Source organism: Poecilia mexicana, unplaced genomic scaffold, assembly GCF_051168715.1.
Source record: "Poecilia mexicana isolate PSO_F unplaced genomic scaffold, ASM5116871v1 scaffold_5, whole genome shotgun sequence".
NCBI lineage: Eukaryota > Metazoa > Chordata > Actinopteri > Cyprinodontiformes > Poeciliidae > Poecilia > Poecilia mexicana.
Window position 1 is genome coordinate 7809628 of NW_028263374.1, and position 123980 is coordinate 7933607.

General features: G+C 40.0%; 10 protein-coding genes and 1 long non-coding RNA gene across 14 annotated transcripts; 5 read left to right on the forward strand and 6 right to left on the reverse strand.

The window, feature by feature from the left end:
• Positions 1 to 238: 238 nt before the first annotated feature.
• atxn7 (ataxin 7) lies at positions 239 to 31634 on the reverse strand. 3 transcript variants are annotated; one of them, XM_015002480.2, is made up of 14 exons: positions 31387 to 31634; positions 28802 to 28898; positions 22206 to 22418; positions 21924 to 21992; positions 12557 to 12661; positions 8432 to 8714; positions 7338 to 7458; positions 7115 to 7223; positions 6705 to 6787; positions 4864 to 5144; positions 4566 to 4755; positions 4360 to 4481; positions 2329 to 3469; positions 239 to 1669 (listed from the first exon to the last, which is right to left on the reverse strand). In XM_015002480.2, the coding sequence occupies exons 3-14, from the start codon at positions 22408 to 22410 to the stop codon at positions 1652 to 1654; spliced, it is 2727 nt and encodes a 908-aa protein (XP_014857966.2). In that variant the 5' UTR covers positions 22411 to 22418; positions 28802 to 28898; positions 31387 to 31634; the 3' UTR covers positions 239 to 1651. The 3 variants fall into 3 exon arrangements, with proteins under 3 accessions (XP_014857966.2, XP_014857964.2, XP_087861565.1); XM_015002478.2 differs by having other exon boundaries at positions 7115 to 7458; positions 31387 to 31633; XM_088005439.1 differs by lacking the exons at positions 28802 to 28898; positions 31387 to 31634 and having other exon boundaries at positions 7115 to 7458; positions 22206 to 28778.
• A 2107-nt stretch (positions 31635 to 33741) lies between these two features.
• thoc7 (THO complex 7) lies at positions 33742 to 35832 on the forward strand. The gene is made up of 8 exons (XM_015002486.2): positions 33742 to 33833; positions 34078 to 34198; positions 34618 to 34745; positions 34844 to 34930; positions 35224 to 35281; positions 35376 to 35442; positions 35524 to 35593; positions 35691 to 35832. The coding sequence occupies exons 1-8, from the start codon at positions 33815 to 33817 to the stop codon at positions 35750 to 35752; spliced, it is 612 nt and encodes a 203-aa protein (XP_014857972.1). The 5' UTR covers positions 33742 to 33814; the 3' UTR covers positions 35753 to 35832.
• Positions 35833 to 36186: 354 nt separating this feature from the next.
• On the reverse strand, positions 36187 to 42439 carry LOC148159615 (interferon-induced GTP-binding protein Mx-like). Its single transcript, XM_088005440.1, has 12 exons — positions 41741 to 42439; positions 40556 to 40693; positions 40301 to 40455; positions 39906 to 40044; positions 39627 to 39825; positions 39470 to 39548; positions 39272 to 39394; positions 39049 to 39190; positions 38807 to 38965; positions 37698 to 37774; positions 37290 to 37580; positions 36187 to 36675 (listed from the first exon to the last, which is right to left on the reverse strand). The coding sequence occupies exons 1-12, from the start codon at positions 41925 to 41927 to the stop codon at positions 36451 to 36453; spliced, it is 1914 nt and encodes a 637-aa protein (XP_087861566.1). The 5' UTR covers positions 41928 to 42439; the 3' UTR covers positions 36187 to 36450.
• Positions 42440 to 42918: 479 nt separating this feature from the next.
• Positions 42919 to 50120, reverse strand: LOC106927126 (interferon-induced GTP-binding protein Mx-like). Its single transcript, XM_088005441.1, is given in 13 exon segments — positions 42919 to 43591; positions 44026 to 44232; positions 46087 to 46163; positions 47525 to 47683; positions 47798 to 47865; positions 47867 to 47922; positions 48013 to 48135; positions 48217 to 48295; positions 48383 to 48581; positions 48661 to 48799; positions 48959 to 49113; positions 49216 to 49353; positions 49856 to 50120. Coding segments are annotated over 13 exon segments (1848 nt in total). The 5' UTR covers positions 50043 to 50120; the 3' UTR covers positions 42919 to 43330.
• Positions 50121 to 51791: 1671 nt separating this feature from the next.
• synpra (synaptoporin a) lies at positions 51792 to 65276 on the reverse strand. The gene is made up of 5 exons (XM_088005966.1): positions 65259 to 65276; positions 53880 to 54004; positions 53534 to 53732; positions 53168 to 53359; positions 51792 to 52775 (listed from the first exon to the last, which is right to left on the reverse strand). The coding sequence occupies exons 1-5, from the start codon at positions 65274 to 65276 to the stop codon at positions 52524 to 52526; spliced, it is 786 nt and encodes a 261-aa protein (XP_087862092.1). The 3' UTR covers positions 51792 to 52523.
• A 6236-nt stretch (positions 65277 to 71512) lies between these two features.
• On the reverse strand, positions 71513 to 77210 carry zbtb49 (zinc finger and BTB domain containing 49). Of its 2 annotated transcripts, XM_015002492.2 has the most exons (8): positions 77131 to 77210; positions 76604 to 76774; positions 74546 to 75681; positions 74415 to 74461; positions 74246 to 74319; positions 73799 to 73881; positions 73547 to 73708; positions 71513 to 73245 (listed from the first exon to the last, which is right to left on the reverse strand). In XM_015002492.2, the coding sequence occupies exons 2-8, from the start codon at positions 76753 to 76755 to the stop codon at positions 72524 to 72526; spliced, it is 2376 nt and encodes a 791-aa protein (XP_014857978.2). In that variant the 5' UTR covers positions 76756 to 76774; positions 77131 to 77210; the 3' UTR covers positions 71513 to 72523. The 2 variants fall into 2 exon arrangements, with proteins under 2 accessions (XP_014857978.2, XP_014857977.2); XM_015002491.2 differs by lacking the exon at positions 77131 to 77210 and having other exon boundaries at positions 76604 to 77108.
• Positions 77211 to 77804: 594 nt separating this feature from the next.
• lyar (Ly1 antibody reactive homolog (mouse)) lies at positions 77805 to 80850 on the forward strand. Its single transcript, XM_015002487.2, has 8 exons — positions 77805 to 78239; positions 78781 to 78895; positions 78985 to 79092; positions 79194 to 79274; positions 79695 to 80016; positions 80137 to 80187; positions 80380 to 80465; positions 80604 to 80850. Exons 1-8 carry the CDS (start codon positions 78118 to 78120, stop codon positions 80739 to 80741), a joined length of 1023 nt encoding a protein of 340 aa, XP_014857973.2. The 5' UTR covers positions 77805 to 78117; the 3' UTR covers positions 80742 to 80850.
• Positions 80851 to 82596: 1746 nt separating this feature from the next.
• On the forward strand, positions 82597 to 95459 carry tmem128 (transmembrane protein 128). Its single transcript, XM_015002488.2, has 5 exons — positions 82597 to 82706; positions 86176 to 86308; positions 90506 to 90667; positions 93588 to 93697; positions 94931 to 95459. Exons 1-4 carry the CDS (start codon positions 82607 to 82609, stop codon positions 93685 to 93687), a joined length of 495 nt encoding a protein of 164 aa, XP_014857974.2. The 5' UTR covers positions 82597 to 82606; the 3' UTR covers positions 93688 to 93697; positions 94931 to 95459.
• Positions 95460 to 99023: 3564 nt separating this feature from the next.
• Positions 99024 to 112303, forward strand: otop1 (otopetrin 1). The gene is made up of 6 exons (XM_015002471.2): positions 99024 to 99467; positions 100221 to 100357; positions 100708 to 100766; positions 100999 to 101129; positions 108330 to 109258; positions 111005 to 112303. Exons 1-6 carry the CDS (start codon positions 99116 to 99118, stop codon positions 111173 to 111175), a joined length of 1779 nt encoding a protein of 592 aa, XP_014857957.2. The 5' UTR covers positions 99024 to 99115; the 3' UTR covers positions 111176 to 112303.
• LOC148159616 (uncharacterized) lies at positions 103001 to 104518 on the reverse strand. The gene is made up of 3 exons (XR_015762951.1): positions 104396 to 104518; positions 103937 to 104049; positions 103001 to 103299 (listed from the first exon to the last, which is right to left on the reverse strand). It is a non-coding gene; the product is annotated as an uncharacterized LOC148159616 (long non-coding RNA).
• A 6847-nt stretch (positions 112304 to 119150) lies between the features above and the next one.
• drd5a (dopamine receptor D5a) lies at positions 119151 to 120825 on the forward strand. The gene has a single exon (XM_088005442.1). It carries the CDS (start codon positions 119233 to 119235, stop codon positions 120613 to 120615), a length of 1383 nt encoding a protein of 460 aa, XP_087861568.1. The 5' UTR covers positions 119151 to 119232; the 3' UTR covers positions 120616 to 120825.
• The last annotated feature ends 3155 nt before the right edge of the window (positions 120826 to 123980 follow it).

Genomic DNA, 123980 nt, shown 5'->3' on the forward strand with positions numbered 1-123980 from the left:
GGTTGGTTGCTGCAACACATCATGAACTTTTTGAGTCACAGACATTTTGAATCATTTCATGATGCACTGCAGCAAAAAAAAAAAAAAAAAAAGCCATGAAATAACTGAATACTGAAATAATTATTCATTATCATAAGTTTTGATTTCTTTTTTTTTTATGAATTCAGATGGAATTCTATAACCACACATCGCGCCAAAGATTGACGTAATAAGTCGGGATATTGTTTTTTTCTTTCAATTTGTTTTGTGGATAAATAACGCATTCATTTTTGTTCAGAACATTTCTGCAGTTTTGGCACTCCATAGCCAACAGCCGCCCCCCCTCCCTCCCTCCCTCTTTATGACCGTGAGGCGTCGTGGAAAGTAACAACCAGAGATTTGGTAGTGGTTACTCACTGGGAGGGACAATTACACCCCACAGAAGACGAGTAGACGTGCAAGTTTGTTCCAGTTAAGACGTACCATTTACCTGATTCCATGTGGAAAACATTACAATTCACATCTGTCCACACATGGCTGAGAATTTCACACCGCTTTGTGGGGATACAGTAGGGAAGTTGTGGCTTTAACGATCCCCTGCCCCACACCCCCACCCTTCTCCTCTTATAATAGAAAGTAGTTGGCAAAGCTGTGGCAGTTTTTTTGGCGAGCTTTGTGGACAGCTAAGCACAATTATTTAGTGCGCTTCACAGTTCGGGGGTGGGAGGGTAGGTCTACTGTCGCTGCGTTTTTTTTGTTTTTTCTTGTACAATGTATAGATTCAGGAAACTGAGACGTCCCCTCAGGGACAGGCTTTTCTCGCTGACAAAAGAACCGATCCAACGGGCACATCAGGTGTCCTTTTTCACATTTAAAAGCACAACCGTCTTCACCAAGTCTACAAAGACCCTTTGTAGTCCAGTGTTAAAAAAACAAACAAACAAAAAAAACAAAAAAAAACAAAGCTCATTAGAAATCAGAAAAAAAGGTAACACTTGCATAATTTTTCTGGATGATTAGAAGAGTTGACCAGATTATCCGCTAGGGGGCGACTGCGTGTAACCCTCGGTCACCGAACGCGTCGGACAGTAACGGACATTTTAAAAAGTAGTTATGTTGTGATTTAAGGTGTTGGAATTAGAAACGTTGAGTCTCCTTGCAAGGCTTCTGAGATCAGGCGATGGGGGTGGAATAAAGCTGGGGACTCCAGCAGAATTTAACATGTAGGGGGGCGGAGGAGTAATATAAAAAAGAAATAAAAACACACGCACGTTTACACACTCGCTCTTGAACTCGAATGGAAATAGATCAGCTTGTTGTGTTCCCTCCATCTCCAAAACAGTTGGGAAGACCTCTTGGATTTAGTGGGGCAGAGGGACGCAGGTGGGGCGCGGGGGTTCTGCTTTGCATTCAGTATCTCTGCCCACCTCTTTGCAAGCACACACGCATACACACACACACGCACCTGATGCACACATGGCTTTGGGAGAAATAGTAAGGACCACATCTACTTCACTGGGCAGTCCAGATCATCTCCACCCTGAGGATTGTGGGAAGCTGAGAGTCATGTGGATTTTATTTCACAAGGCCTAGTGCAGTCCAGAACAGATTGCAGACCACTCTGGACTTTCCTCTGTCCGCCTGTTTCCAACGCAGAGGCAGGAAGTCGCTGTCAGGGACGAGCTTTTGGCTGCAGAGGCGAAAGGATAAAAAGTAGATCAACTGAAGGATGACTTGGTTAAGCATCAAGTATTTCCGAAATGTTTTATCCTACATTTCTTAAACTTTTATAGTTCATTGTTTATATCACAGGCTGTCATCCCTTTAGTTTGATAAGATCTCATCTTATCTCATTATTTGGTCAGCAACTTGAACTTCAGCCGCGCCTCAACGCAAAGCACATTTTGTCTCATTACAACTACAAACTCTTACAAACGACATTTTATTGGGGTTTTCTTTAAAAGACCAAAGCGTTGCGCTTATTTTCAAAGACGACAAAAAGAAAAACACTTTGCAAATAAAAACCTGACACTTATAATGTTCAAACCTACCCTCACTTTGTAGATGAACCGTCTGCAACTTTGGGTGGGTAGAGTAACCAAAAATTGTACTCACCCATTTGTATTTTTAAATGTCCTCCAGTTCCAGTGTTAGATGTTCAATAAAAATTACTTTAATGATCTTTGTGTGTACTTTGCATTATTTTGCCATTATCATTGTTCTAGTTGAAAACGGTCTTATAACGACTATTATTGTTTATCGCAATGATTTCTTGGACAATTAATCGCCCAGTTACATTTATCGTGGCAGGCCGAGTGGCACAGACACGTTTACGTCTGGGACACTAACCTGATGTAAATGAGAGTTGTTGGGCAGACCCGGCGTCCCTGGAATGCTCCGGCTGTGCTTCCCGTGGATGTTGTTAAGAGCGGGGGACTTGGTCATTTTGGGCCGGCCCGGTCCGGTTCCTCCTGCTGCTCCGTCCCTACCCAGACCTCCGCCTCCACTGTTGACGCCGCCGGAGGCGGAGGAGCTTTTCCGCTTCTTGGCCTCCAGGCGACCGTCTGCCGAGTGGTGGCTGAAGTTGGCGTGGTGGTCCGACGACGAGGCGGGCTGGTGGTGGACGAACGGCCCCAGAGAGAGCGTCGAGTCGCTGCTGTTCATCACCACGCTCATGCGCTTTATGGACTCGGCGGGGCTGCCCGAGGGCGGGCCCCGCGCCGGCGGCCCCGACGAGCCGCCCGCCGAAGGCTCCGCCTTGAGGCTGAGCGAGTTGGTCCGCACGCTGGGGCCGCAGTTCAGCCCCACGCTGTGAACGCCGCTGTGGGAGGAGGACAGCGAAGACGAAGCTCCCAACGAGCCGTGGTGGTAGGTGCTCCCTGAGCTGCCCGCGTTTGCACAGTTCTTCTTGAACGACGAAGGGGCACCGATGTACGAAGAAGAGGATTCAGAAGAGCAATGGGATGAGGAAAGGAGAGAACTGTTCTTCCTCTTCTTTCCCGAGCTGAAGCTAGTGCTGCTACTGTTGTTCGCTCCGGCGCTACCCCCGCTGGTGGAGTTCGGTACGACGGGCGCGGAGGAGCCAGAGGAGAGCTCCTTGGGCTTGAAGGATGAGGAAGATGATTTGGTAGCGGCGCTGCTGCTGCTGGATGAACGCGACTTCAGCGCCCGGCCGGAGGCTAGCGAAGCAGCTGAAGACGACGAGGATGAGGACAAGTGGGCTGAAGGCATCTGCGGCAACGAAGACACTTGTCTGGCCTGCGTGGTGCCATAGGCCGGGTGCTCAGGCCCGCCCTGGAGGGAGCTGTGAGCGTTTAAGGTGGTCCCGTAGGAGAGCGATGACTTGCTCTCGACAGATTGGCTGTAGGGGCTTTGGGGCAAGGTCGCCGGGGGGCTCAGGAAGCCTGACGAGGGAGTGCTACCGTGGGAATTTGTGCTTGTCCTGTGGAGGGATGTGAGAGAGGAATTCTCCAAGGCCAGGGGGATTTTCCTACACAGCAAGAAACACAAGAATTATTACTTTCTTTTTCAATACAAACTAAAACCTCTAGTTCTTAGTCAACTTTAGGTAAAAGCTGCAAGGCGTCTTTCTGCTGCCTCAATGCGCTTTGGGAAAGGACTCATACGATAAAACTTCAATAAAACACAACGAAGCTAAACGTTTGTAACGTGTCATAATGTGGAGAAGAGGAACGTTTTTAAAGATGAATTTCTTTCTACATTTAAGATAAAATACTTCAATTGTATATTTACATCCACACATATTTCATCGTAAGATTTTATACTTTAGCAGACTTCTTATAACATTCTGGTCATTTATGTACAAAGTATCATAAATAATGAAACCCCAAAATGCTCACATTTGGTTTAGGGGTGTGATAAAAAGCTAATTAACTGCTTTTAAATCAGTACAATAAATAAAAAAAGAACTACTACTAAGTCTTGTATTTTCATTCATTTAAGGTAGATTGTTTAAAGTTTCACACATTTTTTTAAACAACATTCAAAGATCTGATAAAGTGAATTTAAAGTTGTAGAGAGCAAAAAGGTAGTGAAGCAGAACACTTATGTATTTTTTAAAATTGGGTGTGTTTTCAATTGGTAACTGAACACCGTAAATACTGATAGTAAATTAGTTAAAATCTACCTCTGGTTTAGCAAATGAAACATATAAATCACTGTGAAAATAACTGCATTTGCTAAGAATTATCTGATGATTTTTTTTTTTTGCTTTAGAAAGAAAAAAAGTCCAACATTTTTCCATATTTTTTCACTCATCAGGTGCTGAAAAAGTATCAAAAAAAGACAAATCACACACTTTTATAGACTATTGCATTCAGTATGTGGTGCTGAAACCAAACAAAAACTAGAGATTCTCACTTCCACATCTGAGAGTTAACGTGCTTTTCCATCATGGTGGTCAGGGCGCATCGCACTCTGTCCCACCGCCTATCAAAGGAGTAAAAGCCTCTCCCCATCAGTCGACTTCCAAAGGTACAGTACTGAGAAGAGAGGTGGGGTTTGGGTGAGAAACAAAAACAGCCATTCTCTGTTTAAAAAAGAAAAAGTGTGCTAACAGGACTTACAGCTGCCGGTCGTGGGTGGTAACCTGAATAGAGAAAGTCCAGTTTGTCCGTTCCATCTTCCCGCTCCTCGTTCTCTCCCTCGTCGCTTGAGGGTCTGGATAAAACGTCTGGGGTGGGCTGGGGATGGTGCAGGGACTCGTGGACTACCGAAGGATCTCCAGAGGAACCTCCAGCGTGACTGTTGTTCAGTCTGATTAGCACAGACGGATAGAAACGTTCGCAGAAACATGCTAACCGTTTCAGAAAACCACACAAACGGGACACAGACGTGTTTGAACAAACGCGGTGCGGTGCTTACCGTGGAAGACCAGGACTGTGAAATTTGGGCTTTCCGAGTGGCAAAGGCTTCGTGGTATCAGGGGCTGGTACGTTGCCATGAGAAACCGGGTGGGTGTCATGGCTAGGGGCGAGCTGGGGAGAGGGGTGTGGGTCCCTGAGAGGGGCAGTTTGCTGGGAATGGGTTTGGTGCAGTTCTCGTTCCCTGTCCCGCTCTCTCGTTCTGTTCTTGTGTTCTGCCAGCAAAATGTCGAAGCGCTTCCGTCGTCCAGGCACGGCCCTCCGATGGCCTAAGGAATGTGTCTGCAGGGGCGTTAAACAGGTAATAATGCAACTTTTTTCCTCACCACACTTTTTCCTTCCACTCAACTTTTCATTAAAATGCTTTAGATGCAGCACTCTGAACAGCCGACTTCTTCAGCGACGTCCTCGTGGAGGACGCCAAAGACAACAAACTGACAAACGTTTCTGTTGAAAAGTGTTTTGAAGCCAGTCGTTTGTCATGTCCGCAACAGAATTTTGGGTTTTTGTTAGCTGTGCGCCTACACTTATAAACCCAGAGGATATATCATCCTGTGGTTCATAAATGTGTAATATCAGTTTCACTTTCAGAATTACTGTCATAAAGTAACTTTTTGGGGAACGCTCAAGTTATTTAAGGCTCCCATATTGGGTGCTGTTCAGCAGTTCTTAGATCCAAGATAAATTTCTTTGCCTCGTCGTACTCAGAGTCCGTTCATCACTGCAGACTACATGGTGTTAAGTTCTGTATTTGGTATTAAGAAACAGCTTTTGACAAATTTCAGAAATACAGACCCCTTTCCAAAACACATCAGTGCACGTTTAAGGCGCCTATCTGCAACCTGCGTTAAAGGCCACTTCAGAACACAAGTGACAATAAGCAGAGAAACTTTACAGCTAAAAATATTGACATTTAATCAAGTCTAACAATATTTATAGTTATTTCTGCTCTCATGGTCCCATTAATGGAAAGCAACAGTAAGAGAAACTATCCAGACTCTACTTTTGTAAAATGACGTAAACGCCATGCAGTTTGTCATAACTGGAACTGCAACTAATGATTATTGTAGTTATTGATTAATCGATTGTTCTGATGATTAATTGGATAATAAAAATTGGCAAATTCAGCCGATTTTTTTCTGCAATATTTGAAATGTATTAAAAGATGCAAATAATTAAATTGATAGTTGTTTTTTTTTTTTACAGAATTTGAATCAGGTGAAGCTAAAACTGAGCCACTTGAGGAGTTCTGGGAGAACATATTTACAGACAAAGTTGTTTATCGTAAATGCTTTTTTGAACATCTTTGGCTTAATTACTGCTCTGAGTGTGTTGTTCCTTCAGCATTTGGCCTTTTTTTCAGTCTTTGTACTCCAAGTAACGACTAAATGATTACCAAGTTAGTTGACAATTATTTCAATAATCCATTCGTCGAGATTAATCTGATTAATCATTTCAGCTCTAGTCGTCATCATGATAAATTACAATTCTGATTACAGTAAAAAACCAACACACACACACGCAAAAAAAAACCAATAATAGTAAACAACTAGTTTTTAACCAGCAGAAATGACAGAAATGTTTTCTTGAAAGAGGCTAAAGACATTAAACCATCAGCTGCTTTGAAGGTGAAAACTTTACTCATATTCACTGTAGACAGAAAAATGAGAATTTCTGCCAAAAGAAATTGTCATGTTTGAGATTAATCTCAGAATTTTTTTTATTTTTATTTTTTAGAAAACTAGAGGAAATTCAAGTTTGAAGTCAAATTTCCATGAGCAGATGTTGAAGATGCTCTGTCAACATTTGCTCATTTGCTGAGCTAAAAGCAGTGTGGGTTACCTTGCATGTTAGTGATCTTGTGCAGGGTTTCCGACCTGTAGCATCCATAACGCCACAGTGAATATCAGGGTTGAACTCACGCTCTGCAAGCACAAAAAGTCAGGGTAAAAAAAAACAAACAAAACAAAACACAAACATGTTAGCTCGTCCGCTACCAACATGTACTGCGTGTCTGTCTTTGAAAAGTTAATCAGATGAAATCTGTTTCTTGTTAGAGGTGGGAACTCTAAGATGAACAAATTAGGGAGCTGATGCAATATGTGAAAATTGAAAAACACTGCAAGAAAGAAACACGAATATCTAGAAGAGTTAGATGATTAAAGAACAACAAAAGACAGCAATCGTGATGGTATTAAATAAAAATAATCTGGATTAAAAAAAAAGGTGTCGTTGTTCCCCTTCCGACTGACCTGAGACCTTCTTGTTAACGTGGCGTTTGCTACTGGTGCTGCTGTCTTGCTTCTTGTCTGCGGGGAGGCCCTTGCCGTTGGGAATGGGACCAGAAACCAGCAATGGAGGCTTTGGTATGGGGGGACAGTTAAGGCCTGGTTTAAGGGCTGATGATGATGATGACGGCAATGATGAGGACGACGACGACGACGACGTGGGAGTCGTGATGGCGGCAGTGCTCACAGTGGTGTTAGAAGAGGGCGTAGAGGAGGAGGAGCAGGAAGAGGCGGGGGCAGAGGGAGCCTGCAGCGGCTTCGCTGACGAGTCCACCTTCAGGTTCATCTTCTCCACCTTCACAGCTGGGCTGGAAGAGAAGGTTACAGATACGAAATGTGAGAATCGAGAAAGGTGGGGCTGATTTAATGGATCTGAAGATTTAAGTTTTTGAAATATCTGGATTTTCCTTCTTTTCCCCACCAGTGCACTCCTTGTGTTTCCATATTTTGGAGTGATTTCTGGCGGCCGTCTTGTTTGACAAGCATGTTTTCCAGCTTTTGACTTTAAATTCACGTCAACTTCAGGATACAATTCATTGATTATTATTTTTAATTACGAGAACAAAGTCGTAGGTTTAGGAATTTTATGAGAACTTGACCACAACAAATAAAAAATTTAAATGAGAAATGTTCACATTCTGATGTCGGTTTTACAGGAAAGGACATATTTCATCTTTTACCACATCGGCATCTAATTATAATCAGCAACCACTGAGTCGAAGAAAGAATCACACAGACGTGTCAGATCTAGAAGCTTTTTTCTCATTAAACCCTTTTTTTTCTCTTAATTTTAAGATGTTATTCTGGTAAAATTCCATCATTATTCTGTTAGTATTATGACTTTTTTCTAATAATTAAACACTAGTCCTCCGTTGCACAACTCTCAGAAGCAATGACTGAAACAAAAGCCACTCTTTGAAAATATTCTCTGTCATTTGCAACTTCTTTTTTAGAAAAGACAGCAAGACAGAAAAAAATATTAAAATCGGATTATGTGTGGGAAAAAATAAAAATAAGAAAAAATCGGAGATTTTATTTTTAAGCCAAATCGTCCAGACCTAGAAGTATCAAATCTTGTGTTAGAATCACTGATGCAGACGGAAGAAAACTGAGCGAGATGTGAAACCGTGAAAGGGCCCGTTTGGACAAAACCGACCACTGATCAAAACCAACAAAACGTATGATACCTACGTACAAGAAGTTTATGTTGAACAATAAAGAATTCACAATTCCCAGAAAAGTTGGAACCAAACATCCAAACTAAAAAGGATTAAAACTTACATTTTGTCAGACGAGCCCGTCCTGCACGTGGAGTGGGGAGGTCTTCGCTGAATGGTTTGCAGCTTGTCTTTGGCTGATTTCGGAAATTTTGGATTGGAGGAGGATGACGACGAAGACAACGACGACACGCTGGAGAGGGCGCTGGACGTTCGGCCGGGGATCCCTCCGCTTGGAACTCCGGCCACGGAGCCCGAGCTCAGTCCGCTGCCGGCACTTCGGTTTCTGCCCGACACCGGGAAGGGCGACGTGGAGACCGGCTTGCTGGTGGAACTGTGCCTTCTCTCTGCAAAAACGGCACAAAACAGACCGAAATCAACAAAACCAGTAAGAGCAAATGAAATTCAGAGGTGGGTAAAGGACCCAAAGATTGTACTCAAGAGTAGCAGTTCTCCAACATATTTTCACTCAAGTAAAAGGTAACTGTCCAAGAATTTACTCAAGAGTAAAAAGGTATTTGCTCAAAAGTCTCCTCAAGTAGTGTGTAACTGATCAAATTATCAGTAATACTTGAAAATTACATCATCAATTGGACCAAAATGTAAAATGAAATGGAATTTGTGGTATTTCAAGGATGGAAATGGCAATAATTCATATAAGTAATAAATAACAAAATTGGGCAAAAGAACATTGTTCCAAATCAGTTTCTCACAAAAAAAAAAAAAAACTTATGAAACTAGCAAAAACTGCAGGTGTCTGTGTTTGGTGAATCTGTGGTTAAAATGGTTTGTCCTTCATTCTACATCACAATGAGGCATGAAGAGGCGAACAGACACATTGATGTTCTTCTTTAAAGCATTGAACAGGTTTCCCCCCCAACAACAAGAAAAAGGACCATTTGTGATTCATGCCTCCACAGCCTGAAATAGAAACAGCCAATAGGTCAAGAGCTTTATATCCAGACTGAGCATCACTCAACAGCTGCCGTGCAGACTGATAAAAGGCTGCACGGGAGAAGGAAAGGTTAGGGTGAGTCTTTATTGTGGGGGGGGGGGGGGGGGAAAGGGACAAAAATAGAAGAATGAAATATCACACATCAGATCCAAAACGAACTCTGATCGGTTGAGGAGTTTCCAGAATGAAAGACACGGCCGTGTATCAGAGCTGGTACAAAATCCCAGGAGGCGACCACAGAAACGTTGGGTCTCGTAACGGGACTCTCAGCTGCTAATGTTAGAAATAAAGCAAATCAGGGGTCTGAAGGCAAATTCAGCATTTACTCTGGCATGGTTCTCGTTGATGTTCTCGGCTCGAAAGAAAGAAAAAGGTTTTTAACACTGAAATTTTTATCGCTACTGCTAAGATGAGGCATGGAAGCTGCAATAAGCACAAAATGCAAGGAAGGAAAAGCGCATGGAGAAAGAAGACAAAGGAATCAAAAACAAGAAGTGAGGGGTTGACATTTATCGTATCGTTTATCAAGAACAATTTATTATAAGAATTTAAATTTATTGTGATGATTCATTTCACTGGTGGTAAATAAGAAAACAAAACTGATCGGAATGTTATTTTTGCTATTTTCTCCACACTGTTCCACAAGAGCGTCAAGAAATATCAATGAATGTGACAAAAAGATTAAATGCAGTTACACACTTTTTTTTTTTTAAGTGGAGAAGTGAAGGTCAGATAATTTGGGTTTATTAATACTATGCCACGCAGTCACATATTACTAATAAACAGCTTTTTAAAAAAAATCAAATGCCACACTTCCATACTGATTATAACCTTAAAGCAACACCTAAAATGACCTAAATATATTCAGAATACACTTGTCAGTCAATAAAACATTTCAAATGCATTCATCCAAGAAAAAAGAAAGAAAAAAAAAAACATTTGTGGAAGTCTACTAGACCAGGTCTGTACCTGTTCAACAGATTCATAAAAGGGCAGGAAAGTGAACAGGCGCTCGCAGAGTCCAGTCCTGTAGTCAGCGTCCTCCCCCCTCCCCCATCCCCTTGCTGGGATCAGCCGCAGAAGCTCAAACACCTTCCAGAAGACCGATGGGCTCAAAGCAGGACGTTCACATCATATTGAGATGATCTGGATGATGTCGAGATCAGTGCTTCTGCCCCGGTGTTAACTCCGCATGGGGTCTTCCCGTAACGACATGAGAAGGAAGAACACGGAGTAAAAACCCAGCAAGAGACCTGCTAATCTGTATGGCCGCGTACGGTTGGAGAGCTGCACTTTAATTTGACACTTTTGTTGCAGAATTGAAACAAAAAAAAATAAAAATTTCAAACCTAAGCGTATCTGCAACTAATTTGATACAAAAAGTGAACCAAGAGAGGGAAAAAAAGAAAAAATAGAAAAAATGGAATCCTGCAATTTTAATGGGTCCTGAGATTCAACACTGCAAATATGAGGATTTACTTATAATTACTGCAGAGGGTGAATCCTCGGCTCCAGGAAACCTACAGTAAGGGGACTTAAAGCTGCTGCTAGCATGTTTGGAAAAAGAAAAACCAATTTACAGACAATATGGTCGTATAACTCATCATTGCACAACTGAACCAAACAGCACAAAACATGTTAAAATCACCGTAAATGACTCATTATGGATGCTTGCTATCTATGATTCAGACTTTGAGTCTACAACAGTCTGGCAGTCACCTGCTGGGATGCCGTCAGTGCGGCTTTAATTTCATTGACTGGCAGGGGACTAACCTCCAGGCTCCCCACACCCCCGTCTCAAATTAACAATCACCCTGACAGGACTGACAGCCAATCTACACGTAGAAGCAGATCAGAAATAATATATCCCACGCTGGTGATAATGTTTAACGACGTAGGAGGAGCCAAGTGAAGCATAATTGTAGAGGTAGATCCTTGCAGGAGCACTGCGCTGTTCTGCCTCCCCCTGGTGGCTGGTCTTGACAAGAGTTACAGCTGTCACACTTTAGAGAGGATAAAAGGCACCGAGAAGAATCCACTGACAAATGCTAGCACTAAAATGGTACTTTATCAAGTATTGATTTTTAAAAAAATGCAAGGCAGCTCTGATTGAGACTGAACTTGGGTCCTGGAACAGCTCCAATGATGTGTTTTTGCATTGATTTTAAAAATGTTTGTCTGGCCCCCATCTCATCTGATGTCCTTCCTCTTTTAAAAATTATTTACAGTACATATGTGGAGATTCTTTTAAAAATTAACTAGCTCTTATTTAACTTTTTATTGACCAGGAATAGTTAATGTAAATGTTTTGTTGTCCTTTTAGAGTAATTTACCAATTTTACTTTTTGTTTTTGCCTAAAATATGAAGCCCTTTAGTCAACTTATCTAATTAAATGCATTATATATGTAAAACTGACAACAGTGACATCGGACATGGGAGTTTTTTGTTAAATTAGCTTTAAACAGGTGTAACGCATGGCTTCGCCTTATGTATTTGAGACAGAAGATGCCCCAGCTACTCTTATATCATTTGTTTGGCAGCATTTCAGGTTTCTGGTAGGAATGAGAAATGGCAACGGAATGATCAATGATCAATATGTAAGAACGACTGATGGCTGGACATCACAATCACTGCAACAGCTACTAGGAAACAGTAAATGTTGTACTGCAGACCATGTACAGTTTCTCTTCCTAAAGTTTGAAGAGAATCAAAGAAATCTGAAAAAGAAAAACATCAGATTCTTGACTTTGTGAACTAAAAGCATTTTTTGCAACATAAATTTGATATTTTAACCTTCAGGATAACAGTTGTGTGCTTAAATGTCATTTTATTAATCATATCATAGGATTTTTTTATTAATCTGCCAAATGATTTTAAAACAAGCTCAATATTATTTAACTTCAACAAGTACCCATCCAATGTCGAGACAGCTATTTATTCACTTTTTAACAGTTTGTAAATGGGTCTTTTATCAATGCATTTGACCACAACTGAACTTTTGAGGACATTTATGACGTTGATATTGCCCGATAATGATAATGAATCTGGCACTCCTGCTTTACCTGATAACTACAGGTAAAGCAGTAACATAAAAACATCCTGTAAACATCTTCAGAAAGAGGCCGCATGACTCAGAAGCTGCACGTCCATCGGCGGCGTTCCCAAGACCTTGACTTAAGTTTGTAAACCCAGCCTCACAATGTCCTGACAATCAGCCTTCGAGTGACACTTACCGTAGTGTGCTTGGAAGGCTTGTGGCTTGACCACATGACCGCAGTGGCTGCACATCACCAGGTAGAAGTCGTCCTGTGCGGGACACTGACCAAATATGGGCATGTCTGTAAACGGTGGACAGAGAGCACAAGTTAAGGAGGGGAAAACAAGTTCAACCTGCATTCATCACATTCATTTATGTCTGAAACAGTCATTTGTTGTGATAACTTTGTGGTGGCTCCAAACAGGTTCATCTCAGCATAAAGGAACTCCCTTTTTTTATTGTGCATGAATGAAAAGATCACAAACTTTTAGTAATTTAGTTTTAAAAGCTAATTTACAACAGGGCTGCATAAGACACAACACAATATGTTTCTTTAGTATATTGCAGAGTTACAGACTACTTTGTGTCAAACTGCCAAGTAAAATCTGCACAAGGGACTTTGCTCTTACATGGGAGGGAGCTGCAAACACGGATCAGTACTAGGTTTCTGTTCACCAAGGAGAGCAGTGACAAGACGTAGAAATAAGAGAAATGCTGATAAGAATCAAAAATAGGTTACTCAAACCTGGAAACTGAATAAAGTTTTACCCATGGTGCTAACTGGACTGCCTTACAAACCTGGTGGCAACAGAAAGCTGGATTTTTTAAACGTTTTGTACAAAAGCTGATCGTTACATTGGACGTTAGGACTCTTTGTTCTATTTAAAAAATTTAAAGACTTCAAGCACGTATGACTCAATCTGTGACATTGACACAGTAGTGGCAACTTTTTCTTTACCAAGTCCCAACGAGTCAAAAACATTTCCCAAAAGCTGTTCGACAGAAATATGTGGGATCACATAAATGTGGCTGCACATCAGACCACAAACTCTGAGGGGAGGAACAGAAGAGGGCGCAGAAGAACACCTCACTGCTATACTTGCTAGGATAATCATCAATGAAAAATCTGATAGCTTTTATTTATGGACATGAACCTTTACTGCAGCACACTCAGCGTAGTTTTAATGAAAAACAATAATTAACAACAATGGGAGAAAAAAAAATCATGATGCGTTGTCTTCCTTTATATTCATACCCATCAAACTTTCCCCCCATTTTGTCAAGTTACAAACAAACTTCAAAGCATTTTATTTAGATAAATTCACAAAGACATAGGGGAGCATATTTTTCAAGGTTTCCAACATATTTAACAACAAAAAAGTAACTAAACTGGAAAACCAAAAGCATCAAAAATACTAAGGAACGCAGCACACAGAGAGGACAGAGCTTAACATCTTTCAGTCAATATGGAAAATGCTGATAGAGAAACGCCACATGACCTTTTGCATTGAGAAACAAAGTGGTGGCAGAAGCATGGCGTGGGAAGTCTTTATTCAGCAGGGACAGGGACGCTGGTCAGAGTTGTTGAAAACACATGCAGTGAAATACAGGTGAAGATTTTGAAATCCAGACCATCCAATTTTTATTTAAACCAAACTTGCAGCTATAATTGAAGAAAGGTAGTGCGAGTGTGTTTGCTCATTTAAGTAGCCTATTTAGGGACCATTTGTGGTATATTCACAAATGGTGAAGGTCTGCATTAGGGCCACAGTCTGGTCCTAATGCAGAGGACCCTCCTTTTTTAAGAATTACAGATTACATGTAGAGGTTTGATGTGGTTAAAGTTTTGGTTAAGGTTAGGGTAAGCGATTGAGTTTGCCATAAATGCAGGTACGAAAATAAACAAAAGTCTAATATGGACAGAAATACAAACTTGTGTTTCTGAAAGACATTAACGCACTACCCTCACAAAACATCCAAATAAACTACACTGAAGTTTATTTGGATAAAAAACCAAAAAGTAAAAAAAAAAAAAAAGAGTTAAAAAAAAAGGTTTGGTGTTTATGAATACTTTTACATGATGGTGAGTGTGTATGTGTGTGTGTGTGTGTGTGTGTGCGCGTGTGTGTGCAGCCTCTCCGCCCACCAACTCCACCTCACACCTTACCATGGCCCTCTCCTGCAAATCGGGAACAGAGTTTCTGTGTTGAGAATCTACAGCCAGAATCAGAAACCACCTCATTAAGGAGGCTAATTAGGAGATTGCCTGGGGTGCCGGGATGAGATGAGCAGAGGAGAGAGGATACAAGAGAAGCCAAGTGGAGACCCTCTCTCCCCAAGAGCTACTTGGCGATGGTTGTCAAGGGTTCTCCAAACATCATTGGCTGAATCTGGAAGGGAGGAGGGCCATTAAGCAAAGACCGTATAAAAGCATCTACCTGCTGGGCTCCCTCTCAGAGAGGTCAGCGGCAGTGTTTGGATGAATTGACAAGCCTGCAGCTTCTTAATATGTCAATTGGTTGAATCCTGTTGGTCAAGTGTCTCCTTCAGTAGCCGTGGTGTGGAAAGGCTTACTGTAGAAAGTCTGGTGTGTGTCATGACATAAAGAGGGGACAGTCTTCTGTAGGATATGAAAGCCATCTATTTTATCTAAAAGCGATGTTTGATAAAACATCAGATTTTTTTAAATTTTTTACTTCAAATATTCAAAGCCTGAGCTTTCAGAGAGAACCCCTCCTCAACTTTGAGGCACGATGGAGTGGTGTTTTTTTTATTTTTTATTTTACAACATCCCGCCTTTAAGATACTTCACTGTATCAGCGATCCACATGCACCACCAAAGTGACACGATTCCAAAGCTAGTCCAGAGGAATCGCGCTCCGAACCGGCTCAGTGAAGAAGAGGGAACGGGTTTCGCAGAAAAATGGCTGATGATCATGAAGACTTAGTTTTAGCTACAGATGAAGCGAAAGGTTCATCAATCGATTCAGAACCGCAAGTGCCTAAAGATTTCCACCCGTTAAACTCGGTTATTAAATGACTAGTTTATTATCTGTATCTTGAACAAATGAAATGCCACCATGCTGAACTAGGCCTCCAATTCAGTAAAGTGACACAGACCTGGTAAATCCAAACTCAAACATTTCTGAATGATTGTTCGTTTGTCTCTAAGCTGTCAGTCAGTAAATCAGAGAAAAGGATGCTAACTAAATAGAAATCAAAAGAGCTATTTATTTATACAGAAATACTCATTTTTATCTTAAACATTAGAATAAAAAAATGTCTAGAAATATTATCTGTTTAGTTTGCTTTTCTCCTTAAGGTCCCAATATTTTATACTCTTAAGACAATCTTGGGGTGTGCAACTAAGCCTTCGCTTTATCAGGAAAACATTTATTAGTGAATCTGCTGTTGGATTTTCCAATAACATGACTTGTGAGTAAGGCATCACATAAAGTATGGGGTATCAATGCAGTGAAAGTCTAACAAGCCTTAAGATATTATTTGTATATTTGGGACTGGAAAATATTGAATTCATGCTATCCTTTGTAACTGCAATATCGTGCACATGGTAACAACAGTGATTCAACATACTTTTAGCTATAGGAGGAACCTTGCAATGTGGTCTTCGTTTATTAGGGATGACTGCTGCTCAGGGGGTAAACGGTCGTCTTGCAATGATTGCAGGTTCAATTCCAGCTTCCTCCTCTAACACGTCACTCAACTTACCTACAGATCTGTGTAGGTAGGTTATAAATGTGTGTCAGTGTTGTGGCTCTGGTGTAAAGAGCTTTGAGTGGTCAAAATGACTGTAAAAGTGCCTATACAAGTTCAGTTATTTACCATTTATAAACCATTTGAAGATGGTGGGGCAAAAAGGCCAGAAGAACATAGAAAACCCTAAACTTTAGCAAACCTCAGAACCAAACAAAGAGCTGAGATCCAGGCCGAGGCCTTGGCAGCACAAGTACGAAGAGGAGAAATCGAGCCTGCGAGTCTTGGAGGAAAACAGTGAGAGTCTAGTTAATTTCAGTATCCTCAGCCATGGCAGTGATGGATGAGCTAGGTGTGATCGTAGCGGCTCTAACAGCCTCCGAGCGCCACACATGCTGGCTCAGTCTGACCCGTGGCTGACAGTGGCGCTGCGTTTCCCAGCTTTGCTAACTGTGACAGAGCCACTGTAAAATTCATAAAAAACCCACAACAGCCTGCCGAATTCATAAATCATTAATTGGCTTTTATTTCTAACCAATGTGTGTGTTCTGGTAATGATCTGCGTGGAAACACAGCTATACCACAGGAGGAATCTAACGGTGACTCATAATGGAGAGGTGAAGTCATCCGCTTCTGGTACCCCTACAGCGCACGCACACACACACACACACACACACACACACACACACACACACACACACACACACACACACACACACACACACACACACACACACACACACACACACACACACACACACACACACACACACACACACACACACACACACACACGCAGTCAGACAATTTGTATGAAGGCAAACTTCTGGCATGATCAGCATGTGTTGATCAGGCTCTATGACACAGACAACAGTCACCGACAGACGCTGCTACATAAAGAACGTGTTCCAAGCTGGCTGCAAGTCGGCTAATCTAGAAGCCCTAGCAGAAATTTTAAAACGACCACTCTGCCTGTCAGTCTTCATCTGACCAGGGGAGGAATTAAACTGATATGCTGTCAAATGACATGTCCTCACAGAGATCCAAAGAAATCCCTCTAAAGACTAGTCACTACTTAAAATGGATGCGTAGAGACTATTAGAGCTTAAAGAGCTGTCTCTTTGAAGACACGAACACATGTGGCAATAAAGCTGCGCTCCTGTCACTTGGAGCTTCCAGGAATAGTGTATTGGTCTTAGGATATGTACACAACACACCGTGTTGACCAATGAGAATTTAATATTAGATAGAGCTCCAAACACAAGGCCTGGCCGTAATCTTGAACTTTCTGAAACTTGTGAAAAGTAAAGAAAGATTAGACTGGGATTGGAGCTGCGCAGTAACAGCAAAACACGAGACAGAATGTTGATAATATGACACAATAAATACACAGACAACTGTAAATGTTGTTCATAGCAAAAAGAAGAAAGATTGAGAATAGAAAGGGAAGATAATGGAAAAAATAATTTAACTAGAGCATCACAATATAGTGAATCGTCATGGCAATATCAAGACTGCAAAGGACTGTTTGGATGCAACGTTTGGAAGGATGTAAAATGTCAAGAGTTATGCGTTCATTCATTACTATCCGCAACATATCTGGCTAATTAAATGACTCTTAACTCTCCCTGAACATTCACACCAGGTGCATTTCTTTAGTCAGTGAGGTACTAAAGTTCACAGAGAAACACGGGGACATTATGTGACTAAAGAATAAAAAGTGTTAATTGTAATCTTTTTAACTATCAGCACTTTGCAGCATCAGTATTGCAATATTTTTCTAAAAGCCACTCACCTAATTTCAATTACATTTTATGGATCCTGTTTTGGCTATGTAAAAACTAACGATTCACAGTGACAAGCCAAACGTCTTAATATACCCCTACAGCATCCAACGCACTAAAGAGGATATTATTGCCATACAGCACATAATTACTTTTTTTAAATATATTTTTATTAGGAGGGAAGGAGACATTACAAGCAAAATGTTAACTATTAATGACATAGTATGCCATATGGTAAACAACTTAGCACATAATTACTTAACAGAAATGCTCTAATTAGACTTTTAGATTTTGATGCAGACTTCTGGTTTTATTAGAGGTCTGATTTGTCGATTAGAGGTCAGAAAACTGCTATATTTTAATCACTGTCTGTGCATCACTACCTCATATCTATAACAATTATTTGCATAATTGATAAAGCGATTAAGATAAAATGCCTGATATACTGCGCAACCCTAATTTGGACAAGATGTGATAAATAAAAAAGATGTTGATTATTTACTTTTGAGTAATTTTTATTGGCTATAAAAAGAGAAAATCTCATATTCAGAGTTGATACACAAATATTATAGGACAACACAGACCGTCCAAAAACAACAGAGATCAACAAAAGCCTCCGACGCACTTCCTATGGAAAACCTGGTAGAGATCTTACAGGAGTGTGTTTTTCCAGAGAGAGCAGTGTCTATTGTATTCGGCACAGAGAAGGGCAGAACTGTGCAGGTGTTCAAGACATGGCAAACTTTGCCGCTGGTCACAAAAAGGAGTAAAGTAGGGAGAGCTCCAAACCTCTGCTTGAATGGAGTCTATATCAGCAAAAAGCACTTGCGTCATGTTTTCAGACTTAGAGGACAAGAAAGATCAATCTGCAGCTTACATCTTTGACATACAAAGAGCTTAAGGTTGCTGAGGGACTGCACCTGTAGGCAAGAACTCGACACAGCTCACTTCTGGTCTATGCAGGTTAGACTTAAAATTCCTGCTCCTGGGACATCCATACCTTATGATCACACTGCTTTCACACCGACTTGACACTTGGGAGCAAGGCTGTTCCTGCAAGTGTTTAGGTTATAGAACCTCTGAAGCTGCTTGAGGAAGACAGTTCAGCATCAAATGTGCAGACTGGTTACGGCTCAAATAGTCACTCAGATCATACAAGTCAATCTGATGCTTACGTCACTTCAAAACAAGCAGCTAAAATCGCAAAAACAAAGGGGCTTGGTTTAAAAATCATTGGCATTGACATAAGCACTAGACACTGAATGTGCGCTGGGCATTTCTTCAATATTCAATAACATCTTGCTCTGTTCCACAGCGCAGTCCTCTTTGTGGCCGTCGAAATCACGTCAACGCTTGTTGTACAGTTGTTGCTTGTCATCCTCATGTTATCTGCATCAGACTCTGCTGAACGTCCTACTCTGATGTGGTCTGAGCTTACCTTTTCACATCATGACCATCTCCGTTTTGTGGCTACCCACTTATGCCGGATCACAGTCGAAATTCCTGTAACGACTCTGATCCGGGTGGACTCTTCTAGGTGATCAGATGCTCAGAACACTTATGGATCTCAGACTGAAAGCAGGACCTGACGGGGAGCTTGAGCAACCGGCTATCGACGATCACTGGACAAACTGCAATGTGTATCTGTGATTCGGTCTCTATGGGTGTCCCTAATTTATGTGCAAAACTATCATTTCAACTAACTGGACAACTATTAAAGTTGCTTTTGTAAAACATTTTGGTTTTCTAAACTCAGAATTTTACTTGACCAGACAGACACAACTAAACCTGGCTTTAGTTGTGTCTGTCTGCCCAAAGATGCCCAAATCTTTCCTTCTGAGGGAACGCTAAGAAACTCTCTAGCCCTGAGCTTGATTTGGTGTGTGACGCAGTGTGACGAGGTTCTTCGAATAACCTTAAACTCAAACTCAGGTATCTATTGTAACAAAACTAATTCTTTAATCAAGTTAGCAATCTGGCCTTGTCACACACTACATCCTGATCAAGGTTTCTACCTAATCTGTCCCATTAGCCTGGAATAGGACAGATTAAGAAAGTGTGTATTTTGTATTGATGCTCATTCAAAATCTTGGCCTGAACTCAGGACAAATATCAGCATACGAGACGTTACAAATATATAAATTATAAACCGACGTCAAGCAGCTCGGACAGGCAAATGACCACATTCTGTGTGCCGTCTGCTCAAATATTTATAGATTGTGTATCACACCAAGACTCCAGAAAAAATTCCTCTGATAGTTCCTAAATTCTGTACTGAATTGGACAAAACTACATTTCAAAATACATCCTCAGTATGTGTAGAACAATATTCAGACCAGGCTGAGTCCTGGTTAAACTCTCTGCCATCTTGTTTAATGGAAAAAAAAAAAAAAAAACGTTCTAAAAGAGCTGCAGCTTTTAACTTGTTTCTTAAATATGTGGGACACCTTTTTAATGTCTTGTGTATTTTATTCCTTTTTGTTTTATGGTTGATTTTAATTTTGTGTTTCCAAGACCATGTAATAATGGAAGAAAAGTTTGTCCTTCATCTTGACCACAAGTCTCTGCCAGAAGAGAGATTGTATCTCAAAGAGGACATTCTGGGCTAAAATAATGGCAAAGCTCAGGGATTGTTTGTTTTGCTGACTTGACTTCTAAAGACATAGGATATTCCCTCTGTTGTGTTGTAAATAATGCAATAAGAAGTAAAAATATACAAGTTAAATCCATAAAATGTTGATCCCGTAATGGAAGAAAATCGACTAAAGCTTCAGCAGGATAAAAGCTGGTATATATTTTATACTGGTTTCTACAACGAATTTAACCCCAACTTTTTACAAAAGGAAAGACGAAGCCTCCTCTTACAAACAGTCTTTGTAACTACCACCTTTTTAGAATTAGGTCACTGTGATGGCTTGGGAAAAGGTTTTGTTTTTAAGGACATAACACTGAGATTCAATTAAGAATTGTTTGTTTCTACAAAGAGTTAAATTGCTGCTTTGAAACTTTATAGCAAATTGACTTAAAGCTCTTTTTTTACATGCTAAATGGTACAAATGGAGACACTTTGCAATAAAATTAGCTATGCAACATAGTGTGCAGAGGTTTATGCTGTAGTCACTTTACGATAAACAGCACTCCCGTCCTCTCAAAAACGGCTTCTATTTACTTTTGCGAGTTGCAGTTTTGAGGGTTTCTGTTCTGAACGAAAACACCCAGAGAATAATCTACTTTCATTTTTCCCCTATGAAAGCAATATTTTCAGGGAAGTCATTGCTGAAGTTTTGGTTTAACAAGCACATTTAGTTTCAAATGAACCAAATAGTCTTAATTTCGGGATTTAACTAAAATATTGAATTTTAAAAACAATACAAGCTGAACGTCTCCTTGATTCAAGCCAGCATATTATTTATTGTTTTCTTACATTAGTGAAAATATATTCTACAATAACAATTGTGGCTTTGAGTTTAATAATAATAAAAAAAAAGGTCAATCACTTACACACATTCTAACTACTTAAAAGATACATCATTTATCTAATGTCATTCATTGAAAGTTTTATGGCGCTTTTTTTGGGTCACAACCTTTTACTGGTTTAAATGTAAATTGAGGGCCTTACATTTAGTTTCAGCTATAAAAGGCTGCAATTGCCTTTATTTTTAGCCTGCGAACATGAAGTTACACTACTGTTCATTCAGGTGTAGTAGTTTCTTTTAAGACACGACTATTTAGACATTTTCTCACATACATAAAGAAACGTACTAAATCTGTGTTGCAGAGAGAAAACAATAAGCAGTGAGTATGTTTGGGCCTAAACTTAACTGCTGACTCCTATTGTTTTTGTGTACAGATGTAAAGGTGAAACTAAGCACGTTAACAACCATGTTTCATATTCAATAGCCAGTTGTTTACGTTGTTATTTATGCGCATGAGCACAGTAAGTTCTGACTGAACCAAACGCGTAAAGTGTTTTGAGCCACTGTGTCTTATGTTCAAACCCCTAGAACCAAAATACACCTTTGGCCCTACAGCGAAAAAAAAACAACAAAAAAAAACAACACTCACCTTCTCTGCACAAACGCATGGCTTCTCGATTTTTCCCTAAGTCTTTGAAACTTTCCTCCGATTCAGCACCTGAAAACAAGGCGATCCGACACAGGCACAGATAAATAGTTGCACTTGCTTGTCTGACCGTGCTGCTGCTACCAGTAGCGTTTCTTCATATCCAGCCTAAAAACTGCATGCAATCGGCCAAATCAAAAAAAAAAAAAAAAAAAAGGACGGGACTGGCAACTGTCGCGCTTCCCTTCGCTTCATCCCGCACATTCGGGACGCCGAGGAACTCACCGTCGTGTCCGTGGAGTTTGGCGGCGTCGACCCAGCTGCTCCAAGGCTGTCCCAGCATTATTTCAGGACTAGGCAGCGATCTCCGCTCCGCAACAGTCGCCATTGCTGTGGAGCCTTCTCCCCGCTGGATCTGCTGCTGCTTCAGCTGCTGCCTGGCCGCTCGGCGCTGCTCCCCCCTGACGTCATCCTCGGCCCTTTCCGACATTCTTTCCGCTACAATGTAACAACAGAGAGAGTCAGCTATGGGCGAGCTCGGGATAGGACGGCTTTCTTACCTACTGAATATTTAAAACGGCCGGCACTTGTGTTATTTTTTCGCTGACGACTCTCTCAAATGAAATAAAAAAATAAAAAACATTTAATTAACCAACCTGTGTGCGTTACTTCCTATGTATTGGACAGACAAAAGTCTTACTGGCAGTTCAGCTGGAGGTCTCTGGGTCGCAATCTAGGTAACACTAACGCTTGTGTGTCACCTGACTCGTGTGCGTTCATAAGCTTTGTTTCTTCCACTATGCAGAACCCATATTGAAACGATAGCTTTGCTATTGCATTTTGCATTAAATTAAAAAATAATAATATATTGAACACTCCAGGGCCACTTTATTAGGTACATCTTGCTGGTTCTATCAGACACATGACCCAGGACAAGATGTCAGAAACACATCTGTGGTCAGCAACAACAATGAGGTAGACTGTGATGTTGAAACAATGCTCAGTTGGTACTAATGAGCCAAAGAAAATATTTCCCACACCATTACACTACCACCAGCAGCATCAAATGATGAAATACAGCAGGATAGACTCATGCGTTCATGTTTTTGCATCAGCTTCCAACCCCACCATCTGAATGTCACAGAGGAAATCAAGACTCGCTGAACCTGGCAACCTTTTTCCAATCTGTTATTGCCAATTCTGCTGAGTCTGTGTAAATATACCCCTCAGTTTCCCATTATTAGCTGATAAGAGTGGCAGCCTGTGTGTTTTTCTGCTGTTGTAGCCCACCTGTGTAAAAGTTTCATATGTAGGTTCAGATAAAGCCATCAACATACTTGGGTGTAACACCTGATTGTTTGTACTAATGTGGAATTTCCATCATCTTAAAGCAATCTCCTCAGAAAAAGACATATTTGTCCACACAGATGCACCTTACTGGATGTTTTCGAACCATTTTCTGTGAAGTTGAGAGATGGTTATGTGTGAAAACCCAAGACCAGCCCACAGGTCACCAACACCAAAACCAGTGTGTATATGCAAGCAATGTCTTTGAATAAACACTGATAACACAATGTTTGTCAGTCATTAAGTATTTATGTTAGGCAAAAAGAACATTTTAAATTTTCACATTTTTTTCCCAAATACCCTTTAAAGGAAACATTTCAAAAAATGCAAATCTGAAAAGTGGTGCTGCTCGTTTGCTATTGTTCTCAAACATATATTAGAAGTCTTTAAAGAAAAGCTGTCCTGAAGTTAAATTAAGATAATTATTGACATCGAGTTTAATTTTGGGGTATCAGAGTAAAGAAGACTTAAGTTTTGTTTTGTAAAAATGTTCTGAAAATGATGTTTTTATTCAACTTTGCAATAATGCACCACTAAAGTCCAGAGAAGGTACATTTTGTTCGTTTTGAAAAAAAAAAAAAAAAAAAATCAAGCGATATGAATAATGAATAATTTCCACAACCTTTCCTTGTGGAAATAGAGTGGAAAGGGAACAGACAACACTCTGTCGGTAGAACAGTAACGTGCACTACGATACGATATTACTGGGTATGATGGTAACTGACACCTTTTTAGAGTAAGTATTAGAACTGTACACAAAAGAAGAGATGAAATAAGAAACCAATAACAAACTGGGTAAATCTTACCTCTGTTTTTAAAATGCACTATTGGATTCAGAATCTCAGTACGTATACCCTTCTTGTGCACAAACTGGATATGCATGGCTTGCGTTGTGCAATCTATGTCCACAGATTGGAAAACAGTTTCTTCCTGCTAAGAACAAGGAAGTGGGCCAGTGTGTGCAGGGCCTTGGGGCAGCATGTGGGACACTGATGTTTTGCCCAAAGGTGTGGATTCTCTTAAACCGTGCCGACTGCTGAGTTGTCAAAGTAAGATGATGTAAAAAAATAATAATAAGGAAGAAAATAGCTCAATATTACTCCTTGGACTTTAAGAAAATCCCTCTGTTATACAAGCATTATTACAAAACAAGGTTAATTTTACTTTCACTTTCTAAATGATTACTCTTGATCCAACAGCAAGAGAAAAACAAGACTTTAAAAATGAATATTGTACCATGGAGAAAATAACACACTGGTAATAAATGCCTTCTATCTTTCAGCTCTTTTGTGTACACTATTCTCTTTAAGTCTTAAGGAACAGCAAGCTGTTAGTATGACAAGATAATGTGATTTCTTGGATGTATAAAATAAAAGGCATATTTGAATGTCCTCTTAATTGTCTTCACCTCCCTGTGCACTTTTAAGGTAAGAATCTACAACATAGTGGAATTAACAACCTCAAGTCAAAGATATTTTTAGTGTTAGTATCAGATAACGACTAACCGCTCATTTTCTTCAGTCTTAATTTTAGCTGTTACAACCACACCTCTGAAATATGGAGTCCTTAGCCTCAACCGTTGAAAATAATTTGCAAACTACTTCTAAATGAACTGCGTTTAGAAACCACAAGCATAATAATACAGTTTTCAAATGAAGATTTCATTTTGTAAAAGAAAAAAGGATATCAAAACCAACCTTTCCTTGTGTGAAAATATAAGTGGGACTGATATTTGTCAATGTGGAAATGGTTACAAAGTCATTTTTGCAGCTCTAAAGCGTGAGACTCCAACAAACCACAGTGAGAGTTGTTTTTCACAAATGAAATAAAAAAACAAACCTGGATCAGTAGTGAACCTTCCTGGGAGCGGCTGGCCTACAAAATTACACGTCATCCAGGACGTGTCTAAAGAACCCAGAACAACATCTAAAGCGCCACAGGCACCACTTGCCTCAGTTTGGTTCAAAGTTCATAACTGAACAATGAAAAGACTGGGCAAAAAATGGTACATATGGGGCCAAGACCACTGCTGAATGTGATCGATAAGACTATTGGGGAAGAAAACTGTGTTGGGAACAACCGTAATGTTTTCGAAAGGTGTGCGTCCCGTTACATCACATGTAAAACTACCACAGTATCTCAGAGAAAGAAGCTCATAGTCAGCGGTACTAAAAGTGGGAATGCACCTATACGCGCAGCACCGCGTATGGGTGCTGCGCTAGAGAGAGTGCCAAAACAAAATTATTTCTAAGTATTTTCTCTGTTTAAAAATAGAGAAAATACTATTCTCTAGTATTGTGCATGTGTAAATGGTGTGATCAATAACAGAGACACAGACCGATTAGCCGCCCCTCCGCTCCTTCACCTTCACACATTCAAGTGCGCTTTTTGATGTTTTTTTTATTTTTATTTCTTTTTAATCACATTGTCATCTGATGACAGGGAACTACACATGGGAAGAAAGAAAAGAAAGAGAAGGGAGAATGACAGGAATGTTGTAAGGATGAAAAAGAGCTTTTGCAAGTGTTTTAAAGACAGTCGGTAAGTTATGTCAGTCCATGAAGAGGAAGCTAGTATTCAGGTAAGCTACTAGTAAAATGACAGGACAATGTGGTCCTGCAACTGTGTGCTGTAGTTACAATATAGCAGATTATGCTAAGGAAAATAAAGAAACTTGTTTGTGGTTATTTTGCTGTTCTGACAATCGCCAACAGTAGCGCCTCTAATGTGCCAGCGTGCGCCTCGGAAAGTATCGTTTCAGTCAAACATAGAGGTGGCATTGAGATAATTTGGGGTATTGTTGTTTAGGACCTAAACAACTTGGTGAATTCAACTCTCTACCAGAAAACCCTGGTAGAGTTTAATTCAATGAGCACAATGATCTTAAGCACACCAGCAACCTCTGAATTGCCATAAATTTAAACAAATACAAATTTAAGGCCTTATAAAAGTTTTGCCTTAAATATGATCGAGACGGTGCTGCATAATTGAAACTAAAAGGCTGAAAAGGCATTTTTAGATCCACTGACAGCAACTTTAAGTGATTTTCTATAACGTGTTTTATGCCTGAAAACCCTCCAACGTTGTTAAATTGAAAACAATTCCTCAAAACAGTAAGCAAATACTAATCCCTTGATAAATCAAGTCATCATTGGAAAGTTGTGTTTTACTAAATTTATTTTTGTTTTTTTCTATTTGAACTTTCATTATCTGCATCATCTGAGCCAGTAATCCAATTCTGACATTTTTGCCATTTAAAACTAAATGGTGCAACTTGCGTGTTACTTGAAGATGTTGTGACATTTAATTGTACACCTGACACTACTAATCTACAGGCACATCGACTGAAAGAAAAATCCGACCTTGAACCCGATTTCAGTACAGTTTTGGTAAACCATAAATCCTCACAGGGTGATGACCATGTCGTTGCTTTGCTGTTTTGATTGCTGAAATGGTGTCCGTCACAGGACCATGCTCCATTTTGTACTCGACTGAAACATGTTTTTTATATCCAACTTGGCAACCAACTATTTTAAATAATTTTCTATCATCTAATGATAGGAAATGTGATACTGTGCATTAAATATTTTATCAGCAGAAGGTCACTTAAGAGTTGTTTTGTTTCAATCTGCGTTTGAATATAATCTGCCATATTTTATAAGAGTGGATTGGTCCAGACAGGGATCATAACAAAAATAAATGGTTTTCAGACAAAACATAACAAATAAATAAATGAGATATGATGGAACATTTGACCATTTTTAAGAATATTTATTTTCCCTATGCATGATTAACTAAAATTAAAAATAAAACTGCATTCAGTATGTTTTAAATCTTGAATTCAAAGTGGTTTGTTTACAAATACAAAATGGAAGTAAAAAGGTATGTATGGCAATGCCTAGGTATGATTTAGGGGTAGGAATTGTAAAACAGGGGAAGTGACCTGAAGTCATTCACGCATGACACAAGAAAGTAGCAGTTCTTATAAACATCATCTTGCTGATTAAGACCAAACAAAATCTTAGTATTTCATTACAGCTGCACAAAAAAAAAAAAACAACAAAAAAAAAACACAATCCAAAGCTTGGTTTGGCTTGAATTGCAACTATTCTTTTGATTTTTTTTAAGCACAAATTACTTTTTCAAGCTCCATTTCAATTGTCTGAACTAAGTTCTTAACAAAGCTTAGGGGAAGATATGTAACCCAGTTGGGGCTGAAATGATACAGAGATTACTCATAACTTCATAGGTGGGGTTTACAGTTATTACTCATCAGTCGGTCTTACCCTGCTTCGGATTTACATATCTCTGTCTTACTCATCTTCTCCTGAGCTCTTAAAATGGTTCAACTTGAAGTTGTACCCCAGGAACTGTAATGTCGAGAGGCAGAATGCTAAGAACAAGAAGCTAGAAAGTAATCCCACAACCACTTCTACCAATGAACAAAACTGAAGTACGTCTCTTTATTTTACAGCAGCTATGCATCAGCTTTGTTATCAGTAATGCAACTGGCTGATATTTTTTTAAAACAACCACATAAAATGTCCCTAATCCGCTAATTACATCTCGGTAATATTGAAAAAGATTTTTTTTTTAAATCAAAACTCTTGCAGTTTACCAACAAAGCATTGCAAAGTGCTTGCTGTCCTGTCCCTGCAGTAGCCCGTTAACCAACCTGAGCAAATCAAGAAAGTCAAATGAAAGTAGAAAACTGTCCTGTGGTCTAACAACTGAAAATGTGAAAGTGTTTATGGAAATTATGGACTACACTTATTCCAGGCTGAAGGTCGGCATCTTACTTTGAGATTGAACATGGATTTTGGAAAGAAAACAAAACTGGGCAGTTTACTTTTTCTCAAAGAAAGAAAATAAAGAGGGAAATCTGAAAGGTGTGGCATGTGTGTCCAAAGGTCTTCAAAAGTCGCCTAACTGGTTAATTAGCGTTCACCTGTGCATAAATTAATCTAAGTATGAATCCAGTTGTCCGGTGAAGGCCTCAGAGGTTTGCTAGAGAACATTAACAGGATCAAACAGGATCATAAAGAAAAACTAACACAGCAGACCAACAGGTCAGGGAGAAAGTCGCAGAAAGGTTTAAAGAAGAGTTAGGTTCACAACACTTTGCAGCTTTAGCAGCAAATAAAATGCAAACTATATTTTATTCAATTTTTGTTTGTGAGATAAAAATTATGTGCTACATTTTGCTGGTCTATCACATAAAAGTTTGTGGCTTCAACGTCACGTGTTCAGAGAAAGAACCACAAATGTCATGCATTGCGAAACTGTTGCCTAAACACTACTAAAAACCAAAATGAACAAAGAGCAGGAAAATTATATACAAATGATGTTTTTGTTAGTGACATTATGAAAGAACTCAACAATTTTGGAAGTCCAGTTGTATTTCACAGAAACCTGAAGTTTGTGAAGAAGACATGAAACAGGACTGCTTCAAAACTGACTTACCAAACCTCAACACGCATAACTTTTTAAGTGTGACAATTATAAAACGTGTGGAAGAACCTGTGAGGTCTTACCTTGATAGAACAAGAAACAAGGAGTTTATTTTTAATGTGATCAGCCAATCCTCATCGGCTTTAGTGTTTGCAGGCTGGCACACACCAGAGAGGATATCTGGAGAAAGACAAAACAATGCATACCGACACAGACAATTATGCAGGGTAAATTAGACTAAAGTGGGTCAAATCGTCGCTTTGCCAAGTCATGTCTTCATTTTACAAATAATAAAAAGAAGCAACTTTAGATATAAAATGTTTCTCTAAACTAGCGTCTTGAACTCTTGTTCTTGTTGGCATCTGTTCTTTGTGATTTACAGTCTTTGCTGGAACAAATCTGATTAAAATGACTGGGCCATTAACAGGTTTCTTCACGACTTGACAACCTGCTGAGGAATCATTTCAATCATTTCAAAATGGAGTTTGCTCTCCAATTTCATTTAATTAGCAATTGGATAAAAGCCCTTTGCTTTGGCCTTAAAGTGAAAAACATGAGCCACACTTACTTTTAGAAATTCAACAGGTTCGGCTACAGGCTTTTCGGTCTGATATTTTGACATTTAATCTTGAGAATTAATGTATTCTTCTTGTTTTATACTGCTAGAGACTATATGTAGCCACTGGTAAATTTACTTGGACCTTAGTATCTATGTTGATAAAGGTTTATCAATTAAATAAATGACGTATTAATCCCATATTTACATTTTGCACAGCTTCTTTTCCAAACATTCATGCCCTTTTAAAGCATTTCTTATAATTATTCATTTTCCTGTCAAGTCATTATCAAATACAGGTCACTAGAGTCAATAAACCTTAAAAAGACATTATTATTCCTGTGTACATTGCGTTTTACCTACAAATAGATCACCGGAGTGATCAGAGAGCCAGACGTATCATCACACCAACGCCGCCTGTTGTTGAATTTCTTACGCTGTTTAAATCTTTTAGACTATTTCATGTTGCCTGACAGGTTCTGTTTCAAGAAATGTCTGGATTCTACTGGCTTGGCAGTAATAAGGCCTGAGTGTAGCTCATAGACTTGAAGAAAAAAATATGAATGACTGTTGATTCATAATATAAAATTAAGGCAATTAGTTTTTCACAAAGGACCAATAAGGTTCAGCTGACGCTTTCCCCCTCTAATCAATGGAATCATGATTCAGAAAGTTGTTTTTAGTGTTTACTCTGGTTATACCTTTCTGAGATCAGATCAGTTAAAGCACTTAACAAAAAAAACAAAAAAAAATTGCAGATTCATCTATGCATTACATGTATATCTGCTTGTGCTATGAATTCACAAATGTTTAATAACAGAATGCCAATAAAGACATGCTGTAAAGGATGACATCTATATTTTAAGTGTTTGCTTTAAACGTATTAAAATATATGATTCTGTTCATCCTCAAAGTATCTCCGATTACATAAAAGGCCTTTGACCCACAATGTAGTTGTCAAAGACGTTTCTGCTTAGTGACCAATATGCCGAAGCTCGCAGAGAGTGATGGGAATATGATGACATTGGAAAAGAAAGAGAAGCACAAGGTGGCGTTGCTATGATCTGTTTTCTTAATATAGTGCCGTTCAACATAAACAGAATTTAAATACAAATGTACAGTGTGACAAACTTCCTCAAAGCAATGTATGTCAGGCATAGATAATAAAGAAACAACTACTCTATCAATAATGTAAAAACTAAATAGAAACAATGAAACAAGTCATTGTTTCAAATGTAAGCTGGAGTACGTGATGTACATTGATGTAGAAAGAGTCAAATTTGATCTTCAGTTTCTACACTCCAAAGCGTATGTTGTTCTATGATGTACTTTAAGTATGTGTGCTGGGGGGAGGAGGGGAACAACTTTTTCTCCTAGAATATAAACGATTGTTTAAATCTGCAAACATGAGTAATTGTGGCTGTAAGTTAAAACATCTTTTTGTGGTTAATAATGGCAACACAAGCTAGTTTTGAGCATATTATGATCAACATCTCACAATAAATCAGGTAAACTCACTTAAAGCAGCCTGTGGAAGGGATGGGCATTAACATTTACAATGAAATCAACTATCTCATCACAGTGAATTTATTTATTTGCATACTTTGTATGTGAATTTATTCACATATTTTCACGTCAGACTGGTATTTAAACTATACATCCACGGCGCGTCGAAAATAAACTAAACATTTATAAGGGTTACATAGAGAAATGTCTCCATTGGCAACGAGCAGGTGCAAATGGGGTAGCTAGCGGGTAGCAGCTAGAGGACACAAACAAGAGGCAGCATTTTTAGCTAACGTTGCTCCTGTACTTTTTTACTACATTTGTAACATCACAAACTATACTATCTATATGAATTCTCTTTAAACCCCAATAAAAACTAACAACCAACATCTGGCGGAGTTATATTTGTCAAAAAGGATGTATGTTTGAGTAGTCCTGTACTATAAATAAGCTCCATTCAGAGTACCACTGGGGCTGGTACTTCACAGCAGCGGTGGCTAACTGTTACATTAGCCTGAAGCCAGCCATGGCCAGCATTAGCGAGGAAGCTGCCAGAAGCCTGACAGCACAGCGGCGGTCACGGAACGACGACAGCCGAGGACTTACCGAGGCCCTGGGTACTGGAGCTCTAAATGTGTCCCCAGGTCGGTGAACAGCAACTGGATGCACGGGGTGAATGACAAAGAGGACGGTGGGAGAGAAACGAATGCAGTGTTCAGCTTCTAAGGAGGTCTTCTCCTGGTGCTTCCATGTCTGTTTACCAGATTGCATTCTGGGACAGGGACGTCACTGGTGATGTGTCAGTCGCGAGCGAGTCAAGTCACTGTGCCGGCTCTTTTTTGTGAACGATGGAAATACAAAACCTGAGTGAAGATAATATTTAGTGCATTATGTGTGTGTATTGTTGATCTTTTTTAACAGTATGATATTAGTTGTAATCCTTACAGTGCAATTTGTTTGAATTGTCAGAAGAAGTACTAATGGCTCTTACATGAGTGCTGCTCAATTCAAATTCCTTCTTCTATGCCTTGTATTTTAAAGAATTTGTGGAACAGTTTGGCCATTCATTATATTGTAGGTTTCACCTTTGTCTTAAGTTATCTTAGTAGTATTATAAGAATGTTTTATACATAGCACAGATTGAATAACTTTAATAGCATAAAAGCTGTAAATTTCTCTGTTTAACCTAGTTTAGATTTGATAAGTCTAATTATGAGACAAAGGTGATCACAGATTTCTTGGAAACTGTGAAACAATAGTTTCATTTAGTACTGAATGGGATTTTTACTATTATTTTTATTTAACCATGAAGGGCTTGTTGAGATTTAAAATTTAATTTACAAGAGAGACCAGAAATGTTGACACATATAAAATCTTCAATGTTGTTATGCCATTTTCTTTACAATTATAAAAACAAACAACATGACATGAATTGACATGACAATAAGCAGTTCAAAAATCTTGAATCTGGATTAGTTTTTTGTAACACAGACACACTGCATGCTAAGTAAAGTGTCATTTCCCAAGCAAATGCTGAAAGAATATATAATTTCTGAGTTCTGAGTTCTAAAATCTACTTGAGCTCCTCTCCGGTCAACTGCAACTCCACATGAGTTTTGCACTTTTCTCATGAAATAAAACCCATTTGATGGACTTTCAGAAGCCAGCCGTTCAAGCAGGTCACATCCTGGGATGTCACAGAGCCAGTGAATGATTCTACATCTTCCAAAATTGTTTTCCATTATGTGTCCATCCTGCCAAGGAGAGTATATCCTAGCATAAAGTGGAACCTCTGTTATTGAACATGAAGCTAATTTATAAAAAAAATAATAAATGAAGTCAATGCATTTACATTAACAGTACAAAGATGAATTTATAATAACAGTTAAAACCAGACATGAATGCAGTGTAATAAATACATTACTATCTTTCTGTAGAAGAAATTAACATGGATGAGAACCCTAAAAATGACTTACTGCTTATACGTTAAGACCAAACATGGTTGCTGTAGTTAGGAAATAGATTACTTTGTACTACTTTAAATACTGGCAATATCTTACAAATGTGTACATTTACATACTAGAAAAGTATCAACGTCACACTTAAATGAATAATTATGAAAGCTAAAAGCTGTATTAAATGGAGATTAGATTGGAAGCTAAATGGTTGTTGACAATGAATTGAGTAAATGATCCGGATCTTATAAAAGAGTTCTATCGTCCATTAGACGTCAGTGCGCGAGGACGTGAAGTGCACGAGCATTATCGTTTGGTCTTTTTTGTCTGCAATAAAAATACACAGACATAAATTACTGAGCAGAATAAAGTAAAAATAATTCAGATTAAAACATGAGACAACAATAAATAGGGATTATAATACAGTGAAAAAGTGTTTTCCCCATCACATTTTTTTTCTAGTTTTTGCTAGAAAAATTAGAAATCTTCGTCACACTTAAATCTTCGCCGAGTTGCTTATGCAATCCACAGAAGAAAGGCTCAACTTCTGCTTGTGAAAATTTCTGTGATATTAGGATGTTAAACGATAAGAGCACTACCTATCTTGGATGTTGTTTTGGCTTATTAAACTGTAGTAAAACTCTAAACGCCCAGAGTAGGAGGATTTAATCATCAATTGTATCATATTTTGCAGGTTGTAAGTCAAAATGTTCTCGTGAAATTACAATTGTAGTAAAACTATTATTTTTATTAATGATATATTGTCGTTTCACTGCCTTTTACCAAAATAGCCAAACTACAATGAGAAACAATAAAATATACCTAAACCTCGCTTCCAAATAAACAGCTCATTCTTTATTTACAAAAGGAATTAAAGTAATTGAAAATATTAGTTTTAAGCTTACTAAAAGGCAAATGCATTGTGAATACGATTACAACCCAAAGAAGAATACTATTACATCCACGATATTCAAACTTTTACAGCTCAAACATCCCAAGCAGCAGCTCCTTTTACCACCAGAGGTGGCAGTATGGGCTAAAAACGTGTCTGTAAGCAGAAGAAGAACATCCATAACACCATGGGGGCTGTTACTGATGGTAAGTAATTGTGCGATTTATTCGTTTTATCTTTTAGTTAAAACTCATTTTCTATTACCGTCTTCTCAATTCTGTAAAGAATCAACATATAATAGCGGTTTAATTATCAACAACCATTAAATTCCACACAAAAAGTCGTCTTTACCAGAACAGCTAACATGCTAACAGTTAGCCAAGTCAGTAAGTAGCCTCCTAGTAGTACACCTTTAAGCGTGCTCACTTACCTCCCTGGTCTGTGTCACAGATGAAGTTATAAGAAAACGACTTCTCATTGACGGTGACGGAGCTGGAGATGACCGCAGAATCAACCTGCTGTTGAAGAGTTTCACTAAATGGTGCCACTCTCCTGGGAGCCCGGAGGAAGGGTGAGCGAGTTTATACACTAGTCTGGAACCCGGTGTGTTGGTTCATTAAATTAAATCTTTTCTTGAATTGCTACGTATGTGATATATTTAATGCTAAGCACAAGTTTGGATGAATTGTAGTAGTGCTCTGTATCTACAAAGTTTCTCAAAAAATTTAAAGTAATAGAAAAGGAAATATGATGTGGAAAGATGGTTTGTACTTTCAGAGCTTATCATCTGTCCCATATGTATTTTTCCTTCCGTCTGTTTTAATCTATCCAGGCAGACCAGAGTAGAAATATAATTCATACATTTATAGTGAGATTTCTTATTAAAACGGGCCAAGAAGGACAGAGATGTTTGCAAATTTGCTGCAGGATTTTAAAACACATTCACAGAAATCTTGTTTTTTGGAGCTCAACTGTTTTCTGTGTGTGCAGGTTTACCCAGTATCAGAGGATGCTGGGAACTCTGGCTCAGTGTGAGTTTTCTATGGGGAAAACGTTGATGGTTTACGACATGAATCTTCGGGAAATGGAGAATTACGAGAAGATTTACTCAAACATAGGTAGGAACTGTTTCTATCTATCTGAGTCTCTAATATCGATATCTTTTGGCAAATAATTAAGTAAAAATGTTTGTGGTTGTTTGTTTTGTACATTCAAGAGCAAAACATCACGTCCGCTCATGACAAGATTGCAGAGTGCAAAAAAGAAATACAGAGGGCGAAGAGAATACGAAAAAATCGACAAGGTAAAGTTCCGTGATGTTTGGTACATTTACAAAATCTGGCAAATTACTGATGAGCTTTTAAATGTCATACAAGTAAAGGTCAAAGTATTTTTTTATTGGGATTTTATGTGGTTGAAAAAGTTTTGCATAACTGTGATGTGGAACCAAAACAAAAAAAAGTTTTCTGTCTCATCTGACCCAACCACATTCTTCCACCAGTCACTATATTCTTCTAGGGAAATACATTTCTATTATTTATATTTAGTTGTTTTCGATTATCTGAATATTGTAAACGTTTGCATGCGTTCTTCCAGAATATGATGCTTTGGCAAAGATAATCCAGCAGCATCCGGACCGGCATGAGACCCTCAAGTAAGCCAGCATTTTATAATCCACACCATCTTTTGTTTTTTAGATTTTTTCCCCCTTTTTTTTCTAATTAATGTTTTCCTTTGTTTACTTAAAGGCAGCTGGAGGCATTAGACAAAGAACTCCAACATCTCTCTCACATTAAGGAGAATGTGGATGCAAAGGTAAAGAAAATTAATTCATTCTCTCTTCTGTTTAGACGTAAGTTTTGCTTTCTTTTTTTTTGACACCCGTCTTCTGTTCAGTTGGAGTTGAGGAAGAAGCAGTTCCATGTTCTTCTCACCACCATTCAGGAGCTACAGCAGACACTTGAGAGTAAGGATTTTTTTTCTCTCTAGTGGCACTTAAACTTTAAACTGTAATATATGAAAACCAAAGCCCTCTCTTCATTGCTTATCATTACTTTTCCCAGATGACGAGAAATCAGACAATGACGACCAAAGTCAGGAGAGCCCTGCGCAGAATGGAGAATGAAATCTTTCTAGATTTTTAACGGAACTGATTTTAAGAATTCTTGTTTTGTATGTACTTTTTGAATAAACTTGACTTGCACATATGTGTTTCTGTGTGTAATTGATGCATTTGACATGTTTTTCTTTATTTTTTGCAACCCAAATAAAGATCAGAGTGATGTAAATATTATAGGAGCATAAATTAAGAGTAAAAAAGTTTGAATTTGCATTTTGGATATTTAAAGACCATGTTTGTTCACTAGTAACAATGAATAGGAGAGCATGTGTTCAGCTGCTTGCTTTAACGTTTAAGAACCTTTTTTATATTTGAGTCAAATGTCCACAAGGGTGCGCTGAAGTCCATTTTGAGTTCACTGCTGGGTTTGAGCAGTTACAGCAATGCATTACCTTCCATTAAACTTACAGTTTTTGCCATCATCAGTAAGACAAAAGGACTTAAATTGTTTAAAACTTTATTGAAAGTTATTCCTAAGACAGAATTCTGTCCAAGAAAATTTATACTAGGAAAAAAAAAAACATTTGTAATGCCTTCTGGGATGTTTTGGAATATATTAAGCAATAAACTACATCATATCACTTGTAGGTTCTTTGATGGATATTATGCAGTGCAAAAAATGAAAATGTCAAGTTTATAGGGAAGAATCTTACGCTACGCGTTTACAGCAAAAGATGTGCTCCTCCTGGACGGTGCTGCTTCTCCTAGAACTCCGCCAGGTATCTACGGGCCTCCATGAGGCGCTTTGTGCGACTCTGCAACGCATCCCTCTTGTTGCCGATGTCGTAGTCCTCCTTCAGTAGGAAGTCCACATTTTCCTTGTCCTGAAGCATCTGCAGCATTTCCCTCTGCAGCTGGATGGCGGACTGCTGCAGCATCTCGTAGCGGATCACCAGGGGGATCTGGTCGGCCAGGCGCATTCCCGCAATCTGCCACGACAAATGGGCAAAATGGTTTAAGACTATAAGAAACAAAAAAAACTCAACCTGAGGAATCACCCTGTGTAGCTTGAGTATGCAAAGTTAAACTTTTCTGTACAGAAATTAATCAAACTGTGTGGGATTAATAATTTCCTACCAGTTGAGTGATCTCAGTCAGTTAAGAATCAAGAGAGTTAAATTTCTCCGAATTAAGGTTAATTGAGTTTCAACCAATGATAATTACAGTTTAATTAAACAATAGAGAAAAATCACCAGGATAAAGCAGTAAACATTGTACTCATTAATACCCCAAGTCCTGTCAAGGTTAAGACATTACATAACAGCTTTTTATGGATGGATTTCTACCAAAGTAAGATCATTCATGGAAGGAAAACTTTCACTCATTCACATTCAGATATTGAGCATGGCATTTATCAGGGTAAAACAACACAAAGGATTTTGGGGATCCTCCAACATCAGTTGCATGTGAGAATTTGTTGTAGCAACATGAGACAGGAGTATTGAAAGTTATTTGGATGAAAAAAGAGAAGAAAAAAACATTTAAATGACATAAAATCTGAAGTAGTTGTGTGCACTGAACCTGTAATTTCAATCTTGCTTACTTTGTAGTATGATTTGAGATGCACCATCAGCTCTTGAAGTGTTGCATGGTTGTCCATGCAGAACACCGTGCTCCTTGATGAAAGGAGAGATGTGGTAGGAAGCTCCCAACCAATATCCCTATCCCTGATATTGATGGCCGCTTCCTCTTTCTCCTCTTCACTCTTGCTCTCAGTCAGACTGGTGCTGTAGGTCTTATCCTGGGAGTAAACCAGCAGCTCCATCTGAAACTGGGTCCTCAGCATCAGCTCAGCGGAGGATTCCTTTAGCTGCTTAATGGCCTCAATTTTTGCCTAAAAAGTAATCACTTCCATTAAAATGTTACCAAAACAGTGAAGCGAATTAAGAGAGCGGAAATACTATGACTTGAGCTGTAGTGCAGTTTTTCTCAATTTTAACTAAACTACTACCTTGGTTGTTTTCAAAAGATTGGGGAATCCTGTGAAGCTGTTATGGGCCAGCTGAATGAAGGTTTTCTTGATAGCATCTAGAAGAAACAGAAAATAAATGAAAAAGTTGCTTTACTTTTATTCCTCTGTGGTTGTGTTGGAAACATAAAACTGAGTAATACGTTTTGTGACGAAAACATGTAGCTAAATTTTCTTTCCTCTGTCTTTACATTCAACTTGAGCAGAAGTCTCTGTTTGCTCTAATCAACTTCCCTGTCTTGTTGAAGAATCACATCCAAGCAGCATAAATGAAGTCTATGTGATCCATAGACTTTGAGGCTAAAATATGATTTATAATTAGTCTGAAAGTGTAAGTTTTTTTCTATGTGATCTATTATAAGTCTACTTGTGGACCTATTTCAGTCAAGACTGATAAGTGTAAGCAAGATAGCAGATTAAGTTGGACTCAAACGCTGAATTTAAGCTTTTGAGTCCAACTTAAACTGTAACTTAAAAGATATAAACTTTTCCACTAGTTGAGCACCTTACAGTTTAGTTTTATTTTGTGAAAATAAGTTTGACTTTATTCGTAAATTATCCAGAAAATCTCTCATCTCCATCTTGAAAACTTAGTAAACTTTAGATAAAAACGCAACCAGAAAAATACAAATATGCAAACACGATGTCATATGTAACATTATTCAATTTTAGCGCAGAAAACAGAAAAAAAACCCAGTTTTTTTCCTACACAGTCATATTCAGCTACAATCAAGCTTCATTAAGGACAGAATTCTGATCAGCAGTAGAGATAAAAAAAATCATAATTCTACTAATAAAAAGGCTACATCACATATTTTTTACCCATACATATAGGAACACCAGTGCCTCCACATTAGATGTACACCTAGCCAAACATATCCAAGGACCAGGGCTGATATACTGCAGTTCTACTGATTCATGTTGTGACTGCAATATCACAACAACAAAAAGTTGTCTTTAAGTTTTGCCCTGTGCTTTCTGGCATCATTGCACAATTTACCGCTTTTCCTTTTTAGATTTAACACTGATTCAAGTCTACATAAAGTCTACCTCAGCATTGTAACTACCCTAAAAGAAGTGCCTCCAATCACCTCCGACATCCTTAAGCTTCCTGATGGCTGGTTCCTCCAGCTGTCTGATCTGCTCCTTCACCATCACCTCAAAGGTCTTGTAGTTGATGAAGCCTGGTAGCTCTCTTCCACGGTACCGCTCCTCGTATTCCTCCACCTCCCCTTCAATTTTCCTGTTAACTGCACCACAATGGACACGTCACACACGCATTGACGCACCGCTGGATCCCTGCTTAGACAACAACAAAAACGAAAACGCTCACAGTTTTCTCCTGAGTTGTCCAGGTGCGCCTTCCAATTCCCAAACTCTCTCCTAAGCACGGTGAAGACGTTCAGTCTCTCTCCGCACTTCAGCTCCTCCCCTGTGGTCAGACTGATGGCATCCTGGGTGAACGCTGTCACTTTCTGTAGCGTTACAGGGATTTAAAGGTTTTGTTGGAAGGATAATTTCACAACCAAGCGTTAGTCACAGTGTTGGGAGCTCACATCAATCAGGAAGACGAGTCTCTCCGCCGCATCGGATGGAGGTCCATTACCGTACCGGTCGAGCTCCATCTGAGTCTGCTTCAGCTTCTCGTCAATCTGCTCTTCCAGTCTTGGGAGAGATTTCTGTAAAGTCAAACTTCCAACCATTAAAAAACTAAAACATTCACTGAGGAGCTAACATCGAGGTTAATGCCTCACCTCGATGTGATGCACCAGCTCAATAGTAAGTTTCTCCGCCAGAATGGGAATGGTTGCAAGTTCTTTGTTGTACAAAGTGCTGCAGAAAGAATTTTAAAAAATAAAACATTTTGCAATATACAAAGTCTACCTGGTGGCACAAGAAGAATAAACTTACTGGAAATGGGGGTGATTTTTAAAGAATTCTTTCTCTCTCTCAATGGCTTCAGTCAGAGACACCTTCTCTGTTATTTCCTTCTGGCCTCTGCATTTGACGATCATGTAGCCTTTCTTCAGCTGGATGACTTCGTTGTTGACTATTTCCACCACCGTCTCTTCTGTGCCTTTGTCCACCAAGTCAGGTTTGGTCAAAATACCTGAGAGCAAGAGATTTCATACGTTTTTAACTACTTAACTTAGAGCCAGGTGGTCATTTTACTCAATAATTTCTATTTACCTAAAGTCCTCTCTCCATCAGGATCGACCTGTTGAGCCATCTTTAAAGCCTCTGTGGTCGCGATGTCCACATTGGATGGAACCACCACCAAACTGATGGTTTCTTGTTTTCTAATAAACTTGTCGATAAGTCGCTTTATCTGAAATGTTCCACATATATTGCCTAAGATTTACAGTATAATAAATGCTACATGGCAACACACTAGGTCAAGGTGATCTAAACCCCAAGCTTACAAGCAGGAAAACTGCTCTCCACCTGCAGCTCTACTGTTAGGTTGGGGAAAGATCGTCACGAAATGTCTGAATTTGAAGCCTTTTCAGTCACCTTAATGTAACACTCTTTGAACAATTTACTAGGAAAGAAGCAGATTTTGAAGAAACATCAACAATGCTGACCTGATCGCCGATGTTCTCTGGTTGTCCCTTTACAGCCACCCTGGCGATGCCAGGAAGGTCGATGAGAGTCAGGTCCGGTACATCAGGGGAAGCAATTTCCAGAGTGATGAGGTCATCGCAAATCCCCACGCCGACTCCGGCCATTTCATCCTGTGCTGGAGAGAGGAAACAAAGGTGGTCATCCTGGTGAGTGAAGCATACAATGTAAAGAAATTAGTTTAATACTTTTACCAGTGCATGAAGAATGTTTTGTACCTTCTCTGATTTTTTTCTCCACAATTGCAGGATCATTTAGCTCCTCCTCAAATTCTTGGTAACTAATCTTTCCATACCAATCCTGGCCTTCTTTCCTTCTCTTCATCTTCAGCTCGAGAGGACATCTTGTGACTATGCCTGAATTAAAGATGAGTCAAAGATAAGACAAGTTAAGGCACATCCAGTGAGGTTTGTGACTGCTTGGCTAACATAGCTTAAATCACACTGCAGCTAAAACTAGAAGTTCACATACACAAAATACAAAAAAACAAAACAAAAAAAACCCCACATACACATTTTATCAAAAAGCCAGATTGCAGTTTAAAAATGCTCACAGGTCCAAATACCTTCATTTTTGGAGGCATGTCCTGAAACTAAAGTGGAACTGTTTGGCCAAAATGGCCACTGCTTCATATGGAGGAAAAATGGGGATATAAATCTGAGAACATCACCCAGGAGGGGGAAGTCTGCATCATGCTGTGAGGTTGTTTTGCAGCAAGAGGAACTGGTGCACTACATGAAATAGATGGCATCATCTATTTTATGAAGTAAAACAGATGGTGTCCAACTATGCATTGTTATGTTATGGGGAAATATTGAAGCAACATCTTAAAACATCAGTCAGAAAGATAAGACTAAATGGTCTTCCAAATGGACAATGACCTTAAGTATACAGCCCAAGTGGTTATAAAGTGGCTTAAAAGTGTGTGTGACATCTATAGAACCTGATCTCAGTTCTATAGAGCATTTATGGACAGATCTGAAGAGGTGTGTGAGTGAGACCAGACATATTCTTTACCTCATTCTTGTAGCATTTAGTAAATAGAAATCATTTTCTAGTTCTAGCTTACCTAAAACAAGAGAGGCTTGGTCTGATTTAACTTCAGATAGTGTGTGTGTGTGTGTGTGGGGGGGGGGGAGCTAGGCAGATATACTGACAAACTGGAATATAACAGACTTTTGTTAAGATAACTCAGTATATCTTGTTTTGTGAATTACTTTTTGGGCTGTAATACGATTTGAATATTTTTAAAACATTTTGACAAAACTACGATAATGTTAAAAATAATGTGATATGCAAAAAAAAAAGAAAAATATTTAATATTTTTTTAATATTTCATATTGTTTCACTAAAACCATAGTTTTATTTTGGCTAAAGACATTACATGACTTTTAATCACCCACCGCTTCCTCTTGGCAGAGCCACCCCAGACAGCGCCTCCAGCACCGAACTCTTCCCAGAGCTCTGGTCCCCTATCACGGCTATGGCAGGCAGCGCCAGGTCCTTCTCCACTCCCAGAGAGCGGAGGGAGTCGATCAGGTCGATGCAGGGACGCACCTTCTCCTCGTAGTGTTGATTCAATGTAGTCATTGCTTCCGATTTAAAATAAGACGATTAAACCCGAAAGACAGTTCTGCAGCTGAGAGCAGTTTTGTGTGCTGCCTGTTTGAAAGACAGAGAGCACTAGAAACAAAACCTGTCTCCGGATTTTTAAGTTTCGTTTCCCAGCATCGCAGGACATCCAGCAAGAGCCATGACGAAGGAAGCTGCTGCGGTCCGGTTGAAACCTTTTATTTATTTATTTTAATTTTTTTCCTGTCTGTGTTTTAGTTTCGTTTCTTCCCCGAGTCATTTCTACTGCAGATGGCAGGTAAACGAAACTTAGCCACACAAAATAGAGATCATTTTACATTTTCATCACAATAAAGGGTGGTACAATTACAATTAGTTTGAAGGAACTCGCCTCAATCTGTACCCTTACCTTCATCGTATTATTTAAATAAGAAAATTTGTGAACAGAATATTCATAACACCCATTTTATATTGTCACTTTGCCCCTAAATAGAGCAGAAAATTCAGTTTTATCCAAGGATGTACACTTTTTTCAGTTTAGTGTCTGGTGTCAGGAACAAACAGTTTTTGTTCCTGGCTAGGAACAAAAACCAGCAGTGCATAGTTGGATACAAAGTAATTTAGTGCTCTATTTTTAATTGGAAGTCAAAATTTTCATCCTTTATAAAAAAAAAGAGAGAGAGAAAAAAACTGACATCAAAATCCATAATGGGTGTTCAGCATTAAAAACAGCAACAGCAGCAGTTGAAAAAACATTTTATATTAGACACCTCATATTTTCAAGGTTAGGGACCACAGTCACCAGCGAACAGCTAAAATTCATGAGCAGGATTTCTGCAAATAAATTACTCACTTTTTATGACGGATCATTGATCCGTCATAAAAACCCTGCCGAATGTATAGAAAGAGTGTACATGAACAAACTTTTACATTATCAGTGCTCATTGGATATTTTCCATGAAAACAACATACATATTGATCTGATGTAAAAACAGATGGATGGCAAATGTTTTTGTTGTCCATTTTGTTTATTATTTCTTTAGTACATTAGAACAAAAAGCTTATATAAGTGATCTTAAATCTCCAAATGTGAGATAAAAACAAAGGAAAATGAATTGACAATATCTACATATTTGGGTTTTTTTCCACAAAAAAGCTACCAATTGACAGAAGCTAACCCTGTACATTTCAAAATAAAGCAGCTTCTTACGTTTCCTTCTGCTTAAGAATAAAAGCAAAACATTTAGATTATAGCAAAGATTTTAAATGACAAAAACCTTTCTTTTTGAAAGGTTGGACATTTCTACAAGTTCTATTTACATAAAATAAACCACACAAAAAACCTTGCGAGAACGTATTGCCAGTGTGCAAAACTTTCCCTAACTCTTGAAAAAGTAACGTTTTTGATTTCACGCAACACACTAAGCTTCCGTTGTGCTGAAGTCGTACATGTTCATGCTGAATTCACTTAGCACGATGCGTGCCTTGGAGAGACGCCTGATGGAGTTCTGCAGGCGGATTCTGTGGTCTTTTATGCCTCCGTCCTCCTGGAGCAGCAGCTCCATTTTCTCCTTGTCTTGAAGCATCTGCAGCATGTCTCTCTGCAGCTGAACGGCAGACTCCTGCAACATCTGGTACTGGATCACAAGGGGGATCTGGTCGGCCAGACGCTGACCAGCAATCTGTGGATGACGGAGGAGAGAGTAGAGGTGTAAGATGTGGCTCTGAAGCATCGTAGGAGCATGGCGTCCAGCTTCTTGGTCTGGCTTTACATAAGCTTCTCTTAGGAATGTGTTTTATGACTCAGACTTCTTCATGACAGTATAATTTTGAGATTTTTAATTTTTTAAATATTCTGTCTATTTTTATTCAAACAAAATGCAAAACCATATTATGAGTCAGGCCCATTACTTTCTTAATCGGACAAAAAAGAATAATGAAAACTCATTAAATCAATCATAATCATATAAATAAAACTGTAAGTAGCATTTTAATGGATACAAGCAATGTGAAAGTAACAATTTTGTTGTTGTCTGAAATGAAATGTCTGGTTTCAACAGCATGTAAAATGGTTTGATTAATTGCTAAATGCGCAGAAGTCTTCAGTAAATCTTACTTGGTAGTAGGATTTCAGGTGTCTCATCATCTCCTTCAGGTTGGCTCCAGTTTCGTTATTGATGGGGCTTTCTTCTCTCTTCCTCTTCCCCAACTTCTTGCTGTATCTGCAGTCCTGAGTGTAGACAATCAGCTCCATCTTAAACTGGGTCCGTAGCATGGACTCCGCCAAGGCTTCCTTGTCGTTACCAATGGCTTCGATCTTCATCTGAAACACACATGAGGTTTCCTGTAGACATGTTGTTCACTCCTCCATAAGGTAAAACAAAACTATTTAGAATTACTGGAACCTCTGCATAAATATGTAAAGAATTTACCATGCTAAAAACATTTTTAGCATGGTAAATTCATGCGACGCTCTTGTCAAACTTGATTCAACTCGATGTGTGCAAGGAATACACACTGGGAGCTCCAATTGCAGTTGCCAGTCAACAAAAAGAAATAGTATCCAAACCACTCCACCCTACATTCTTAAAAGTCATGTTAAATAGTCCAAACCTACAGTAACCAAGATACAAACTACTGCACCACAGTACATCAGAGACCTGCTTCAACCTTTCCAAGCCACTCAGGTCTTCTGCTTCTGTCCTGCTCAGAATCCAGAACCAAAGAACATGGAGAGGCAGCATTCACCTTCTACGCACCACAAAACTGGAACAAACTTCCAGAAAAATCCAAACCAGCTGAAACATCGAGGTCCTTTGAGTATAGACTAAAAACCAACCTGGTTAGAGTTGCTTTTGAACCATAATAGAGGAAACATTGACCAACATCTTGATTTGTAATGACAGCAATTGGCAAAACGTAATGTTTCCTGAATGTCTCAGTTGTTAACTGTGTGATGACTTTGGATGTTTGTGTTTTTATGATGTAAAGGACTTTGAACTGCCTTGTTGCTGAAATGTGCTATACAAATAAACTTAAGTGATTGATTATTGGTAGGATTATGATACAGTACACAGTAACGGAAAACTTCCTTATATGGCCCCAGCTGTCAAGACACTTGGTGTGTACTTAGGCGTGGGTGTGGGTGTATGATCTTTCGGTTGCAGGATCTTTGGCTGATTCGTATCTGGCTCTGTGCCTATTTTCCAACAGCTGATTACCTGCTGTGGATTTAAGGAACTATGAAACAACCACTGTGTCTGATGATCAGTCATTCTGGGGTCAAGCCATTGCGCCTCCCTTACCTTCTGAGTGGAAACTGTTTGATTCCTGTTTCTTTGCTCCTGTCTTCTCCTCAATCTCTCTGTGTCTTCCAGGTTAACGCTAACTCGTGGGTTTCCAATCCATTCTTTGGACCACACCACCAAATCTTGATTTGTCACATCTCCCATGAGACAAACAGGACAAGCCATATGCACACACACTCGTATGTAAGGACAATTTAGTTACCTATTAAATTAGCAGTCATATTTCTGGACTGTAGGAGGAGGAAGCCTAATACATAAAGAGAAACCACACATGCACAGGGAGAACATGCAAAATCCATGCAAAGTTCTTAGGTTGAGATTCAAACTCAGGACCACTTTGCTCCAAGACAACAGTACTAAAAAACGCAGCCCAACATCTGTTGAAGTAAAACATCTCCACTTTCATTGTCCTTCAGAATTCAAACCTCGCTGAACATTTTCAACCAGGAACCCCCCCCCCCCCCACATTTCTCAACATCAAGCCACCATTAAATGTTAAACCAACACTCCAAGACCATTCGTCCCTCACTTCTAGTTGGTATTTTCTCCAGACCTCGGCTGAACCCAGAGACCAAGGCTCCCTTTCTTCAGCACATTTATTTATTGTAGAAAAATTGTGTAATTACCAAACAAAAAAGATTAACTGGACACATAGCACCCCGAGGAGGCCTTTTGAGAATTTATCTATAACCCAAAGCTTCAACAGAAATCTATAAAGCTATCTGAAGTACATGTATGTTTACTGTTTAAGTTTTATTCCAGTTTTTAAATACACTTAACTGATCAAATTAAGATAATTTATTTGCAATGGTGTCTATATATTGAAATTTCTGATCTACGACATAAACAAGAACAACAGAAGACAATACCTTAGCAGTTCTGATAAGGTTAGGCAGGCCAACCAAGCTCCTCTGGGCCAATCCAAATAGCTCTTTCTTCACAAGTTCTTTGGATAAACAAAGCAGACAATAAGCTTAAAATTGTATGGAACGTCTGAGAACTTATTTGCAGTCCATTACAATAATCCTAATTTAATGAAGTGTTTACATTTGAATTTATGCAAGTTCAATTTCAGACCTTTCAAAACCTTTTAAAATGTTTTTTAACCAAAATTACCTATCAAAAAGAAGTATAAAAATTAATGGGACGAGTATTTTAACTTTATCTCCTTCTGTATTTAGTAAGTAGGTTACTAACAAAGTTTTTTTCCCTGTATTGAGATACTTCAAATATTAGAAATACAAATCAGCCTTGCTACACACTTCCCTATGATGAGCCAGTAACCTAGCAACAATGTTTTTATTTTAAACACACAAAACCAGTTTGATGAGCATAATCCTCCAGCTGATTGCTGGAGAAATACAATACGGAACACATAAGTCATGAGTATACTATACACCATGTTTCTCATTAACAACTCACAAAATGTACAGACGCCTCATTGTCTTTGTTCGATACAACACTATCAATTTGGTTTTTCGGGCAGAATGTGCCAGATGTCACAGATGCACAATAAAATTTATTTAACAACCATAGAAACATCTTAGCATATTTGTGGAGTAAAAATACCTGAACTTATTTGACTACATGCCATGCTGCATGCAACAAGGAAGTGTAGTAATTTACAGCGTAGTCAAAAGTGTCATTGTGACAACACTCAATTCAATCGAGCAAATTATAGAGCTGGAGAAGAGTCACTGAAACCGAATAGTCTGATCTTGTATTGGGACGATTGCAGATACACCAATCAGAATTTTGTGGCTGATATCCAATATCCTATTTTTGTTGATACTGACTTTATTTCATTTTTGACCTATTTCCTATATCAAGGTTCTTTGTTGCAAATTTAGATAGGGCTATGATCAATGAGTGTTGCTGGAAACACAAGTTAACCATCCTATGGCTCAAATATTTCTAAAAATAGCCAAACTGTGATGCTGTCAGTCAGTCAATTGTGTAGAACCAGTGGCTGTAAAAAGGGCACTTTGTAGGCATTGTCTGTGTCAGTAGTGGTAAAATATCTGTTTTAATCCCTTCAAAACTCTCTGTGTTAAACTTGACTGTATGAGAAGTTCTTTATAAAATCCCGAAAATAGCCAATGCTGAATGTTTTTCACTCAGTAGCAAAGTCCACATTTAAGGATGTTGCTATGTGAATTTCGTTTGGTGTATTGATTGACTGGACAAAGTCAATCACCATTATCCACTCAAGTCAGGCCAAGATGAAATTGACCGATTCCGGTCATTACCCAATTTCTCTGTGCATCTCCAGTGTTTGAACTCACTGGAACATCACAAAGAGCATACCTGTCACTTCCTTGAGTTTTATGATCGCAGGCTCCTCCAGCTCCTTGATCTGCTCCTTCACCATGGCTTCAAACGTCTTGTAGTTGATGAAGCCTGGGAGCTCTTTCCCGCGGTACTTGCGTTCATACTGAGCCACCTCCTTCTGAATATTCCAGTTGACTGCAAGAAAATCCAAAGTAAAATCACATCATGTAGTACCTGGAGCTCTACAATCAGAAAACAAAAGACCAGATTATCATTTAGAGATATTTTAATAGCTTGTGAATCACTTACACGTTGTTCCGGAGTTATCAATAATTGTTTTCCAAACAGCAAACTGTTGTCTGAGTATGGAGAAGACATTTTATGTCCTCCCCTTTGCTGAGGTAAATGGCATCCTGTGTGAATGCCGTCACCCTCTAAGATAAAACGATGGAATGAAAAAACTCAGATTTTGTAACACTTTTACTTCCAACATGTAAAAACTGACAGCCAGCCATTAAACTCACATCGATAAGGAAACCAAGTCTCTCAGTGCAATCAGATGGTGGTCCACAGCCCAACTTGTCCAACTTTGCCTGTGTCTCCTTCAGTTTAGTCTCCATCTGCTTTTCCAGTTCAGGTAGAGATCTCTGTAGATACGATTGGATGAGTTAAAATACCTAAATTCATTCAAAAGTAGCTATTTAACTTATTATGAGAGAAATATTGACCTGGATGTGATTCACAAGCTCCAGTGTGAGTTTCTCTGCTAGTTTAGGGACGGTGGCCAGACCGTCATATAACAGAGTCCTTCAGGACATATAAGAAAAGCAATGCTTTACATATTATTCTGCAGCCTAAATCAAGTTGTAAAATTCTCAAAATAAATACACTTACTGGAAATGCGAATGGTCATTAAAGAAGGTGTTCTCTCTCTCGATTGCTTCAGCAAGAGACAGATTATCTAAAATCTCCTGCTGGCCCCTGCATTTGACAATCATGTAGCCCTTCTTCAGAGGGACGACTTTATTGCGGACTGTTTTCACCACCATGTCCTCTGTGCCTTTGTCCACCAAGTCAGGCTTAGTCAGGATACCTGAGCGACAAGGGAATACTTAGACGCTGAGGGTTTTTTATGAGCTGTTAGGAGATGTTGTAAAATGATTTCTTTTTACCCAGAGTCCTCTCTCCAAACGGATCAACCTGCTTAGCCATTTGTAAAGCTTCTGTGGTCGCTATGTCCACATTGGATGGAACCACCACCAGACTGATGGTTTCTTGTTTTTTGATGTACATCTCGATGAGTCCCTTTATCTGAAATTTTCAGTCGAAATATTTTAAATGTGCTAAATGGTGACTACATGATAACAAATGTGATAAATTATCTGTATACAGAAACGTATACACTGCCAAACATCTAAATCCTTTTCACCCTATAAACACCGCCCCTGAGGAAATGTAAAAGATGCTGACCTGATCACCGATTCTCTCGTGCTGTCCATTCACAGCCACCCTGGCGATGCCAGGAAGATCGATGAGAGTCAGGTCAGGAACATTCGGGGAGCCAATTTCCAGAGAAATGAGTTCCTCGCTGATCCCATTTCCCTTTCCAGCCATTTTATTCTGTGCTGGTGAGCAAGAAAATAGGTGGATGTTCTCGTAAGTAAACCCAACAAGATCTCAGGACCTCATTTTCAGCAATGAACTTCTGAACAACAAAAGTATTGTACCTATTCTGATTTTTTTATCCACAGTTGCAGGATCATTTATCTCCTCCATATGATCTTGGTAACTAATCTTTCCATACCAATCCTGGCCTTCTTTCCTTTTCTTCATTTTCAGCTCGAGAGGACATCTTGTAACAATGCCTGGATCAGCGATGAGTCAACGACAAAAGAAAGGCAACATATTAATTGTAAATCAGAGTGCTGTTCTTTTCTCTGGGTGTGAGCCAAATGAAGAAGAGTGTTTGACTATAATATGAGAAAGCTGTCATAATTATGAGATGTTTTTCATCGAAGTGGTAAAATGGTCTTCAAATAGGCTTTCAAATTTACTGATTTATTTATTTTTACGTAAACACAACTTGTGAAACTGATCATAGTTGGACAGACAGACTACCTCATGGCCAAGGACAATGGGGGCTACTCAGTTTGAAATGGTCAAAAAATACAAATAAAAGATATATATATATATATATATATATATATATATATATATATATATATATATATATATATATATATATATATATATATATATGAGCAACGGTTTCAAAGTATAAAATTAATTAATGAGCCATATTTTGCCACCTGAGTTTCTTAATGTTATTATTTCCACAGAATGTGTCTGTGAGCGCCTTTTACCCACCGCTTCCTCTTGGCAGAGCCACCCCAGACAGCGCCTCCAGCACCGAACTCTTCCCAGAGCTCTGGTCCCCTATCACGGCTATGGCAGGCAGCGCCAGGTCCTTCTCCACTCCCAGTGAGCGGAGGGAGTCGATCAGGTCGATGCAGGGACGCACCTTCTCCTCGTACTGCTGGTTCAGAGAATTCATTATGTGCGCGTCTGTCTTCTTGAAATGTAGAGAGAGTCGCGATGGGGACAGTGTTGCTCGTTGGCTGGTAAAAAACACTCTGCCCGTATAACAGGAAAAGAAGCAGCAGCTGTAAGGTAGGTTTCTATTTCCTAGGTACGTTTCGTTTAGGTGCAGGTTTCGTTTGGTGGTACGTTGTTGCAGGGTTTTAAAGCCAGAAGACCAAGTGAATTTTACTCACTGTTGTTAATGTAGTGCAGACTTGACATGATTTATCTGGTTTCAGTTTTATGTTGCAGACTGAATCCTTAAAAATAAATAAATAAATAAAATATTAGCGCCCTGCAGCTTGGGTATTGTTTCTTACTTCATATTTTGCATTGTTAGAAAATATTTACAAGTATTTCTGATAGGAAATTGTACCTCAAAAGAAAACAACATAAAAGAAGATAACTTTTTTTTAAAAGTGTCTATTGATATTTTAATACCGTTTCGAGTTTTATTTTTTAAACCCTTCTCAAATTGTCAATGGAGAAATCTTTCAATCAATCAGACCTTTTTTCTGATGGTAGTTTTGCATGATTTCATATTATTTACGATTAACCAACACTGACTCGTACTCCACCCATCTCCACCTGTTATGCGATCGTCCATGCAGATGGACAAATAAGTTAACATTATTTTTTGCAACCCATATTGTAGATCTTCCCAAATATTGCATGTAAGTAGACCTGATTACCGATTCTGTGATGATTGTTTCAATATATTGTAAAGTGGGTTTTATGGAAGGCAAAGCTGAGCATAATTCATACAAGAACCACCACTACTGTACATGATGTATGTTTCACTATATCAGTCAGCTGACTGATTGACTTACTCTTCACATGGTGCAGATTTTTGTTTCTACGTCACGCTGATTTACTTCGTCTCAGCAGCTTTTGTGCATGTGTGGATGGCCCCACCTGCTGGTCACACACAAAATTGTCACAATTTTTCTGCTTTTTTAAACATTGGGATTTTTTTTTTACTTCGTTTTCTACTTATTGTATTCGTTTTGCACTATGAGTGTTAATAATAAATTTCTACTCCAATTAGCATTGACTGAACTCCACGAGAAACACAAGTTATTTCAGTTAATACCGAGGCCGGAGGCTAAGCTAACAACTTCTTCTGAACAGAGACACAAAGATGAGCCACAGAACAAATTTGTCCATCTTTATTAGTGAGTCATGGGCTTGTGCACGTTAGATATGAGTGGCAAACTGTGTATAGACTTTTCGACACCAGTGCAAGTCACATGCTCAGACGGTCAAAACACAGGGCTGGAAATATCATAGTAAATGAACAGGAAGCCAAGCATTCCAATTCAATGGTCATGACTTTACAACACTTGAACAGAACAGATGTTGTTTGTACAAAACTTCATAGTGTCATATTTTTTTGGTCATAACTATGGCATTTAGGTGCTTTTTGCAGGGTTTTCATTGTGTGTATGAACAGTGTGAAAATGCTTTTGAAATGTGTGTTTTAAGTAAAAAGGAGGAAAGTTGTCAAGGTAACTTGTATGAAGAGTGACTTCTATAGTTTGCATCTGAAAAATATTCTTAAAACTGCATGGTAGCATCTGTGCAGAAGAAAATAAACATCAGAAGTCAGCGCACACGGCAGAAGTTGCATATATTTTAGGTTTCTTATACAAACGTATTTTTTGTGGAGGATTTTACAGAATGGATTTGTTACTTGTGATTTTATTTTATTTACTTATTGGCATTATCAGACAAAAAGTCAAAGAGTTGCAGCTGTAAAATAATAATAATAAAAAAAAACAAAGCAGGAAAAAAAATACCTGAATTATGAATATTATTGGAATTAGAAACACCTGTTATCAAAATATATTCGTCATTACAAGAAAAAACATGACTGAATACCTGATTAGCTGTCAGTGATGTGTCAGAGCAGAGTAAGTTTTGTAAACTTTTACACTTAGAATGCATGTTTTATCTTTTTTGTTGTTGTTTTTTCCTGGATTCACAGAGACCTCACTAGCACACAACGTCATGCACTTTAAAACTTTTACAAAGAGCGCTTTTCCCTCCGACACAGAGTGCAAACAAACTACTAGAACAGAGACGGCCGGTCAAAAACGGAACAAGTCGATAATCGAGCACGGAGAAACTGTTATGCGTTTCGAACTACTAGAGGGACAATATTCAGCTAACACAACTTTTGAAAGAGAAAGGGTGAGGGACTACGTCTAATGTTTTGTTCTACGATACCCAACTAGACTTTTATTTTTTATTTTTCATCTACAACAAGTGCACTCTTACTCCTTATGACCGTCTTCCTTTTTAACAGCAAGGAAGACGGAAGGACTTCCGACAAGGAAGTCCCTCCGTCTTTCTTTTTTTTTTGAAGAAAGGCTGAATGCCTTTCTTCAAACAAAGGCAGTCAGCCTAGCCCCCTGACTGCCTTTGTTTGAAGATGCCGAAAGACAAGTCGCGGCTACATCTGATTGGAGTAGGAGGTGGGCCCTCCCACCTGGCTGTACTCGGACGGCTGGTCGAAGCTCCCCTGGGTGTTGTAGCTTCCCGACTGGTTAAAGCCGCCCTGGTTGTAGGGCTGCTGGTCGAAGGTGCCGGCCTGTTTGTCGGGCGCACTGCCCGCCAACCTGGAGCCACCCTTATGCCAGCTGGTCTCCTTGAAGACAAACCAGATGTTTCCAGCCCACAGAACAAAATTGAGAAATCCAAACACCTGAGGGGGGAAAAAAGGGAGAATTATACTTGGGCAATCATGAACCTTGAATCGTAAACCCTGATCTCTCCCTCCCCCCCAAAACTATGAGCAAGCTTTATTGTAGAAATAGATGACAAATAAATCAACTATTTGAGTTTTTTATCACTTGTAAAACTAAAAATTTGGTCTACATGATACAATGCTCGTGCATTCTGAAAGAATGTGTTAATGAACATGAAAGTTTGGTCAAGAGGAGTGATTCAGTCAGTCTGAAAGACATTTTAATAAAATAGCTCACCTTTTATTCTAATATTGACAGAACTGAATCTGAAGCCTTAACTCTAAGAGAAAAAAATCTTGTTTCCTTTCTTGTTTCCCAGCTTAACAGCAGACATGGTTTGTAAGCTTACCACCGAGGTGTTGAGCCCAGACCACCGAGGCCCGTGCAAAGAGCCGCACTTGTTAGTCGGGTCTTTGCAGGCTGGGATGAGAAGCTGCACCTCGTCCGGATCGGTGGCCACCTTCACATCGGACAGGGCCTTGGCCCAAGCAGAGGAGCTGACCAGCCACATGAAGGAAAACACCACTGTCACCACAAAGTCCTGAGGGAAGCAAAGAAGTACTCAGCTTCAACAGATTCACAGAATAAAAATAACTTTTTTCTTTTTTTTTTATTTGTCAGGAAAAATGTATTTTCAATAGTGCTTTGTGTTCATTTATAAGAACAGCTGACGTAAAATGTGAAGGAATAACGAGTATGAGTTTATCATACTCACAATGAGCGGTCTTTGGCTGTTTTCGCGGTACTTATTCAGGAAGAAAACGTACACAACAGTGGCCACGAGAGAATACAGGAAGGAGAAAACGGCAATGGTGACGAAGAACTCCGCAGAGGAAGAATAATCTCCGGTGAGGAACACACGCTCCGTCCTCATGGCCTCACACATGGGCGCTTCAAACGACACTTGGTGCAACCTGCCGCACACAAAGAGATTTTGTACTTTGCTACCACACATGATTATTAAAATTCTCCGTCTTGGCTCTCAGACAAGTATTGCGACTCTAAACAACGAAGAACACTGTCCAACTCACAACATGAGAAGGAATGTGCGCAACACTCACCTGAAAGGATAGCCAAAGTCGATGCCGATGTTCAGATCGCTGCTGGCCTTCTCCATGCAGTCCACACTGACCCTGAGCTGCCCTGAGTAGCCACCGCATGTGGCGAAAGCGAAAATGGCAAAGAGCTGCAGAAACACACCTCAACATGTAAGAAACACTGACCAAAGCAGCAGATCAAAGGCTGAGAAAGCATATAAAGAAGTAAATCCTTGGAGAAAACCAGCTAGATGTTGCTAAGGACAATGCTAGAGGTTCACGTTACAGCAGGAGAGAAGCGATTCAACGTGAAGTCAGAACTACAGTGGGATAGCTGAGATCAAAGCAGCATATTGATGTGGTACAACAGCCTAGTCAAAGACAAAGCTCAGTCCAACTGAGAATCCATGGCAAACTTGAAAATTGCAGTTTACAGATAATCCACATCTGGTCTAAATAAGATAGAACTAATTTGGTGAGCTAAAAGGGAAAACCCTGGGTCTCTACATGCCACTGCACCGTCACAAGTGATTAAGAAGACATATGAATGCTTTTGAAAGGCACTGTCTGCAAAAAAAAAGTTAGGTTGAAACGTCTGTTTCTGATACTTTAGGCATTTCAGGAAACGTACAAAGAAAACAAAATAATTTAATAGATTTTATCTCAGGAGTCCTTAGGAAGGTTTTTTAGATGTGGATTAAAGTTGCATTGGAGGTGTGAACAGGAGAACAAACCAACGCTCAATTTATCTCCTCTAAGCAGAGACTTGTGAACTGCTTCACAATGGAAAAACTGAAGGGCAAAGGCCAATTGTCAAAGTCAGTGAAATGAACAGGGCCTTCATCTAAATTAACAAACATGAACATGCAACAAACACGCACGCACACACACACACACACACACACGCACACACACACACACACACACACACACACACACACACACACACTCATTTCCTGCCCTCAGTTTGCTCTCTTAGCCTAGTTGCCCATATAAGCCCCCCACTGCCTCAAGAGTTCTCAAAGCCATAATCACCATAATCAGAGCTGATGCCCGGTTTGCTCCTTTCCCATGTCGTAGGCAGCTGGACGTGCAGCTTGCCAACAGCTGGCAACGCTGTTTATCTCTCAGTCTGAGTGAATCTGAGCCACAGGAGGGCGCTGTTGGATAACTGACAGGAAGCGGCTATGCTCAACCGTATGCCTGCCATCTCAGAGACAGAACTTAAACACAGAGTCAGTATCGCTTCATACCTATTGAGTTAAACATTGAATGCTTAGTTGATCCTCTGCAAGTGTACCAGGCCCAAGACTAAAACACCAGGAACCACAGAGCGACCATATCAGACCTATAGCAGGTGGCGTTCAACGCTGGCACAGCTCAGGATCTAGACGGTAAAATATAGCAGTGAATTAAGCAGAAAGCTGCTGGATTCATGCCTTGAATCACTATGCAATCATAAGACATAAGTGAGTGTATCCATATTGAAACCACGAGGTTCTCAAATCTATCTTGTTGACTGTTAAAATTGGCAAAGAGGTATTTTTCCCTTTGCCCCATAAGTCTGTTTTACCTACATTAGTGTCCTGTTAACTAGAGTTGCTTATTACTTCATTTCCATTGTAGTGGAAAAGGTATTTGTTACCCTACAGATTTCTTATGTTTTTGCTTTTTCTAAAATCACACTTGAATGTTTCTTTTCTTTTTTTTTTTTTTATTCAAATGATTAATAAAATTGCTCCAGAAACATGATATAGTGGTTCTGTTATGCATAATCCAAGTGCGCTTGAGCCTTATGTCATATGCTGATTCAACTTCAAGATTTTCTGGTGGGCCGTTTTTTTTTTTTTATGAGTAAGTAGAAAGCTTTCCTAAAAGTTCCTAAAAGTTGGGAACAACACCCCAATTCCTATCGAAGCCATTTAACATCGGGCATTTTAAAAGTTTCACGACAACGTGAGCTTCAACAAGTTTCTCTGGGATCTTGGAAAAGAAACAGGCCCACAGCATTACATATCAATACTTTCAAGAGGGCAAGAGGTGATTTTTTAAAATTTATTTAGACACCTAAATTATGTCAAGGTGTGTCTTTAAAGCTGCGCTTATCGCTTTTACAAAAATATGTTCCTTAAATATTTGTTAAGACTGTCACCATGTCGTGACAGCATAGTACGCGACAGGTAATCAGTGAAAAGATCGATCTCTTCCACCTCCTCCCTGAGCCACTGTTGCCGTCTGAAGAAATGCATCACTCCCGGTCAAAAGCAACCAATCAGAGCCAGGAGGAACCCGCCGTCAATCAAGCTTGTGCATGTGCTTCTAAATGTGGCCATGCTAACTAGCTTGAGCATTCACAGCATGTTCCGGTTTTGGGGAACTAGCGGTAGTGTAGCAGAGAGCAAGAGGGAGCATGTGTACACAAGGATGATTGACAGCGCTAAGACCCTCCTCTTCGCTCTGATTGGATGTTTCTGACAGAGCTGTGTATTTATGTTAAGGACGGCAGAACAATAGGGAGGAGGTGGAGGAGTTTGATTACTTCACAAATTATGTCTCATGTTATACATAGTGACAGTTTTAACAAATATGTCAAAAAACGTTTATTTAATAAAAGTTACATACTGCAGCTTTGACTCAATAATCCTGTTTTTGCTAGCTTAAAACTCAGTCGGCTTTTCAAATGACCACCAGCTAATGATCGGAGGAGCTTTCAAAGGAGGTAAACATGAGTGTGCCGTGTCGTAGGCATAATCTCTGATTAAAGCAGCCCAGATTAATGCCAAAATATTAATAATAAACAACAGACTCTCATTAGGGTTTGTTGCCTGCAGCTTTGGGCCTCAGGTGGAGCCGGGATGCCACATACATTGAGCACAGCTGGAACATCTGCATAAAAACCCCCAGACTGATGTGGTTTGTTTACCCACAGAGACGAGTGAATGACGGCGCGACTGAAATCTCCCAACGAAGGAGCCGAAAGACGATGCACATGGAGACAAATCAAATCCAGGAAAGTGACCAGAAGAGCGACGGGAACGAACGCTATCGTTTAATTAACCACAAAGAGCCGCAGATAAGCATCTCTCTCACGCTCTCTTTCTGCTGCCTCGTCCTTACTGTGATTTTTCTTTTTTTTTTTTCAGCTCGGGTTTTAGCCCCTCTCATTTCTTAGCCGGGTCCTTTGAACAGGAGAGCGTGGCATTGTGGAAGGAGGATGGATGCTAAGCCTCGCACCCCCGTGTGTTTATCTGCCTCTCCCAGCTGGGCTCCTCAGGGAACAAGAGATAGAAGGAGAGGAAAAAAAAGGGGGGGGAGGCTGGGAGGTAGAAGAGGGAAGCTAAGGGGAGAAATAGATACAGTGGAAGGGGCGAATAAAGCGCGAGCGCAGGAATTAAACCGGTCTGCAGTGTAAACAAAGCTACGAAACATCTCAGTCATTCCTCATCTCTACTGACCTACATGGCACCCAAACGCTCCAGTCTAATGTGAAAGTTATGATTTGATTTCATGGCAAATCAACGACCTGAAATATATATGTATATAAAGAAAACACACATGCACGCACACACACACTCACGCAACCGGGTGATAGTATCTGCAGATTTTAATAAGCGGACAAAGATTTTTTTCTAATAATTGAGCTCGAGCAAATTGGGAAGCTCCAAATGAGACTCCAGTCAGTTGAAAAGGACGCATCTGGCACGGACTTGGCCACCAGCGGTCAGAGTCAATGTCTGCCGCCCCAAAATCGTTGCTGAGCTGGACAGAAGCGAGTGCTGCATTGGTTTGAATCATGTATAGAAATGTGTGTGTGTGTGTGTGTGTGTGTGTGTGTGCGTGTGTGTGTGTGTGTGTGCGTGTGCGTGTGTGTGCATATATTACGTTTAGCAGACCATTTTTAGCATGGTCTGCTAAAAATGTTCATTTATTGAGTTTTATTGGAAATTACTTTTTCTTCTACCCCTTTAGAAGAAGGACGTAGTTTATAAAGTTGCAAAAGAAAACGTCTTCAGTAAAAAGCCGTGTGATCAATGCTACACTGGCAGACAATAGTTAAAAACAGGTAACTCATTTAGAAGCAGCTAATCCTTTCCTGCAAAGGAAGCTCTTTGTCAGAAGCACAGACTGATCTTGCCTCCGTCTCTTTTCTCCACTCGGCTCTAACGTTGACTGACCACAAGAAAGAGAACATTTATTTTAGTAACTGGGCCTTCAGTGTCAAAGGACAGTCACTACCCATGTCTCAATAAAGCTGCAAGTGAACATTTTTCTGCATTTATAACAGTTTGATAAATACAAAAAAATTTGGTTGCATCTGTGTCCTTTGGACTGCAATTTTTATCTTAGCATTTCATTGTATATTCTACAAAGTTAATAGAAGTCAGCAGTATAATTAAAACTCATAAAATAAAAGTAAAACAAACAAAAAAAATAATTATGAAAAAGGCTGCATTAACTACTAGTTCCATTAAGTAACTGTTGGATCTGCAAATATCATTAATTTATTTGATCACCATCCTCACACAGGGACTAATTCTTATTTTTATGCAATGATAAAAGATGTGATAATCACTAATTCCTTGTGCAAACCAGAGTCTCTTAAGGAAACTATATAATTCAATATAATTCAGCTTATTTGCATAGCACTGACAAATGTTGTCTCAAGGCACTTTACAAAAAATAAAAACAACTTATATAGAAACAAATAGTCACAAATAAATTCAAAGTCAACATCTATTCAGTTTAAGAAGTTGTGCAGTCAGGTTTCGCTTATTATGTCAGCTGGATTTTTTTTTTTAATCTAAGGAAACCAAGCTGATTGCACCGAGTCAATGATTTTGCAGCAATCCCCCCTACTGTCCATTCGAGCGCTACATAGAGTAACAGTGGGCAGTCCCTTGGATGGTGCCAGCAATCCCTCATTACTAAGCATGCACATCATCAATATAACACATTTGTGTTATTCTATTTTTCTGGGATGTAAATGATTGATCTGTGGAACACCACATTTCTTTATGGTCTTTCTTGCGTATATAAAGAACGAACAGCAGTGCTCTCTCTTGAACTGTGTGGGATACGTCTTGTCGAGAGACAACAGGCAACCTTTTTCTGTCTGACACAAAGAGGAAGTAGCATCCTCTGAGGGTCAAAGGCGAGGTAGAGGCCCATCAAAGACCTAAAGTGTCGGGAAAGAGAACATCTTAGATTACTCATATAACGCATGTGCATGTAACGTTTATCTGATTTTTAATAAACTAAAAACAGAGTCTATCAAGGAACATACCTGGATGCAATAGTTAGGAAAAAAAAACAGTGAGCTTTCAGTTTTGATTCATTTAAATCTAAATCTGATTATTCTGTATTTGACCTGCTGTTCATCAGACAATGAAGGGGGGAAAAAAAGTCATCTCCTGGCAGCCTGACTGCTGAGGTTTATGTGAGCAGCTGAAGAAGCTTTTGTGACAGTCATATGAAATGCCATCATCGACCAAACCTATTTTAAGACAATACCCAGAGAGAGATGTGAAGAACATTTCTCACCTTTCCCATTTAATACTAATTTACTCTATGTCAGCCCTGGCGTTATTCACAGCCCTGAACCCAGTGGGTACTGAGACATTTGCCGAAGTAGATAATAAACGTCATCTCCTTCAACATTTGGACCAGCTTCTCCAGCCGCCTCTCTTCCTGTCGCAGGGAACAGTTATTTCAGTGGTGACAAACAGATCTCTGACCTGGCAAGTCTCTTGCAATATCAGTCAACAGCTGTCGCTAATCTCACTGCATTTCCCTTTGACTTGTTTTTGGGTGTGTGTGTGTGTGTGCGAACGCACGCGCGCGCGTGTGTGTGTGTGCACTGATGCTTGAGCACAAAATGCTTATCATATCCACTTGGCATCTATCGGATTAAAGGCTAGATAGTGGCATATCAAAGAAAGTGGCAGAACGGTAAACAACAGAAACTGTAACATATAAAATCCGATACGGTTGCAACACATAAAGATGGAAGTGATGGATCTGATGCAACCTTTGGTTTAATGCTCCTTATCCAACAGCAGACAGCCCCTGAAGTGACAAAATCTAGAGCAAATAAATAATAACATAACAAATGACACTAAAACTTTGTGCTACATCTTGCACAATGTGCAATTCAGATGTCTTTTCACACAGTCTTATCGCCAAAATACTACAAAACAGAGGCAATGAAAAAAAGTGTTAATAACCCTTTAGTTTGTGCACACGAGATTCTCCGACCGCCCAGAGGCGAACAAAGCTGGTGTACAGTAAGGTACTCAGGATGACATCATGCAATAGTTGGTCAGACGCGGGTTTGGATGGGAAGACCACGATTACTCATGAATGAGACTCGCGATGGACGCCCGGGCTTTGCCCCGTGAGTCACAAGGCCTCACGTCGTGTGCTTGTACAGCCGCTCTGTGCGACAAGCTTCAGCAGCATGGCTATGTTTATCATTTGCAATCATGTGCTCAAGCAACTGTGCAATTATCCCCTCCCCCCCCCCCACACACACACCCCTCTCTATCCCTGCTTCTTTCCTTTCACTCTTCAGATGCATAAGCATGAAGCTGGAAACGGTGAAGAGTTTGGGCACATCTCAAAGGACAGCTTCTGCATGAGTTGGCCAACATGGGAGATGAGGGGGACCTTACAGCTGTTTGGAGCAGAATATGCCAGCCGCTGATGGCGTGCCAGCAAGAACAAGATCCGCGCACACATAAATAATGTTTTATTTTTTGTATTCGAAAGGCCCCTCTATTGATGTAATGGATCACCAGGTCTTGTACTATAACACTAACCCTTAAAACTAAATTCCTAACCTCAATACTTAGTTCTATTCAAAGACTTAAATCTAACAATTTGGTATTTTTGTGTGTTTTAGAGATATGACAAAACAAATGTACACATAGTGCATTTGCCTGCAGGCCTGACTAATTATGAATTCACACTGTGCTTGTGCAGATCCAGTGCTGACTATTAATGCAGGAAACCAAGACATGCAGCATCCTACTAGGAAGTCTCAACTATAGTTAACATAACCTTTTAAAAGCCCACTATTTGTCCGCACAGTCAACCAGACGTACAGTGCAAGGTTCATCGTCTGCAAACTAAATGTCGCTGCCTTTATAAAAAACCTCCAGTGCCTCAGGGCGTCCACACAAAGCAAACCAGCACACACGTTTCCACTGATCAGTTACTGTTTGTACAAATCTACCACAGGGATTAAGATTATAGCACATGGACATAATAAACAGGAAACACTGTGGCTGATTTTTGTGGCGTTGCTAATGCCTTCAGAAAGGTGATGTCAGAGTAAAGGAAGGATCCCATTTGAAACACAGTCTGAAAATGTCTCGTCCATCTGGAAGAGCTGAAATTCGCCAGTCAAGCTACAGAATCAAGCTACTGCTCCAAGCTGTCCATTTATGGGATTTAACTGTCAGCGAAGATGTCTCAGTTTTGCTGATGGGATCCAGCCGTGGCCTGGCCGAGGTAGGCTCCAAACAAAAACAGACAACTGCTTAAAACCAGTAACTTGTTATATGTATCTAAAGGAGTTCATGTGCTAACTTTAGTTAGTAAGAAGGTCTATGCCTCAGTCATTCCTCCACAAGTCTATGTACACTCAACTCTACCATTTAGCACTGTTTCTCCTCCCTCACTCTCAACTGTCCTCTCACCTCTATCACCTTCATCCCTCATTCCTATGTTTGTCATCCATCATCCCTCAACCCTATTAGTGCTACCAGGGTTCAGTCAGTGTAAATAGCAACATTATCCATGACAATCAACATTTGTTATAACTTTCTAACAAAATTGCAGGTGATTGTCCCTCTCTGCACAAGCAGCTGAAGATATGACACCAAGGATCTACTGATGAGCCACAATAGCAAATCTAAACTCCAAAGTTTGGATGAGGAGAAGGATATATGGAAAGGGCCCTCATCCGCTCATCACCTGTTGTAGTAAAGGAAGAGCTCAGCCACAAGCCAGAGCTCTCAGTTGATCAGCCTGTATGTGTTCTCACCTCTGTCTACATCCGTAAGCCATGGACATTAACCGAATAATTGACATTCAAGATCAGAGCGGCTGAAATTAGGCTCTTCTGTATAGAGTGGATGGGTTAAGTCTTAGAGATAAAACTGAGGATCTCTATCATCTGGGTAAGCTTGCAGTTGAGTCACTGCTCCTCTGCTTCAAAAGCAGTCAGTTGAGGTGGTCACTGTGAAGGTTTTCATGAGGAACAGATATCTCTTTTGGTCTGAGAATATTGAGGTATTCCCCACAGCGAGCTAGAGGGTTTTGCCTGAGAGAGAGCTGTCTGTCTGGGTTTCCCTCCTGGATCTGTAACATCCACGATTTACTCTGAAAACAGCTGAAAACATTCAAGATAGAACTTGATAGTTTTTGAAATAATGAATGCATTTGCAAAGCAAACCCATTGGATATGGAGGGCAATGCTCAATAGCTTTTCTGCATAGTGCTTATATCAGTGATGGTAATTTGTACACGCTCACCATGATCTGAAAAGGGGCCAATGTAATACTCTAACACTGCTCTTGCTGGTTCCGCACATCACGTTAAAAGTAAGACTGCAATTTTGGTTCAATTGAAGACAAACTACAAATGATTGGAGAAAAAAAAAAACAGGATCCCGCCCGTCTTTTCTTATTAGAGAAGAGCAGCTTACAGAAAAAATACCCACGGGTGTCACAGCAGAATAAATCTGAATTCTTGACCTTAATTAAAATAGCTGGTTATGTATATACTGTATAAACCTGCAGGCCAACGGAGACACAAAGGAATATTCTCTTTCTGGGGAAGACAGACGGAAAAGAAGTAAAGGTGTTGCACTGAAAAGGTCACTTGTAGTGCCAGAAATGCGAGGAACGGAGGTGGTGTGTACTGGGGGAGGCAGTGAAGCTCACATAATGACCCACACTTCCCTTCAGACACACACACACACACAAACACACACACACACACGCACACACAAAGAGTAACAAGAACATAGACATGTGAGCTATGACGGAGTGTTACGCAGCTGGTTTTCTTTTGGATCTGACAAGGTGTGGGCCAGTTTCCATCCATCCAAGGTGTTCCCAAATCAGAGGAGAAATACAGTCATGCCCAATGAGGAGATGCCTCGAAAACCTCAAAAAAAGGAATTGGCCAGGAGGAATCCTGATCTGATGCAGGATTCCTCTTGACCTGACTCCTTTACATGCAGGAGAAATGACTTTACTTTGACTTCTGTACCACCTTGTGGAGGAAGCTAATTTCAAACACTCCTGATCACACTCTTTGGTTCATAATCCATATGGCCAAAAGTGAAGGTTTGAATGTGGAAGTTCTGCTTCCACAAGCTTTCTGGCTCAGTTCTTTCCTCGGTGTGACAGACAAGAGTAGCACCTACATCTCTGGAGATGATCCATCGTCCGCTCCATTCTAGAATCACTTGTGAACGAAACACTTGGATATTAAACTCTTCCACTTTGAGTAGAGACAGAGCACCAGCCGAGAGGGAGGAATCCACCTTTTAACCAGCTCAGATCCTTGGCTTCTGAGGCCACAACTACATCCTGGCCGCTCCACATTTGACTGTGAACCGCCCCACTGTATGCTAAATTTCTAGGCCTGAACATGCTAACAGAACAACATCATCATCAAATGCGGAAAAAAAGAAAAAGAAAAAACGGGGTCCTTGGTATACTAAGGTTTTACAAATTCAAATACTGAAAAAACTGTGTATACTACATAATTCCTAGGTTTTAAAGTGAGATTTAAAGTGAGATGCCAGAGAAAGCATCAGAGCGACTCTACTGTATGCAGCGTAGAGTAGTGCAACGCTGACCGTCTCGACCATGTTGCTGTGCAATGCCGGTCAGCAGGTTGAAAGAAGGTTCCTACTCTTTTCCTCTGTTAAGATACTACTGTCTGATTGACTGGTAACATATTATATTGTAATGCATTATGACTGTTGATATGACTTTCAAACTACCCATTTGATTAGAAAATGGGCAGCAAAAAGAAAAGGTCCAGTGAATTGGTAGTAGAGAATAACCCACGATTCAACAATCACATAGGTAGGGAAATGACCAAATAAAGGACACCAAATCCAAAATGTTACATAATGGCCACAATGATACAGGATAACTCTAGGCAAAAAGTGGATCCTAGATATATAGCTATCTTAAGTTGTCATTTGAGACCAATTTCAGACCATATCCATATACACATTTTAGCTGGGCATGAATGCTTTTCTTTGGTATGATTAAATAGGTGCATTTTTTTTATCAAGACCACCAAAAGAACTGAAGTTCTCTTGAATAAAGTCTGTTTTAGGATCCCTGCTGACAGACATGTGCAAACTCACCTTAATTGTGTGGTATGTTGAAACTGAGAGTCAGATTCGTCAGTTCACTTCTTATAACTGTAATAAACTCCCATCTTTCTTCAGCTAATGAAAACTATGATTCTCTTCACACTTGCAATGCCTCACACACAGGTGCACAATGAAACACACACACACTTACACACAGTATCTGGGCAAATGCTGAACACCCTGGTGGCAACAGCAATTTCTCTAAACTCACATCAAAGAAACTCACTTATCTTTTTTTTTTTTTAGCTCCAGGCTTCTGTGCACTGTACAATAAACACAGAGTCAACACAACCCACTGCCAAACAGAGAGGGGTGGCTGTAGTAATGCTTTGATTCAGTCACAGCGAGGACGCCCAGTGCTCATTGGTGATTCCCGTTATATCATTTCTTTTCACTCGGGCTAAAATGGGTCATTTCTTAAAGGCTGGCGCATTAAAAAAAAGCACAGTTTGCACACCTATTCACAAATACAAAATACACATAACGATTGGATATGCATAAACATAAAGATCTGGTCACAGCGAATCAGATTTGAATAAAATGCTTGAGCGTAATGTGTGCAAAAATCCAGATGCGTGGAAAGTTTCACCATTCAAATGCGCGAATTGAATTAAAAATAATCCCGTTTACTCCTTGCAAAAAACAACAAAAAAACAAAAAAAAAAAACAGACAAAAAAAACCCCTCAGTATCTTCATTAGCAGCACACCCGTGAATTGGCGTGTAAAATATTTACATATTTACATTGCAAAATTAAGTTATTGCACGCAAATAAACAATGAAATTTCAACTCACCCATTCCAAAACACGGATAAATCCCAGAGGCAATTTTAGCACCTGAAATGTCCCCACCGATGCCAGCTGCACAGAGACAAAGCGAGGGGATGAAAACATTATTTTCACCAATTAATGGACTCACCGGCCAATTGAGTTGTAATTAACCCTCGGGGCGTTCACGTTACACGTTTATCTGTTCAGTCCTTTAGCGTGTTTACTCACCTGGTTAGCGGTGTCCATGTCAGCTGCAGGAAAATGTATTTTATTCTTGTCAGAAATTAAGCTAAAATCTTGAACCGTAAAAAAAAAAAAAACCAAGAGACTCGACTGATGTATCTGCCGCGTAAACACAGAGGGGGGCTCTGAGTCCGAATCCGAGCGGAAAAGCCCGAACACTCGTCGATTTTTTTTCATCTATTTACCTTTTTATAATGGAGTGAGAAGCGGTCGTTTGCCATGGAGAAGCTCACGGAAAGAGGGAAGACAGAGGAGTCCGACTTTATTATTCCCTCATCGAACAGATGTGAAGCTTAATCTGTTTATTTTGACAGCTACAGTGTTCAATTTCCACTTGTATATATTTAGTTAAATATTCAGTGCCTATCGGTTAGTTTCCTGGGGTGTTGAAACCTTTTCTCTAAAACTAGTTGCTCAAAATATATGGAGCGACCGCAATGCCAAAAATGATATAATTAAATAAACGTGGATAAAGAGTTAAATAACTGTTTATTCAACTCACAAACAAAAAATAGTATGTTGAAGTTAAACTATATTATATTATAGTAATTTTCAGAAAAAAAGACAAAAAAATAAAGAAAGTAAATTACACAGCACTGTATGCTTCTTGGAATCCTGAATTTATTTAAAATCCACATAGAAATATGTGCTTAATTTAGTTAGACTCATGGAACTGGCCTGAGTCTCTGTGGAGTTCTTATACTCTCCTCTAAACTGGGATAAAGTTGGGGTCTCAACCAGACTTTTTTTTTTTTTTTTAATTCTGAATAAAATCGTTCAGAAGAAAACCAAAGATCACTTTTTTTCATAATAGTCAGTTGTCTGAATGGCGCTCATGTCGAGGTTCACAAAGCTCTGCCATTGTTTGCCACCTAATGAGTTTCCCCAAAGACCAAACAAGAACCAGCCCGAGTTTCACTGCAGGCAAAAAAAGACATTGAGAGAGGAACACTGAGAAAGGAAGAGAGTGCGGAGAGGGCTTCCCTGAGTCTGCTTCACTGGTGACAATTCCTTTAGAGCAGAGTGGAAAATGCTCTGACAGCATAGCTAATTTTACAACATCCCTCCGATCGCCCCACATGAGCACGCACACGCTTTCACCCTGCCTTCAGGGCTCTGTCTCCGCGATTAGGAAATTGTTGCATCTGATTGGCTAATATTTTTGCCACATGAAATCAAAATGACGTGAACAAGAGGAATGGAGTCTCCTGATTTCTTTGTTCTTTTAGCGTCGAACTGTTTCATGTAGTTAGGTGAGCTAATGCTGGCTTCGATACGACTCTGCCTTTGGAGCATTGGGATAGATACAGATCAAAGACCGGCCTCACGTTCCCGTCGTTGATGCTTTTATTGGCTTGGAACCGCTTGCTAGTGGTAAAAACTGAAGTCTTTACCACTAAAGACTATAGACTAAATACAACAGTGATACAATTTAAAAAGAAAGTTAATATACCCTACAAAAAAACATTCATGAAGGGGGAGAACAAGGAAACTCCATGCCAGCGTTTCCCTGCCCGGATTCAAACCGCAGTGAAGTTAGTTTCAAGTTGAGCTCGAATATCGAATATCCAACTTGAAACTAACTTCACTGCGGTCGGATACCGCCCAAAACCCTGTTGCAGTGAAGAAACATTTTTAAGCACTTCCTCATCCCTTTGGTGTCATGCTGGATTTTAGTTTCTTGACCCACATGCAAGTTCACACATAAAACCAGAGAATACTGTTCAGTGAAAGTTTAATGGCGGTTCTTTCCAAAAATACGATCTGATTGTGTTCCAGAGATCGGGTAGGCAGGTCAGCTCGGGTTTTTTCTTTCGGATGGTGGTTGCGCGGAGGGAAAAGGATAGGATCCGGGAGCGTACTGAAGACCAATGATGGAGTGGGGAGGAGAGCGGCAGGCGGAGATGTTCGGTCTTGGGAGGAAACGATTTCAAAGTCCAGACTTGGTTCCTGGTTTGATTCCAACAGCTCGTCGAGATCTGAGGGAAGACAAACTATTACTTGAAGTCTCTTAAACATCCATAGCATAATTTTGGTTAGACTCTGACCAACAAGTGGGACCATCGAGCGATGAGTGACTGCTCCACTGCTTCTTAAAAGTCCACCAGCCAATTACGCGGAATCACCTGTCGGTACGCCAGCCTGTCTGAACTCTCCCCCGAAGATCCTCTATAGGAAAGAGCACTCACACTAACCCGAATCCTAACATTTGGCTGATAACATAAATAAAAGGTTTAATAAAGTCGAGAGACTTTGGCTTCAGTCAGATGACCATATTGCCCGAATGCTTGTGCTAGTTTGTAATTAGTGCCTTAATATCCTGCAGATGAAGTTTTTGGCAAATAGTTTCGGTTAATCAACTGTGCAACTATAGAGAATAAACAATGAAGGTTATAAATTTGTCCAGAGGAGGTTAAGTTAACATCCAGACACTTTAAGCTACCTGAGTTAGCTTAACATGCAAGTTAACTCTATGCCTCTGTCTTGCCCTGTGGTTCACAAATACAAATAATTCCCTTTAACTCAAGTATTGTTCAGTAATTCAGGTTATGGGTTAATCTTTAACACCCCTTTCCTCAATATCTTAGCTTTAGTGACAGACATTAGCACTTCCACACATTTTGGAGGTGAAATTCTGACCCAATGGTGAAACCCATATTCCTACTCATTGTGTTACATCAACCCAGTGCTGGATCGGTCCATGTTTGAACCACAACTAGATTGGTAAAATAACCACTGCTAGCCTTTTTGCTAGCATTTTTTAGAGAACAGGACTCTGGGCTCTCAAAGCTAATGTTTTCTATTCACATTGTTTGTATGTCTTTAAACATTTCGAGACATTCCAATGTGAAGCAATCCTAGATATCAATCATCACTCAATTTCTGTACAAAGCTACAAAAATAAAAGTAGGACTAGGAATACAAATAACACAAAAAAACAAAAACAAAAAAAAACAAACAAACAAACAAAAAAACATATATAGCTATAAGCAAACTACGTATTTGTTTCCTGGGTTTTGCTTTGTGTGCTGTAACAACCAGAATTTTCTGCCTGAGGAAGAATAACCTGTCAGGCGCAGTGACAGGTGTCGAAATGCATCTGAGGAAACTGGAAGTGCACTACAGAACCAGACAGAAAACACACCTGGGTACAGTAGCTAAAGGCCAGCCTGTGTGTGTGTGGGTGTTTGCTTTAAGTGAATTTGTGAGCAAGAAAGAGTCGCAAATAATAACTAGATACATCTCAATAAACTTAGACCGGTATTGATGGGGGTGCCTGTCTAGTTCATGTGATCCTGATGACCAAACTAAAAACATTATGCATAAACAGAACTCCACATTTACAGAATGGTAAAAAAAAGAAAAAAAAAAAATATTGAACCCCTTCGTCTGAGTTTGACTTACTATTCCTCCTACATGTTTCAGATCATTGAACAATTATTAATATCAAATAAACAGCTTGAATAAAATCAAAAATCAGTATTCAAATTCTGATTTTAAAAAATATACATTAAAATAAAAAAAGTAACAAAGAAAAATAGAGGGAGAGTAAAAACGGAGACAGCAGAAACTATCACCATTCATCTCTTCTGCTTAAGCCTCCTTTATAACGTGACTCACAGAGGAATTACTGCGCAGAGACTAGGTCAACCACTTATCCATCTCAACACACCAACACAGCTTCACAGTAATTACGGCTGGACTGCAGTCGCTGCCAGAACCAGTCCACATCTTCTGCCGCTGATGCTTATGCTCCTAATCTGTTTATACAGTAACTGCTGAGTTGTAAGGGAGACAGGTAATGAAGAGACACAGAGACAAATACCGTCTAAGCAAAAGCTTCAATATCAGCAATCATAGGGACAGAGCAATGTGAAATACTGACTTGAGGCCAAACCTTATTTTGTTTTTTTTGTTTTTCTGCAGTGATGTATTTTCCACAGATGCAAATTTCGGATGGATTCAAATATTTCACACTCATAGGTTAATTAAACCTATCCTCGCATGCCTGTGACAACACAAAGCAGTGAGGCGTGATTAGGTATCGCAACAAAAGGCGGTCTTCGGAAATGTTTCTACAGAGAATAGCATTAGCCCAGGTCTCATTTTGCACCATTTGGACGACACACACAATCAGGATTAACTCCTGTTTGATGAGGGGAGAGAGAACAAAAACCAACCAACCAACTAACCAACCAAGGAGGGACCAATCAGGGTGATGCATGCAAACCAGGCAAGACAGAGAGAAAAGATAAAGCTGCAAGTTTTTGGCTTTCTGCTTTCTGCTTGTCCACAGTCCATGAAATGTGTGTTAGGATAAAAGCTATAAGTAATTATTTAAAATAAAATGAGTATTTGTCCTAAAAATATATATATCCTGGTGATGCTATTATCTTGTCAGATCAATGTTAGTTTTTATAATTGAACAACTTGAAAAGGTACCTAAGGCTAAATTATTTAGGACACGTTGAAGTCCTTAACTTGTTTCGCTATATTTTTGTATTACAGTTTCTAAAACGGTGCACAAAATCTAAACCTTCCTCCAGGTTCCTGATATAAACTTGAAAGATGGAGCTTGGATGGATTCTTGTGTACTTTGCCTAGTTGGGACTCGAATTGTACCCAGATTTTCCCAACATATGACCTATACTGGTTTATGAAATAGGGCCATGATGGAACCTGTGGATAATCCAACCTTTTTTCACCCCATTTCCAACCTGTATGTGCCTCACAAGAACTGGGACCAAGTTCAAACTCATTCAAAATGCTGCTCCTGCTGCTGCTGCAGCAGCAAAAAAGGCTTCACATCATTCCTTTTTAATCTGCAAAAGTCAACTGTGTAAAGTTACCTGCTGGTTTTTATGCTTTTATTTTGGTAACTTTCTTGTCAACATATCTATGGCGAAAGAGATGGTTAACCGTAATAAACAGAAAAGGTGAGCAGCAAAACAGAAAAAGGTGACAAAAAACGACTCAGTTTCAGCTTCGGTCAATAAGAGAACAAGGTTTGTAGCAACGATTTAACTGTATTTGAATAATTTGACGTGTTTATAGAAAAATCTGAGATTACTTTATTGATGGATGTAAATAGGTGCAAAATGACGGATGAAGAAAACGATTGTAATTATTTATCTTGTCTAGCTCTTAGGTGGGTTGACCAATCCTGATGGCTTTAATAAATCACTTAGCCATCAATTCAGATGCCCTGTTTTCTGTTTGTGATCCATTTAGATTTGTACGTAAAGCGCAAGAGGCACGTGAGGGTCAGGCAGACCGTCAAAGCCAAAAGATTCCTCCTTCCTTCTCATCATAGCGCGGAGGACTTGATGTAAAGGATAGTGAAGGAGAATGGACACTGCGATAACAGACTTATCCTATGGGTTGCTAGGCAACCAATTCAGCAGGCACGGAGCTAACAAGGCCCTGTATGTTGTGACAATGATGGCCAATCATTGGAAGCGCAGCAAATGATGCCTACTCTGTGCAGTGTTTACATGTCTGCGCAATGATTACTGGCGCATGGCGCTTGCTGGATGCGCTTTTCTTTTCAGACAGCTTCAGTTCACTAACGGCATCCATAAAACCATATCACTCGCATGAGCAATGTTCATATCTTAAGGCACATCGAGTGAGTCCACCCACATCGCATTACTTGCTACATTATTCACTATTATTATTATTATTATTATTATTATTATTTCGTTGACCCTGTGTTGAGTGAGTTGTAAGAGATGCCTTCAGTTAGCCGATCAGGAGAACATCTGCCACATCTGGTACCTCTGTGGCTTTTTGTCGCCTGTAGATGTTTAGTTGCAAACTGCATAGTTTCTAGCTCCCTCTGTAGGCTTTTCAGCAGCATTACAACAACGTTACGGCAGTAGTTAAGGTAGCATAAGTCTTTGACAGTAGCTACATATATTGAACCTGTAAAGTCATGAGGTCAAAGAAAGCACAATTCGGACTGGTCAGTGTAAGCTGGACTGCTCTGTTTTAACGCCTTTCTTTCTCACAAAATGTGGTTTTGATCAAGATTCGATGAAAGACAAAATTTTCGGTTCAATTGCAAAGACTACCACAGTTTTAAAAAAATGTTTTGCATATTATTATTTATGTATGATCTACAGAATCTATGGAGCTAACGTGTTGGTTTGAGATTTCCATTCACTCGGAAGGAAGAACATTATTATGACAGGAAAAAAAAAACACAATTATAAAAACAGGAATTGACTAATAGTTGATTTTTATCTTTTTTTTTTTTTTTTGCTAATCCACATAGGATCAAAATTACAGGTTGAAATATATACATACACCCCTCTCCCCACTAATAGTTGAAGAAATGTTCCTTAGCATATCAGAGATACAACAGACTCTTTGTTGCCATCTATAAGCTAATTCTAGATATTTGACCACTTATCTTGGTAGAGCTCCTTTAAATTGGCTTGTTGTACCAAAAAAAAGAAAGAAAATAAAAAAGTGGACCAGTACGGTCCATCCATTTTCAAACAGGGTTTAGTCAGATTCTTTCCAGAAATTTGATTTTAATGTATCCATTCCAAAGCCAGTTTTGATGCATTTAGCATGAAATTGCCCAAAAATGCCTTGACATGCTAAAACTTTAAAAATTAAAAGCTCACTCTACATATACAATGATCATGAGTGAATATGTATTATTGGGTCTGATCAATGTGTTTCAAAGCAAGATAACCTGATGAAGGAGATTCATACAGTCACAAAGATTTTAATTTGAAAACGATGAGACAATAATGCAGGGAAGTGAGCTTATTAAAAGCAGCTGGTTTATTGTTACCTGACCAGAATTCAATATCACATGAAAATACGTCTGTCTCGAGCAATGATTTAAAAGTGCACTGCTGCGTGTAAAATATAAACTATTTCGCTTCATTACAGGCTTTCATGCAAATATAACGGTAATTCATTCTAAAGTAAACAATTAAATGTTCAGTGTGGCACATCTTAATAAATAGTGGGTGTCCCGTTGAGCAGTTATCAGCTAAACATCTGCCGTTTCATCATTCACACTGAGTTGTTACCACAGAACCATCACCCTTGTGTTTAAAGAGCTCTCAGAAGTTTAGGATTTTTTTTTGTTTGTTTGTTTTTCAGTTCACTGACTTGCAGCAGCTCTAATGACAATTTTCTCTGAGATAAAAGCAACTGCTCACATGATAAAGAAAACCTTAAAGGACGGAACAACTAAGCTGCTCCCGCGCTGAAGCCGACGCGACAGTTTACTGCTCCATGTCGTTCTCGTTCTCATTCTGCAGCGTCTTCATCGCCAGGCCCCACAGAGTCACGCTGGAGATAAACTGGCCTTCGTTCGACCTGTAGGGCCTGCCGGACCCCGTGAAGGAAGCGCAGTGGTTGTCCGACGGAGGCAGGTAGGGTCTGCCCGCGGGGTCTCTGTCCAGACACGTGTTGCCGTTCTCCACGTACGGACCGTACACGGCTTCCTGAGTGGGCTTGTTCAGCTTCAGGCGGTCGGCGGGCAGCAGAGCGGCGCCTCTCTCCTGGTGGCCGGACGAAAGCAGGTGATGGGGAACCAGGGAGCGCAGCTCTGGAAGGGAGGTCAGCGCGGGACCGAGGTGCATGCTGGGTCCTGGAGTCTCTATGGGCTGTATTGCTTGTGCGGGCGGAGGACTGCACGATGACGGTTTCCCCAAGTCTGTGTCAGGCATGATGGCAGAAAACTGCTGCTCGGTGGTTGCAGCCGATGGTTTGCTCCGGCGGAGCGATTTAGTAAATGACGCCGGTCTGTTCGAGTTTTGGGTCTGCTCAGAGCTGGCTGCGGCCGGGCTGGAGGCAGACGGCCCCTTGCAGTGCATGTTGCTGTGCCTCCGCAGCATGGCGGAGCGGGTGAAGCTCTTTCCGCAGGTGTCGCAGACGTAGGGTTTCTCACCGGTGTGTGATCGTATGTGACGCTGTAGGTCTCCTGAGTCAATGAAGCGCTTTCCTGGACAAACGGAAAACACTGCAGATATAAAACACCGCCTGGATTTCAGATTAAGCTGCTAGTTTTTGTGGGATTTGTCATCCCAGGGCAGCTGAAGTTCGATAAAACAGAAAAACAGAGAGAGAAAGGAAGAACTTCAATGGCTGCAGTGAGAAGTAAAAACCGTTTCTATCCAACAGAACTAAATACACTTTCTGCAATCAGTTTGAAAACTGACACAAAGGAAATTCATGTAATTGTGAAGAAAGGCCAGAAAACGACAACTCTGTATCTAATCTCTCGGTAAAAGGTAATTCCTTACCACAAGTGGCGCAGATGTGGGATTTTTCCCCAGTATGGCGGGCCTTGTGCTTCAGCAGCTTCCTGTGTGTGTTGAAGGACTTTCCACACTGGTCACAGGTGAATGTCCTGTCTGTCGCATGAGTCCTCTTGTGCTCCTTGAGATTACTCAAATTGGTGAATCCTACGCAAGAGACATGAGTTCAGCTCAGCCCTCGAAGAAACGCGTGAGCGACGAAAACGTGTTTGTTTACGCCGAGGGACGTAGCGTTACCTCTGCCGCATATGTCACACAGATGCGGCTTCTCTCCCGTGTGGACCACTTTGTGGCGCTGAACATCCCCCGATGCAGTAAAGCTGGTAAAGAAAGATTTATTTTTGAAGTGTTTGTTAGGAGTGCCAACATTTGGGTGTTTGCACAACTAAAAAAAAAAAAAAATCTCAATATGAGATTTTTTTCTTGAAAAAAATTAAAGGATGGATTAAAAAAAAAGAAATTCCAAATTCAGGAGCTATATATATGTGTGTGCTCTAAAAACATGTATTGTGTGCAACTCTGGACATTATGAAAAAAAATATCACTAAAACAAAGAAAGCAAAGTTAAATCTAATATAAATAAAAACCTCAATTGTTATTTTTGGGACGATGTAAATGAGCAAGCTTCTAAAATTGACACATTAAAGTTAAAAGGAGAATTATTAAATGAGTTGATCATACTACCTTTTACCACACAGCTCGCATATGTACGGCTTCTCTCCGGAATGTCGCCGCAAATGGGTCTGCAGGTTGCCTGCCTGCAAGAAAAAAAAATCCCCTCGATATCTCTTCACGACCCAACTATTTAAGAACAAATGTGAAATAAGAGACTATGTGGCGGGGGAGGAAATACCTGAGAAAAGTTCTTGCCGCAGACGTTGCACTGGAACGGCTTCTCGCCTGGAAGCAGAATACTACAGTTTGTGTCTGAAACAGTCGGGTGAATTATTAAAGATGAAGTGCGTTAGTGCAGACACCTCATACCGGTGTGAGAGCGCTTGTGCAGCTCCAGGTTGCTCGGATGTTTGAAGATCTTCCCGCACAGCTGGCAGCAGTACTGCTTGTGCCCCGCTTGCTGAGGAGGCTCCGGCTGAGGCTTCAGATTTTGCTCCTCTTGGTGTCCGGGTGGGGGGCTCGGGAGCTGGGCGTCCGCTGCCTCAGAACACTCCTCTCTTCCTAAAGGGCTGCTGCCGACGGGAGCCTCTGGAGCTTCATCCGGAGCCCCGTCCGGAGCCTCGGCGTGGGCGACAGGTCCCCCTTGGAGGCTCTCTTTGGGACAGCTGAGGATGGGCTCGGCGACCGACTCGGCGCACATCTCCTCCAAGGCTTTCTGAGACCGGAGGTAATTGTATTTCTTCAGGTAGACGGTCTTCTTGGGACGCACGGGCTTGTTGACTGCGGAGTCGGCCGGGTCGCAGGCAGGGGTGTTTAAATTATTCGAAGGGGTCAGAGAAGCGACGCCGTTTTTCTCTGCTGATACAGATGTGCAAGGAGGGCTAGGCTGGACCGTGTTTCCTAAAACCACAGGAGCGCTATTGCCACCCTGACTCATTCCGAGCTGACATTGCTGCTCTTCCACCAATACCAGAGGCCCTTGATTTGAGGACGCACTGTTTGTCTGAATTGCACTTTGTTTGAAGTACTGCTTACTGTAGAAATTGCGGAGCTTGTAACCGTGAACGAGCTGCTTTTCTGCGTGGGAGCCGCTCTGTACGTCACACGTCGAGCCACTGTTAGGCACCGTCCCCGGCATCCTCCTTGTGTGATCCATGTCGCCGTAGTAGCCCGACCTCTGGGGGTCAGGCGGGCAGTGGAGGTCAACGTCATGTGGCAGGTTGCTTCCCAAAAGGCAGTCGTGCTCTGAGCTCAGGATGCCTGGGAGGGCAAACGGAGGCATCTCTACGGGAGGCGGGCAAGGCTTGAGGAAAGTGTTGCACATGCTCTGCACGTTCGGGACCTGCAGACTCTGAGCAATGTCCAGGAGAGCTTGCACGTTGTCCTGATTAATGTCGATATGGGAGGTGTACATGTAGTCCAGTATTTGGCCGATGCCGCCGACATCCTGGATCACCAGGTTGAACACGTCGTTCTTCTGACTGGGAGAGTTTTGGAACAAAGACCTGAAAAGAATCAAGCCAGAGATCAAGTAGCATGTACAGGAATATCTCGGGAAATTAGAATACCATCGAACAGTTTATTTATTGCAGCAATTCCTTTGAAAAGGTGAATATAGTATATATATTATATTGATATAGTATCAATATACTTAAAAAGTATACTGATACTTTTTAAGTATCAATATATTTTATTTTGGTTGATTATGGCTTTGAGATAATGAAAAATTTGAATTTGAAGACCAATAAAAAAAAAGATTCTTACAAAATCAAAAAATGGTTCAGACCCTTGTAAAATTACCTTCATTGAACCTACAAGTTTAATTCGGCTAAAAAATGCAACAGATATCTCAACATAGTAAATCAACCTAAATGGCTAATCTTTGGAGGGGGCGAGAAATTTCTCTGTTTCTATTTATATTTTAATAAAAAAATTAAAAAGGCAAAAGTTATTTAAGAATATTTTCAACAATCAATGTAAAAAAAAATAAAACTTTGTACGTACAACAATCAAACCCTTTTTGTAATTGTAGACCATCTTTTTGTCTGTTTCTATTGGTATTATGATGATTTATTTTCAGTGATGAGCTTTCCGGTTGTAAGGCCTCTTTGCCATCACCCTAATCTTTTGTGCACTTTACAGCTTCTTTATTAGATTGAAGAAATGTAGGCAGTGTGTAGAGGTTGTGAAATCTAATTGTACAAGTTTTCTTAGCTGTATATAAATGAACAATAACAAACATTTAAAATTACTCTGGTATTTAAAAAAATCTTATCATGATTCTATATCATTAAATGGAATTACTAAAATAAATTAACTTTTTGATGATTTGGTTGAGATGCTTGTACACATTTAGTTGTTTTTTTCTTCTTCAACATCTCACTGTAATTTAACAAAAAAAAAAAAAAAAAAAAGACATCAAGGCACCTGAAATAGGAACTGAAAGCAGCCAGGACATTTTTATGGGCTTTGAAGCAGACACCCTTCACCACCAGCATGCAGTCACAGAGAAGCCCTTGAATCCTCTGTTCCTGGAGCTGCTGGAGGAGGTAGGAGCTGTGGCTGGACAGGGTGTCCATGGTCAACCAGCTGCTGCAACTACTCCATAAAAACAAAACACAAGAGTCACGAGTCAAGAACAACTACTGGCTAAACAGACCTCTTCTTGTGCGTCTCAGGCTGACTAGTAACCTGACGGCACTTTCAAAAGCATAATGTATATCTATATCGTTCAACATCAGCGCGGAATACGGAGTCTAAGCTACGAGACCACCCATGCAAAAATTGGACGGAACAGTCGAGGTAGCGTCGAGGCCATGGAAGGTGACGTAAACCGATATCGCGCAACTCTTTGCGGAAATGTACAGATTCCACAAAGAGATGTTTCCAATTATCAACAGTTTGGTAAAAGCAGGTCTTAAATTAGTCCGAATTGTAAGAAAAATATTCCCCACCTTTTATTGGGATGATCGGTCACTTTACAACAGCATAAACACTACGTCACTTCCTGGTACATCACGTATTTTGAACTATCTAAACATGGCTCAAACGGTGGCAGTTTTCTTACAAAACAAGAAACTTTTATGCTTACAATTGAACTGTGAAGCATGTTTTAAAAACCTTTATAAAACTACCGAACGTTTTTCCCAGTCACAGGCACAAACTCTATACATGCTTTCCTTGCCCCTTAGAAACGATACGTCAGCTCTTCTGCCATATTGCGTGTGGCACGTCCGATAGTTCAAGTGCGGAAGTAACGTTGAAAACTGTTTTATAAATAAAACAATTCAAAAGTTTACGTTCAGTTAAAGTAGAAGGGCAATTGATAAAAAGGAGAAAAATCTCCTTAAAATTATTTTACCCTTATTTTACCTACTTTGCATAATACTTAATATTTAAGGATTAAGATTAAATCACGATTTATTATTATTAATAATAATAATAATAATAATAATTTTACCTAAACATCAATATTAAGGAATTCACCCTGGTTGTTGGAATACCGATTCTTGGCACTGTTGAACTACAAGCCACTCACAACATGGTGGTAACATTGACTGACGATTCTCCAGTGACTAGATGAGCCAGGAACTCTGTTTTTCTGAGATGCGTTTGACGTCGGAGCGCTAATCTTGTAGTTCCTAAGTCCGGACATTGTCACGTGTGTTTTGAAGAGTTGATACGAAAGGAACGTGTGCTTCGCATGGTTTTCACCGAAGTTTAAGCCAGAGGTTTACTGATATCCGTCGCTACGTGCAGACGTTGTTTTTAACGGTAAACGGCATTAGCTTAACCGAGCGTAACGGCCAGCCCGGTCCTATTTAAGCGTGAAGGTTTAATCGGTTTTGGTTGGTTTTATCAGGGTGCTATTAATTTATTCCGCATGTTTGCTGCCTGAGAAGGGTCCACAGTAAAGAAGACACGAAGAGAAGCTTATCATTATGGTGTTCTTCACCTGCAACGCGTGTGGCGAATCCTTAAAAAAAGCCCAAGTCGATAAACATGTCATGAAGTGCCGTGGGTGCCAAGTTCTGTCTTGTATCGACTGCGGAAAAGACTTTTGGTAATAACTGTTTTCTTTAACCAGCTGTTGTTTTTTTTAAGATGCAGTACTGTCTAAATGTTTAAAATGTGCTTCATTTTAAACAATTCCAATGACACTCTGGCCGTATGCTTCATCTCATTATTATTGTGAACGAATCTCTCCCACATCCCAAAGCAGGTCCTGATAGGTCTTCTATCCAGCATTGCCCTCCATTTAGTTCATGTTCCTATCAACTCTAACCAGCATCTCTGTCCCCACTATATATATAAAAAACAAAACAAAAAAACAACAGCATTATTAAGTGTAATGCTGCCATTGCAGTGTTTTTGATGTTTTTAGGGCGATGCACAATTTTGTGTCAGAGCACCTTCTTCCTTTCATGCTTTGTGGCGAGTCGTTAAATTCTAACACATAAAATCGTAGTAAAATACATTACAATTTGTGGTTGAAACATGACATTGCAGAATGTGAAAGAATTCCAGGTGTTTGAAACGTTTTTTTTCGCAAGGCACTTCCCCACATTTAAGATGGTGTCTCATCTTTTCTGTGTCACACGTAGGGGTGAGGACTACAAAAACCACACTAAATGTATCAGCGAGGACCAGAAATACGGTGGGAAAGGTTACGAGGTCAAGGCGAATAAAGGAGATGTGAAACAGCAGCAGTGGTTACAGGTAAGCAGTCCTCACTGAACATTAGCATACGCGTGAGTAAAGAGGGTTGCTTCTCTTAATGCTCGTCTTGTTGTACCTTTGTCATGCAGAGAATCAATGAAGCCATGAACAAACCCGGGGTCAGCGCTAAGCTGAGAGATGTGCTCTACCAAGTTAGCGGTTATGAAAACGTGCCGAGGAAAAAGGCAAAGTTTCAGGTAGGGATTGCGTACAACGGTAAAAGCTGTCATTTTGTTTAAAGTGCTTTAAACGAAGGAGGAAAACTATGGGTGATAAATTCCTTTTTCTCTCTCTTCAGAACTGGATGAGAAGCAGTTTAAAAATATCAAACACTGGGGTACAGGAGGAGGTGTGGGACATAATTGCTGCTGCAGACAGTGTAAGTTATTTTAGCTTGTTTAATCAAGATAACCATCAGACACTTGGATGTCCCACATTATTTTGTGCTTTGGACCTTTTGATCAGTTAGAAGCAAACATGTCTTTTTTGTATACAAGATGTCAGAAGACTTAGATTTCAGTATATTTATAAGTTGTATTTAAATGTTCTGATAATGACATATAAAAGCATTTTACTGCTTTACTTAATGTGTTAATGTTACTTGAGCCGCAGTGTTGCTGGTATTGCTATTTTAATAATAGCAACGAGAAATGAAGCCTTGCGATCTGTAGCGCTGGCCTTTGGCATGCAAAGCTAGATAAATATATATGTCTGTTCGTTTAATAATCGATGTAAAAAAAAAATAAAAATAAAATAAATGTTTCAAAAGTAACTTACTTCTTTATCACCCATCTATAAGGCTCCTCCGGCCACACAGACAACCAAAGAATTTGCAGACAAGGAGGCTGACATCCGAGTGGACACCAACAGAACCGAGGACCAAAAAGAGCAGTCGAACACTGAAGAGGAGAAGAAGAAGAAGCTGAACAAACGGGAGCGCAAAGAGGCCCGTCAGCAAAAGAATGGAAAAGCTCCCAAAAGAGATGAAAATAAAACTGCAGAAGGAGAAACTAAGAAATGCCAGACAGGCAAACAGAAAAAAAAGGATAGAAAGAGAAAACACGAGGGAGATGAAGACCAGACTGAGAACGGCGTTGAAGAAGAATCCAAGAAAACCAAGTGTAAATGACATTTTACTCCTTTAAATTGAAATGGTCTGCTGTTAAAGCATCCTTAGTTATGTTAAGTTGTTTGTACGTATGTTTGCTTCAGATTTTATATCGACTCTTGTTCTTTTGCAGTTGATGAAGCTGCAGAGTCAGAGGAGACTGAAGATCAAGCCATGTCTCAGGGTAACACTTAAAGTTCTGGCACATATTGCCATCACACTTTAATGAATATGTGTGTGATTTATTAGTTAGAACACCAAAGAAGTAAGAAAATATTTTGTATTAAGACTCCAGCAGAGGTCAGTGTCGGCTCTTTGTTTTCACTGAGGAAATGACCCTCACCAAACCTTACTATGTTTCCGATCACTCACACAGGAAAATTCAACTGGAAGGGAAACATCAAGGCAGTGCTGAGAGAGTCACCTGACCAGGAGCTGTCAGTGAAAAGACTCAGAAAGAAGGTGAGAAATTAAGCAACGCATTTCTGTGTGCATGACACACTTATTCAAGTTGACATCTGTCCTCTCTACCATGACCATCTTTAAATACAAAACGTAACTTAACATTGGGTAAGGAGTGTATTTTTCTGTCCTTTGCAGGTTTTGGCAGCCTACTACTCTTTCGCTGGTGACATAAATTTCAAAACGGAAGATGAGCTGTTGGCACTTTTCAACAAAAAGATCACCAAAAACCCCAAGTTTAGAGTTCTAAAAGACAGAGTGAAGCTTTTGAAGTAGACTCCTCCTTTAACGGCACGTTCTCCATGAAATGAAAGTTATTATTGCTGTTCTCCTTGGTGGCTTTTTATACAAATGAACAATTTCGAGGATTAAATGGTTTTACGCAGCGAGCCTGGTCGTCGTAATCAATACACGCACGCTTGGAACACGCCAGTTCTGTTTAATGTATAAAATGACGGTTGCAACGGAAGGCTGCTCTGTTGCGCATTCCAAGCTCACGGTAAGGCCGGGGAATGGCACCTTATCTGCGGGATTGGATGTTGCCGTGGGGAGGGGGATGTAGAGACGCAGAGAGAGGTGCACCTGAGCTGAATCCGACTCTCACACGGGATGAAGCTAATGCACATTCCTCCGCACTGCGAACGGGGTTCACTTGGCCGGAGACACAGAAGCTCCATAGAAGCAAGGCGCTTGGTGTCAGCCTCAGGTGAAGTTTTAATGCTTTCTGATTTTCCACGACTAGAATAAGCAGTTTCTTTACCCTGTACACACATGCTTACACACACACACACACAAACGCGCGCCCACGCACACACTCACAGAGAATGAGTAAACCTGCCCAGCTTTATGAAGCTCCTCTAATCCCAGAAGGTTTAACACTGATGCTCATTCACCACGCTGCTTACCTGTAACACTATATGGCATTCTCTGGGTTTTAGTTGAGCTGTTACTCAAGTTTGCTAGTATTAAAATGATGTTTTCACATTCAGCCTACGTCAGTTGGATTTAAGTCTTGTATTTTGATCCAGACCACACAGGATATTGAGTTAATCACATCTTTACTGTTTTGGAGGCAGGGAGTTGTTATAAAAACATTGCATTATTCTCATAAAACTCCAGGAACTTGTCATAAGTTGCTAGGGTCAGAAGGTCCTAGCCACATAATGGTGAGCACTATTCTAGTTGTCAACTGACTAGAATGGTGTTTTAGTTATAAGATTAACAGCCTGACCACAAAGATGGTCAGTTATAACTGCTTTTCAGCTAAAATAAAACTGAACCAGAAAGTACTTGCTATTTATCAGTGTGTGCGCTTTAACTTCTCACTTCAGAGAGTTCAGAAGTAGGACAACCGTGTCAGATTCTTGCTCTATGTAAAGGTATACAGTGAACTCAAGATGAGGTGTGGCACATAGCCAGCTACTATGTATTCTGTAAAGTTAATGACTGAAGGAAGGAAAATAACATGAAAAAAAATCTTAATTTTCTGTTTGATACAAGATGGTAAGATAGGCTAATTCTTTATAGATAAGATGCATGGAGGCCTTTATTTACATGCTGCAGAGTACATGTGAAGTAAACCTTTTCTTGGAAAAAATGATCCTGCATGAAATTTATCTCATCTTTGTTGTTAAAAAAAGCTCAAGTTCAGTTGATTGGATAGTGAGCCTATTTGTCACTGATAAAACTGAAATATACTAGTGTAATCAAAAATAAGTAGTTTTTTTGCAGACATTAAGCATGTTGGGGAAGCCAATTCCAGTCTTGAAAAAAACTTTTCAAAGTCCAAATTTTGTTTCATCTCAGAATTATGAGATGCTAAGTTATAATTATAAAGTAGCAAAGCCAAAAATTAGAAGCTAGCTTAGTAAAATCTGTACTTTATCTTAGAAAATTAATGATTGACACACTTATGAATATGTTAACTGTATTCAATAAGGTACTCTGTTTTCACAGTACATGGGCATTGTGTACAATAATTTGGTTATGTCTTTTTATGGTCATTACTATACAAAAAAAAACAAAAAAAAAACTACAACGGTCCTCGTTCTTACGTCATTGACAAGCGACGCTGCGTCCCAACAGGAAGCGTCTTCAATTCAGTTGGCTTTCAGAGCTAAAGTGAGTTGAAGAACAACAAAATGTTCAATGACAGCGAGCTGGCGACGCTGCGGAACAGATTCAAGAGAGATGCGGAGCTGCTCATGCAGACGACGACGTCGGCCGTCGATGGCGAAAAGAGTAAGCTTAAAAATGCTACGCCGGCTAACTACGTTAGCTTATTGAAGTAGTTCAGTTTGTTGGAACGTTGGAACTGGAAGACGGTAACCAGTTCACCCCTCCGTCTGTTCCAGCTGTTCCCGTCAAATGTTTTGTCATTAGAGGAGTAGTTTTAGACATAGTATATGACACACTGCTAAAAGGAGAGCAGAATTTTAAAAAAGTTAAGAGGTGCATCATACAGGCATGTATATCTATATTAAAGTCTAATATTAGTCATTTTAACTTACTGCCTCTGTCAATGTGTATAGCTGACATGGAAGTCATTTAGTTTGTGGGTTTATGACAGTTTTTGTTTTTATACACCAGTTCCCGTCAATGCAATAAACCAGTAAACATGGCACAAAAGACAATAATTAGACACCTCTTGTATAGCAAAGTTCTTTATTCATCACAAAGTAATGTCTGACCTAACAATAGGGAGCGTTTCAGGAAAGTTACATACGTCTCTCAAAGTGGCTGGCTGCATTTGCAATGCTATAATAAGCATCTCTAATCATTTTGGGATTATTCTGTTTTTGCAAGCAGTGCAATCTCGGCCACAGTTCCTTGTAAAGGTTTCCATGCTCAGATTGTGTCACTCCTGACGACCACAAATTTGCGTGTGTGTTATTGCGATTTAACATGACAGATCAATGCAAATTTATGTTTAAATGTGAAGTAGAAGGAAAATGATATGGCCCACTCAGTACTTTGTAAAACTATTATTTGCTTTTTTTTTTTTTTTTTTTTTTGCTCTCTGTTTAAAGTAGCTCAAGTTCAGTTGACTGAATAGTGAGCCTCTGTGTTAATCTTCAAACCTTTCTTTACATTTACCTATGGAATTGGTCTGGACAGTAGTCGGACCATTGAAGCAAATGATTTTGTTTGACCTGAAAATGGCACTTCCTACGGCTTTCTTTGAACAGTGCTTTTCTTTTAATAGTTGTCCTATCAGGTGGACGATCGTATCGGGGAAAATTGTTCAGTAACTTAATCATCCCTAAACATGGTTTATATGGGCTTTCAGAAGTCAGTTGCAAAGCAATTCACTTAAGGGTATCAAAGTAAATCAGTTCTTGTACTAATACAGACTAGTCTTTTTAGATTTTTATTTGTAAAAACAATGCTTCCCCTTTAATTTTGCAGTAATTCTGTGTTGGTCTGAAATAAAACTCCAGTAAAATACACCGAGGTTTGTTGTCTACAAGATGTGAAAACATGTATGAGGTAGAAAAATGCTTGCTACATAAACTGACCATTCTCAGTTCATCTGACTACCACAATCATTATCTCAAATTTCAGAATTAGTCCATCTGTCACAGTCTTTTACCAAATTTTTACATTAAAAACACGCCTTCAATTAAATTCTGACCCTTCACTAGATTGCAGAATGGATGTCACTACTGAATATTACTTCTTTCTTTTCCAGTATTTTTTTTTTAATTTTTAATTTTTATTTTTTAGGAAAGTGGGCAATTTTCTAGCTTTGAAGCTATCACTGGCATAAATCCAGCAATTCATAATTGTTTTAATTATAATCAGGATCTTTGTCAGCTCTGATATATGATCTAGAAACTGCTCTCATATATTCCTGTGGGTCATTGACAAGATGTTTTTTTTGAATGGCTACATATTTTTTTCTAAACTTTAAACCTTAGTGCAGCTTCTTTTCTAGGCCAGTGAGTTCATTGGGAACTCTGCACAGAGGAGTCTAGCCACTTCAGCAGCCAAAAACAGGCTGATTAAACAGAGACGTTTAATCAGCCAGTAAATTATAGAGATTAATAGCTTTCCAAAAGGCAAGATTATCTTCAAGAAACCTATCGGTTTCACCTCAAAAGCTGCTTAAATCTGACAGGAGATTTGCACATTCTGTTAAGCCAAGATAAAGCTCATATTTGCTTGTAAAAGCTATACTATAAGGTAAGATTCTGTTTCTCATAGTTTTCCAGTATTTCCTTTTGAGTTTTCATTGATACTAATACTTTTTTTTTTTTTAATTTTACTTCCTTTATTTAACTAGGTATACCCCATTGAGACCTAGATCTCCTTTTCAAGAGGGATCTGGGCAGAAATCTGCAACACACAACAACCTGGTCAAACGTACACCAAAAAAAAAAAAAAATATATATATATATATATATATATATATATATATATATATATATATATATATATATATATATATATATATACTTTTTGAAAGTTCTGAAGTTCCAGTATACAGCTCTGGTTTGAGGTTTACATCCACTCATCAATTTTAATGTCATATTTTGAGCTTTTACTTTTTATTATTATAAACATTAAACATATGATGGCTTTTACATTGCACAGGGATTGATTGCACTGCTTGCAAAAACAGCCAATTACATAAAGTAGATTTTATGTAATTGAGGTTACACCCTCAAAGATTGACATACACCGTCACTAATATTTGTTTAAATGATCCATAACAAATCACAGAGAACCTACAGGCTTCTCTGTAGCCATCAGAACGTTTCTGTCAGAATTCTGGTTTTATATTTGACCAACTACCAATGATGATCAGTTAAATTGGTGTGTGCACTGGTACATACCTGGCTTTAAATGTGTAGTCTATAGATTTTCAATGGGGTTGGGTGAGAAACCACTCCGGAAACTGAGTGTTAGCCTTATGGTCCATGTTTATCCTTCCCCAAAAGAGTTTTGATGTGTGTTTGGGATCCTTGTCTTGATCATCAGAACCAAACTTGGACCAAACCCATCTATATCTGATTGAAGATGTATTATTATGGTTTTGATGTATTATTATGCATTGCACATTATTCCACCCATAATGTGCAATGCACCAGTCCTGCTATCAGTGATCAAACCTCACTCCATCATACTACCACCACCGTGCATGACGGTGTGTGCAGTGTTTTTTAGGTCGACAAGTCTCAACACGACTTCTCCAAGCAATCGTTCTGTTTCTGAGGATGAGAGTTTGGGTCAGATGGCTGAAACTTGGTCACAAAATTAGATTTGCCCACAGAACAATCATTTTAACTAATTTTGGAATGAATAAAGAGGGTTAAATGTAATCTTAAAACTTTTCAGGATTTGGGGCTCATGCTTACAATAGTGGTCTGTGCCTGGAAACAGCCAGTTTAAGTGAGTTTTACCAATTCTGCCAGGAATTACAGAATTACAACAGATGCTTGATGATTATAAAAATCAGCCACTTCTTAAACAACATTTGGGCAAATGTTAGTGTTTGTAAGTATGTATTTGTAGGAATAGTTTTGACCCAAGGTAGATTAGAGCCACAAAGGTAAATCCACATTAAGTTAAAACTTAAGCACCCAATTCTTTTTTGTTTGTTTGTTTTTTAATTCTGTATTGCATGGAAGTCTTCTTAGAACATAATTACTGTCAGATGTGTTGAGTCGCTACACTTTTCCAACTTTTGACGTGTGTCACCTTTCAGGTCAGGAGGAAAAAGATCTGAAGCCCCTTCCTCGCATCAACAAGCACTCCATTTTCTGGATTGTGGCGTCGGTAGCTGTGACGTACTATGCAGATTTCCTGCACGTCATTATGGAGAACGATGATGTCAAAAGGTAAAACCGATTTCCCAAAAATACTTTAGCATAAGTCGAAACTAGATTTAGTAGGCATAAAATTTCACACATTAGCATTGTGAATTTTAAGATATTTTTAGCCAAATCAGAGCAGAAGAATGAAGACATTAAGTTATCGTAACTATGGAGACAGTGTAGCTTTAAAGTGGTGTAGATAAGTGACAAAAAAAAGTACACCCCTTTCCAGATATACTACTTTACATCCTAAAGCATAAATAAAAACAATCAGTGTTCTTATAATTACTGTGCATTTGTAATACTAAATAAAAAAGGACATGATCAGGTCAAAGAGGTCTAATATTAGGGTCATTTATTCCCTAAATTTAATAACATGGAATATAATGGTTTCACAGTATAGATTGCACAGAAAAGTAAACATTTACACGTCATGATCATGATCAAAGAGGATCAGTTACACAAGGTAATTAACTCATTCAGCATAAGTTCATGTACTGCCGGGTTATTTGCTATTAGAAGAGACAATATGCTTTGTGTCTTGTTTGTAGCTCATGACCCTTCAACTTTACATTCCCTCAAAATATATTCATGTCTCATTTTTGCCAAAGTCTGACTCAGATCATCTCTTGCACTTTGGCATACTGATTATAATTAAGTAATTAATAGGAGTGTAATTGAGAATTATCCATTAAATCTGGTGAAGCTGAGATTAAACACAGAATAAAATTGCTAAAAAAAAAAGTTGTTACAGGAGGCTAATGTCTTCAGGGTATTTGAAATGCTGTGGCTGGACCTTTAATGAACTGGGTGCAAAATTGCAACAAAATTAAAGTCACGAGACAATTTGTCTTAGTTTTAGCCTTAGTTTTCTCAAGTTAGATTCATAATTTGGTAACTGACAGTTAATCTAAAAAATGTATACACCTCTGTCAAACTGAGTAGGACAAAAATTAAGATAAGATAAATCATTTTAGAAAACTTCTGCTTTCATTTTGATCTTGTGCAATTCGGCAGAAAAAAATAAATCTACTTGAAGAGAAATGTACAAAACGTTAAAGCTGCAGCAACCTGGTTGGATTGCCATGGAAACCTTCCATTATCTACTGAATTCATTTAGATATTTGATGTTTTCAAGTAGGGCTGTTGTAAACGAATATTTTAGTAATCGAGTAATCTATCGATTATTCTTACGATTAATCGAGTAATCGGATTTAAAAAAATTATAAAATGAAATATTGGTAAATCTGGCATAATACCGGTGTTACTATCAGATATCAGTATCAGTCCAATTTTTCACATTTGAGCATCCCTAACAGTTGCTTTTTTGTAGTTTAGAAAACTAACCTGTAACAATAATAGCTCACTTTCTAAGTTAACCAGAAGAAAAGTTATAGAAAAATCTGAAATTATATTGAATTTAATAACAAAGAGGCAGGCTCACAAATATGCTTATAAAAAATGTCTACAATCCAGCTTTTAGTTTATGTATTCATCTTCAGTGAGTTTAATAGATTAATTAAACTCACCTTGCCACCTAACCTGTCACGCTTTGGGTTTGAAAATACGGGAAATGCCGCCTGGAGTGGGAGGAGAGGGCGAATGAACGAACATGGGGTGGAGGGGAGGAAATAGACCAGCGGACTGACGAACCGTTAGACCGGGGGACGAACACGGGGGGAAGCAATACGGGATATTTACGACACCTTCACTGGTCACACTCAGAAACTCATCTACCAGCCATGTACGATGCGCTCCGCCACCCGTTTCTTCAGACCGGGATATGAAATTTATTGTGCGGTTCGTCGGTAAAGCTACATTTACACGGTAAGCATCAGCTACTCAGCCGCCCGCCCTGTTCAGGCTATCCGCTCACCTCAGCGCTCTTCCCGCCGTTAGCTTTCAACCAGCAGCCCCGGAGGAGAAATGCTGCCGTACTCCAGGCATTCCCCAGTCATTTTAAGGATGCTTATTGGTTCCCCAAAAACGATAAAAAGTCGGGCATTATCATCAATCAATAAAATCCCCACGGGCCAATCTTGAAGATTGGACTTTATGCCGCTGAGACTTAGCTTTTGTCAACAACTCAGAGGCGGAAGTGAGAGCTCCGCGCAACGCAAATGAAGTCCCGGCCGGAACACGGTGCGCTAACTAATAAAACATAAATTAACGAAGCTTCGAGGCAGGTAAATTTTCCTCGAGGAATTTTAGTAATCGAGGTACTCGAATCATTCGAGGAATCGTTTCAGCCCTATTTTCAAGTTCACATTGTCAGGATTTACAGTTAATCTGATTAATTTGAAATAAGGTTAAGTGAACAATGGTGGATTTTTAAATTTTTTTTATAAATGCTCATTTACATTTTTTTTTTAGTTTTTTCATCTAAAATCATAGTTTTCAGAAAAGTTCCAAAGGATCTCATTGTACAAAGGTGTCAAGTCAAGTGTCAGTCTGTCAAGCAAAGCATTGTGCGTATAACAATGGCACAAAGAAGACAGTCATTAAAAGTTTGGATAAAAATGGGACAGTTACATTACAGAAACTGGATGTTCTTCCAGAAGTGATAAAAAGACGAGACACGAGCTTGTCAAGCAGAATGCCAAAAAAGGCAACAGCAACACTGAAAGATCCGAGGGAAGAGGTCAGGTTGCAAAACAGCAGGAAGAAAAAACCTTAAACAAAACAAAAAAACACCCAGGACTGGCTGAAATTTCACAAAACCTGGTGACAGAATGTGTTCTAGTCTGATTAAACCAAAGTTGAACTTTTGGGTCACAGTTGACAAAAGCACACGAAACATATTTGCTCTCCACTCCGAATCATTAGGTTAAACTTTCCATCTCCTAAACATGGACGCACAAAGGGTGATGCTAAATCCTATGGTTTGAAAATGGTATGTGACTCAAGTTCATATGTGTGTGAAGGCAGACAAGGGAATACATCTGGCAGTATAATGTATGTTTGGTACAAATGCAATGCTGTGTATCAGCAAAAGAAGGTGAAGTCCCACCGTGCTCTGGACTTTTAATCAACACCTCTACATGTGAGTGTAGCACCTGTTTTATCTTCTTTACTTTGGCTTCCTGCTCTTTTTAGAATTGACTTTAAAATGTTACTGCTTGTTTTTAAAGCTCAACTTTACTTATCTGAACTTTTTAGTCTTCCTGTACACGGGAGAACCCTGAGGTCATCAAACCGACTTTTATTAGACGTCCCAAAAACTAGGCTAAGGCATTGAGGTGACTGGGCCTTTTCAGTGGCAGCACCCCGACTCTGCGACAATCTCCCTCTACACCTTTGCTCCACCTCTGACCCCAAAGCTCAAGACTCATCTCTCCAGACAGGCTTTTAATACCATGTAGCGTTGTGGCATTTTTCCTTATTTTTATTGCTGCTTTTGTGTTTTTGGTAACACTTTATTTGACTTGGTGTGCATAAGACTGACATAGCACCTGTCATGAACATGAAGAAGTCTTTATAAATGTTTGACAGTTGTCATGAAGTGTCATTTGGTAAATGACACTTTTAATGCAAAGTTGCTCTAAAAGTTACATTGAAAGTCCATTAAAAGTGCCAACTTTGCATTAACTTGTCATTGAAGTCACAGACATTCATAAAGACTCTTTCATGTTCATGACAGGTGTCAGTCTTCTGCACACCCCATCACATAAAGTGTTGCCGTGTTTTGTTGTTTGTTTTTTTTCTTGTGAGAAATCTTAGAGAAAGTTTAAGAGGTCACCCGTAGCGGGCTGTGGACTAATCGGATCTTATATGTTTTGAAAACTTTTGCGAAGAGTAGATAGACCGATGCAACATACTAATAGACTTCTACCAAAGAAGACTGAACAAAAGGTTGCTTCAAAAATGTATTTTATGGGTGTGTACACTAATGCGCAGGATAAAATTACCACATTGTGTCTTTATTTTCTGCTGTGATAAGTAGTTTAAAAGGAGGAAGGATTGTGGATTTGTATTCTTTATATTGTACGTAAATATCAAGTTCAGACATTCACATTTTAAGAAAGGAGCTCTGATCAAATAGTGCTTAGTCATTGTCAAACATTAGTTTTTTTCACTCAGGAACTTCTTGAACAGTGGATTCAGTACAAAAGAAACCACTGATATGTGATACTGCAGGGAGACCGTGATGTGATACCCTATTCTGTTTCTATTGAACCTGTACAGCTGATGGAATAAATGCACCTTCCCTTGTTTTTTCAGCTGGTGGTTTAACGTCGGTCTGATACTCCTTGGGATCTGCTTGTCTTTGGCTATGTTTTGCATTGTGTACCTGGAGTGGTTCAAAGGCATTCAGCACTATGACCAGGAGTACCCTGCCATTCCTCCCATTACCACTGCGGCCTTTATCGCTGCATCGTGCAGGTAAAACACACAGGAAGAGAGAGAAAAACGCACGTGTATGTTAGCTAAAGCTGTATTTTGTTCTAAAACATCTAAAATTCAAGGACAGGTTTTTGCTTCTGCAATATGGAAGAATTTTCCCACCCAAAGTAGCTATGTTTCCCCTTTAAATGACCTTATCATTTTTTTTAGTAGTAGGAAATATAAAAATTTTATTACAAAAGATTTTGCTGCCCAGTCTATCGATAAGACATACCACTATATTTAAAAAAATTCTAAAGAATACTAAAATGCTTAAAGTCTTGTTAGTACTTTAAGCATTTTCAAGACAGTAATAGGTTTGCATTTAAAAAACAAGGGTGATACAGTTGCTCAACATTAGTTTAACTTGATTAAGAGGCCAGTATATTCTGTTAACTTGCTATTTTCTTTGTAATGACTGTATGTTTATAAAGGTAAATCTAAATCTCAACAAACTAACAAACCTTTTCCAACAACAAGTTTTTTTGGTATAATTTTCTCCCACAATTACTTCCACAGTATGATGCAGGACTAAATCAGATTGCCAGGGTAGAAATGTACAGAGTGACATTAATAGGGAGGTAGTACTTTGAAGGCAAACTCGGAACCAAGAGTGAAGGATGATTAAAAAAAAAGAATATCCCCTTCGTTTTCTTTCCGTCACGTTGCAGGATTTACTCCTTTTTCAGTTTTAAGATTTTCAAAGTCAAAAGTCAAAGTCAGCTTTATTGGTTAACGTAGATCCAAGTTGACATTTCCATCCTCACGGACCCACGGTGCAGCATGCTGAAACAGCATCTGAAAGCAAGCACCATAACAACAACAAACAAGCAATAAAATAAGATGTAAAATAACCAGAAGTAACAATGTGGTAGATGAATAAAGTATGGTCCCTGATGTGTTTATGTTTTAAGTGATAGGATCTGTGTGTAGAAGGGAGGTTATTGATTTTTTTGTTGTTTTTTTTTTGTGTATACTAGATTTAACTCGGCAATGTCATTTAATATCCATGAACATCAGTGTTTTACAGAGTTTACATTCTAATAAATCAATAAAATCAGCCAACTTTTGAGGGAGTATTTGATTTTAAAGAGGCGCTGACTTCTGCTTTCAGCCTCTACCCTTTGATTCAAACCTTTTAAAAATTTTAACCTGTAAATCTGTTCCAGTGTTTGTGTTTCAGGATGAAAAGTAAAAGAACATAGAGAACACACAAAAATTACATGATACATTTAGATATTTAATGTGGGGGAAAAAAGAGGGCAAAAACAGGCGTAGTTGGGCAAAACTTGACACACCACCAGCTGACGATGCTGCTGGTGTGTCTTGAGAGTCCGTCAGCTTCTCGGGAAATTACAGTATTATGCAAGACCAGTGCAAAAATATTTTTAGTCCAAAAATGTTCAGTTAATGACCTCAGCAATCAAAGGCAAAACTTCTTGATTTTTGGGGCAAATTCTCAAGGATTGAGCGTAAGACAGATGGATACAACTAGAACAACAACAACATCCTTTGCATGAATGAAAAAGGGCTGCATTGTCACTCTGTGGTCCAAAATTAGGACTGCGTGGTTTTAGAAAATTGTGTTATGGCGATGATGATGTTCAGAATTGTCATGATATCAGTTGTGATATATTCCTGTTATTTTCTTTCCTCTCTTTCTCAGCACTTTGGGCAATGTCATTTGTGTTCGGTGTGAGCGTCTGCTTCTGTGAGACTTGGCCCAACTGGCTAAACGCTGGATTAGCATGTAAAATGCTAGTTCGTTACTTCACTCTAAACAGTGTGATATGAACATTGCACATTCTGATATTGGAGTGACCATACGTTGTCAATGTATTGACAACTCTATCCAAAATCCTCTTTTATCATGAAGGTACATTTTGAATTTGATTTCTAAATCAATATTTCAGAGTTTGGAGGAAGAATGAAAAGGCACAGAATCAAGTCATGATTAATTTGCGAGCCATTTTAGCTGGTGTTGGTGGTCTGTTGTGCTTTTTTTTTTTTCCCAAGTCCAAGGTCAGCACCGCCATTTACTAGAGAATACTTGAGCTTTACGGAGATGCGGATGTTCTTTCCTCGCAGGACTTGGAACGTCACCACAGTGACAAACGTACCGATAGTTTAATAATCGTGGTATCATCTTGGTATCACTGTGCTTATTTGGCAAGGAAATTGGCCCGACTTAAACTTTATAGAAAAATTACGCAGCATTGCCAAGAGGAAGAGGAGAAACGCTAGAGCCAACAATGCAGACAAGCTGAAGAGTACATTTAAAGCAAACTGGGTTTCCTTAACGCCTCAGTGGAGCCACTGGCTCCATGCCACACAACACTGATGATTTGATTCAGCAGTATTTAGCACATATATTACACAGTGTGTAGAAATAGTTACCAGTAGTTCTTAGTTGTTGTTTTTTTTGTTTTGTTTTTCTTTTTTTCTTTTTTTTTGACTTAAAGCAATATTTTTATTTTAAAATAAACTGAACTTTCAGGCGTCCTCATTAAATAGTGAGAAATAATTATTGAAATAAATCACTGTGTATGCAGTAATACTATATGGGGAGAAACTTTTTATTTGCAAAACTGAACTACATAAACTTTTATGTATTGTAACATATTGAGGTGAACCGGTAATTTTACTTTATGGTTAGATTTTAGATTTTCCATAGCTGCAGTTATTCATCACATAGATAAATTACAGATAATTCATTACATTTTATTTTGCTATTTAATTTTAGTTACTAATTGGCTACATTTTCCAGTTACATTGCATAATATAATAGTGTTTAGTTCATCCAAATATTAATATCTGCATGCTCTGCAATGACGGCCTGTGAAAAGCTCACTTAGCCACTCAGTGGCAGATCTGTTAAGTTTGATTACATGTGTTGTTTTGTTTTGTTTTTTTCTTGCAGCTTTAATATTGCACTGTGGCCAGTGTGGTCCTTCTTCACTCCACTAATCCTCTTCACACAGTTCATGGGCGTCGTCATGTTCATCTCTTTGCTTGGATGAATGATGAAAGGTGAGAACGATAAAACTTTGTGGTCATTTTTGACTTTGTTTTTGGTATTTGCTCACTGTATTAATATTGTCATTAATTTGTTGAAGATGTCGAGCATTACATAAAGGGTTTTATAGAAAAAAAGCTTTTATTTGCAATTTTACGTTGGTGTTGTTGACAAGTTTAAGACCGCACACAAGACCATTTAAAAGTCTTTGGCTATCCTTCTTTTTTGGTTTATACCTTGTAAAAATAAGTAAATTAAAAAAAAAGTTGGTGGAAAAACTTTATTTTGAACAGTCACACAAATCTAGAAACTATTTACAACAGCTCACCTGAAATGAGGAGGGAAAATACAGAAAAGTTCAAGTAGTTCTATGTTTAAAATAGCAAAATTTAATAATGATGTTATTAGTCTTTCATGATTAGGAAAGCTGTGTCCACTGGAGAACTATTTTTATGAAGGCAAATGTCTCGTGCCAACATCTGTCCCTTCATTAGTGTAAAATTGCAAACAGTTTAGATTTCTGAATATCTAGAAAGCAAAATGTGAAACTGGACTAACTTCAGAAAGCGGTGTAGCGAAGCCACGTGGGTTTGGGATTAGGAAGCAAATGTGAATCAGGTGGCGGTAATGAATCTGGAAACTATTACATAAGGAGGAAAACGTATATCAGCTCAGCCTAAAAACACAACTAGGTTCTTTGGAGTCAAACTCGTGATCTCAGATGGACTGACAGACAGAGGACAACTGTTCTGTGGTCAAACGAGTTCATGTTTCAGCTTTCTTCTTGAAAATCACACACACTTTTGCTGTTTGGTGCCAAACATGCATCAGTGCAGACAAAGGGTCATAATTGTATTTTGGAGATAAACCTTAAGGTTATGTCTGGTGGAATGGGACAATTCTTATTTATTTATTTATTTGCATTACAATGGTCACAGTGTGCGTTTCTGACTGATATCCTTTCAGTTCATATTGGTCTTCTGTTGAAAGTGGTGCAAAATGAGACCAGAGTTGAACACCGAGGACTGCAAACTGTTCAGCTACCGCTCGGATCTTATAAAGTGTAAATAATTTACACTTTATATGTAATAAATTTGCTGGTAGCATAAAACTTCTTTTCCACCCTAGCTTTAAAAAGGAATGCAGCTGTCAGACGGTCTAATTAAAGCATTGCTGTTCTCCAATTCATTGTGAACCTTCTTCACCTGTAAAATGTGATGCCATCCTTTCTGTTCCATCTTTTTTAGGGCAAAACACCAGAAATGAGAAAGGCAAGGCGTTCTCCCCAGGGTTCTCCGCTTCTCTAAATCTCTCACCAACTCAGTTTATCTACACGCAAAAGACTGATCCAAACTCACTGTTTTAAAGTGGCATTGTTATTGTGATGTTCCTTTGTATCCTTCTGCTTTTTATGTTTGCAGCACACATTTGTAGTGTATTCGAACATTTAAAATGCCGAGATACTTGATTCTAGAAAACGAAAGGTGTTTGTTTTTAGGTTAAGACATCTGCTGACACTTTATTGTGTTTTCTACTGTTTTAATGTTTTTTTTAAATAAACTCTTGCAACCATTTTGAAGGAATGTGTGAACTTGACTCAGCTTTAAATGAATATAAATTTAAATGTGTTAACTGGACCCAATTCCTTTGGGATACATGTTCTCCAACAAAACACTTCTGTCATGTGCAAAGTGATTTTTGGACCTCAGATAAGCCTGTCACAATAATAAATTAATTGAATGGTAAATAAAAGGAGCTCAATAATTTCCATTCTGATTTTGTTTGAACTGCAGTTTTGTTTGCAGAAACACCATTATCCATTTTATTTGTGGTTTCGGTTGTGTGTGGTTTTCATTTCCACTTTATTTATTGTTTTTGGTTGTCATGTTTTATTCTTCAGCTTCCACTGTAAAATGTTCTCCGCCCCAGGGTTAATAATAAAAGTTTATTGGTCTTTTAGAGGGCAAACTAGCACTATTGTGCCATTATCAATATATATTTCTTGAGAAAGTAAAACAATATTATCGTTTATTGCAATAATTACTGGGGGAATTTGTCGTCCAATAAAAATTTATCATGACAGGTTTAATCTCAGACCTGTTAAAAATGTCAGTTCTGTCTCGGCCTTTGAAAAGCAGTTTAGATCAATATTTCACTTGAACCTTCTCGTCATCACCTCCACCTGAAACGGCAGCTGCTGCGTCCGAAACGTTGCACAAAGGAGACCTACTTTCTTCTGAGCGTGAATCTCAAATTTAGGAATCCGTTGATTCTCAGTAGGGTGGAAGTAGCGGAACACAGGAAGACATTTTATTCGACATCGTTTGAGTCCCATTCTGGCCGTCCAACTAAATTTCAGAGACCAGTCAGTGTGTTTTGGCCCATTTTCTCTTGGCTGTGCCTTCAGGCACTTGACACTTTGCACTTTTGTACACTCCTGGAGAAGGAGGAGGGCGGGGAGGCGGTCAGCACCGGAGGATAATGAGGTCCTGGCGGCTTATCATAATAGCTCTTCATCTCCATTCCTACTCAAAAACACACAATTTGCCTAAATTACTTTTTTTTTTTTTTTTTTTTTTTTTTTTAAATAGGATCTCCCCCAAAACAGATGCATGCAGAGCACATGTCAAAATGCAAGACCCCCGGGCAAAACAAACTCCATCCAGCCTCAGCTAGAATCCAGATGGCCACATAAATAGAACCCATAAATATTTATTTATTAATCTAATCAAATTAGGTTTTATTTGAATAGTGAGAAGATGTTTAATATTTTGCTTTCAAAATGCAGAGAAAACTGTAGTAACCCAACTGTTTTATGGATAGTTTTACATTCTGCAACAACCGGCCTTTAGAGGGTGTTTATTATCTTGATGTGGCCCAAAATGAAAATTAATTTCACACCCCTGATGTAGGAACACTGTGTAACTGACAGATTTTTGTTCAGATCAAAGGCCCTTGTGAAAACATAACGTTTTGGGTAGCGGTATTATCAGAACCAGATTTGTCTGAGTTTTACAGACAATTTTTTTTTTTTTTTTTTTTTTGCAAATTCTAATTTTCAGGATAGCCCAGGTAGATTGGAAGTACACCAGACCTGTGTCAAATCTTTGCACACAGATGCTCGGTTGGATTTAGGTGTGGGCTTTGACTGGACCAGTAAACATCAAATATGCTTCAATATAAAGCAGTAGTAGCTCTGACTCTGATGTTCAGAGCCGCTGCCTTTATATTGTCAGCGATTGCTTCTGTTTTAAACACCATTAAAACGATACAGGAAGAGGAAGGGTGGCTGCTGATTGCGTTCCCACATAATGGTAACTTCACCAAGCAGAAGACATCGAGCAAAAGGCCAAACATGCATCCGAACCTTGCGGCCTAAACGTCACCGAGTTGTTTGTCTTGATTGGCCTGAAGCGCCCCCCCCCCCAAAAAAAAAAAAAAAAAAGATTCAATCAGTGTTTCCAACTTAATCTGTCCCTCTCCACTGCCTGCTGATGAGGAACGGATCTTCTCTCTGTCGACATGTTGATCATCAGTGATCAAGTCAATACTCAAACGGATGACTTTAATCTGCAGCGCGGTAACACAAAGTTCATCCCACTGAAGTTTTTTTCTTTTTGGGGGTGGGGGTAAGTGTTTTGCCACAAATCTTGCTTTCTTCTCCACCACGTTGTTCAGCGACTCATTCAGGACGTCCCGGTGCGGCGTCTATTTTATCTGTTTGACCCACGAAGACGGGAGCTGGAATGATAATGGGATCACTTGCTGTAGATCAGCGAGGTTGTCGACTGCATCGCGTTGGGAACCAATCACGTCAGTGAGACCCGCGATTTAACGATGTTCAGCAGGACCCAGAAACATCTAGTGATTGTCTTTACCCCCCACATACCTCCGGGGAGCCGCCTCCCTTTGTATAATTTTGTCTTGGTTTAGAATATCACTGTAACCTCAATTTTTTTTTTTTTTTTTGCGTTTCATCTTGAGCCTACTTTATGTTCTTTTTTCATAAATGGAGCATATTTACACAAAAGTTCATTAAAACAACAAAACACTTTTTTTAAAAAAATGACACGACATAAAGACTGCATTTACTTTTTTGATGTCAAATAAAATATCCTGAAAATGTTTCAATTTGAATTCATAATGAAAAAATTATTAGCGTTGCTTTAAAAAAACATTTATTTAATTCTTTTGCAGAGGGATTTTTTTTATTTTTTTTTCTTGCTAAAAGTGTTCGAGATTTGCAGCTTGTCTTTTCTTTCCCAATATGAAAGCTGATCGTCGTCCGAGTTCACGTTGGATCCTTTATTTATGTGTTATAATTGTTACGTTTTTATTATTATTATTATTATTATTATTATTATTATTGCCTTAGTTGTATAATGAGAAAATATTAACAGCATATTTTATGCATTTAAATAATGAAAAAGGAATGAGAAACCCTGAGGGTACGTAAAAACTTAACCAAGTTTCTTTTTTTTTCTTTTTAAGTAATACTAAAAACTCCCACCAGGTATCATCCGTTTTATTTATCAGTATGCCAGCAGGTTACTGTAAAAGTATGCGTTTATATTGGCAAGATTTCTCAAAATCCCATCTATCACCCATCTGCCCTCCTCTCAGTTTTTCTGGACAGTCCCACCTTTGTTACGCAAATTTCTCGCAGACTCCTCCGCTTTTAACCAGTCTGTGTTCCGATCATCTATTAAATCTCAGTGACTACACAACAAGCCATTGTGAATTAAACAATAGATGTTTATTACTTTTTTTCCCCCTTTTTGTTTTTCATCAGTGATCTGCCTCTAGAATGTATCATCTACTGTCGGTAGACGGAGCGTGAACTGGTCACCTTGTCTTTCAGCTCAACACCTGGACGGCTGCCAGCGAGAAGGTGTCCGCCAGTTGGACCGAGGCGCAGGATTTGGGCGAAACTTGTTTTTCTGCTCTGTGGGTTAACTTTACGCTTTAGGTCTTAGCTTTTCCTAGACAATGAATGGCTGGCATGGCTGTCACAGGGAGATCAACCAGCTTCTTAGAAACACGTGGGTGTTTCCACAAGGCGGACGCCTGGGATCACCCATGAACGTAATTAAAACCCTCATTTGATGTGACTCAGCGGGCTTATTAGACGCGCAGATATTTGCGTTTCAGGGTTAGGCCCACGAGGCGACACTGGCATCTATCAAGTCAATCCAGGACGAGGCTGGACACTGGAGCTTGTGCGTAACCACTGAGCCGGACCTCGAAGATCGAGTTCATGCTTGGCACTCTTTGTATCCGTCTGAGTCAGCGCCCTGTGGAAACCGGTAGCGCACCTGGCCTCCCTCTGATGCACTTATAGCGCACGAAAACTTTGGCTTTTTCCTCGCACCGTTGCAGTTTGTTTTTTTTGCACATTAACCCAGGTGGCGGAACACGGCGGCCTCAACATCATGTCCCTGAACAAGTTCAGCCAGAGCTCCTCTTCCTCTTCATCCTCCAGCTCCATACGGGACAAGAAGGTCTTCGCCAAGCTCAAGCTCAATCTGTCGGGGGACTACCCGAGGAAGAACGCGGAGCTGCTCAGCGCTCAGTATGGGATAAACCTGCTGCTGGCCGGGGTGGCGCTGATACTGGCCATCGCGCACCGAGACTCCTCCGTTGAGGAGAAGGACCTGCTCTCCTTCACCACCGGCCTCATGATACTGCAGCTGATCTGGATGCTGTGGTACATCCTGGTGCGGCGCAGCCAGAGGAACACACGAACCGAGAGGGATGTCAATGCCACGACATGCTGGATAAGAGGTGAGCTTGGTAGAGGAGGCAGTCAGATGATGCATAGAAAGCGGCCCGTTAGAAGAACTGCAGGAGAGAACACGCGGTGTCTATTTTTAAAGATTGATGTGATTGAAGAAGTATTCACACCCTTTTAACTTTTTTCACATTTTGTCTGGTTACAATAACAGATTTCAATGCATTTTATTGAGGTTTCATGTGACAGATGAACGTCAGGCTAGAACTGCAAACAAAAATCTGGAAAGTGTGGCCTGCATATTCAGCTTCACTGCAATACCCCCTAAATAAGATCCTATAGGCAACTTCAACAAGTCGCATTTAATAGTAAACAGTGTTAACCTGTGTGGAAATTGCTCGAGTGTCTTAAAGACCAGAAACCTCTAAGTTAAATAAAAAAATTATAAAAGCACATGTGTGGAAGAAGACGCTGTGTTTCAGATTGGACGAAAATTCTACTCTTTTCCTTTATTTCTTTTCTTTTCTTACATCAACCTTGATCACACCATCCCCCACGGTGAAATATGATAATGGCCCCATCATGCTGCCAGGAAGCTGGCAACAGTAGATGGCGAAAATAGATAATATAATTTCATGCCTCACTTTGAACCAAAACTAAAACACACAAACAAAAATCATAACTATGTGCTACTTTCTGTCAAATCAATTTCCAGGAAACACTGAACCGTTTCATGCTTATGGCTATTTTTCTGTAAATGACAAACATGGTGGAATTTGTTTCTTTTTCTTTTTTTTTCTTGGCAGGTGGTTTAACTCTTCTTGCCGTCCTCTCGTTGATCATGGACGCCTTGAAAATCGGATACTATGTTGGATATCGGCTGTGCTTGTCGGCATCGCACGTAGTCTATCCCGTCATCCACGCCATTCACACCGTAGCGCAGGTGAGTTCACAAACCTGCTTTAATATCAGCGACGTGGTAATCTTTCACCAGCCAGGTCCTTATTATCTGTGTGCTACCAAAGAACCCTGGATAAAGAAGTGCCCTTTGTTGCAGAAACACTGTAATCCTCTCCTTTTCCATGTTATTTGAGTGTAACCTCATATGGCAAAGCAAATCTGTGTGGTAAAGAGACTTAAACACTCAGTTTAAGATTAGGAATCATTTTTTAACATATAACAGTGGTATTTGTGCCAAATGCTGGAACTGTGAACTTGTTTTGATTTTTTTTACAAGCCTTTTAAGACGTTTACTTTTGTTTGATTTTTTTTTCTCTTTTTTCTACTTTTTAGGTAAATTTTCTCTGGTTTCACATCAAGGATGTGATCAAGAGCTTTGAGACATTTGAAAGGTATAATAAAACTCTAGTGTTTTATTATTTGAGAGTCATGTTAAACGAATGGAAACACACATCCCACTTTTTAGACTTTTTGTACCATGTATCTAAAAAATACTTTTTTTTCTTCTTTTTTTAAGGATTAAAAGTTTAAAAAACAAAAAAAAAAGAATAATTACTCAACCTTACAGTGCAAGACACCAACTATTTCCACACGCTATTCGACGATTATTATATTTATGTCTAGGTTCGGAGTGATTCACGCGGTCTTCACCAACCTCCTCCTGTGGTGCAACGGCGTGATGTCAGAGACAGAGCATTTTATGAACAACCACGTCAGAAGGACCTTGGAACTGGAATTTAAAAATATCACCGAAGGTAAGGGGCCAGAGGGTCGATTGCTGCCTTGTACCTCAGAAGAAAAGTCCACTTGTCCACTTGAGAGCTCGCTTCAATGGATGAAAGAAAACTAAAAGAGAAGGGGGTCTGAGAGGGGAAGGGAGGGAAGCTTAGCCTCCCAGTAGGTCTTGTTTGTGTCGAACATCTCTCTATTAGGTTTCACCGCGGAGCACAGATTTGCTGGTCCTGGCTCCCCCCCTTAATCGCCCTTTCCGCACACTTCAGACACCGCTGGCCTCTTTGGCAACCCCCCGCTTGACCCTAGACATCTTTATCCCAAGGCTGCTTAGTCCCAAGGGTGCTGCAATTACAGTAACTGATACATCTAAGCCTGGGGTTGGGGGGTTCAGTTGCTCCTCCTCATATCCGGCTGGCTGTGAGGGTGGCTGCACCCTGACTGTTCCCCTTTTAATTAAAAGGTGCAGCTCCATGGTGGTGGCCTCTCATGGGCTGCAGGGGGGCGGTGGGGGACCGGGTGGGGGCACACGGCAGGGTTTTGTTAAGGTGTGCCCCTGGGGGCAACCAATAACCACAGTGGGCTTTACACGCAGTGGGTAAGTATAAAACATACATTCAACTGCAGGTGCGTTCAGGTACCGGGGGAAATTTCAAATCAGTAAAATATTACCTGCTATGGCTGAACACTGAAAAGCAACAAAAACAGATCAGGTGAAGAGCTTTGATTTATTGCTGTTAGGAAAATTATTTAATATTATATACCTAAGAATGAGTTCAGTTCCAGAGACAAGTTGAAATGAGCATCAATGCCTTTGGAGGTAAAGAAGAAGCTTGCAAATCTCTGAACCTCATCACTAAATGTGAAGCATGGAGGTGGCAGGATTATGCTGTGGGACTCTTGCTAAAGGGGGAATTTGTTCCCTTCATAAAACAGATGACATCAAGAACATGATGTGGAAATATTGAAGCAACATTTCAAGACATCAGCCACACTCAATGTTTTGGAGCGATCGTCACAAAGACATCTCTGTACCAAAATATTTGACCAAAGTCACACAATTTAATTTTAATAATACTAAGAAATGCATGTAAAGTTTTTTTTTTCTTGTTCCCCCAACTTTCTGGCTTCATATTACTTTTAAATATTGCAGGTCTTTCTAATTTCAACAAGTATTTTTTATGCCATATTATGGCCAAAGGTCTTGCATGTTGTTTCATCAAATGACAAAGTGTCTTATAAAAAGAAAGGTCTTCAGACTTTTACAACCTCCTACAAAAGGACGCAGGAAGTCGTATTTTTGAGGTGTTGCCTTAAAATGCACGAATGCACTATTTAACTCAAATCTTGTGAATCAGAACTTTATGATTTCATCTGAACATTTTTTAAACCACTTAAAGAAAAATGAAAAGGTAACTTTTGAAATTAGTGGAAAGAAATCCTCTAAAAGTGTCTCTTATGTTATTATTCTGTCATTTTGCAATCATTTTGCTCATCCTGACTAATCTAAAATGTAAAAGAAACTGATGTAACGTCAAAGCGGAAACATCTTTTCACACCGTCTATGTAAATATATCATTTTACCAGTTGTTTTGTAGCATAAAGCCCTGACATAAAAGGTACACATTTGTTCATCTTAATTAACATACGCCTTATACGACTTCATAAGGATACCTATTCTTATGTCATGATTCAACACTCATTTGACTGTGGATGTACATGCAGATTTGGGTTGTTTTAATATTGAATGAAAGCTAAGGATTTATGTACATTTTAGGTCTGATAGGTCTACATCATAACATGCCACTAAAAGTTTCTTCACTGGTGTTAAACACTATATTATTGGCAGATGATGGGTAAACTGTGTACAAAAGTTTAAAAATGACAACATGGGTTTGATTTAACATTTTATTTAAGAAAAGAGGGACAGATCTTTAAACATATTTGATTCCTTTTTGACTGTCAAAACAACAGTCTGTTGTCCACAGAAGAACAGAGTCCATGAAGTTAAGCTTTGTACTGTATGAAGTAGGGAAACGGTACAAGTTGTGGTAACCCCAGTTTGACTCTGGTTGGCGTCACTTTGATTCCTTGTGATGTTTTCCTCTCATTCTGGCGCATAATGAAGCCGCTTCTTGACAGTTTTGCTGCAGTCCTCAAGAGTCAGCTTTCGGTCAAACTGCAGAGCAACAGCTGAAAAAAATAAAAGTGAGGAAGGTGCCGGTTAGAAATATGATAAACATTTGAAAAGTTCTGAAACACAATGAAAGATTAAACAGTGTACTGGTTACAGGTCTGAGAACAAATACAAACCATATAGTTCCCCATGTACACTTACTGTTAAATTAATATCTTAATCTTTCATTAATATTTATCTTAATGTTTACATATACAACTGCATTTACCCATCAAGCTGCAGTATAGTGTAGGATTTATGATAGATATTAAATCAATATTTAAAATAAAGGGCTGTTTATCAGAAAACCTAAGGATAAAACTCAGGGAGGATCAGGTTTATTTAACACACCAGAGACAAATAAATCGAACAAAAGGTGATTTATAGTGTAGTTGGAAAAATTATAATTTATACAGAATAAACTTCGATCAAATAGCTGGTTCAATCTTCCATCAACTACAAATATTTCCAAATAAGTTGATTAAATTCCTTAAAAAGTGTCTATATGCTAATAAAGATCCCACACAAGTAACAATAGTCCAGTTCAATTTAACCAGTTACCAATCCAAGGATCAACAGACTGAATCAGTCATTAGCAGGTTTAGTTCAGTGTTTCACCTGCCTTACATGTTAAGTGTTTCCCTTCTGCCTCACCTGGATTGAATCTGTGGATGATTAACAACCTTCTGCACTTCTTGATGGCTGCAGACGGTCATGTAATCATCCAACTCAGCTGTTCTGGTACAGAGGCTCATTTAACCACGACCCTAAGCATATCATAATAAAAAGTTAAAAACAAGTGATTACTATCACAACAATTTAAAGCCCACCTGGACCAGCCAGCCTTACACTTCCTTGTCCACCACATGTTCTCCCAGACCAAACAATAGGCCCCGCCCTATTTTAAAAACTCAAATCCCACAAAATCTCGCAAGATTTCATACTTAGGCCTGGAGTGGTGGGTAAGATGAAAATAATACAAAAGGAGACATGACCTCAATTATTAAAAATATCCGTTTTGCCCCAAAATAACCAGGATTACTATGGGCACAAAACAATGCCCTTATTTTTCAATAAACACATTTAAGATCAAAGTAATATTGAAAAACTTACCATAAAAGTGCTCAGCGGAGAATTCAATTCAGAAGCCGGTAGCAAACAAGCCAGCAGCAAAGTGGCTTTTTGGTTGGGACAAACCACAAGTGTAAAATTGGGGAGGTGGACTGTACAACTCCTAGTACAGACTTGTAGATGTTTTTGTGTCAACACATTATGCACAGTAGTAATAATATTTACAGACAAGTAAGAAAATGTACAGAAAGGAATCACAACCCACTGTTCTCAACATGTAGTGCTTAATTTGAAACATGATTAACCCCCACCTAGTAATAAAATGTTCTGACCCAGAGCTCAAGGAGGGGGAGGGAAGAGGGGATGAGAGGGGGTAAGGGGGGGAAGGTTGGGAGGAGCGGCTGGGTGGGGGGGTTTCAAGTCGCTTAAATATCTGATTATAGACTGAGAAAGTCTACCGCCTGTTGAGAAAGGTCTATTTAATGTTAAAGTTACTTTCCCTCAATGGAATATATACTAGTCAGTCCCAGTGACCGTTTCACTCACGGTTTAGCCGATGTGTTTCCTGGGTAAAGATCAACCAAAAAACGCAGACCAACCTCCCCGCCCCTCGCTCAACAGTTTCTGGTAGCACAGGCGATAAACGTCAGGGGCCTGGTGATTCGTTAGGGGTCCGGTAATTAGCCCCGCCCCCCGGCCCAACGCTGACTTGTTCCGCTAGTGAATCTGGGTACAGAAAGGAATCACAACTCAGTGTTGTCAACACATAGTGCTTAAGTTAAAACGTGATTAACCCTCACCTAAAAGGGGTTGTGCTGTGGTGGCGCAGGGGTTAAGCACAAACCACAATCAAGGACTCAGTCCTCAACACAGCTGTCACAGGTTCAATTCCTGACCTTGGCAACCTTTGCTGCATTACCCACCTTCCTGTCAATTAACTATCAAATAAAGGCCACTAGCCAAAACAATCTTTTAAAATGTGAAAAATGAAAAACCCTCACTTAAAATTAAAGTTGTTTCACCTGATTGAGGGGTAGATGGGCCCAGGTGGGGGGAAAGAGGTGTGTGTGTGTTTTTGGCGGGTGGAGGGAAGGGGGTTGGGCGTTTGAATGGCAGGCGGTGGTGAGGGGTGCAAAAAACACCTTACATTGATTGAACACTTTGATTACTAGTTTTTCCACAAACCTTATCCTCAAGGCAAACTGACCCGCATGCTTTCAGTTCAGCAAAACCTTGTTAATCAAATGTTAATTAAAATCATGTGTGCTGAATTAGGGAAATGCCTAAAACTTGCAGGGCAGTGTGCCTGGTGCCGGTGCTGAAAAACACTGGATTCGATGTGGCATTTCAATCAATGAATGTTAATTGGCTAGAATTGAATGGTTGTTTGATGGTTGATCCAGCTTCTGTCGTTGACCTGAACCATACATGCAGCCTTTGTGATCATAATTCAACATTGAATTAACATTGTGTGCTATCTGGGTAGTTCTTCCCCAAACCTTGACATCAATCAAACTGACCTGCGTTTTTTCAGTTCAGCAAAACCCCGTTAATCAGACGTCAATTAATATCATGTGTGTTGAATTAGGGAAATGCCTAAAACTTGTAGGGGCTGGAGGACCAGTGGTGAAACACACTGGATTCGACGTTGACATTTCATTTATTTGATGTCAACCACAAAACAACATTGATTCAATGTCACAGTTTCAACATTAGTTAATTGGCTAGAATCGAATGGTTGTTTTATAGTTGATCCACCATCAGTTGTCGACCTCAACCAAACATGCAACCTTTGTGATGATAATTCAACATTGAATTAACATATTTTCCAACAAGCCAACAGCGAAGTGGCTGTGTGTTTGGGACATCCCACTCATGTAAATGGTGCGGGTGGACCGCTCCACTCCTTGTAGTAAGTTATAGATGTTTTTGTGTCAATATATCACACACACACACAGTCAGTGAGAATTGTTATGAACAAGTAAGAAAATGTACAGAAAGGAATCAGCACCCACTATCCTCTACAGTGCTTAATTTAAATGTGATAACCCCCGCTCAGTAATAAAATACTCTGACCCAGAGCGCTGATGAGGAGGAGAGGAGGGGAAGGGGTGCGGCAATACAGCTGACATTGATTCAATATTGATCAGATGTTGATTAGACATTAGCATTTCAGTCATTAGATTTCAACGACAAAACAACATTGATTCAATGACACAGTTTCAACACTGGTTACTTGGCTAGAGGTGGATGGTTGTTTGATGGTTGATCCACCGTCATTTGTCGTCTTCAACCAAAAATCAACCATTAATCAGACTTCGGCATTTCAGACATCAGATTTCAACCACCAAACAACATTGATTCAATGTCACAGTTTCAACATTAGTTAATTGGCTAGAATCGAATGGTTGTTTTATAGTTGATCCACCATCAGTTGTCGACCTCAACCAAACATGCAACCTTTGTGATGATAATTCAACATTGAATTAACATATTTTCCAACAAGCCAACAGCAAAGCAGCTGTGTGTTTGGGACATCCCACTCATGTAAATGGTGCGGGTGGACCGCTCCACTCCTTGTAGTAAGTTATAGATGTTTTTGTGTCAATATATCACACACACACAGTCAGTGAGAATTGTTATGAACAAGTAAAAAAATGTACAGAAAGGAATCACCACCGACTATCCTCTGCAGTGGTTAATTTAAATGTGATAACCCCCGCTCAGTAATAAAATACTCTGACCCAAAGCGCTGATGAGGCGGAGAGGAGGGGAAGGGGTGCGGCAATACAGCTGACATTGATTCAATATTGATCAGATGTTGATCAGACATTAGCATTTCAGTCATTAGATTTCAACGACAAAACAACATTGATTCAATGACACAGTTTCAACACTGGTTACTTGGCTAGAGGTGGATGGTTGTTTGATGGTTGATCCACCATCATTTGTCGTCTTCAACCAAAAATCAACCATTAATCAGACTTCGGCATTTCAGACATCAGATTCCAACCACAAAACAACATTGAGTCAATGTCACAGTTTCAACGGTTTGATTGGATGGTTGTTTGATGGTTGATCCACCGTCATTTGTCGACTTCAACCAAAAATCAACGATTCTAACTATTTTTCAACGTTGATTTAACATCATGTGCTATCTGGGATTTAACAAAAACCTACTGATTGTAAAAGTAAAAAAAATACAGCAGCTACAGTTAACTTTACTGCATTGCTTTATAAGTAGGATTGAATGAAATATATCTATGCTGGGATTGAATTAACTTTCTTCCTATGAATTGGAACTACAAAAATAAACTGAATTGGATTAAATATTATATCTAGTATTACTATTCTGTTATTGTTAGGCATTTTGAACTCTTTGCTAAGAGTGAACATTTGCGTTGTGCAAATAACTTCCTCACATATTCTTAATATCCCTTACATTAGAGTTGCTTTTAGAGACCAGTGTTTGTCTCTCCGTATACGAGACTGTATATTGTAAGATGTCTTGAACTAAAACATCTAATTTGCACATCAAAATAGCAACAATTGCTGCATATTATTTAACCTTATGTTATATTTAGGCCTAATGAGTTTGTTGGAATCTTATTAAATTACAAAACTTCTGTTCAGATGAGTTTCTCTGCATCCACCTGATTAATATTGCAATGTTATTGTAAGTGTGATAATATTACTTAATTACTCCCGCATACATACTGTTATCTTCTTTAACAAGTCTCCTTTGTTTTAGATTTCTTAATGTTTACAGATTCTTTCTTCCCGTCACTAAACTTACAGTGCTTTATTCTTTCCAAAAATGCCGACACTTTGTTAAACCTTTTGGTTTCTCCCATTGTTATGTCTCAATAGACGGGTGTGTTTTAATAATGGTTGGCATAACAACAATATTTTGTTGTGTAACTCGTAATTTGTCTCTCATGCCTTTGTACGCATTCTTGTTTGACCTGTTTTCCAGGGGAGCTGGAGCCGGAGCCGGAGCTGCAATGCAACTGCACAACGAGCACATGCGCCCTGTTCTCCCAGAGCTTCACGTACCTCTTCCCGTTCAACATCGAGTACCACATCTTTGTCTCCGTGCTGCTTTTCGTCATGTGGAAAAACATTGGACGCACCATCGACGTGTCCTCAAACAGAAAAAGTCTGGTCACTAAAACACAGGGGTTGATTTTGGGCCCCATTCTAGGTCTCCTCGCACTGGTCAGCACTATCGGAATACTGGTGGTCTACATTACGCGGTTAGAGGGCCCCCGGGAAGTTCACCAGTCAGCCATTTCTATGTTCTACATTTACGGCATTGTCATGCTGGTGGTCATGTGTTCTGCTGGCGCTCTGGGTTTGCTCATCTACCGCGCAAACCACATGCCTCTCGACGCATCAAAGAACCCTTCGAGACAGCTGGACACGGAGCTGCTGTTCGGGTCGGCCCTGGGCTCCTGGTTCCTGTCCTGGTGCAGCATCGTGTCAGTACTGAGCAGCAACAGTGACCCTCCCCACCGCTGGACCAACCTAATCTACTCCCTGCTCATTGTTCTGGAAAAGTACGTCCAGAACCTCTTCATCATCGAGTCCCTGTATCGCCGGCAGGAGAGCGTGGAGAGGGCGGACCCGGAGTTGCCCACCAATACGGAGGTTTCCTCGGTGACTGCGTCTCTGCCTCCCTTAAACGGGATTGACAACCAGGCATACGAGTCTCCAGGCGGGGGCTCCGGCCCCACGGAGAACGAGCAGGAGGAGAACGGGCAGGAGAACGGGCAGGTGTACGGATCCCAGCGGAAGCAGTCGAATGTGCCGCTGCCCGTTGACTCTCACGTTGCGGAATCCTCGAACATGAAGAGGCTCATCCTGAAGAACATTGCTGTTTTACTGTTATTGTGCAATGTTTCGGTAAGTTTTTCTACACACCATCAAAACCATGGAAACAGGATTCACAACCCAGCTTGTAAACTAACTCAAACAAGCTTTCGAGACATAGTGATAATCTACTGCCTAAAATTTGTGGCACTTTTTTGGGGGGGGGGTTATGCAATGAATTAAGGAACTAGTGTTTTCATACTAAATGACTGTCTCCCTTCATTTTAAAAACAATATTGTCTTAGTTCAGTCTCTTACTTTAAAGAAAAACTTTTAGAAACCTTGCAGCTGGAAAATCCTAAATTTATACAAGATATTATGTGCACATAGCATTTCCTCCAGAGTTACTAACTCTCTGGTGAAGTACTCAACTATTTGAGTTTCATACTTTTCAAAAGTGCTCACAAAGCAAATGTTTTCACATTTTGTTTTGCTACAACCACAAACAATGCATTTCCTATGTGAAATTGACAAAAAAGTAAACACTAAATTCACTTTTTTGTTTCTTTACACACAGCTTTGAAATGTGTTTTTTGTACTTTGTCTCCTGAGTCCATACTTTGCATTGGAAGGTGGTTTACCAATCACAGCTGCAGTTGTCTTGGAATATGTCTCTAACAGCTTTGTAGATCTAGAAAAAGATGTTTTCTCATCATTTTCTTTCTCGCAAATAGATCAATCTAAGTTAGACTGGATAGAAAGCACCTATGAACGTAATACTTTAATGCTGTGCCAAAGATTTTCAGTGGGATTGTACATTTAAGGTTTTGTTCAGTTGGAAGACAAAACCAAGTCTTTAGGATTTCCTCGTTGTTAACTCTGTCCATTTTCCCTTCAACTCTGTACGACTGCTCTTCCTCTGCTGAGGATTAGCAACCCCAGATCATGATGCTGCCACTGCCATTTCGTTTGGCAAAATGAAATGGCATTTTCATTTTGCCAAACGAAAATGAAAATCAGTCTGCTGACTTTTCCGTATCCTTTATGTGGCTTGTGGCAAACTGCAAACTAGGTATCTTGTGGCTTTCTTCCAACAATTGTTTTTGTGCACGCAGCTGATAGACAGAACATCCCACCTAAGTTTTGGATTGCTGCAGCTCCTCCCGAGCTTCCATGGACCTTTTGACTGCTACTTTGATTAAAGCTCACTTTAGCCAGGTTTGTCAGTGTAGGGTAGGCCAGGATTTGTTGGGTTTTCAGTCTCGCTGTCCTCGCTTTCAGGTGATGGATTGAACTCTGCTCTGTGAGATGTTTAAAGCCTGGAGTATTTAACCGAGCTTTTTCAGCTCCTCCACAACTTTCTCCCTGACGTGTCCTGTGTCCCTTTGTTTTTTTATGAAGGTGTTTGTTAACTACTGTTGTCTAGCAAACCTCTGAGGTCCTTACAGAATATGCATAGGCAGAATCTGTTCACTGATTAGGTTGGCTTAGAAGCCAAGGGGTTGTACTGGATTTTATTTAGGAGTATCAAAGTAAAGGAGGCTGAGTACATGTGTACAGCCAACATTGATTCAGTTTTATTTGTTCTAAACTTTGAAAGTGCTCTGTCACTTTCTTCTACTTTCCAATAAAAAACTCCTTTGTGATTCGCTAACAAAATATTGAAACACTGACATTTGAAGCTCTAATGACAAAATGTGAAAGGGTTTTTATTCAGCCGGACAGACATATAAGCCGGACGGAATTAATAAGCGTAAAGTATCATTCCAGTGAGTCACGTTTCCCCTTGTTTCATGTTTTAAAATTATTTTTCAAAAACCACATCTTTTCTTCTTTCAGCTGTGGATCCTTCCCGCCTTCGGCTGCAGGCCACAGTACGACAACGGCCTGGAAGAGGAGACGTTTGGCTTCAGCACGTGGACCAATGTTCTCAATTTTGTCATTCCTCTCAACCTCTTCTACCGCATGCACTCCGTGGCCTCCCTGTTCGAGGTGTTTCGCCGAGTCTGATGGAAGAGCCGGCGAGCAGTGGCCGACAAGATGCGCCGGAACCCTCGCCAGCAACCAGCGGCGCAGTTCAGCTGTTCAGGAGGCCGTCAGGGTCACTTTTGCTGCAGACTTGAAAGAAAAACTAAACTTTGGAGAGATGAACCATATAGCCTGTGCTCCTTGAAGAATGACAGAAAGTGTTTTATGCATACTTATGAGGAGAATATAGGTATTTTTGCTAAATTTATAGGGACTCTTTAGTACTTTATAATCTGTTCTGATAATTGTTTCAACTGGGGTACAATCCATTGTGGAACTGAATGCTTAATCTGAAATGCACATTATATATTCTCATAATCGTGACTAAATTCAGACTGTAGAAAACTGACCGAGTCACAATATCCTGAAGTTAACAGTGCAGCCACTTCATGCAACGTAAATGGATAACGTTCTCACTTATCCATGTTTAAAGTTTAGATAGAGATATAAAACAGAATGCATAGCAGAATTGCAAGTTTGCAGTTACAATCTTATCACAACATTTTTTGCATTTTGTTATTAGTTGGACATAAGTTCTCAGCTCGTTCGTCTCTCAGCCACCAGTCGCCGTACGCTCTGAATCTGTAGTCCGTTCATCTGATTGGAAGATGTACTTCAAATTGTTACTCTAAAATGTTGTCCTTTGTGAACCAGATAAAATTCACAATGTTATCACACGTCAGGATAACATTGTCTTTAATGTCACACCAGAAAATATTGTTACTGCCATTACCAGCCACCACAGATGAGTGGTGTCGCTAATGGAAATGCAATAAAAACAATCACAGTCTGGGACAAAACTTTGCACTAAAGGCATTACTATGAAATTTTGCTGAAAGTTTTATTCAGGTGTCCGATTGAGTTCTCAGTCTGGTGCTATCCTTTCGGGTTCTCTATGTGCCAAGTTGTGGGAAACAAACAAACAACAACAACAAAAATGATTCTCGCATATTACTGTAGTCCTGTATGTACTGCTACTCTGATCAAAATTTCTCAGCTGCTCTATTTTTTGCCTATTTGATTAATTTGTGCTTTCAAGAGATTACATCAATATATATGTATATATTCTGTGCATACAATAAAAAAAATATTTTTCTTTTTCAAACTTAAGACTTATATTTTCCTTTCTTTTTTTTGTCTTACGAAGGATCAATGCCACTTGAACACTTTCATTTCACTTTGCAACCACAAACTTACGTTCATTTTATTGGGATTTTAAACAACAAATATAGCATGATTGTGAAGTGGAGGAAAATTGTACACGCAAAATGGTGTGTGTGTGTGTGACAGAAGCTAACACTCCTCATCACCCTGAACACACTGTACACACGGTAAAACATGGTGGTAACAGCTTTATGCTGTGGGAATGCTCTTCTTCAGCAGTGACAGGGAAGTTGGCAAGAGTTGGTGGCAAGACGGATGAACCGGAACACAGGGAAATCACTGAAGAGAAATGGTTAGAGACTGTAAATAATGGTGGAAGTTCACCTTCCAACACACACACACGCACACACGCATACAACCCGAGCTGCATTAGATGGGTTTAGTTTAGAGAACATTATCGTGTTGGGATTGAAATCTGTTTACGGACGTTTCCCATCAGTTGAGCGTTTGTTAGTGAGGCAGTGAGATGTACATCCGGCTTGCAGCACCCATTCACACCACTGGGTGGAGCCAGACTGGTTTGAAGCACAACGGCCACTTTTATTTCTTAAGCTTGTGCTTTTCACTAAATGCGTGTGTGAGGAGGAGGGAGGAGGGGGGAGGACCGACAAAATCTTTGACAAATACAAATCTAGTTTTAAGCGACTTCCAAAAAGCAAAACAAATATTTCCCTTTTCATATTGAATTTTTAAATTGCGATATTCTGTACTCTTTTTTTCTTGTGTTTTTGAAAATGAAGTCAGTCCATTGCAGCTTTGGCGACGAAAAACAAAGGTTCCCTCACAACACTTGAATGTGTGCATAACGCCCTTGTGACGTTTGCGAAGTGCAGAGGTATCCTATAGATGCCGATGGGACGCTGTTTTGCCTCCTGACGTGGCCTGATCCCCGCAGATTATGGGTCAGGCTCCTCCAAGAGAATTTGGCACCGGGCGTCAAGGGGATTATTCCAGCATAGTGTCTGAACGATCTGACAGGCACGCAGACACTTCTAAAAATAACCGTGACGTTTCAGAGGCGGAAGCAGTGCGGCTGTTGCCGCTGCACTGACACACGGCGACGCGGCGCTCCTCGCTCTCCGTGCCCGATGAGTGCGAGTGTGTGACTCACCTGCTTTGAAAAGAAAAGTCCCTGAAGAGGGTGAGCTTTGACCTCCCAGTCAGGGATTGTTAGAGGGGGATAAACAAACACCTGCAGCAGGGCCGAGCGCAAATCGTGACACCGCACCTCGTACTGGCACTTCCGGTGGCAGGTCTGACACCTGCCACAAGTGCCACTGCGTTCGGCTGACTTCGGCTGACCTCGGCACCTCTTACTGGCACTTCCGCTGACACCTGCCACAAGTGCCACTGCTTTCGGGACTAGCTGCCAGAGTTGCCACTGTGTTCGGGTGACTTCGGCTGACTTCGGCTGACCTCGGCACCTCTTACTGGCACTTCCGCTGACACCTGCCACAAGTGCCACTGCTTTCGGGACTAGCTGCCAGAGTTGCCACTGCGTTCGGCTGACTTCGGCTGACCTCGGCACCTCTTACTGGCACTTCCGGTGACACCTGCCACAAGTGCCACTGCTTTCGGGACTAGCTGCCAGAGTTGCCACTGCGTTCGGCTGACTTCGGCTGACCTCGGCACCTCTTACTGGCACTTCCGGTGACACCTGCCATTAGTGCCACTGTTTTCGGGTCTAGCTCTCAGTGTTGCTACTGACTTAGGCAAATGGACTACATATCCCATGATGCTTTATTACTAGTAGAAGAAGAACTTAAACACAGACGAAGAAGACAGAATTTAATAATTTTTTTTTCGCATAAATACTTATGTTAGCTGAATTCCTACACGTTTATTATATCATGTATGATTCGTTCATCCTATTTATTCACTAAAGTTCATCTGAATAATCCAGCCGACTCCTTCCGTCTTTGAATTAATCAAATACACAGAAGGTATCAGGGATGCCATTGGTTTCGGCACCTTTGTAACAGCTGAGTCTCGCCTCCACTAGAGCTGCTGTTAGATGTCCAGGATGTTTCAGAGCTGTCACAACTGTTTCCGATGTTTTGGGGGATGGCAATGACAGTTTTTTGAAAACGTGTTACTTATAATGCGTGTTTATAAAAAAAAATTCAATGGTAATTGTATATTTATCCATTTAACACTTTGAATATTTTTGACTGAGTTTAATTCAATCAAGATGGCCAATTGAATATACTATAAAGTGTCACTATTACAGTGGAACCTGTCACTATGTTCAAAGACACATCTGGTTAATCACACATCACTGATAGTTAATAGGACTTTTTACTTAATCAAAATGACATTCAACCCTTGCCCATGTTTATATCGCAGAACAGTGGCTGAGATAGTGCAACAGGAAGCCAAATGTTGCAACTGGATAATAGTAATAATAATCAGACTCTGTATAACGTATATTGTAGAAATTAATAAAGTTTGAAAAATAAATTTAAGCTTAATGATCATAATTTCTCATGGAGGAATAATAAGTTATTTGATCCTGATGTAGTAAATTCACACGTTGACTAAACATGAATTTTACAGTAGACTTCAAATTGCTGTTTAAAGTATTTACATACAATGGCTAATAAATATTGACAAATCAATTACTATGCATATACTTTGTGACATAAACTTGAAAAAATGTTGAAACATATCTGCCAAATAAAATAATATGTAAACAGCACAATTTTCTTTGAAAAAATCATTTGCATCTTAAGTATAAACTAAAGTAATTTTTATTTCCAAAAATATGTAACATTCTTGTTCTTAATGCTGCTTAAGATTCACACATTGTCAAATTTTTTGAGGTGTAAATAATTTGTGTTTTGACTTATCAATATTCAATATTGGTGTAAAAAAATTGAAGTTGTTTTAACTTGAAAGTGAAAATCCTCCTGCTGCCTTGAAAATGCTGTTGAAATGCATTTTTTAGCTCAGATTTTAGTCATTCTCTCATCTTTGAATAAGAAAACTTTGAAGACAATGAACCGAACCAGAAAAAAACACAGAGAAGCAACCTTCATTTATGCCACACAAATCTGTAATAAACTTGACAAATAATGAAAAATAGCGGGGATTAAATGTAATAAATAAAAACAAGTAATAACTATTTAAAAATGATTAACTGGCATTTTTGGAAAATTATGATAACATGTTTCTTTTTTTTAAAAATGCATTATCTTAACAAAAAACACTGAAAGTTATAGTGGCTGCCTGGTCTATTAGATAATAGACCAGGCAGCCACTATAACTTATGACATCCTGTGCACTGTCATGGAACCAGGCTGAACATAATGTCACTCTGGAATTGTCAATATCTCATGTTGCCACTGTCAGAAATGTTAACTAATAAGTCAATATTAGTGAACTTACCCGGTTTAATAATCAATAGCATTATATTAAGGTCATTGTATGAAAATAATTATAATCCGGAACTGACAGGAGCTTGTCAGCACTGACATACCATGGCAACCGAGTGTCAGTTGTAGTGGTAGGTACCTACTGGTAGCTATTATCACCTGTTGCAGAAGAGGTCCCATCTGAAAGCGCAGGAGTTGTCTTTCTCTGTTTAAGTCTGAACACCGGCTGTATATTTAAATATGTATGAGAATTATGTTGTAATTAAGATATATTTTATTTCTATTTGTTTGATCTAAAGTTATTCATATGCTACATTCTGTCTGAAACAGATAGAGAATGAGGTTAGCAGCCTGTGGCACCCATGGCCACCTTACTTGTGTCACCTTACCCAGTGGTAAGGTGGCACAAGTGGCACCTTACCCAGAAGCCCGTGGCACAAGTGACAGCTTATGGCAACTGTCAACATGTTTTCACTGAGGCTGTTTATTGGAAACTGAAATTTGAGACTGTATAAAAAATAGACCAGGGCATATTTGCTTTTTTTAAGGGAACAGAATACTTAACAAGAAATGCAATACTTTGTGCCAGATCCACCATTATTTTCATTAATTATAAATTCATTCATATTAATTCTGACACAGAAGCTGTCACCAAAGAATATTATATTTCTATTCTATTGTTTTCCCCACTAAGCATATTTAAATATGCTGAAGTATGTATAATACAATTAAAAATACTTTAAAAATACAACTGTTTATAAATATGGCTGCATGTATAAGGTTTCCAGTAACAAAACAGCGTGTTATGAAAGATTAAATGTTCAAATACGTCATTGTGCCTGTTAAACATATAACGCTGAGTGGAGCGGTCGAACGCTATAAGATGGCCGCCCTAAATCTCGTGAGCAAAAATAGGCGAGAGGGGTCCGTGAGGCGTGGGAGGTGCCAGTATGAGGTCGTGGCAACCCTTGGAAGGTGCCGAAGTCAGCCGAAGTCAGCCGAACGCAGTGGCAACACTGACAGCTAGACCCGAAAGCAGTGGCACTTGTGGCAGGTGTCAGCGGAAGTGCCAGTAAGAGGTGCCGAGGTCAGCCGAAGTCAGCCGAAGTCACCCGAACACAGTGGCAACTCTGGCAGCTAGTCCCGAAAGCAGTGGCACTTGTGGCAGGTGTCAGCGGAAGTGCCAGTAAGAGGTGCCGAGGTCAGCCGAAGTCAGCCGAAGTCACCCGAACACAGTGGCAACTCTGGCAGCTAGTCCCGAAAGCAGTGGCACTTGTGGCAGGTGTCAGCGGAAGTGCCAGTAAGAGGTGCCGAGGTCAGCCGAAGTCAGCCGAACGCAGTGGCAACTCTGGCAGCTAGTCCCGAAAGCAGTGGCACTTGTGGCAGGTGTCAGCGGAAGTGCCAGTAAGAGGTGCCGAGGTCAGCCGAAGTCAGCCGAAGTCACCCGAACACAGTGGCAACTCTGGCAGCTAGTCCCGAAAGCAGTGGCACTTGTGGCAGGTGTCAGCGGAAGTGCCAGTAAGAGGTGCCGAGGTCAGCCGAAGTCAGCCGAACGCAGCGGCAGCACTGGCAGCTAATCCCGAACGCAGTGGCACTTGTGGCAGGTGTCAGACCTGCCACCGGAAGTGCCAGTACGAGGTGCCGAGGTCAGCCGAAGTCAGCCGAACGCAGTGGCAACTCTGGCAGCTAGTCCCGAAGGCAGTGGCACTTGTGGCAGGTGTCAGCGGAAGTGCCAGTAAGAGGTGCCGAGGTCAGCCGAAGTCAGCCGAACGCAGTGGCACTTGTGGCAGGTGTCAGACCTGCCACCGGAAGTGCCAGTACGAGGTGCGGTGTCACGATTTGCGCCTGCTGTCTCTCAACACCTGGGATCAGGAATAGTCCGAGAAATATGTTCCAGCACGCTGAAGTGTCGAAATGGCAGCCTATATATAAATATTTTTTTTAAGAAATGAAGGATAGATTTAAAAAAAAATAATTATAATGCTAAAAATATGTTTGAACGTAAGCTGCTTCGTATGCTCCCAAACTACATCCTGATCCTCTTTGCTGTGGGCTGCCTGCGTTTCAGCACCACGGACAGAGTCTGTGTTGGTTGAGTGCAGCGCCTATTCCAATCATTTGACCTTTTTTCACATTCTCTCGATAAGGATAAATGTTTTTTTTTTTAATGATTATTATTTATTATTCTTACAAATAAAAATTTGTTTCAACCTGGGAATAGTTTGCTGTGCGCCATTTGTTTCTCCCCCAGACACTGTTTTACATATTGGTCAAAAAAAAAAAAAAAAAAAAAAAAAAAAAAAAAGTTACATTTTGGTCTCATATTACCAGCGCGCGTGTGTATTTGCCGTGCCCTCTGTGGGGCTTGTGGGAACGTTCTCATGACAGACAGATTCTCCCACCTGAGTTTCGGATCTCTGCGCCAGAGTCGTCTCCTTTACCTGCCTGTCAAGATGAAGTAGATAGTCGTATCTTGGTCGGTTTGCAGTCGTGGCAAACTCTCTCCAACAGAGCTATGTGGAAATATCTAAACTAAAGCTTGTGACACCGTTAACACCCCGCTTTAAACATCTCCACAAATTTATCCCGCCGACATGTTTGACGCGTTTCTCAGTCTGCGGTCTATTTGCTTACTAATGTTACCCAACAAACATCTTAAGTCTACAGAGAACACCTGAAGTTTTACTTGGATTTTAAACCACCTCAGGGTGATTCTGTTTACTACTTACGTGGACCGGATTTGATTTAGGTGTAGCAGAGCAAACGGGGCTGGATGCAAATGAGCGCCGAACTTTGCCGCATTGCTTTATAATGTTTTGTCGCATAAAATTAAAATAACATCTGTTGGATTTTGTTGTTTCAAAGCATCTCAAGTATGAGAAAGTTGAGGGGGTGTGAATACTTGCTGCTTCTCTGTCGTATTTATTTATTTTTCGTTCACTGCATGGCGTTAAAGATAAAGCAGGCAAGAAGAAAAAAAGGAAATCGTTCTTCTTCTTCTTTTGTTGTGAAGCCTTTAATTACGCACTTTGGAGTGTCCCAACGGGACATCCTGTTGGTCCTCAGTGCGCAATTGTGCGTTATTGCCACGCACAAGGAAGGCGTAATGGTGCATGCGCCAAGACCTGATTAGATGTTCGTGTGAGCGTGCGTCGATGTGTGTGAGAGTAACGCTCCTCAACGTGCTCAGAATATCTTGGACTGACGGATCCAGAGGGGCAGCCCGGTCACACGACCGGAGCGCCCGGGTTTTTCCCCAATATGCATCCCCCCCTGCTCGCCGCGTTTGGGTCCTTCAGCGCGCCGTGTGCGTCGTTTGGTTTAATTCCGAAGCTCCCTGCTCTTTCTTTCCCTCTATTCTGCGCTGCGCATGAAGGTGGCTGCCCAGCGGGTCATCGCGGACAGTCCGGCGACTGGCTGAAAGCTGAGCCCGCCCGCACGCACGGAGATACGGACTGCAGTTTTACTTGAAGAGAGGAGGTGTGTAGGAGGGGTGGGGGAATGGAGAACCCGGCCAGGTATCTCTCTTCGGTGCAGGGGATCGATTCCGTGCCGGCGCCCCTCGGAGAGATCATGTGGAACAGCACTGAAACGGAGGCGACAAACGACGGCGGGAAGGATATGGTGGTGCGCACGGTGACCGGCTGCCTGCTGTCCTTGCTCATCCTTTGGACTCTGCTGGGGAACATCCTGGTGTGCTCCGCGGTGCTGCGCTTTCGGCACCTGCGGACCAAAGTCACCAACATCTTCATCGTGTCCCTGGCTCTGTCGGATTTATTCGTGGCCGTGCTGGTGATGCCCTGGAAGGCTGTGGCGGAAGTGGCCGGATACTGGCCGTTTGGCACTTTTTGCAACGTCTGGGTCGCCTTCGACATCATGTGTTCCACCGCGTCCATCCTCAACCTCTGCATCATCAGCGTGGATCGGTACTGGGCCATCTCCAGCCCCTTTCGATACGAGAGGAAAATGACCCAGCGGGTCGCCTTTGTCATGATCAGCATCACCTGGACACTCTCCGTGCTGATTTCATTCATACCGGTCCAGCTGAACTGGCACAAAGCCACCGCCGACGGGTTGGCCGGAGCGCACAACTCCTCCGCGAGTCGGCAACTGGAGGAGAACTGCGACTCCAGCCTGAGCCGCGAATACGCAATCTCCTCCTCGCTCATAAGTTTCTATATTCCCGTGGCGATCATGATTGTAACGTACACCAGGATATATCGGATTGCTCAGATCCAGATCAGAAGGATAGCGTCTCTGGAGAGAGCGGCGGAGCACGCGCAAAGCTGCCGGAGCAACAGGATAGAGTGCCAACACCACAACACGCTGAAGACTTCGATCAAACGGGAGACCAAAGTGTTTAAAACTCTTTCGGTGATCATGGGCGTCTTTGTGTGCTGCTGGTTGCCCTTTTTCGTGTTGAACTGCATGGTCCCGTTCTGCAACAAGCCGGCTGCGGACCGAGACGCGGGCCTGCCGTGCGTCAGCGAGACGACCTTTGACGTCTTCGTGTGGTTTGGTTGGGCCAACTCCTCCCTCAACCCCATCATCTACGCCTTCAACAACGAGTTCAGGAAGGCCTTCGCCAGCCTCCTGGGCTGCCGCTACTTCTGCTCCAGCACGCCCGTGGAGACGGTGAACATCAGCAACGAGCTGGTCTCCTACAACCAGGACACGATCATCCACAAGGAGATCGCCAACGCGTACGTCAACATGATCCCCAATGTGGTCGAGTGTATGGAGCACGAGGAGACGTTCGACAGGATCTCGCAGTTTTCTCACAACAACGACAACGTCACAGACTCCGTTTGCGACTTGGAGGACTGCGAAGCGGACATCAGTCTGGACAGGTTGTCACCTTTCACCCCAAACGGATTACACTGACTCCACACGGTGCGTCAATGGGTGTGTTGGTGATTCTCAGAGCCGGCCCAAAGTTATCCGGGGGCCCTGGGCAGAATTTGATTCAGAGGCCCACTTCTGATTAAGCTCAACAGCTGTCAGCAACTAAAGCGCCACAGTTTTTTTTATTGTCCATGCTCGATCATTAATTAAATTCTGCATTTGAACATCTTGGTTTGCAGCGAGACAGTCGGCCAACAAACAAACAAACAAACAAACAAACAAACAAACAAACAAACAAACAAACAAATTCTTAAAGGGATAGTTCAGATTTTTATCAAATGGAGGGTAAATAATCAGAGCTGGGCCAAGAGAATCAAAGGACAGCCTCAGATTCAAAATGTTTGTAGAGATTTATGGGAACACAAAGATGTGAACCTTCAAACTGTTTGAATTAATTCATTATAAAGGTAAAAAGCAAACACACTGTGGAACAACTGTGCTCAGGCAGTCTGGTCAAAGCAACTACAGTGCCTTGCAGAAGCACTCCCAACCCTTAAACATTTTATTTTTTACATTTTGTCACATTAGAGACAAATTTAATTGGTGTTTTATGTGATCGACCAAGACAAAAATATTTAAATGCAAAAAAAAAAAAAAAAAATCCACCAGACGTCACCCAAATAGCAAAGAGAGTCCACCTATTTGTAATTTAATCTCAGTAAAAGTCCTGGTTTTCACATAGACCAATGAACGCAGCTGTCAAATCAGGTATAAAGCTGCAGAGAAGCTTAGCGTTATGTTATAAAACAGAACAGCAAGCTTTGAACGTCTTAGGTCTTAATCTGAAAATGGAAAATGCATCACACAGCTGCAAAACCCACCAAAATACCAGTACACCTAAATAAAAAGCCATTAGCCGCCACACAGTGCTTCTAAAGAACTATTGCCTTAAATTATGCAGAGATTAGCCCTGTGTTATAGAAAAGGCTAACTTGTTTAATCTCTATGTTACTTTGCTGAAAACTATGCCCGTAAATGTTATGTGGGCTAATCATTTAAAATCATTCAACTGACCTTTTCTGTCTCAATAAAAACACATTTCTTCAAGTCATGACAAAACAAAATCCATATATAATAAATTTCTACAAGTAAAAAAAACACCCTGTTTCTGTCAGTAGGTGTGACAGCTCTAGAGAAATGTTCCTTTTGTGGGAATGAGGGCAAAATTGAAGTATTAAAATATCTGAAGCCTAACCTAAATTCACAAGCTAAGAAAGGAAAGCATAGATCGGAGAAGCATCCAATGGCAACTTTGGAGGAGCTTCAGAGATCTACAGCTACTGGGAGAGAATGTCTCGACAGCAGATCTATCCGTCAGCTGGCACACAAATAGGGTAATCCTAAAAAAATAAAAAAAACTTTGTAAAAGACATGAAACTGGGGTGGAGGCTTGCCTTTCAGCAAGACAGTGACCTTAAACAGACAGCCAGAAGAATGGTTTAGATCAGTGTTTCTCAACCCTGGTCCTCACCACCCCCCTGTCCTGCATGTTTTCGGTATTTCCCTTCTGCCACACACCTGAATTGTATCTCTGGGTGATTAACAGGCTTCTGCAATACTTGATGGTCATGCAATCATTTGAATCAGCTGTTCTGGAACAGAGGCACATCTAAAACATGCAGAGCAGGGGGGCGCTGAGGACCAAGGTTGAGAAACACTGGTTTAGATGAAAGGGTGTTTATGCTTTTAAGCGATCAGAGATCAAAGTTGACACCGAAATCCAATTCAGAAAATAAGACCTGACAATTTGTGCTCACTGATGCTTGCCATGCAGTCCGACTGAGCTTCAGCTGCTTTGCTATTCCAAGAAGTATCTCCATCTCCAGATGGGCAAAGATGGTAGAGAAACAGACATGGTGGTGCAATCGTACCTAAAGCTGGATGCACACAGTATTGACTTAAGGGACCTGAATACAAATCCACACATCTACACATTTTAGACTTATATACAAAAAGTATAGCCATGCAACATTTCCCAACCACTTCACACTTTGTAATGGTACATCACATAAAATCCCAATAAATGGCGTTGATGCTGGTGATTTTGATGTTAAGAAATCTGGAAAGATTCAAGAGGTATGTAAACTTTTGCAAGGGACAAAAGCAAGGCAGTGTAGATTTTTTTTTTTATAACTCCACATTTGTCAACTTCCCCTTTGGTCCTAAGTGTTATTTAGGAGCCCTGAGGCCGACTGGAGTGGCAGCTAAGCTCCAGCATTTCCTGCCTTGGGCCGGCTCTGATGCTTCCATCATCGTTAATTTTCCCAGAAGCCCCTCTCCATTGGAGTGGGGGACAACATAGGGGTTCCCTGAGCTACTGTGGTGGGGTCTGACGACCTTTCCGTAGACACGGTAGACCACCCCGCTATGGCTTTACATCATATATAAAACGTGACGTTGTTGTCCTGTTCTGAAAACAAAACAAAACAAAACAAAAAAAAAACGTGACGTGTAGATGTTTATTTACTTGGCAATTAAAGTCCGTGTTCCTTCGTTCAAAGGTTCAGTGTTGCTGAAACTGTTGCTAACTAAAAAGGCTTTACTCGGTGCGCCAGTGTCTATAACGTCCGTCTACTCCGAGGATCCACAAAGGAGACTTTCCACCTCTTTACTAACCATCAAGCGTACTCAGCGCCCACCTTTCCATTGAGCGTGAAAACTGAGGCCAGCCTTACGAGACAGTGTGACTGGAACAGTCCAATGCAGTCAATTTAGCGCCTTACAGCCTGGTGAACAAAGAGATTTGAGACATGCAAGGAATGTGTCCTGTAGAGTTTAAGTTACGTGATGCCAAAATGCATTATTGAAGCGTTTCGCCACACCGACCTCCCAGGTGACTCTCTCTTTAGCACATGCGCTCAGGACATGTGGACACTTTTAATCTGAGCTGCCACAGGCTTTTTAATAGAGAGGCAAAAGCACAAAATCTAACGTGAAGGATATACGCAGAGGAAGCCTGCATGTGCTGGAATCTCTAACTCACATCTTAAAGTAACAATTGTTTTAACACATTGCTATTGTCAGAATTATTTTCTATGATGTTTAATTTCACACAGAGGCCAAAATATTTGTGTAACGCTTCAGCTGTGTGAGCCAGACACAACTCTGTCTGATCAGACTCGAAGATGAAAAGAAAAAGAGAAAAAGAAAAGAAAAAGTCTCCCAGACATTACTTGAAACCAATCGGACAGCACAGCTGGATATCACATCCACATCCTGATGACCTGATCTGAATGTATTTACTGTCCTTTTCAATGGTGAAAGTGTGTCATAATTTGTCTAATAAAATAAAAGGCTGTCATTCAGAGTGGAGTACAGCACATGAGTATCTTCCTGAAGTATTG

Excerpts from the sequence above, each read along its gene's own strand:
- atxn7 (XM_015002478.2), bottom strand. The coding sequence starts at position 22,410 with ATGTCGGAAAGGGCCGAGGATGACGTCAGGGGGGAGCAGCGCCGAGCG. Across the intron at positions 6,788-7,114 it reads CGTTAACAAGAAGGTCTCAG|AGCGTGAGTTCAACCCTGAT; the intron begins GTCAGTCGGAAG and ends TTGTGCTTGCAG. Across the intron at positions 5,145-6,704 it reads CAAGATCACTAACATGCAAG|ACACATTCCTTAGGCCATCG; the intron begins GTAACCCACACT and ends ACGCCCCTGCAG.
- thoc7 (XM_015002486.2), top strand. Across the intron at positions 34,931-35,223 it reads AATACGAAAAAATCGACAAG|AATATGATGCTTTGGCAAAG; the intron begins GTAAAGTTCCGT and ends GCGTTCTTCCAG. Across the intron at positions 35,282-35,375 it reads GACCGGCATGAGACCCTCAA|GCAGCTGGAGGCATTAGACA; the intron begins GTAAGCCAGCAT and ends GTTTACTTAAAG.
- LOC148159615 (XM_088005440.1), bottom strand. The coding sequence starts at position 41,927 with ATGACTACATTGAATCAACACTACGAGGAGAAGGTGCGTCCCTGCATC. Across the intron at positions 40,456-40,555 it reads GGAGAAAAAAATCAGAGAAG|CACAGGATGAAATGGCCGGA; the intron begins GTACAAAACATT and ends TCCTCTCTCCAG. Across the intron at positions 37,775-38,806 it reads GAAGCTTAAGGATGTCGGAG|ATGCTATCAAGAAAACCTTC; the intron begins GTGATTGGAGGC and ends TGTTTCTTCTAG.
- synpra (XM_088005966.1), bottom strand. Across the intron at positions 53,733-53,879 it reads GACTTTGGCTATCCTTTCAG|GTTGCACCAAGTGTCGTTTG; the intron begins GTGAGTGTTGCG and ends TGTGTGCGGCAG. Across the intron at positions 53,360-53,533 it reads ACAGCCAAAGACCGCTCATT|GACTTTGTGGTGACAGTGGT; the intron begins GTGAGTATGATA and ends TGCTTCCCTCAG.
- zbtb49 (XM_015002492.2), bottom strand. The coding sequence starts at position 76,755 with ATGGACACCCTGTCCAGCCACAGCTCCTACCTCCTCCAGCAGCTCCAG. Across the intron at positions 73,882-74,245 it reads TGCGAGCTGTGTGGTAAAAG|CTTTACTGCATCGGGGGATG; the intron begins GTAGTATGATCA and ends TTTCTTTACCAG. Across the intron at positions 73,709-73,798 it reads GTGTGACATATGCGGCAGAG|GATTCACCAATTTGAGTAAT; the intron begins GTAACGCTACGT and ends TCTCTTGCGTAG.
- lyar (XM_015002487.2), top strand. The coding sequence starts at position 78,118 with ATGGTGTTCTTCACCTGCAACGCGTGTGGCGAATCCTTAAAAAAAGCC. Across the intron at positions 78,896-78,984 it reads AACAGCAGCAGTGGTTACAG|AGAATCAATGAAGCCATGAA; the intron begins GTAAGCAGTCCT and ends TTTGTCATGCAG. Across the intron at positions 80,017-80,136 it reads AGAATCCAAGAAAACCAAGT|TTGATGAAGCTGCAGAGTCA; the intron begins GTAAATGACATT and ends GTTCTTTTGCAG.
- tmem128 (XM_015002488.2), top strand. The coding sequence starts at position 82,607 with ATGTTCAATGACAGCGAGCTGGCGACGCTGCGGAACAGATTCAAGAGA. Across the intron at positions 86,309-90,505 it reads GAGAACGATGATGTCAAAAG|CTGGTGGTTTAACGTCGGTC; the intron begins GTAAAACCGATT and ends TTGTTTTTTCAG. Across the intron at positions 90,668-93,587 it reads TTTATCGCTGCATCGTGCAG|CTTTAATATTGCACTGTGGC; the intron begins GTAAAACACACA and ends TTTTTCTTGCAG.
- otop1 (XM_015002471.2), top strand. The coding sequence starts at position 99,116 with ATGTCCCTGAACAAGTTCAGCCAGAGCTCCTCTTCCTCTTCATCCTCC. Across the intron at positions 99,468-100,220 it reads CACGACATGCTGGATAAGAG|GTGGTTTAACTCTTCTTGCC; the intron begins GTGAGCTTGGTA and ends TTTTCTTGGCAG. Across the intron at positions 109,259-111,004 it reads TGTTATTGTGCAATGTTTCG|CTGTGGATCCTTCCCGCCTT; the intron begins GTAAGTTTTTCT and ends TTCTTCTTTCAG.
- drd5a (XM_088005442.1), top strand. The coding sequence starts at position 119,233 with ATGGAGAACCCGGCCAGGTATCTCTCTTCGGTGCAGGGGATCGATTCC.